The sequence below is a fragment of the Podarcis muralis genome, chromosome 7 (assembly GCF_964188315.1).
Source record: "Podarcis muralis chromosome 7, rPodMur119.hap1.1, whole genome shotgun sequence".
Classification (NCBI taxonomy): Eukaryota; Metazoa; Chordata; class Lepidosauria; order Squamata; family Lacertidae; genus Podarcis; species Podarcis muralis.
Genome location: NC_135661.1, coordinates 74617896 through 74760767, shown reverse-complemented (window position 1 = coordinate 74760767; position 142872 = coordinate 74617896). Strand labels below are relative to the sequence as shown.

Here is a 142872-nt window from a genome sequence, read left to right as displayed (position 1 = left end):
TTTTCTGTTCTCCTAAAACTGTTGGAAAGTATTCATATGATCTTCTGATTGCTATAAGACTGTAATCCTATACACAAAGTCCCAGTGAACACATTGCCAATCTTAATTCTAATTTTAAAAAATCAATATGCTTTTATTTGATCATTTGCAATGTCAATGTACATATTAGTGTATGACCACCACAACTGGCAGCATCCTGAAATTAAGTATTTTTCACTCTTCAAAGTTAGTGGTCTAGACCACTGACTTATTTCTCTTCCCTGCCTCCCAGATTGTCCTTTGCTCCCCACTAGAGATAGATAGATGTACAGATTTTGGCTACCCTGAGTTTTCCAATTTAGCAACCTTAAAATATTTCTACTCACTTAGCACTCTGAGGTATTGGGTTTGGGGTTGAGGGCTCCTCATGAAAAATTATCAGCCTGAATATTTATAAATCAACACTTTTTGTTGACTTTTGACTAATGCAAACCCTTTTGCAAGGATTTTCCATCAAAATAATATATTGTTGTATGTTGTTTTGAGTAATATATGCATTTTTATCCTCACTTTATCCTAAATATATGTATATTTGTAGACATTTTTCGTTGGAGAACTGTATTGTAAAATTCAGGCCAAGAGCAAAATTGAAAGGATAGCTTTTTGCATTGCTTCAAGAAGTGCAAATTAAGAACTTCCTCATTATGTTGCAAACAATAGGGAATTTTTCCTTCATCCCTGGTCCTGACTTTTTTGTGGTCTTCATCTTTTGCTGAATTGTGCTGAGAACCTTGATGATATGGATAATTACAGTAAATAGCTGTAAATAGCTGTTCAGTCTCTGCCCTTGCTAGCATATATTATGTGATGTAAAAAGGAGAGCAAGAATTAACTGCAAATCTGTACTTTCTAGGTCGCTGCTGGCAAACCAGTGAGTATTGCTGATAATATTTCATTGCCAATATTACAGACAACATGGGAATAGCTAGTACTGGGGATATTAGCTTCAATGATACATAGGAAACTGCAATGGTGTCAGGAGCTGGAGTCAAGCATAGGTCAGCTTAATTTAAAAAACAACAACACGGTGTCGGTGAAGTTAACTCTTTTTTAATTGTTATTTAGTTGATTTTCCAAATTAGTACAAATCAAAACAAATTAATATAATATAATACATTTTTTTTTTAAAAAAGAACCAGGTTTCCCGCTTCCGTTGCAAACATATTCCCATCTCTTTCTGCTGTTGTCACTTCATTTTTTCTTAAAATCCACTTAGAATGTTCGCTAGATGTAAACCACTCTTGCAGCTGCCCATTCTGTTTCCCTTACAGACAGCTCCATCTTATTTCTTATAAATATAAACTCCTTTTTTACGTGTGTAGAGACCTTCGAATCAGTTGGTCTCAGACCTGTTGTGGTGGAATATTCTTTCACACTTTGCTCCTTTGTCTGTTCCCTGCAGCATTACAAGGTCCCATTCTTGCTTGCAGGCTAAAAAAATAGCTCCCAGATAGTATTCTCCGCCATTGTAATTCCACCATGGTGTAGTTCCTTAACACAAAGTTTTCTGGCAAATTATCCACTTCTTGTCAGATTTAATCAGCTTCAATGCCTCTCTCTCTCACTTACTCCAGGTCTGGTCCATAAGTCATTTCAATTGCAGTCCAATTAAAACAGTGTAGTCAAGCCATTTTCAATTCCTTGTTAAATATAAATCAAAAGCCCCCCACCCCCATTTCCTTGGTAACAAACAGAGCAAGACAGTCATGATGTACACACACTTCTTCATTTTCAAGGAAGAGGACAGGCAAAAGAAACTATTTAAAGATCATATAACCAGAGCACAAAACTCCCTATTCCCTCCCCCTCCAAATTCCTTCAATTGCTGTTGTAAGGTTTATCAAGCTTCAGAAAGTAAATCATTCCAGTTACCTTCAAAGAGCTAATTCCAGTCCTTTTGGCAGCTGATTGATTGCAGCCTATTATCCTATGTCGCATCAGAAGCTCCTCTTGATTACCGTCAATATTCTGAATTGTTGAGGAACCCTCCACAAATCAAGCCACTGATGGAGATTGGTCTATGGCAAGGGCACATTCCCAAGTCGCGCCCATTCTGCCTGTCAATTTTGGCAGGAACTGGCTTGAGCGGCACCGTGGGATAAACAGAACTCCCCAGAACTCTCTGAAGAGCATTGCCAGGAATTTTACCTCCTAAATCCTGGCTTTCTCTTGCTTGAACCTCCCCACACCCTGGGGTCCAAAGGAGAGCTGGGGCCATGATCTGTAGGCGTGGCTGGAAACCGTGAAGTTAACTCTTCATTCAAAGAAGCCAAAACAGCGCAACGCCTTGTGATCCCAGCAACTGTTCCCAGTAGGTTTTGCCTCAATGAGATAGTTAGGAGGTTCCAACACTCCAGGGACTTTCCCAAGCCATCTCAAACTTTGTCATCACACAACCAAGCTCTGCTTTGCTCTTTTCATTTCTCTGTGTGCTCTAGGAGACGGGGGGGGGGGGGGGGAGCTGGCCACAGTAGCAGGGAGACTCCCTTGATTCTTCAGCAGCCTGTCTCCATTCTGCCTCTTGGTCACCTGCCTCTCCAGCCTATGCTTCAGCCTCAGATTCTGAGCTGCTCTCTGCCACAGCCTCTTCCTGCTCAGTAAACCCTGTTACCTCTTCTGCTTCCAGCACCTCCTGCTCCTCCTCCCCCCAGTCTGCGCCTTCTTCTCCCTCTGACCACTCATTGTTGTCCCACCACCAATGCCTTGGCTCTGAGCCTTCTTTCCCTGGGGGTTCCCTTTGAAGTTCCCTAGCTGGTGTCTGTCACCATGACTGGTGGCGCTACAGAAACTGCTAAAGGGTAGAAACTACAAGAAGGAACAGCTGGAGGGAATGACTCATGGGTTCAGTGGTCTCTGCCCTAATGCACAGAGTATAAGAAAGAAGCAAGACAAATTTGATACCCTAATACAGGATGGCAAATATGATCTAGTAGACACGACTGAGGCCTGGTGGGATGAGACTCATGACTAAAATGTAGAAATTCAGGGTATAACCTATTCAATACAAGAGCCGAGTTTGTGTATCCACAATATATCAAGACTTCAGCAATATTTAGTTGGAGAACTCCTCTAGCCCTCCAAACCAACCTCCACCATCCCTGGCAGGTGGCGGAGAATGTATATTTGCTATAACATATAACACAAATGCAACAGATGTATGTTGATACTTTGGAAACTCAGGTATTACTCAAGGCCTTAGAGTGGAATGAAATGAGGGTGAGGAATGCTGTCTGTTGGATTCCCAGGTTCCCTACTCTGTATGCCTTCATTATTTCTCTCTGTCCCTCTTGCTGAGTAATACTGGTTTGCTGAAACCTCTTCTCCAATTTGCTGACTTTTATCTTCTGCCTTACTCATGGAGAATTAGGAGAAAAATTCAGCACAACTAGTGAGTAAACTAGTGAGTAAGACTGTTATCTGAAATTCACATATATGGTATAAAGCTTCATTGACTTAAATAGGATGTACTTCTGAGCAGATAGTGTTAGGATTGCACTTGGATTCTGTCCTTGGAGTCATCTCACATAGCACAATTTCCATTTCACTGCAGTTTGTCTTCCACCAAAAATGACAGTATTCGTCTCACCATTGTAAAAATACAATTACAGCGCTGAAATAATTTCTTCTGTGTCATTTATTTGGACAGCTCCTCCTTATGCTTAGATTTAAATCCTTTAAAAAATATTAGATTTTTTTATTATAATAGAAACGTAATTCTCAAGGTTTAAAAATTAAAAAATAAGGTTACCATAAAGCATATAATGTGACAGCAGATACACTATGCAAGAAACTACAGTGGTACCTCACAATACGAAATTAATTCGTTCCGCGAGTTTTTTCTTCTTGTGAGTTTTTTGTCTTGCGAAGCACGGTTTCCCATAGGAATGCATTGAAAATCAATCAATGCGTTCCTATGGAAACCGCCTTCAGACCAGGTCCGGGGACAGTCTGTCCCCCGACCTCTTCTGAAGGCTGGCGGTGGGAAGAAAAGCCCCGCCCCACAAGCTCCGGGGACAGGAGGGCTTTGCTGCCAACCGCCAGCATTTTAAAAGCCCCCGGGACAGCGGAGTTGAAGCCCCCTCTGACCCATAAAACCCAAGGCTGTTGCTACACAGTCATTGACCTTCTGGCTCAACTGGAGATCCACAGGATACTAACCTTGGTTATACTGGTGGATCTCTCTGTTGGCCTTGCCATAGATATTGAGTTTCCATACTATGCTACATGAAGTAAGAAACCCAGAAATAATTGTGTACTTTGACATTTCAGGGTGGTGTGCCGGTTAGTATTCACGTGATTTCAAATATTTCCCAATGAGTATAACTGGTTATTTTGTACAAGCAAAACTGCATATTCTGCCTTGCTTTGGATAAGGTGCTTTTTGCAGGGCCACAAGGCTTGGTATCACCCCCAAAATGTGTGGTGTTTTGGTGCCATAACCAAGGAAAGAACATTTTGGGCCAATAGGTATGGAGTGTTCATTTTATACTACATGAAGTAAGAAACCCATAAATAATTGAGTGCTTTTATATATTAGGGTGTCATCCCTTCTGGTGGTGTGCTGGTGAGTATTCATGTGATTTCATTTATATATATGCCCATAACTGGTTATTTTGTACAGGCAAAATTGCATATTCTGCCTTGCTTTGTATTCAGCCGGTAGGGTCTTATATACTTCGAGTGTCCCACAAAAACAGGGAAATCCAGTTTTCTATTTTGAGGGAACTGCAGCCATTTTGATTGCTGTGATATCATGCAATTTAATAGTGCAATTTCCTCCTGAATAAGATGCTTTTTGCAGGGCCACAAGGCTGGGTATCACCCCCAAAATGTGTGGTGTTTTGGTGCCATAACCAAGGAAAGAAATTTTTGGGAAGGGAGGAATCTATGGTGTGAAACTGCGATTGATCACGACCACCAAAATGGCTGCTATAGTCTCCCAATAAAAACAGGAAGTTGGAGTCTTGAAAGATAGTGTCCTGGATTTTGGCGCCAGGTTTGGAGGTTATGGGGTCTTGGCTGTCCCAGGATGAGGGAGATATGGTAGCAAAGCTTTTGCTGAGCTGAGGATGGGGAGTTACATTGGCACAGCAGCACTGCTCAGCCATGAACTTTCTAGCTCTTGTGGAGATCTGCTGGATCCGAACCATTCTCATATTGGTGGATCTTACTATAAGATTGCTCTCTGGGTCTGGCTAATAATGGGCAATAGATATTGAGCATCCATTTTTAGTATGTGAAGTAAAACACCCAGAAATAATTGTGTACTTTGATATATTAGGGTGGAAGTATTGTCTTAGCCAGGCCATGACCTTTCTGGCTCAGTTGGAGATCTGCTGGATCCTAACCTTTCACATCCCAATGGACCTTTTGTAAGAGTGCTCTGGTTGTCTTGCTAATAATAGCCAATAGGTATGGAGTGTTCATTTTATACTACATGAAGTAAGAAACCCAGAAATAATTGAATGCTTTTATATATTAGGGTGTCATCCCTTCTGGTGGTGTGCTGGTGAGTATTCATGTGATTTCATTTATATATATGCCCATAACTGGTTATTTTGTACAGGCAAAATTGCATATTCTGCCTTGCTTTGTATTCAGCCGGTAGGGTCTTATATGCTTCGAGTGTCCCATAAAAACAGGGAAATCCAGTTTTCTATTTTGAGGGAACTGCAGCCATTTTGATTGCTGTGATATCATGCAATTTAATAATGCAATTTCCTCCTGAATAAGATGCTTTTTGCAGGGCCACAAGGCTGGGTATCGCCCCCAAAATGTGTGGTGTTTTGGTGCCATAACCGAGGAAAGAACTTTTTGGGAAGGGAGGAATCTATGGTGTGAAACTGTGATTGATCACGACCACCAAAATGGCTGCCATAGTCTTCCAGTAAAAACAGACAGATGGAGTCTTGAAAGATAGTGTCCTGGATTTTGGCGCCAGGTTTGGAGGTTATGGGGTCTTGGCTGTCCCAGGATGAGGGAGATATGGTAGCAAAGCTTTTGCTGAGCTGAGGATGGGGAGTTACATTGGCACAGCAGCACTGCTCAGCCATGAACTTTCTAGCTCCTGTGGAGATCTGCTGGATCCGAACCATTCTCATATTGGTGGATCTTACTATAAGATTGCTCTCTGGGTCTGGCTAATAATTGGCAATAGATATTGAGCATCCATTTTTAGTATGTGAAGTAAAACACCCAGAAATAATTGTGTACTTTGATATGTTAGGGTGGAAGCATTGTCTTGGCCAGGCCATGACCTTTCTGGCTCAGTTGGAGATCTGTTGGATCCTAACCTTTCACATCCCAATGGACCTTGCAGTAAGAGTGCTCTGGTTGTCTTGCTAACAGCGGGCAAATTCTCCCTATTTTATTGAGAATCCATTTGATACTATGTTTAGGAAAACAACAACAAGCAAACAAGAAATAACTGTGCACTTTGACATTTCAGCCTGGAGGCGTTCCTCCCCCTTTGCCGGTGAGTATTCTCATGATTTTGTCTATAACTTTCCCAAAGAGTTTAACTAATTATTTTGTACTTGCAAAATTCATTTTCTACCCTGCCACATATTCAGCCAGCAGTGCCCTGGCTGAGCTGGGATGAGGGTGATATGGTAGCAGATCTCCAGCTGAGCTGAGAAAAAGGAGTTACAGCAAAATAGCACTGCTTAGTCATGAACTTCCTGGCTTAGCTGGGAGACCTTTCTTATCCCAGTGGACCTTACTGTAAGATTGCTCTGTTTGTCTTGCAAATCATGGACAATTCAGCCAGCAGTGTCCTGGCTGAGCTGGGATGAGGGTGATATGGCAGCAGATCTCGAGCTGAGCTGAGGAAAAGGAGTTAATAGCACTGCTCAGCCATGAATTTCCTGGCTCGCTGGAGATCCACTGGATCTTAACCTTTCTCATGCCCAGTGGACCTTACTGTAAGATGGCTCTCTGGGTCTGGCTAATAATGGGCAATAGATATTGAGGATCCATTTTTAGTACATGAAGTAAGACACCCGGAAATAATTGTGTACTTTGATATATCAGGGTGGAAGCATTGTGTTGGCCAGGCCATGACCTTTCTGGCTCAGTTGGAGATCTGCTGGATCCTAACGTTTCACATCCCAATGGACCTTGCAGTAAGAGTGCTCTGGTTGTCTTGCTACTAATGGCCAATAGGTATGGAGTGTTCATTTTATACTACATGAAGTAAGAAACCCATAAATAATTGAGTGCTTTTATATATTAGGGTGTCATCCCTTCCGGTGGTGTGCCGGTGATAATTCATGTGATTTCATTTATATATATGCCAATAACTGGTTATTTTGTACAGGCAAAATTGCATATTCTGCCTTGTTGTGTATTCAGCCGGTAGGGTCTTGTATGCTTCAAGTGTCCCACAAAAACAGGGAAATCCAGTTTTCTATTTTGAGGGAACTGCAGCCATTTTGATTGCTGTGATATCATGCAATTTAATAGTGCAATTTCCTCCTGAATAAGATGCTTTTTGCAGGGCCACAAGGCTGGGTATCGCCCCCAAAATGTGTGGTGTTTTGGTGCCATAACCGAGGAAAGAACTTTTTGGGAAGGGAGGAATCTATGGTGTGAAACTGCGATTGATCACGACCACCAAAATGGCTGCCATACTCTCCCAATAAAAACAGGAAGTTGGAGTCTTGAAAGATAGTGTCCTGGATTTTGGCTCCAAGTTTGGAGGTTATGGGGTCTTGGCTGTCCCAGGATGAGGGAGATAGGGTAGCAAAGCTTTTGCTGAGCTGAGGATGGGGAGTTACATTAGCACAGCAGCACTGCTCAGCCACGAACTTTCTGGCTCAGTTGGAGATCTGCTGAATCCTAACCATACTCATATTGATGGATCTTACTATAAGATTGCTCTCTGGGTCTGGCTAATAATGGGCAATAGATATTGAGCATCCATTTTTAGTATATGAAGTAAGACACCCGGAAATAATTGTGTACTTTGATATATTAGAGTGGAAGCATTGTGTTGGCCAGACCACGACCTTTCTGGCTCAGTTGGAGATCTGTTGGATCCTAACCTTTCACATCCCAATGGACTTTGCAGTCAGAGTGCTCTGGTTGTCTTGCTAACAGTGGGCGTATTCTCCCTATTTTATTGAGAATCCATTTGATACTATATTTAGTAAAAACAACAACAAGCAAACAAGAAATAACTGTGGACTTTGACATTTCAGCTTGGAAGCGTGGTGGTGAGTACTCTCATGATTTTGTTTATACAGTATCTTTCCCCAAGAGTTTAACTAATTATTTTGTATTGGCAAAATGCATCTTCTGCCCTGCCATGTATTCAGCTAGCAGTGCCCTGGCTGAGCTGGGATGAGGGAGAGATGGCAGGAGATCTCCAGCTGAGCTGGGGACAAGGAGTTACAGCAAAATAGCACTGCTTAGCCATGAACTTCCTGGCTCAGCTGGAGATCCAATGGATCTTAACCTTTCTCATCCCAGTGGACCTTACTGTAAGATTGCTCTGTTTGTCTTACTAATTATGGACAATTTCCTCCTTTTATATTGAGAATTCATTTCATAGAACATGAAATTAAAAACCAAGAAATAACTTCAGTTTGACATTTCAGGGTGCAAATGTTCTTCGTTCTGTGCCGGTGAATATTCTGTCCAAGTGCCTCAATTCCCATAGTATATTTCTGGACTGGAAAAAACAAACAGGATACATTATTACTATCTCCTCCTATTATTTGACATAATTTCGGAATCCATGCTATAGTTGTTTCCACATCTTTCATTTTACTACAAAGAAAACACAATTTAAATGGGTTTGAGGGGGACTCAGGAATTACGTATCTTTGTGGACTGAAAAAACCAACCACAGGGGCCTTCTACTTGCCATTGTCATGTTGCTTTTGTTTTCATTCATATATGAAATATATGGATGCAATAAATGTTGGATTTACCTTAATGCTTCCAGCATTTTCAGCTGCATACAATTATTTCCAATATATGCAATAAAAGTTTTCCAAACTTCTTTAAATGTATGTTCTTTTTGATCACATATTCTAGATGTTAAGTCTGCAATTTGTGCTTATTCTGTCAACTTAAGTTCCTATTCTTCTTTGGTTGGGACCTCGCTCATTTTCCATGTTTGGACTAACAAAAAATGGGCTACACTAGTAGCATACATAAATAGCCTTTTTGGACACCTGGAAATTTTAGTCTGAATTATCCCCAACAGAAAGGACTCTGGTTTTTTTTGGGAAAATACGTTTAAACATTTTTTCCCCAATTCATTATGGATCATTTCCTAAAACTCTTTTAGCCTTTTACACATAAAAGAATTTTTCCTCCACCTCTTTGCATCTCCAGCACTTATCTGATTCAGTCTTACACATCTTAGCAAGCCTACTTGGATTTAAGTACCATCTGTGAATCATTTTTAGGTAGTTCTTCTTCAAAGAATAACATGCTGTAAACTTCGTCACTTTTCCAGAGCTTTCCCCAGAGGTTAAAATCTGTATTGCGCCCTACATCTATTGCCCAGTGTGTCATTGAGGCTTGAACAAGCTCATCTTTTGTTTCCCAATCTAATAACAGATTATACATTTTAGGCAAAAGTTTCTTTTTGTTTTCTAGAAGTTTTTTTTTTTTTTTGAATTGTGAGCTTTGGTGCCTTGATTCTCAGAGTATCTTTGTGGACTGGAAAAAACAAACAGGCTACATTATTATTATAATTATTATTTGTAATTCTTTGACAGAATTACAAGCCTGGTAGATGAAGGGAATGCAGTGGATGTAGCCTACCTTGATTTCAGCAAGGCATTTGACAAGGTGCCCCATGATATTCTTGTAAAGAAGCTGGTAAAATGCGGTCTTGACTATGCTACCACTCAGTGGATTTGTAACTGGCTGACTGACCGAACCCAAAGGGTGCTCATCAATGGTTCCTCTTCATCCTGGAGAAGAGTGACTAGTGGGGTGCCACAGGGTTCTGTCTTGGGCCCGGTCTTATTCAACATCTTTATCAACGACTTGGATGATGGACTCAAGGGCATCCTGATCAAATTTGCAGATGACACCAAACTGGGAGGGGTGGCTAACACCCCAGAGGACAGGATCACACTTCAAAACGACCTTGACAGATTAGAGAACTGGGCCAAAACAAACAAGATGAACTTTAACAGGGAGAAATGTAAAGTATTGCACTTGGGCAAAAAAAAAAAAAATGAGAGGCACAAATACAAGATGGGGGACACCTGGCTTGAGAGCAGTACATGTGAAAAGGATCTAGGAGTCTTGGTTGACCACAAACTTGACATGAGCCAACAGTGTGACGCGGCAGCTAAAAAAGCCAATGCAATTCTGGGCTGCATCAATAGGAGTATAGCATCTAGATCAAGGGAAGTAATAGTGCCACTGTATTCTGCTCTGGTCAGACCTCACCTGGAGTACTGTGTCCAGTTCTGGGCACCACAGTTCAAGAAGGACACTGACAAACTGGAACGTGTCCAGAGGAGGGCAACCAAAATGGTCAAAGGCCTGGAAACGATGCCTTATGAGGAACGGCTAAGGGAGCTGGGCATGTTTAGCCTGGAGAAGAAGAGGTTAAGGGGTGATATGATAGCCATGTTCAAATATATAAAAGGATGTCATATAGATGAGGGAGAAAGGTTGTTTTCTGCTGCTCCAGAGAAGCGGACACGGAGCAATGGATCCAAACTACAAGAAAGAAGATTCCACCTAAACATTAGGAAGAACTTCCTGACAGTAAGAGCTGTTCGACAGTGGAATTTGCTGCCAAGGAGTGTGGTGGAGTCTCCTTCTTTGGAGGTCTTTAAGCAGAGGCTTGACAACCATATGTCAGGAGTGCTCTGATGGTGTTTCCTGCTTGGCAGGGGGTTGGGCTCGATGGCCCTTGTGGTCTATTCCAACTCTATGATTCTATGATTATTATCTCCGCCTATTATTTGACATAATTTAGGAATCAATGCTATAGTTATTTCCGCACCTTTCATTTTACTGCAAAGAAAACACAATTTAAATCAGTGGGGTGGGGTGGAGGGGACTCAGGAATTACGTATCTTTGAGGACGGGAAAAACCAACCATAGCGGTCTTCTGCTTGCCATTGTATTAACTTGTCATGTTGCTTTGCTTTTCCATCTGAAGGGACGTCGAAAAAAGAGATCCCCTGTAAGTATATGATCTTTTTCATGGGTTTCTGCATTTTCGTTTTCTCTGCAATATACACAATGCCAGAGGTGCTGTTGTACTCCAGATCCCATCAGCTCCGCCAGCATGGCCAATGACCAGGGATGATGGGAGTTGTAATCCAGCACCACCTGGAAAGCCACGGATTCCCCATCCCTACAGTAGTGGACCTTCACCCATCAGTCAAAAACAAAGTATTTAAGGCCACAGGGATATGGTCCACCAATTTTCATTCACCCACAAAGCCCTTTTCACTTGGCTGTGTTCTGTCAGAAGCTGGGATAAAATCAATTCAGAAATCTGCCTTTGTATCTTTTTATTTGTTAGCTGGTCTGTCTGATATCCTCTCCTTCTGTTCTCCTAAAACTGTTGGATAGTATTGATAAGATCTTCTGAATGCTATACACAAAGCCCCAGAGAACAGAATGCCGATCTTAATTCTAACTGAAACAAAAAAAATATGAGGATGCTTTTATCAGATCATTTGCAATGCCAGCGTACAGATTGGTGCATCTGCCGCCATGGGCAGCATGTTCTGCAACAACATCATGAAATTAACTAATTTTCACTCTTCAGAATTAGTTGACCTGGCTTATTTCTCATCCATGCCTCCCGGATTGTCCTTTGATCTTCACTTCTGCAGCATTCTGGGATGGGGGAACCTCTTGAAAATTCACCAGCAATTTAGCATGGATATCTATTGAATCAACACTTTTTTTGTACACTTTTGACTAATGCAAACACTTTTGCAAAGAATTTCCACTAAAATAATACATTGCTGCATGTTGTTTTCTGAAGTATATGGCTTTCCCCCCACGCACACTTTTGTAGACTCTTTTGTTGGAGATTTGTATTACACAATTAAGGCCTCATGCAAAATTGAAAGGATAGCTGTTAAATGATTTTGCATTGGTTCAAGAAGTGCAGATTAGGAACTTTCTTGTTACAATTCAAACAATATAGAATTTCTCCTCCATCCCTGGTCCTGAATTATTTTGTAGTCTTAACTATTGGCTTGCCCCACAGATCCTAATTCCATGTTCCTGGATCGCTACAGTCTGATGCCCACAGTCCAGTCCTCACATTTCCCCACTTCAGTGTCCCCCGCTTCCCTGATGTATGGCCTGTATTCCTGGGGTTGCCTTCCTCTCTTATTAGTTCAAATTGCTCCTCAAAATACGCATTTTCTGTGGAGCCTTTGACGCAGTGACATGGCCTTAATCCTCCAATGAAACAGTCTTAAGAACATGCAAAAGAACGGTATGCACCAATTTGCCCTACATCACCACTCCAGTTACCAACCCCTCTATCTTCCTCTGTTGCCTCCCCTGTTGTGAAATTTTATACTATAATCTCATTGGTTCAGAGACTTCCTTCTTCTTATGCTGAATTGTCCCGAGAACCATGATGATATGCATAATGACAGTTAATAAGAACAAATACTAATAGCACAATTCTACCTTCCAGATTGGCCCTTTAAAAGCGGTGAGTATTGCTGATAGTTTTGCATTATCAATATTATAGGTGACATGGGAACACCTGGTACTGTTAGCAATAGCTTCAGTGATGCATAGGAAACTGAGGAGGTTCTTCATAAACCTGCCAAAGGGCACGTAACTACAAGAAGGAAGAGGCTAGAGGGAATGAATCATGGTTTCTGTTGTCTCTATCCTAATGTACAGAGTATGGTACGAATCTGAGCTCTTAATACAGGACGGCAAACAGGAGGCTAGAGGGAATGAATCATGGACTTCCCGCCGGGCTCCCTAGGCTTGCGGATAGCAGCCTGTTCTGGGGGCTGGGGTCGGGGGAAGCTCAGGCATCCCCCGCCCCAGCCCCGTGCCTGGGAGGGAAATAATTTTTTTTCCTTTATTCCCGTCCCCCCAAAAAACACAGCATGAAATAGTGTGAGATCAGAGAAACCAAAATGGCCGCTGTGCTGTCACAATAAAAAATGTTGGTGTGCAGAAGAATGTGATCCCAGATATTGCCTTCAAGGTTTTGGAACCTATGGGGTCCTGACTGTCCTAAGATGAGGAGATATGTCAGCAGTGCTCAGCCATGATCTTTCTGGCTCAGCTGGAGACCTCCTGGATCCTCACCTTTCACATCCCAGTGGACCTTGCAGTAAGAGTGCTCTGGTTGTCTTGCAAACAAGGGCGAATTCTCCCTATTTTATTGAGACTCCGTTTTATACTATGTTTATTAAAAACAACAACAAGCAAACAAGAAATAACTGTGCACTTTGACATTTCAGCTCGGAAGCGCGGTGGTGAGTATTCTCATGATTTTGTTTATATCTTTCCCCAAGAGTTTAACTAATTATTTTGTATTGGCAAAATACATCTTCTGCCCTGCCATGTATTCAGCCAGCAGTGCCCTGGCTGAGCTGGGATGAGGGAGATATGGTAGCAGATCTCCAGATGAGCTGGGGACAATGAGTTAAACTGAAAAACACTGCTCAGCCACAAACTTCCTGGCTCAGCTGGAGATCCGCTGGATCTTAATCTTTCACATCCCAGTGGACCTTGCAGTAAGATGGCTCTCTGGGTGTGGATAATAATGGGCAGTGGATATTGCGCACCTTCTTTATTATTTATGAAGTAAAAAACCCCATATATAATTGTGTACTTTGATATATTAGGGTGGAATGGCTTCTGCTGTTGGTGGGCCGATGAGTATTCACATGATTTTGTTTATATATTTCCCAATGAGTGTAATTATTTTGATTTCTGCAAAGCCATGTGTGCAGCCAGCAGGGTCCTAGTTGTCCCAGGATTCAGGAGATATAGTACCGCATTTTTCGCTCTATAAGACGCACCAGACCATAAGGCGCACCGAGTTTTGGGAGGAGGAAAACAAGAAAAAATAATATTCTGAGTCTCAGAAGCCAGAAGAGCAAGAGGGATCTCTGCACAGTGATCCCTCTTGCTATTCTGGCTTCTGGGATAGCTGCACAGCCTGTATTCGCTCCATAAGACGCACACGCATTTCCCCTTACTTTTTGGGAGGGAAAAAGTGAGTCTTATAGAGCAAAAAATACAGTAGTTTATCGCCAGCTGAGCTGGATATGGGGAGTTAAGCTGGCACAACACTGCTTAGCCATGAACTTTCTGGCTCAACTGGAGATCCACTGGATCCTCACCTTTCACATCCCAGTGGACCTTGCAGTAAACTGGCTCTCTGTATGTGAATAATAATGGGCAATGGATATTGAGCACCTTCTTTATAGTATATGAAGTAAAAAAACCCCGTAAATAATTGTGTACTTTGATATATTAGGGTGGAATCGGTTCCGCTCTTGGTGGGCCGGTGAGTATTCACATGATTTCGTTTACATATTTCCCAATGAGTGTGAGTAATTATTTTGATTTCTGCTCAGCCATGTGTGTATCCACAGGGTCCTAGCCATCCCAGGATTCAGGAGATATAGTACCGTATTTTTCACTCTATAAGATGCACCAGACCATAATACGCACCTACTTTTTGGAGGAGGAAAACAAGAAAAAACATTCTGAATCTCAGAAGCCAGAACAGCAAGAGGGATCGCTGCACAGTGATCCCTCTTGGTATTCTGGCTTCTGGGATAGCTGCACAGCCTGTATTAGCTCCATAAGACACACACACATTTCCCCTTACTTTTTGGGAGGGAAAAAGTGAGTCTTATAGAGCAAAAAATACGGTAGTTTATCTCCGGCTGAGCTGGATATGGGGAGTTAAGCTGGCACAACACTGCTCAGCCATGAACTTTCTGGCTCAACTGGAGATCCGCTGGATCCTCACCTTTCACATCCCAGTGGACCTTGCAGTAAGATGGCTCTCTGTATGTGAATAATAATGGGCAATGGATATTGAACACCTTCTTTATAGTATATGAAGTAAAAAAAAAACCCCCGTAAATAATTGTGTACTTTGATATATTAGGGTAGAATCGCTTCCGGTGTTGGTGAGTCGGTGAGTATTCACATGATTTCGTTTATATATTTCCCAATGAGTGTGACTAATTCTTTTGATTTCTGCTCAGCCATGTGTGTAGCCACAGGGTTCTAGCCGTCCCAGGATTCAGGAGATATAGTACCGTATTTTTCACTCTATAAGACGCACCAGACCATAATACGCACCTACTTTTTGGAGGAGGAAAACAAGAAAAAACATATTCTGAATCTCAGAAGCCAGAACAGCAAGAGGGATCACTGCACAGTGATCCCTCTTGGTATTCTGGCTTCTGGGATAGCTGCACAGCCTGTTTTCGCTCCATAAGACGCACACGCATTTCCCCTTACTTTTTGGGAGGGGAAAAGTGAGTCTTATAGAGCAAAAAATACGGTAGTTTATCGCCGGCTGAGCTGGACATGGGGAGTTAAGCTGGCACAACACTGCTCAGCCATGAACTTTTTGGCTCAACTGGAGAACTGCTGGATCCTCACCTTTCACATCCCAGTGGACCTTGCAGTAAGATGGCTCTCTGGGTGTGGCTAATAATGGGCAATAGATACTGAGCACGCATTTTATATTACATGAAGTAAGAAACACAGAAATAATTCCATTGCGCTCCAAGGCCCCGGGCCCACAGTTTCCTTAGATAATAAACACATGAACATGAGTAATTAGGTTTATGGGATAAAATAGGTCACAACTTTACTGGTTACAGATGTGAGCAGTTTGGCTTAGGCATTGGGGTGAAGCCAGGCTATATTTTGATTCCTGCCTGTCTGCAGGGATTCCAACTAAGGGTAAACCACCAGTAGGGGGAGCCCTATGACTTACATCAAATAAGGGCATCCCGAGGGGTCCCCCTTGGGCCCTGCCCCTCAGCTGGATCACCACAAGGTCCTGGATACCCGGCCGCAACACCACCCACCCGGGAAGGTGAGCGGACTACTTTGACATATTAGGGTGCAATCATTCGTGGTGGTGTGCCAGTGAGTATACACAGAATTTTATTATATATTCCCCAATATACCGTATTTTTCGCCCTATAGGACGCAGTTTCCCCCCTCCAAAAATGAAGGGGAAATGTCTGTGCGTCCTATGGGGCGAATGCAGGCTTTCGCTGAAGCCTGGAGAGTGAGAGGGTTCGGTGCGCACTGACCCCTCTCGCTCTCCAGGCTTCAGGAAGCTATCCGCAAGCCTTGCAATCCCGGCGGGAGTTCCCACGGGCTCACAAGGCTTGCGGGCAGCAGCCTGCAGCCCACAAGCTCGGGGGAGCGGGGAGGCGCAGCGCCGCCATCCTGCTGTTCCCTGACCTGGTTTGGAGGCTGCCAGCCCCACAAGCTCTGGGGACAGATATCCGCAAGCCTGGGGAGACCGGCGGGACTTCCCGCCGGGCTCCCTAGGCTTGCGGATAGCAGCCTGTTCTGGGGGCTGGGGTCGGGGGAAGCTCGGGCATCCCCCGCCCCAGCCCCGCGCCTGGGGGGGGGGGAAATAATTTTTTTCCCTTTATTCCCCCCCCCCCAAAAAACCTAGGTGCGTCCTATGGGGCAGTGCATCCTATAGGGCGAAAAATACGGTACTACTAAACGTTTTGTACTGGCAAAATACATCATTTTCTCTGCTTGTGCCAATTTGCAGTGTAACACAACCACCACCACCCAAAATGTGCTGTTTTCAGGTCTACATTCTAATGCGGAGCTCCCAAATGTGTTTTTGGAGCCATACTTGAAAAAAGAAGTTTTTTTGGGAGAGGGAACACAGCATGAAATAGTGCAAGATCAGAGAGACCAAAAGGCCGCTGTGCTGTGGCAATAAAAAATGTTGGTTTGCAGAAGAATGTCATCCCAGATATTAGTTACAGATAGGTAGCCGTGTTGGTCTGCCATAGTCAAAAGAAAAAAATTTCCTTCCAGTAGCACCTTAAAGACCAACTAAGTTAGTTCTTGGTATGAGCTTTCGTGTGCATGCAGTGAAGAAGTGTGCATGCACACGAAAGCTCATACCAAGAACTAACTTAGTTGGTCTTTAAGGTGCTACTGGAAGGAATCCCAGATATTGCCTTCAAGGTTTTGGAACCTATGGGGTCCTGACTGTCCTAAGATGAGGAGATATGTCAGCAGTGCTCAGCCATGATCTTTCTGGCTCAGCTGGAGACCTCCTGGATCCTCACCTTTCACATCCCAGTGGACCTTGCAGTAAGAGTGCTCTGGTTGTCTTGCAAACAAGGGCGAATTCTCCCTATTTTATTGAGACTCCGTTTTATACTATGTTTATTAAAAACAACAACAAGCAAACAAGAAATAACTGTGCACTTTGACATTTCAGCTCGGAAGCGCGGTGGTGAGTATTCTCATGATTTTGTTTATATCTTTCCCCAATAGTTTAACTAATTATTTTGTATTGGCAAAATACATCTTCTGCCCTGCCATGTATTCAGCCAGCAGTGCCCTGGCTGAGCTGGGATGAGGGAGATATGGTAGCAGATCTCCAGATGATCTGGGGACAATGAGTTACACTGAAAAACACTGCTCAGCCACAAACTTCCTGGCTCAGCTGGAGATCCGCTGGATCTTAATCTTTCACATCCCAGTGGACCTTGCAGTAAGATGGCTCTCTGGGTGTGGATAATAATGGGCAGTGGATATTGCGCACCTTCTTTATTATATATGAAGTAAAAAAAACCCATAAATAATTGTGTACTTTGATATATTAGGGTGGAATCGGTTCCATTTTAGGTGGGCCGGTGAGTATTCACATGATTTCGTTTATATATTTCCCAATGAGTGTGACTAATTATTTTGATTTCTGCTCAGCCATGTGTGTATCCACAAGGTCCTAGTTGTCCCAGGATTCAGGAGATATAGTACCGCATTTTTCGCTCTATAAGACGCACCAGACCATAAGGCGCACCGAGTTTTGGGAGGAGGAAAACAAGAAAAAATAATATTCTGAATCTCAGAAGCCAGAAGAGCAAGAGGGATCTCTGCACAGTGATCCCTCTTGCTATTCTGGCTTCTGGGATAGCTGCACAGCCTGTATTCGCTCCATAAGACGCACACGCATTTCCCCTTACTTTTTGGGAGGGAAAAAGTGAGTCTTATAGAGCAAAAAATACGGTAGTTTATTGCCAGCTGAGCTGGATATGGGGAGTTAAGCTGGCACAACACTGCTCAGCCATGAACTTTCTGGCTCAACTGGAGATCCGCTGGATCCTATACTTTCTTATACCAGTGAAGTTTACTGTAAGATTGCTCTATTTGAGTTGCTGATAATGGGGGGGGGGGGGTTATCCCTTTTATTCTGTGGATTAATTTGTTACTATGTGAAGTTAAAAAATAAGAATGAAAGAACTGTGGACTTTGGCATTTCAGATTGGAAACATTTATGTTGGTCTGCCCATGGGTATTCACATGGGATATTTTAAAATTTTTGCTAATTATCCCAATTCAAATTGCTGATTTTGAGCTATAAAGGCATGAATGGCTCAGGACTGCAATACCTCAAGGACCGCCATTCCCCACATAAACCATCCAGGAATTTGTGTTCATCACCTGAGACCCATTTTTTGTGTGCCTCCTTCATGTGAGGTCCAGAGGGTGGGAACAGAAGAAGAGGCCTTTTCTGTAGTCGCTCCCCATTTGTGGAATGCTCTCCACAGGGAGGTTTGCCTGGCATCTTCATTATACATCTTTAGGTGCCAGGCAAAAACGTGCCTCTTCAACCAGGCCTTTGGCTGATTCTACAGCCTTTTACATTTGCTTGTAGGAGTGGGGTATGATTTTATTGTTTTTGTTTTAACTGTTTATTTGTGCTTTTACCCTGTACCTCTTCTCTTGAGAGCCAGTGTGGTGTAGTGGTTAAAAGCGGTAGTCTTGTCATCTGGTGAACCGGGTTCACTTCCCCTCTCCTCCACATGCAGCTGTTGGGTGACCTTGGGCCAGTCACACTTCTTTGAAGTCTCTCAGCCCCACTCACCTCACAGAGTGTTTGTTGTGGGGGAGGAAGGGAAAGGAGAATGTTAGCCGCTTTGAGACTCCTTAAATGGAGTGAAAGGCGGGATATCAAATACAAACTCTTCTTCTTCTTCTTCTTCCCTTGTGATAAAGGGCAATATATCAAACAAACAATCAAACAAACAAACAAATAAACAAGAAATTAGTCAAAACTACACACCCAACTGTCATCCTGGGCTCTTCCAGGGATATAAATTAATAAGTAATAACAATAATACAAAAATATATTTATTGGGGTAATTCACACTAAAATGGCAAAGGATTTTCATGGGCATTTTTTCTTCTTAAAAAAATGCAGATTGCTGTAATGATGCGTGTTCTACCAATAGCAATTGTTCTTTCAGATTCAGAGGCAACACACTTTGGAGTAAAGATTATGAGCTTTATTGATTATACAACAAGCACTGGACATAAAAACACACGCACAGCCTACCCAAAGTTTTTTGGGGAAATCACTAAGCATTTAAGTACAAAACTCTTCTCAAGGTTATTTATCTTGCATCACTTGGAAACCCCTTTAGAAAAGCCAGCAGGTAAAAACCCATCTTCTGGAACTATTGCAAAGCACAGTTCTGGATCTCTGGCCTTAGGTGGAGTTCTCTGTGGAACAGCACTCCTGTATCCTATATGTATACTGTTTTACACTTGGGAATGTGGCAAACAGCCATGTTTCTGTCAGAGGTGGTTTTAGGGTGCAGTCGTACTGGGTGCTGAACAGCAGGGGACACCAAAACAAGGAGGGAGAGAGGCAGGGGTGCAGCCAAATTTTAGTCTTGCATAGGATGCCACTGAAATTTGAGTTCACAGTTTCTTAGGTCCGCCAAGAGAAATACCAATGGCATCATCCCAAACCATTTCAAGGTATACCAAAGGATTGGTAAGCTGTCCTTTTCCAGTATCAGTGTAGGACTTCCATCACAGCTTAGTCATTCTCATTCCCATGGCTCTGAAACTGCTAAACAATGAGCTAACCAAAAAGAACTGGTTAGCTCTGCCCTGCTGGTCTCATGGACCCAAGGCTGTTTTGTAGCCTTGACATAAAAGCCTACATGCCATCTTATGACATGGAACATTCCCATATAAAATTAATTCCTTAAAAGATGTACTAAAAAGGGACCAAAATATTGCAATGGCTAACCAAGCAGATTCAGGTTCCTACACAGATGCCCAATAAGGCAACAAATAGATAATTGTTGGAGGCCATGTATCTCTTCACAATCACAATATTCTTCTATGTATTTCCAATACAATGTGGAGAACTGAATTTAAGATTGGAAAGATGAAAATGCTGAATAATTTTCTCGAGGATTGGGAAGGTGGGAGGAGATGAGAAACCAAGACCGATTCATTCCTACCCAGGAGTAAGCCCCAGTGAACTCATGTACATTTTTAGCTGGGGAACCTGTGGCCCTCATTCCTGGCCATTGACCATGTAACATGAGGCTGATGAAAGTTGGAGTTTGACAACTTCTCCAGGGCCATAGAATCTTTATCCTTGATGTATAGGATTGTACTTTGTTAATTTGGTGGTGCTAAGGGACATGGGTGGCGCTGTGGGTTAAACCACAGAGCCTAGGACTTGCTGATCAGAAGGTTGGTGGTTCGAATCCCCACAAACGGGGTGAGCTCCTGTTGCTCAGTCCCTGCTCCTGCCAACCTAGCAGTTTGAAAGCATGTCAAGTGCAAGTAGATAAATAGGTACCGCTCCGGCGGGAAGGTAAACAGAGTTTCCATGCGCTGCTCTGGTTAGCCAGAAGCGGCTTGGTCATGCTGGCCACATGACCAGGAAGCTGTATGCTGGCTCCCTTGGCCAATAAAGCGAGATGAGCGCTGCAACCCCAGAGTTGGCCACGACTGGACCTAATGGTCAGGGGTCCCTTTACCCTTTACCCTTTAAAAGCTTTTAGCTTTAGATCAGGGACAGAGAACATATGGCCCTTCAGACGTTGTTAAACTCCAACTTCTATCAGCTCCATCCATCATAGCCAATGATCAGGGTTCCCTAGCCCTTATGCAGCCTTACCTCATTGGGGATGTTTATGTGACTAATTATTTATGTTCTTATTTCCAGGCGCCTTAATACTGAAGATCTCTGAAGATCTGAAGATACACTGAAGATCTCTGCCACATTGACAAAGGCTCCCTACTCTCTTGTACACTTTTCCTACACTGCCTGCCCTAAGCCAATCAGACAAAAACTGAATCACAAAACCAATGCTAATACAATCAGGATAATCGCTATAACATGAACTGATTTTCTTGTCTTTGTACAGACAATATGAACTGCCCTAATTAATACCCTGATGACTGGCAAAAACTTTAAAAAATAAATAAATCTCAAATACGCTAAAATTGTTTTTGTTTTGTTTTGTTTTAATGACTAGTCTAAGCTAGGCACTACGTTTTCGTCACTCCTGGTGCAAGGTCAGTAGCATCTGCAAATTTATTGCATCTCTTCAATTTAGAAAGATGTTGAACAACAATGAGCCCAGGACCGAACCCTGCAGCACCTCACTTGTCACTTTTTCCCCAGGTCAATCAAATTACAAATTCACCTAACGGTTACCTCGTCAAGCCCACATTTTACCAGCTTCTCTGCAAGAATATCATAGGGGATTTGTTAAAAGCCTTACTGAAATCAAGATACACTACTTCCACAGCATCCCCCTGATCCACCAAGCTTGTCATTCAGGTCCTCCACAAGCAATCTGCATCTCGGTTGCAGGGCCTGCCTTTGCTTGGCCTTCTCCATACCTCTTCTAGTTCTGGGAGAGAGCAGGAAGTCACAGCAGGAGGGGAAGACACCCTGGCTTATTCAGCAGCCATGTCATCTCTGCCACTTGGCCCCCTCTTCTCCAGCCTCTGCTTCTAGCTCTGATTCTGAACTGCTCTCTACCATGGACTCTTCTTGCTCACTAAACCCTTTTACCTCTTCAGCTTCCAACACATCCTCTTTGCAGTCTGCTTCCTGTTGTTCTTCTGACCACACAGACCCCTGGCTCTGAACAATTTACCCCTGGGGCTTCCAGCCGATTCATGACAATGAACTACTTTGAGGGGGTTTTCATATATCGAGAAGCATACAATTTTAATGAAATAAAATAAATATGAAGTATCAGGACTGGTGGTCTAGACTACGGTTCACCAATCTCTTGGGGCACATTTGAAAACTAGAGAAACTGTTGTGAGCACCCTCCCACACCACCTATTATATTAGCTACAATGGAATGTTTCTTTCAAGCCTAACTTTTGTGCAGGAACCTACTTAATTCACATTTTCTGAAACAAGACGTCCTTTGAAATCCACACCTCTCAGAATTTTGCAACGCAGCTTTTCAGCCAAGCGGTGTGTACAGAAATGCATATAATGTGGGCAAAGTGTGCATTAGACTGCAGATATTAGAAGAAGAAACCATGCCAAAATGCATTAGATTGTGGGAAATTACTATGTAAAGAATGTATATATTAAGCAACATTGCATACAGAGATGTGTATTTTAGGAGAAATGTGCACTCAGATACTGGTGGATTTTCATGAGAACTTAAAAAGAAAAAAGGAAAACTGATGCAGAAATGGGGGGGGGATAGAAAGAAACCATAATTGACAGATTTACCTAATAATAATAATAATAATAATAATAATAATAATAATAATAATAATAAATTTTATTTATATCCCGCCCTCCCCAGCCGAAGCCGGGCTCAGGGCGGCTAAGAACAATAAAAAAATCCAACATTCTAAAAACATTTCATTATAAAAATTAATTAAAATCAAATTGATGGCAACCGTTAAGCAAAACTCTGTGCAGATTGCCAGAGGAGGGAGTCAGGCTGCGCCCCAACCAAAGGCCTGGTGGAACAGCTCTGTCTTGCAGGCCCTGCGGAAAGATGTCAGGTCCCACAGGGCCCTAGTCTCTTGTGACAGAGCGTTCCACCAGATTGGAGCTGCAGCCGAGAAAGCCCTGGCTCTAGTTGAGGCCAGCCTAACCTCTCTGTGGCCTGGGACCTTCAGGATGTTTTTATTTGCAGACCGTAGGTTCCTCTGTGGGACATACCAGGAGAGGCGGTCCCGTAGGTACGAGGGTCCTAGGCCGTATAGGGCTTTAAAGGTTAAAACCAGCACCTTAAACCTGATCCTGTACTCCACCGGGAGCCAGTGCAGCTGGTATAGTACTGGATGAATGTGATCTCGCAGTGAAGACCCCATAAGGAGTCTCGCCACGGCATTCTGCACCCACTGGAGTTTCTGGGTCAGTCTCAATGGCAGCCCCACATAGAGCGAGTTACAATAATCCAGTCTGGAGGTGACCGTCACGTGGATCACAGTGGCTAGGTCAGGGCGAGAGAGATAAGGAGCCAACTGCTTAGCTTGGCGGAGATGAAAAAATGCCGCCTTTGTTATAGCTGTAATCCGCGCCTCCATAGAGAGGGAGGTATCGAAGATTACACCCAAACTCTTAACGGACGGTGCTGGCACTAATTGCACCCCCGCAAGAGATGGGAGTTGCCCCCTCAATACCATATCGTCCTGTTCCAGCCAGAGGACCTCTGTCTTCGAAGGATTTAACTTCAACCGGCTCTCATGTAACCATCCAGCCACAGCTTCCAAGCATCTGATCAGTGCGTCTGGGGCCGAGTCAGGATGGCCATCCATCAACAGATAGAGTTGGGTGTCATCAGCATACTGATGGCAACCCAGCCCAAAACTCTGGACAAGCTGGGCGAGGGGGCGCATAAAGATGTTAAAAAGCATCGGGGAGAGTATCGCACCCTGAGGCACTCCACACGCCAAGGAGTGGCGCGATGACAATTCCCCCCCAAGCGCCACCCTCTGTCCCCAACCAGAGAGAAACGAGCGCAGCCATTGAAGGACTGGATCCCCACGTCGGCAAGGCGATGGTCCAGGAGTTCGTGATCAACCATGTCGAAGGCTGCTGACAGGTCTGAAAGAATCAGCAGCCCCAACCCGCGGAAATCATCTGTTAGGGCGACCAGAGCCGTCTCGGTCCCATGACCAGCGCGGAAGCCGGACTGGAATGGATCCAGAGCCAATAATTTGCTTGCACTCAGCAGGCGTGCCAAGACAACTCTTTTGGTCACTTGTGTCTCCTGACACTGTCTGTGCCGGTAATGTTATAATTTTTCTAATAATTCTGTAAGTTTTGTATTTTTGTGCCTCAATTTGATCCTTGTACATGGTTTTGTACGTATTGTGGTGTTTTATCCTTTGTGACTTGCAGTCGCTTTTATTGATCATGGTTTATTAATTATTTATTGTAATGGTTAAGAGTGAATTTATTCTTAATTATTATTTGCTGATGTTTTGAGAGTTAATTTTATTGTGTACAATTATATTCTAATAGATATTACTTTTATTGTGTACTATTATATTCTAATAGATATTACTGGATATTACTTTCTTTGATATAAATCATTCCATTTTAAAGTTATATTTTATTATGACTTTCTGTATCGGATCAGATTATTTAAAGGTGCATGTTCTTCATTGTTTATTTTGTTGCTGTAAACCGCCTTGGGCATAATAATATAAAAAGGTGGTACTGTATACAAATTAAAAGTGAAAAGAGAAGAAATGGTAAGTACATTACTGCCTGCTGCCTACTGGTGGCTGTACAGCTCAGCAGAAGAGGAGTGAGCAGCTATCTTTTCTAGCAATGGTACAGCTGTAGCAGAGAGAATAAGACAACCTTCATGAACATCGAGATTTAGGAGTACAATCAAGGCTCATGTCAGCATCGTCTACTCCTCAATAAAACAAATTAAGAACCATGTCTGTGCAATTGGGGTTTCAGTTTTATTTGAATGAAATATTTTCCAGGGCCAAAGGACAACGGAATAGTTAATTAAAGACACCAAAGTAAAATCACCCCTAAACCAAGATTTGTTTAGGTCGAATGTTCTGTTTTCCTTGATGGAATGGACTCTGTTAATTTTGCAGACATGTACGTAGGTTTCTTGTCTTTCTAGATGAAAGGAGAAAGGTGTGCCAGCTGGTGTCCCAATTAGCTCCTTCGGTTTCTGATCTGTTAGCTCTTGCTCTGGGCTATTTCTGGCATCCTGGAAAAAGAAGAGAGGGGAAGAAGTCATAAAAGAAAATGACTGCAAAAAACATAGACCTGGAGCAAGGGCGCCAACTTGGGCCCTAGGTTATGGGTGCCCAATGGCATCCATGACGTAACATGACATTGTGAAGTCATGATGTCACAACATCACATTAATCAACAAGCTACAGAGGTGCTTCTGAGGCCTGGCTTCTGAGATCACGTCTGAGGCCTCGCGGGGCCTTGGCGATCATGTCCAAGGCCTCCAATGTGACTTTAGTTTGTACCGGAAGTTGTGTCAGAAGCCTGGCAGGGCCTCCAACGTTGCCTTGGAGATCACGTTGGGCTTCCAGTGTGACTTTCAGTAGAAACCGGAAGTTACGTCTGAACCTGCGCTGTCGGAACCCACAGCCAAGTCCCCCCCACTAGTTGGCAGCTATGACCTGGAGTGAACAAGTCATGAGGTCAAATCTCATCCTCCAAGAGAGAGCTTTGGGGGCCCTTCAGTTGGCATCTTACAGGCAAATGAATGCACAGAAGCAGCACTGCATCTCTACTTCAGACTCTTCAGGGCTGTCAATGCAGGAGGGCCACAGCTCAGTGGCAGAACACATGCCTTGAATGCAAAAGTTTCCAGCTGGGAGATAACCCCATCAGAGATCCTGGAAAGCTGCTGTCAGTTGGTAAACAACAATAACAACAACAACAACAATACCTCGCCCATCTGGCTGGGTTCCCCCAGCCATTCTGGTCATCTTCCATCAAGATATAAAAACATAATAAAATGTCAAAAATAAAAAAAACTTCCTGATACAGGACTGCCTTCGCATGTCTCCTAAAAGTTGTGTAGTTCTTTATCTCCTCGACAACTGATGGGAGGGTGTCCCACAGGGAAGGTGCCACTGCTGAGAAGGCCCTCTGCCTTCTCAAATGATACTGAGAACTACATAGACCAATGACCTGAGTCAGTATAAGGTAGCTTCCTATGTTCCACTCAATGGAGCTTACTCCTGAGTAGATATGCATAGGAGTGCAATGTTAGTTTTTAAAACCTTGGCCACAAAATAAATTAAAAAATGATAAATGAGTAGGCATGAAATGTATCAAAATCAGCAGTTTTAAAAGAACAAACCTAATTACCGTATTTTTCGCCCTATAGGACGCACTTTTCCCCCTCCAAAAATGAAGGGGAAATGTGTGTGCGTCCTATGGGGCGAATGCAGGCTTTTGCTGAAGCCTGGAGAGTGAGAGGGGTCGGTGCACACCAACCCCTCTCACTCTCCAGGCTTCTGGAAGCTATCCGCAAGCCTTGGGAGCCCTATACTACCGTATTTTTCGCCCTATAGGGCACACCGGCCCATAGGGCACACCTAGTTTTTTGGGGGGAATTTTCTTTATCCCCCCCCCCCAAAAAACCCACTAGGTGCGCCCTATGGGCCGGTGCGCCCTACAGGGTAAAAAATACGGTAGTTGCCCAATTCTTACTGAGCAAATTTTCACTGGAAGTTTTTAAACAGAGGTTGGAGGGCCATCCACCTGGGCTTATTTAACTGTACTTCCTGATTTGCAGGGCATCGGACTAGGTGGCCCTTGGGTCCCCTTTGAATTCTATGATACATCACATGGAGAAAGGAAGAGGCAATGCCATTATAGGCATATTTGATACTCACATGACTTTACTGCTGCTGTGGCTTTTTCCACTTCTGCAATGCAAAGTCAGAAATTCAAACAACCGAAATAATATGCCCCAGAATAGAAACAGGGGTCCCAGCTACATAGATCAGCTACATCTGAGCAGCTCTATGCACCAAAGGGGCGGGGCCAGTGGAAAGGTGTGGCACAAGCTTTGCTCCCTGGCATTGCTCACGGCAATCCTGCACAAAACATGTGAAAAGGCCTAAGCAGGTTCCCTGGAGCACTTCTGGAAGAACTGATGCTATTCCCCATGATATGTACTCACCCTTCTCCCTTGTTGTCTATTGCCACCGGCACCCTAAAAAGAAGAAAATAAGCCATAATTATTTCCAGGCTTGCAAGAAGAATGGAAACATTGGCTTTGGTCCTGACAAGTAAGGAAGGTGCTGAACCTCAGGCCTGGAGGCCAAATGTGCCCCCCCCCCCCCGGAAGAAGAAGAGGGGGGGCAGGGGAGCGGCCGCGCCCCCCCCATGCTGGGCACCATGCCCCCAAAGACGGCACGCCACACCCCTGCAGGTGGCGTGCCATGCCTCCAGGACGCACGCCAGCCACGCCCCCGCCTGCTTTCCACCCCCAGTGCCAGAGCATGAAGCTCTGCCACTCCCCCCCCACCTATCTCTCTGTCCTTCCATAATTCTCTCCAGACCACACCGCTCACTGCCTCTAATTTGCACCTCAATTTTTTTTGCCTGGCTGCCATGTGTCCTTTAACTCTGGTGACGCATTTTGTACGCCTGGATGAAGGACATGGAGGAGTATAAGCATATTTCACGGAAAAATAAACTTGCAATAAACAGCTACCCTTCAAAATCCGCACTTCTCTGAATTATGCGATGCAATTCTTCTACCAAGGAATGTGCTTGTTTGCTTTGTAAAAAGTGCAAATGAAATGAACACACACACATGTGCATATTAGAGTGACTAATGTACACAAAGGCATATTGGGGGGAAACTGCATGCAAAGGAAGTGTGTATATTCCATTAATTTCTCCAAGTAGTTTCTTGGAGAAATGTATATGGACGTGTGTATGAATCTCCACTCCATCTCAAATCCATTACGATGGGTCTGAAAGTAAGGGAGGTGACTCTTGAGAGTGTCTTACCCTTCCTCCTGCCTTTTTATTCTTGTTTGTTCCAGCCTGCAATGAAAAGAGATAGGGAACATATTAGCCAGGAGTGTTTTCTTCCTCTCGAGACCAATCATGCCAATAGAATGGGGGCAGATGGGGCACCAAAGGAATATAAGGGATAGAAAATACAGCCCTTTGCTTGTTCAGAAGCCCCCGGGGTGCATGCCAGCCACACCCGCGCCTGCTCTCCGCCCCCGGTGCCGGAGCATGAAGCTCCACCACTGCCCCCCCCACCTCTCTATCTGTCCTTCCAAATTCTCTCCAGGCCACACCCCTCTAATTTGCACCCAATTTTTTTTGCCTGGCTGCCATGTGTCCTTTAACTCTGGTGATGCATTTTGTATGCCTGGATGAAGGACAGGGAGGAGTAGATGCACGCAGAAACCAGCTTCCTATACAAAGGTGAAATTAACATTGGTTGCTCTCTGGCACTGTGCACCACTGCGTGTGGCCCCTGGAAAGTTGCCTAGGACTGAAAAGGTTTTCCCATCCTTGAACTAGGAAAAGTGAGGCTGCTCAGCGTGCTTTCTCCTTTCCTGTTCTCTTCTGCAAGCCAACATGATCTGCAATTTGGCATGGGCAACTCTGTCCATTTCAGTTCCTCATTTTTTGCATAGGAAGTTCAGTTTTCCATATGTCCACATCGGTTTGCAACTACTACTATTGAAAGTGCTCATGAAAATGCACCACCGGCAGTTTGCAGCTAAGTTCTCCTAATATACATTGTTTTCATATGCAATTTCCCCTGTTCATATTTTTGGAAACCAGTTTTCTCCAATTTTGTATGCTGCTTTCAGTAGTAGATGCATTCTTAGGCACACTTCCACCATGCATGCTGGAGAACTGCATTGCAAAATGTGACATCCACATTTTGGGGGATGGCTGTGTTTTGGTTTGCGTCTTGCTCAGAAAGTGTGAGATGGGGAGGCTGGCCTTCAAATGAGAATGGAATCAGATTCCTCACCTCCTCTATCCCTACCTGCAATAGCCAGGCTGCACCTTGTCTCATTTAAGGGTCTCCGTTGTGGAAGGGAGAGGGAGAAATTCATTTGGTTCACATTTTCAGGCAAACCTATCTAATTCATATTTCACGGACCAATAAACAAGCAATAAACAGCTACCCTTCAAAATCCGCACTTCTCTGAATTATGCGATGCGATTCTTCTACCAAGGAATGTGCTTGTTTGCTTTCTAAAAAGTGCAAATGAAATGAACACACACACACACATGTGCATATTAGAGTGACTAATGTACACAAAGGCATATTGGGGGGAAACTGCATACAAAGGAAGTGTGTATATTCCATAAATTTCTCCAAGTAGTTTCTTGGAGAAATGATTATGGACGTGTGTATGAATCTCCACTCCATCTCAAATCCATTATGATGGGCCTGAGAGTAAGGGAGGTGACTCTTGAGAGTGTCTTACATTTCCTCTTGCCTCTTGTTTCTCTGCTCCAGCCTGCAATGAAAAGAGATAGGGAACATATTAGCCAGGAGTGTTTTCTTCCTCTCGAGATCAATCATGCCAATAGAATGGGGGCAGATGGGGCACCAATGGAATATAAGGGACAGAAAATACGGGCCTTTGCTTGTTCAGAAGGTATATCTGTTTCTTGAGCCATTTGGACAGTAATGAAAGGGCCAACCTCAAAACTGGAATGGAGAATCAGGAGAGACTAGAGCTGGGAATCCAATGAAATACATGAAATAGCAATAAAGGATCAGAGCTGACCATGCCACCAAGCTGAAGTACTTGCTTCAGCTGTCAAATTCTGGTTGCCTCTAGAGGGCAAACAATTATTGGATCCAAGGGTGGTGACTTCAGTCTTCCTATACTATTCAGCATGAGCAACTTGAGGAAAGGTGGGGTGTAAATGTTAGGCGTGTGCGCTAGCTAGAAGAGGCAACTTGTATCTGTAGATTTTGGGAAGAAGCCTGATGTGTTTCAGAGCCTCTCTGTGTCTCTCCTATATGATTAGACTCTCAATAATGAAATAAGGTTTGTTAAAAACAAGTCTGTTTTCTCCTCATTCACTATAATGGGGGATCTAATAATAGCTTATTTTTCTTTTTCACATATGTGGATGAAATTTGCCGGCATCTAGTGTAGATTAAGTCAGCCGACCTGTACACAGATACACCCAGTGGTTTTCCCTGCAGGTCATCTTTAAAGTTTGATTTAAAAACAAAGGCAAAACAAAACATTTTCATTTTCTGCCAAAACTGAATGCAGTTTGCTGGCGTGCCCACTTCTTTTGAAGAATGATAGCTGCAGTGATTCTCACAGAATTAAAATCATTACTATTTTGGATTGGGTACAACAGGAACAATAGGGGAAGGGGTGGTCGTGGGAAAAGGAGCACGGTTACCCAAGAAATACTGAGGGTGGGGAGGAACAGCAGAGTCAAAAAGAGTATACTTAAGGTGCTACAGACATGGAAGAAAGTAGTTTGTAGGCTACCAGGCCCCAAACTGTCATTACTGTCTGTAAGGATTCATAGAATCATGGATTCATAGAATTGTAGAATTGGAAGCCCAACCCTGTGCAATGCAGAAATCTCAACTGAAGGGCATGTTTTGCAATGATGCAACATGCCTCACCATACAGGCGTCAGTTACATTTTAGGATTAATTCTGACTGCCCCTCCTCCCACCACCCAAAAAATGGGGGGGGGGAATGGGAGAAGGTAATGGAAAATGTCTTACTGCACCGCCGCCATTTCCAAACATCGACATTAGACTCTACAAAAGGAAGAAAAGGCATTAATCTTTCTCTGGCTGATGGACATATAACACCCCACGCTGTAAATCAGGCACGTCCCACTGATCTACTCCAGCTATTAAAACACTAGCAGTGATCTATCCATTGAATTGACCAGAGTTGTTGAGCTTTTTGGGGTGAGGATGACAGGTAGAGCGTGATTGACCGGTTGGACATGCCTGCTGTAACTGTATCTATCTCCAGTTTTCTGCATTCTCAGGACTAGACACATAGCCTGAAGGGGCATAAGCCAGCTTCCTATACAGGAGACTCCCCATTTCTGCAGGGGCTATGCTCTGGCCCCCCCTAACACATTCACAAAATAGAGTAAAATGGGAAGTCGCTTAGCTGATGGCCGGAGAAGAACCTTGCATTCTACTTTTCAGGATTTGTTGTTGTTGTTTTGTTAATTTATTCAGTTTGTTAGTCACCTAATACAAAGACAACCTAAGTGCCTTCTGAAACTTACTTACAAATGTTCACTCCTGAGGCCATTTCATGTTTTTCTATAGGTGTGCCAGCCAGGATAGAGAAGTTTGTTGTGCACATTGTATACTCATTAACAGAGCACAAAGTAACTGGGGGAAAGATATTGGTAGGAGCCAACATTATTACTTAGGAAGGGCATTCATTCTGCGATAAAACTATTGTCTTCATAGTCCATGTAATGGAAGGCATCTTACCGATAATGCAGCTGCTCCTCCTCCTCCTGCTCCTCCTCCTCCTCCTCCTCCTCCTCCAAGGAAAGACATTAAGCCCTAAATAAAAGGAAAACACGGAATTCTTCTCTAACACTGATCTTGGTGCCTCCATCTTGGGCATATCCTATATGATTTTATATTTTGTCAGAGGTGCTGACTTGTGCCCCAGATTGTGGGTGTCCAGCGGTGCATGCATGTGCAATGTGACATCCTGACATCGCTCACACATCACATGCGCACTACACTGGGCTCCATGCTCAGCCTCCACCAGGCACCACCCGCTGCCTTGTGTCCACTGGTCCTCTGCTGCCACTGCAGTGACTGGACCTCTGCATCTGCCATGGGGCCCCCATTGGGGCCTACTGTGGCCGCAGGTGTGTTTCCAGGGCTGTGTCTGTGGTGGGCCTCAGTGGAGGCCTTGTAGTGGTGGCCTTGGCCTGGTCATTGTGTTGGCAGGGATCGGGTGGGTGGCCAGCTCCCTCCTCATTGCAGGGGCTTGGCCCCCCTGCTACAAATATCGAGGGGGCTGAGGCACTCAGGGCTCCATAGAGATAGTGCCTATGTAGATTATTGGGGGTGCCAAAGACCCACCACGGACACCTGGAGTTAGCACAAATGTATTTTGTTGTCAGGCAAAGAAATGTGCTCTCTGCCCCATGATGGAGTTGCATTTGCATCAGTAACTGCTGTTGTGTTGTCAGACCTTGTAGGGTCAGATCCAGGTTTCCGTGGCCCCTTAGGCAATAGGGTTTCAGTGGGTCCCTTGCCTCACCCCTTCTTATGCAAACCACACCCCTCATAGTTGGCTCTCTCTTTGCATCCCATGCCAGTCTTTGTGTCTATTTCTTTATTGCAGAAGGAGTTTGTGCCCCATAAGGACTTAGTGGGCTTTTGCACTGACTTGGTTAGAAGGCATTCCTTCCTGGAGGACATTTGAGAAACTCAGTAGCACTGAACAAGTAAATGTCTACAAGTAAATGCCATATTGAATTCAGTGGGGCTTACTCCCACAGTTGAATGGGGTTAGGGTTGCAGCCTTAGAATGCGCTTGGGGAGAAGCAACAAGCATCTGAATAATGATGTCAGAACAAATGTTTAATAAGAACTCCTGGCTCCATAACCGGTTAGTCCCTTACCAGGCCGCCACCTTCCTTTTCATCATCACCGCCACCTGAAGGCATCATGCTCTACAACAGGGAGAAAAACATAATCTTCTGTAATGCACATGTCCACATCTCCTTCTTGGGTGTGCACTGTGTGATTTGGTTCATTATTGGGTGAAGAAACCTGCCTTCTGCCGTTGACCCTAGCTGAGGGCCACATTGTGCTGTCCCGTCTAAAGTGGACTGCTGCCAGTGGTGGCTCCTGAAAGGACTTACGGACGTATGACACCCTCCCTGTTTCCTCCTCTCACTATGTTTCTCGCACACATATAAACAAGGGGGGAATAGGATCTGTGCTGCTGGCCCTGCCCTAAACAGTGCACACTGCATTGGCTCAACCAATTCATGTACAATGGTACCTTGGTTGTTGAACGGCTTGGCTCCTGAACAAATCGGCTCCTGAGCGCCGCAAATCCGGAACTGAGGGTTACGGCTTGCAAACGTTCTTTTGGAAGCTGAATGTCCTATGTAGCTTCTGTGGCTTCCGATACAGTGCATGAATATCCTGCAGCCAATTGGAAGCCACACCTTGGTTTTCAAACAGTTCCGGGAGTCGAATGGACTCCCGAAATGGATTAAGTTTGACAACCAAGGTACCACTGTACATGCATTTAGTACAGCCTATTATTATTATTATTATTATTATTATTATTATTATTATTCTGCCCTTCAGTCATCATGTTCAACGTTGAGCCCTTTTTACAAGTGGCACATAAAGCTTTTTGTTAGGGTGTCCCTCTATTTTCATTGAAGAAATGCTGGACGATATGAAGCAGTGAGATCCTGCCAGCATATTACAGTTATCTTCAAACACTTTTAGTACTTGTAAGAATTTAGCTTGCATCGGAGAGACTCTCTTGGGGCGATGTTATTTGCCTCCCAATAAGGACAGCTGCCATGTTTTAGGATGAAATTCTGACTTCCCAAAATAATAGCACAGAAGAAAATGAGAGAAGGTAATAGAAATACTCTTACCATTAGTTTACTAGCACCACCATTTCTAAGCATGTCCTGCAAAGGAAAGGAAAATAAGGGTTTTTGATCTTCTTTTGGCTGATACACACTTGGCATCCCCGCTACTCAGTTTTAGACATACTGTGCAGCAGTTGCTGTCTTCCCCAGGGTAGGAAATCAATATCTCTTGCCATGATGTGGAGCAGTCCAGCCAATCTGCGCTTTCTTTAGTTGCTGCTTTTCTGCTATTTCTTTGTAGAGTCACAGAATGATAGAATTGTTTAATTTCTACAATTGGTAAATGAAGCCCTTAATGTTGTGGAACAAGTTTATTTAAGGTCCCTGGCTGATGGGTTCAGAACTGTGAAACTAGTAGCACTTTTACAAATGCCACATAATACTTGTTCCACATTTGTAAGGAGTCAACAGTTTAGAGCAGGCTTCCTCAGATGTTTTGAGACTACAATTCCCATCATCCCTGACCACTGGTCTTGCTAGTTGGGGATCATGGGAGTTGTAGGCCAAAAACATCTGGAGGGCCGAGGTTGAGGAAGCCTGGTTTAGAGCAGCAGCATTATCAGTTAGGGACTCCTAGCCTGTTGACATTAGTCAGGCATCCTTGCTATGTTGTTGCAGATGCCTGCTGAAAATTGTTTTAATTCATCAGATCTACCCAGACATATAAGCTAGTTGCCTACATTTATCTCTCAAGGGGTTTACTGATTTTACATGCATTTTATTGATTATTTTATGTATATATGTTTTTTAAAAAATTGGGGAATTTTAAGCTGTTTTTTTATCAACAGTTTTATTATGCAAACAACTTAGAGCACTCCGGGGAGAGAGAGAGAGAGGCTGCTATTGGCCTGCTTGGTAGCCAGCAGTTTTGTTTGTTTCACAAAGAACAGTTTCATCCCATTGCTTTTATTGTTCCTTTTTCTTTTCTTATTTTTTTTAAAAAAACAACAGCCCTACACTTTCTTTCTTTCTTTCTTTCTTTCTTTCTTTCTTTCTTTCTTTCTTTCTTTCTTTCTTTCTTTCTTTTGCCTTCACACATACACCAGGTAACTATCTCTGGGCAAACAGACTTAGCTTCAACAAGGGAGCAACCTCATGTGACTTTGGTTGATGCAATTTTTAAAATCTTTATCCCAGCTGCCTCCCACCAACCAACTGGAGAAGGTGATGGAGAAATTCTTACCATTAAGCCGCCACCGCCACCCCCTCCGAGCATGGACGTTAGACCCTACAAAGGAGGGGGAAAGCATTGACTGATCCACACATGACATGCACCCCAGCCTCCCACGCTCCAGTATTCTACTACTCCAACTTAGACATGCCATATATGCATTGCTCCATTCTCTTGAACTCAGCCATACTGTCATTTAATGTGCATAGGAAGCTTCCTGTATCTCCACAAATTCTCCATTGTCCATATGACATTCTCCTCTAAATCACTGCCTTCCCACACCCCTTCCACAATACAGATTTTTTTTTTCAGACCAAGGGTACTCCAAAATGGAGATAAAATGGGAAAGTCTGGATTGAGGGAGAGGGAAATGTGGGAAGGCAGTGTTTTAGAGGAGAATGTGAGACAGGTTAGGCTGAGAGACTATTACTGGCAATTTGTCATCCAGTGTGCTTCATGAGAGAATGGGGATTTGAACTCTAAACTCCCAGTTCATCATTCAAGCCACATCACCACTTTGGTACCGCAGTCTTCTGAGGGCTGCATGTTGCCTATGGTCCTGGGGGTTCCACGCATGTGCTCAGCATACTGACCAGGAGGGAGCATGAGTATGGTTTGGGGAGGGGGCGGCTAAACACATGTTTTCATGGTGGTTTCCCTCAACAAGCAAGTCATGTCCAGAATAAGGATGATGGTGATGATGCTTCAGATTGACTTCTGACTTCATGGCAAGATCTGCCCTGCAATGAAAAAGGATTGTGTCTTACCCCTCCACCACCTACCTCGCCATCACCTCCACCAGCAGCTAGCATAGGGGCCATTGCCTACAAGGAAGTAAAAAGAAAGATCTTTACAGAAAGGCAAGTTTCTCTAAGAATAGATGAAGAGTCAGTTGGATCATACCCCAGGCCTTTCAGGTCTATCATCCTGTTTTCACATCAACCAAGTGGGTGCCTATTAGAACCTCGCATGTAGAACAAGAGTACAATAGAAGCCTCCTGCTCTAGTTCCTCAGCAACTATCATCTACAGGCATAAGGCCTCTGGTACCATCATGATGAACATTTATGGATAGCCTTAACCTCCATGTACTTGTCTTCTCCCCATTTATAATGATCCAAAATGATGGTCAACATTACATCCTGTGATTGCAAATGCCATAGTTTCACTCCCCGTCACCCACTCAGATCTGCTTAACTTCAGTTAGGTGGAGCCTTCATGTGTCTCCAGACCATACCCAGGCCATTTATGTTGTGGGAGATAAAACCTTCACCTAAACAGTCTGGGAAGGTCTTCCTCCTTTCTAAAGTTTATGTATTTCCTAGGACGCTGAGAACTTGGAATGCATTTGAGGTCTCCTTGGGTGATGTTATAGAACTTCCGAGAATCTTTCAGGAGGACTTCTGGCTTCACAACCATAAGAGCACAGGGACCAGTATCCTATTATTAGGTCTAGCACATGGAGAAGATAGATGGAGCAACATCTCTGTCATTTTCACTGTCTCCAATGATGAAACACACACTGCTGTCGCACCGTGGAAATAGCTTGAATCTGTATGGGCACCTGAAAGGGGGGAGCTGATATATATTTAGCTCCTGCCTCCTGCAGGACACAATTGGTATGTCTGGTGCTCATGCCCCCAGTACTGAAAGCAGCAGACCCTCCAAGTGTCCCTATTTCCCAGGGGTGTCCCTGATTTAAATAACCCATCCTGGTTTCTGATTTGATCCCAGAATGTCCCACTTTTTGGTAGGATGTCCCTCTATTTTCATTGAAGAAATGCTGGACAATATGAAGCAGTGAGATCCTGCCAGCATATTACAGTTATCTTCAAAGAACTGAGCCAGGCTGCCAATTTGTTTTGGAGTCATGTTCAAGGTTTAGCCTTTTTAACAAGTGGCACATAAAGTTCACTTCACATTTTTATGGTGTCAGCCTTCAAAGTATTATTACTATTACTACTACTATTACTATTACCATTACTATTATTCTGCCCTTCAGTCATCATACCCAGGGTGGTTTGCAAAGACATGAATTAATTAAATTGGGAAAGGTGAACAGAGACCCAAACAACAGTAGTTAAAAGAGCCTCAGTGGGGTGGTAAATGTATGCTGAAAAGCACAGGGAGTCTCTCGTCATGCTCTCTATGCAATTGCACTGTGATAATATCAGATATAGGGACGCGGGTGGTCTGTGGGTTAAACCACAGAGCCTAGGGCTTGCCGATCAGAACGTTGGCGGTTCGAATCCCCACGACGGGGTGAGCTCCCGTTGCTCGGTCCCTGCTCCTGCCAGCCTAGCAGTTCGAAAGCACAAAGTGCAAGTAGATAAATTGGTACCGCTACATTGGAAAGGTAAACAGCGTTTCCGTGCACTGCTATGGTTCGCCAGAAGCGGCTTAGTCATTCTGACCACATGACCGGAAGGTGTACGCCGGTTCCCTCAGCCAATAAAGCGAGATGAGCGCCGCAACCCCAGAGTCATCTGCGACTGGACCTAATGGTCAGGGCTCCCTTTACCTTTACCTAATATCAGATAAATGAGTAGCACCCTAAAAAGAGATATATTAGATAGTTTCTTCTACTGTCCTGATGCCCAGGAAAACCAACTAAAGACTGAAGGAACAAACATTACAAGGGCTACAATGTATGGTTTCTTACCGAAAGCTTCTCAAGCAATCCCTACAAAGGAAAGAACATGTATTAATCCTTCTGTACATGGAAGACAGGAAATGACATTTAGCTCTTCTTTGACAACACATTGTAGAATTTGAATCACTTATGAGCCTTCTTTAGATGTTTTGTTTAAAATCCAGCTTTGATGGGATACTTTAGGCTTCCTCACAGCCTACTTGTGTGTGCAGAGGAAATATGGTGATGGGGTCACATGCTCAGATTTGCCCTGGAATTAAAAGGGAGAGTTTCTTACCGCAGCACCACCACCACCTTCCTGATCATCATCACCTGCGGAAAGCATAGCCAACATGTCCTACAAGGGGAACAGGAGAATTATCTCTGTTAATGCACATTTTCATAGGTCCACCCCCATTTACTTTGGTTTCTCATTGCATGAAGAAACCAGCATTCTCCAGTCGGCAAAGTTTTATCTTGCCCCTAGCTGCGCTCAGTCGTGTGTGCCATGGCGGGCAGCAGCACTCACTTGACCTCTTGACAGCTGAGTTGCTGCTACTTAGCAAGAGTAATTCGGGGTGGGGTGATAGAGGGGCAGGTGCAGGACAAACCTGCCAGCAGGATCATGGGATCAGATCCTCCAGTACATTTGCACCATGCTGACCTCCTCACCAGCTCATCCCTCCCCATTTCTTCCCAGAAGGAGGTGGGGATTCAGCTGCTGGGAGATCCGGTAAGCAGTCCTCCTGTGTGGTGATACATTCCATTGCTGTTTCAATTGCCAGATGGCAAAGTTTCTAGTCAAGGCAACATTTCTATTTTCCATTGTTTTTGGAAGAGAAAAGTCAATGGGCAGACCCTTTGCAGTACAGTGGTACATCAGGTTAAGTACTTAATTCGTTCCGGAGGTCTGTTCTTAACCTGAAACTGTTCTTAACCTGAAGCACCACTTTTGCTAATGGGGCCTCCTGCTGCCGCCGCATGATTTCTGTTCTCATCCCGAAGCAAAGTTCTTAACCCGGGGTACTATTTCTGGGTTAGCGGAGTCTATAACCTGAAGCGTCTGTAACCCAAGGTACCACTGTACTTGAATTGCATTTGGAGTATTGGAAATTCTTGGAGGTTCATAAGAAAAGCACACCACCAACCTAGAATACTTCCCAGAATCATATATATGTTCAATGTGTCAGGAGGTCCCACTTAAAGAACAAAATGAGTTCCCAATAAATTGTTGGTTAGGGGCAAGTGTTTTGCATAATGAGCTGGCAATCTCCAATATTTCCTATGGGAACATGTCTAATCAGTGATCTCCCCTCCCTCTCTTGCCATGGTTTCTTCTTAAAATGGCTGCAGCCAGCCAGCAAAAGAGAGACAAGGGGGGAAATTATTTGTCTGATCTCTCTCCCTCTTCCCTTTCTAAATGGTTTCTGCCTGTAAACAGCTGCTACCAGCTAGCAGAGCACAAACAACAAGTGGGCAAATTGTGGCTGTTCAGATATAGGGATCAGCTGCACTTGTAAGTGAGGTTTGGGCATAATGCTTTCTGTTCAGATATGTAACATTTTTGCAGAACAATCAAGCTGATAGCAGGACCTGTGTGCATAGGAGACCCTTAATTGAACTTAGAAGGAGCATGGTTTGGGGAGGGGGCGGCTAAACACATGGTTTCATGGTGGTTTCCCTCAACAAGCAAGTCATGTCCAGAATAAGGATGATGGTGATGATGCTTCAGATTGATGTCTGACTTCATGGCAAGATCTGCCCTGCAGTGAAAAAGGATTGTGTCTTACCCCTCCACCACCTACCTCGCCATCACCTCCAACACCAGCTAGCATAGGGGCCATTGCCTACAAGGAAGTAAAAAGAAAGATCTTTACAGAAAGGCAGGTTACTCTAAGAATAGATGAAGAGTCGGTTGGATCATACCCCAGGCCTTTCAGGTCTATCATCCTCTTTTCACATCAACCAAGTGGGTGCCTGTTAGAACCTCGCATGTAGAACAAGAGTACAATAGAAGCCTCCTGCTCTAGTCCCTCAGCAACTATCATCTACAGGCATAAGGCCTCTGGCACTTGAGGTAGTGTAACAGCCATCATGATGAATATTTATGGATAGCCTTAACCTCTAAGCATAGGTGCAAGTGCCTACAAAGAGGAGAAAACCATCATCCTATATAATGCGCACGTACAAGGCTTAAACACCTTACATGACTCTATTTGTTATCAGGTGAAGAAACTTTCCTTGCCACCAACATTTATTACCAAAAGGCCTTGGATGCTCAGAAGTGTCCTGGGGGAGGGAGACGCCTGGAAGTTAGGTGTCTGAAGACTTTGCAGATAGCAAAACACTTTTAGTACTTGTAAGAATTTAGCTTGCATCGGAGAGACTCTCTTGGGGCGATGTTATTTGCCTCCCAATAAGGACAGCTGCCATGTTTTAGGATGAAATTCTGACTTCCCAAAATAATAGCACAGAACAAAATGAGAGAAGGTAATAGAAATGCTCTTACCATTAGTTTACTAGCACCACCATTTCCAAGCATGTCCTGCAAAGGAAAGGAAAAGAAAGGTTTTGATCGTCTCTTGGCTGATACACACTTGGCATCCCCGCTACTCAGATTTAGACATACTGTGCAGCAGTTCCCAGGGTAGGAAATCGATATCTCTTGCCATGATGTGGAGCAGTCCAGCCAATCTGGGCTTTCTTTAGCTGCTGCTTTTCTGGTATTTCTTTGTAGAGTCACAGAATCATAGAATTGTTTAATTTTTACAATTGGTAAATGAAGCCCTTAATGTTGTGGAACAAGTTTATTTAAGGCCCCTGGCTGATGGGTTCAGAACTGTGAAACTAGTAGCACTTTTACAAATGCCACATAATACTTGTTCCACATTTGTAAGGAGTCAACAGTTTAGAGCAGGCTTCCTCAACCTCAGCCCCCCCCAGATGTTTTGAGACTACAATTCCCATCATCCCTGACCACTGGTCTTGCTAGTTGGGGATCATGGGAGTTGTAGGCCAAAAAACATCTGGAGGGCCGAGGTTGAGGAAGCCTGGTTTAGAGTAGCAGCATTTTCAGTTAGGGACTCCTAGCCTGTTGACATTAGTCAGGCATCCTTGCTATGTTGTTGCAGATGCCTGCTGAAAATTGTTTTAATTCATGAAATCTACCCAGACATATAAGCTAGTTGCCTACATTCATCTCTCAAAGGGTTTACTGATTTTACATGCATTTTATTGATTATTTTATGTATATATGTTTTTTAAGAAATTGGGGAATTTTAAGCTGTTTTTTTATCAACAGTTTTATTACTGAAACAGCTTAGAGCACTCTGGGGAGAGAGAGAGAGAGGCTGCTATTGGCCTGCTTGGTAGCCAGCAGTTTTGTTTGTTTCACAAAGAACAGTTTCATCCCATTGCTTTTATTGTTCCTTTTTCTTTTCTTATTTTTTTTTAAAAAAAATCTCTTTCTTTTCTTTCTTTCTCTTTCTTTCTTTCTTTCTTTCTTTCTTTCTTTCTTTCTTTCTTTCTTTCTTTCTTTCTTCTTTCAATTTCCTTCAAACCATACCATGGACACCAGGTAAATATTTCTGGGCGGACAGGCTTAGCTTCAACAAGGGAGCAACCTCATGTGATTTTAGTTGACGCAATTTAAAAAAAAATTATCCCAGCTGCCTCCCACCAACCAATGGAAAGGACAGAAGAAAACAGGAGAAGGTAATGGCGAAATTCTTACCATTAAGCCACCAGCGCCGCCACCTCCAAACATGGACATTAGACCCTACAAAGGAAGGAGAAAGCATTGACTGATCCACACATGACATGCACCCCAACCTCCCACTCTCCACTGTTCTACTACTCCAACTTAGACATGCCATATATGCATTGCTCCATTCTCTTGAACTCAGCCACAGTGGCGTAGCGTGGGGGGTGCAGGGGGGGCCGGCCGCACCGGGCGCAACATCTGGGGTTAGGGCAAATCCATGGGTTAGGGGGCACAAATCCACAGGTTAGGGGGCACAAATCCACGGGTTAGGGGGCGCAAATTACTTGCCTTGCCCCGGGTGCTGACAACCCACGCTATGCCACTGCTCAGCCATACTGTCATGTAATGAGCGTAGGAAGCTTTCTGTATCTCCACAAATTCTCCATGGTCCATATGACATTCTCCTCTAAATCACTGCCTTCCCACAACCCTTCCTCAATACAGATTTTTTTTCCAGACCAAGGGTACTCCTAAATGGAGAGAATATGGGAAAATCTGGACTGAGGGAGGGGTATATGTGGGAAGGCAGTGATTTAGAGGAAAATGTGAGACAGGTTAGACTGAGAGACTGTTACTGGCACCTTGTCATCCAGTGTGCTTCATGAGAAAATAGGGATTTGAACTCTAAACTCCCAGTTCATGATTCAAGCCACATCACCACTTTGGTACCGCAGTCTTCTGAGGGCTGCATGTTGCCTATGGTCCTGGGGGTTCCACGCATGTGCTCAGCATACTGACCAGGAGGGAGCATGAGTATGGTTTAGGGAGGGGGCGGCTAAACACATGGTTTCATGGTGGTTTCCCTCAACAAGCAAGTCATGTCCAGAATAAGGATGATGGTGATGATGCTTCAGATTGACTTCTGACTTCATGGCAAGATCTGCCCTGCAATGAAAAAGGATTGTGTCTTACCCCTCCACCACCTACCTCGCCATCACCTCCACCAGCAGCTAGCATAGGGGCCATTGCCTACAAGGAAGTAAAAAGAAAGATCTTTACAGAAAGGCAAGTTTCTCTAAGAATAGATGAAGAGTCAGTTGGATCATACCCCAGGCCTTTCAGGTCTATCATCCTGTTTTCACATCAACCAAGTGGGTGCCTGTTAGAACCTCGCATGTAGAACAAGAGTACAATAGAAGCCTCCTGCTCTAGTTCCTCAGCAACTATCATCTACAGGCATAAGGCCTCTGGTACCATCATGATGAACATTTATGGATAGCCTTAACCTCCATGTACTTGTCTTCTCCCCATTTATAATGATCCAAAATGATGGTCAACATTACATCCTGTGATTGCAAATTCCATAGTTTCACTCCCCGCCACCCACTCAGATCTGCTTAACTTCAGTTAGGTGGAGCCTTCATGTGTCTCCAGACCATACCCAGGCCATTTATGTTGTGGGAGATAAAACCTTCACCTAAACAGTCTGGGAAGGTCTTCCTCCTTTCTAAAGTTTATGTATTTCCTAGGACGCTGAGAACTTGGAATGCATTTGAGGTCTCCTTGGGTGATGTTATAGGACTTCCAAGAATCTTTCAGGAGGACTTCTGGCTTCACAACCATAAGAGCACAGGGACCAGTATCCTATTATTAGGTCTAGCACATGGAGAAGATAGATGGAGCAACATCTCTGTCACTTTCGCTGTCTGCAATGACGAAACACACACTGGTGTTCCACCGTGGAAATAGCTTGAATCTGTATGGGCACCTGAAAGGGGGGAGCTGATATATATTTAGCTCCTGTCTCCTGTAGGACACAATTGGTATGTCTGGTGCTCATGCCCCCAGTACTGAAAGCAGCAGACCCTCCAAGTGTCCCTATTTCCCAGGGGTGTCCCTGATTTAAATAACCCGTCCTGGTTTCTGATTTTATCCCAGAATGTCCCACTTTTTGGTAGGATGTCCCTCCATTTTCATTGAAGAAATGCTGGACTATATGAAGCAGTGAGATCCTGCCAGCATATTACAGTTATCTTCAAAGAACTGAGCCAGGCTGCCAATTTGTTTTGGAGTCATGTTCAAGGTTTAGCCTTTTTAACAAGTGGCACATAAAGTTCACTTCACATTTTTATGGTGTCAGCCTTCAAAGTATTATTACTATTACTACTACTATTACTATTACCATTACTATTATTCTGCCCTTCAGTCATCATACCCAGGGTGGTTTGCAAAGACATGAATTAATTAAATTGGGAAAGGTGAACAGAGACCCAAACAACAGTAGTTAAAAGAGCCTCAGTGGGGTGGTAAATGTATGCTGAAAAGCACAGGGAGTCTCTCGTCATGCTCTCTATGCAATTGCACTGTGATAATATCAGATATAGGGACGCGGGTGGTCTGTGGGTTAAACCACAGAGCCTAGGGCTTGCCGATCAGAACGTTGGCGGTTCGAATCCCCACGACGGGGTGAGCTCCCGTTGCTCGGTCCCTGCTCCTGCCAGCCTAGCAGTTCGAAAGCACAAAGTGCAAGTAGATAAATTGGTACCGCAACATTGGAAAGGTAAACAGCGTTTCCATGCACTGCTATGGTTCACCAGAAGCGGCTTAGTCATTCTGACCACATGACCGGAAGGTGTACGCCGGTTCCCTCAGCCAATAAAGCGAGATGAGCGCCGCAACCCCAGAGTCATCTGCGACTGGACCTAATGGTCAGGGCTCCCTTTACCTTTACCTAATATCAGATAAATGAGTAGCACCCTAAAAAGAGATATATTAGATAGTTTCTTCTACTGTCCTGATGCCCAGGAAAACCAACTAAAGACTGAAGGAACAAACATTACAAGGGCTACAATGTATGGTTTCTTACCGAAAGCTTCTCAAGCAATCCCTACAAAGGAAAGAACATGTATTAATCCTTCTGTACATGGAAGACAGGAAATGACATTTAGCTCTTCTTTGACAACACATTGTAGAATTTGAATCACTTATGAGCCTTCTTTAGATGTTTTGTTTAAAATCCAGCTTTGATGGGATACTTTAGGCTTCCTCACAGCCTACTTGTGTGTGCAGAGGAAATATGGTGATGGGGTCACATGCTCAGTTTTGCCCTGGAATTAAAAGGGTGAGTTTCTTACCGCAGCACCACCACCACCTTCCTGATCATCATCACCTGCGGAAAGCATAGCCAACATGTCCTACAAGGGGAACAGGAGAATTATCTCTGTTAATGCACATATTCATAGGTCCACCCCCATTCACTTTGGTTTCTCATTGCATGAAGAAACCAGCATTCTCCAGTCGGCAAAGTTTTATCTTGCCCCTAGCTGCGCTCAGTCGTGTGTGCCATGGCGGGCAGCAGCACTCACTTGACCTCTTGACAGCTGAGTTGTGGCTGCTTAGCAGGAGTAATGGGGGTGAGTTGATAGAGGGGCTGGTGTAGTGCAAAAATGCCAGCAGGATCATGGGATCAGATCCTCCAGTACATTTGCACCATGCTGACCTCCTCACCAGCTCATCCCTCCCCATTTCTTCCCAGAAGGAGGTGGGGATTCAGCTGCTGGGAGATCAGGTAAGCAGTCCTCCTGTGTGGCGATACATTCCATTGCTGTTTCAATTGCCAGATGGCAAAGTTTCTAGTCAAGGCAACATTTCTATTTTCCATTGTTTTTGGAAGAGAAAAGTCAATGGGCAGACTCTTTGCAGTACAGTGGTATATCAGGTTAAGTACTTAATTCGTTCCGGAGGTCTGTTCTTAACCTGAAACTGTTCTTAACCTGAAGCACCACTTTTGCTAATGGGGCCTCCTGCTGCCGCCGCGTGATTTCTGTTCTCATCCCGAAGCAAAGTTCTTAACCCGGGGTACTATTTCTGGGTTAGCGGAGTCTATAACCTGAAGCGTCTGTAACCCAAGGTACCACTGTACTTGAATTGCATTTGGAGTATTGGAAATTCTTGGAGGTTCATAAGAAAAGCACACCACTAACCTAGAATACTTCCCAGAATCATATATATGTTCAATGCGTCAGGAGGTCCCACTTAAAGAACAAAATGAGTTCCCAATAAATTGTTGGTTAGGGGCAAGTGTTTTGCATAATGAGCTGGCAATCTCCAATATTTCCTATGGGAACATGTCTAATCAGTGATCTCCCCTCCCTCTCTTGCCATGGTTTCTTCTTAAAATGGCTGCAGCCAGCCAGTAAAAGAGAGACAAGGGGGAAAATTATTTCTCTGATCTCTCTCCCTCTTCCCTTTCTAAATGGTTTCTGCCTGTAAACAGCTGCTACCAGCTAGCAGAGCACAAACAACAAGTGGGCAAATTGTGGCTGTTCAGATATAGGAATCAGCTGCACTTGTAAGTGAGGTTTGGGCATAATGCTTTCTGTTCAGATATGTAATATTTTTGCAGAACAATCAAGCTGATAGCAGGACCTGTGTGCATAGGAGACCCTTAATTGAACCCAGAAGGAGCATGAGTATGGTTTGGGGAGGGGGCGGCTAAACACATGTTTTCATGGTGGTTTCCCTCAACAAGCAAGTCATGTAGAGAATAAGGTGATGGTGATGATGCTTCACATTGATGTCTGATTTCATGGCAAGATCTGCCCTGCAGTGAAAAAGGATTGTGTTTTACCCCTCCACCACCTACCTCGCCATCACCTCCACCATCAGCTAGCATAGGGGCCATTGCCTACAAGGAAGTAAAAAGAAAGATCTTTACAGAAAGGCAGGTTACTCTAAGAATAGATGAAGAGTCGGTTGGATCATACCCCAGGCCTTTCAGGTCTATCATCCTCTTTTCACATCAACCAAGTGGGTGCCTGTTAGAACCTCGCATGTAGAACAAGAGTACAATAGAAGCCTCCTGCTCTAGTCCCTCAGCAACTATCATCTACAGGCATAAGGCCTCTGGCACTTGAGGTAGTGTAACAGCCATCATGATGAATATTTATGGATAGCCTTAACCTCTAAGCATAGGTGCAAGTGCCTACAAAGAGGAGAAAACCATCATCCTATATAATGCGCACGTACAAGGCTTAAACACCTTACATGACTCAATTTGTTATCAGGTGAAGAAACTTTCCTTGCCACCAACATTTATTACCAAAAGGCCTTGGATGCTCAGAAGTGTCCTGGGGGAGGGAGACGCCTGGAAGTTAGGTGCCTGAAGACTTTGCAGATAGCAAAACACTTTTAGTACTTGTAAGAATTTAGCTTGCATCGGAGAGACTCTCTTGGGGCGATGTTATTTGCCTCCCAATAAGGACAGCTGCCATGTTTTAGGATGAAATTCTGACTTCCCAAAATAATAGCACAGAACAAAATGAGAGAAGGTAATAGAAATGCTCTTACCATTAGTTTACTAGCACCACCATTTCCAAGCATGTCCTGCAAAGGAAAGGAAAAGAAAGGTTTTGATCGTCTCTTGGCTGATACACACTTGGCATCCCCGCTACTCAGATTTAGACATACTGTGCAGCAGTTGCTGTCTTCCCCAGGGTAGGAAATCGATATCTCTTGCCATGATGTGGAGCAGTCCAGCCAATCTGGGCTTTCTTTAGCTGCTGCTTTTCTGGTATTTCTTTGTAGAGTCACAGAATCATAGAATTGTTTAATTTCTACAATTGGTAAATGAAGCCCTTAATGTTGTGGAACAAGTTTATTTAAGGCCCCTGGCTGATGGGTTCAGAACTGTGAAACTAGTAGCACTTTTACAAATGCCACATAATACTTGTTCCACATTTGTAAGGAGTCAACAGTTTAGAGCAGGCTTCCTCAACCTCAGCCCCCCCCAGATGTTTTGAGACTACAATTCCCATCATCCCTGACCACTGGTCTTGCTAGTTGGGGATCATGGGAGTTGTAGGCCAAAAACATCTGGAGGGCCGAGGTTGAGGAAGCCTGGTTTAGAGTAGCAGCATTTTCAGTTAGGGACTCCTAGCCTGTTGACATTAGTCAGGCATCCTTGCTATGTTGTTGCAGATGCCTGCTGAAAATTGTTTTAATTCATGAAATCTACCCAGACATATAAGCTAGTTGCCTACATTCATCTCTCAAGGGGTTTACTGATTTTACATGCATTTTATTGATTATTCTATGTATATATGTTTTTTAAGAAATTGGGGAATTTTAAGCTGTTTTTTATCAACAGTTTTATTATTGAAACAGCTTAGAGCACTCTGGGGATACATTCTCCAATGACGAAACACACACTGCTGTCCCACCGTGGATATAGCTTGAATCTGTATGGGCACCTGCAAGGGGGAACTGATATATATTTAGCTATTCATGTATAAATGCCCTTTTGGAGACATCCTCACCGAAGATGGAGATGTTGAGTGTGCAGCAAGAATGTGTCATGCGGGGTGTGGCCAGCTGAGCAGTCATTCTTCATGCAATAGCCTTGCATGTGAATATAGCACAAAAGTCTAACACATACTGTAAGAGGTGCTTATATTAGATTCTTACCAACCCAGTGACATTACTGACTTCATTCCCAAGGCCTACAACAGCTTCACAAATACAGGAAGATTATAATGGATAGTTTCTTACCACCACCACATATTATATTAGGAAAAATGCATTGTATAAGGAAAAATGCTTGCAAATACTTTGATATTAATGAGAACTGCCTGCAAAGGGAAAGTCCTAAGGTATATGTAGATATGCTGTATTTGGTATGGTTGGAAGTGGGATGGGAGGAGGGGAGGAGGGTTAAATATGCTCTGTGTTCCTGTTTTTGAAAATTCAAAACAAAACCCAAAACACCTGCATGCAAAAATATGGTTTTCAGGAGAAAATTGCACTAAAATACTGAGGAATTTTCTTTTTTCTTTTTTAATAAGCAGATGGCTGCAGAAATGTGGAGAATCAGATTAAAGATTGGAAAAATTGGAAATGGGGGAACCAAAATTGACACATCCTTCTATCTCTATGGACATGGAAAGGATGGTCAGTTTCTTACCAAAAAAGACTGTTCAGATTCCCAAATATGAAAAGTAAAAGGCACCACCCATCTTACATGTGGTAGACACGAGAGGACTTTTTGTCCACATTTGACATAATTGCAGAATTCAGGGCAAATCTCAGAATGTTAAACCCCTTTCACATTTGGCAAAAGAACTTCATGTCTAATGGGAGATTTTAGCCAGGGATGAAGAGCCTGTTGCCTTGCAAATTTTGCTGGACTCCTGTCATCCCTAACCATTGGCAATGCTGGCTGAGGCTGAGAATGCCACTTCCCTCTTAGACACCTCCCTCACCACAGATGGCCACTACATCTACAGGAGGGGCTTTGGTGAAAAGCTTCATGTATGGATAGAGAGGTGATGCATTGAGATACCTGGTCCTATGAGTGTCCTGTAGCTATGTGTTTGAACAACTCACTCACAAATTGATGCAGAAACGGAACAGAACAGACTGTTGGGTAAACAAGTGCAAAAGTGACAATGACAAAGATTAGACTGATTTGCCCATTTCTGATTGTGATGGGCCCATATGGGTCTTCCTATGGAGGGCATCCCAGAGCTTTTGCTCCACGATTGAAAATTCTCTCTCTTCACACTGACCCATTGAACTGTACTTGGTTGTAGGACCTTGGATGCTCAGAAGTGTCCTGGAGGAGGGAGATGCATGGAAGTCAGGTGCTTGAAGGCTTTGCAGGAAGCAAACCACTTTTAGTGCTTGTAGGAAGTTGGCTTGCGTTGGAGACACTCTCTTGGGGTGATGCTATTTGCCTCCCAATAAGAACACCTGCCATGTTTTAGGATGAAATTCTGACTTCCCAAATTAATAGCTCAGAGGAAAATGAAAGAAGGTAATAGAAAGGCACTTACCGCTAGTTTACTAGCGCCACCACCTCCAAGCATCTTCTGCAAAGGAAAGGAAAGGTTTTTGATCTTCTCTTGGATGATACACACTTGGCATCCCCACTACTCAATTTTAGACATACTGTGCAACAGTTGCTGTCTTTCCCAGGGTAGGAGATTGATATCTCTTGCCATGATATGGACCAGAATCTTTTTCTTTTTTTATTTTTTAAAAAACAACTGCCCTACACTTCCTTCCTTCCTTCCTTCCTTCCTTCCTTCCTTCCTTCCTTCCTTCCTTCCTTCCTTCCTTCCTTTCTTTTGCCTTCACACCATACTGTGGACACCAGGTAACTATCTCTGGGCAGACCAGCTTAGCTTCAACAAGGGAGCAACCTCATGTGACTTTGGTTGATGCAATTTTTTAAAAAAATATCCCAGTTGCCTCCCACCAACCAAAGGAAAGCACAGAAGAAAATGGGAGAAGGTGATGGAGAAATTCTTACCATTAAGCCACCACCGCCACCACCTCCAAGCATGTTCTGCAAAGGAAAGGAAAGGTTTTTTTAAAAATAAAAATAAAAATATTTTATTAAATTTTCTTTCCAACAGTTAGAAGTTTACAGAATAAAGAATAAAGAATGAAGATAAAAAAAGAAAGAGATAAATAAAAACCAACTTTCCAAAATACTTTTGTCATTCCAACTGGACTTCCCCACATCTTCCGAACCCTGCATTCTTTGCAATTAAAACATCAGCAATTTGTTACCTTATTTCATATCTTACTGTATCTTTCAAATACTATGTTTCTAAGTTCAAAATACTGTATCTCCGTTATTTGTACCTTAAAAATAAACAGAGTATAGTTGTTTCATATTGTCCACCTCGTCTTTCTTATAACTTAGTTTCCAATTCACCTATTCAAGTTGCTGAAGCAAAAGTTTCCTAATCGTACACATTCTTAACATTCATACAGCTTATAATGTTTTTGCAAATAGTCCTTAAATTTTTTCCAGTCTTCCTCCATTATTTCCTCTCCCAAATCTCGGATTCTGCCAGTCATTTCAGCCAATTCCATGTAGTCCATCAACTGCGTCTGCCATTCCTCCAGCGTGGGTAAATCTGGTGTCTTCCAGTACTTTGCGATGAGGATTCTTGCTGCTGTAGTAGCATACATGAACAAAGATCTATCCTTCTTTGACACCTTCTGGTCTACCATGCCCAGGAGGAAGGCCTCTGGTTTCTTAGGAAAGGTATATCTAAATACCTTTTTTAACTCATTGTAAATCACTTCCCAGAAGGCCTTCACTTTTGGGCAGGTCCACCAGAGATGAAAGAATGTCCCTTCCGCCTCTTTACATTTCCAACATTTGTTATCAGACAAGTGATATATCTTAGCAAGCTTGACTGGGGTCATGTACCACCAGTATATCATTTTCATAATGTTTTCCTTCAAGACATTACATGCCGTGAACTTCATTCCGGTGTTCCATAACCTTTCCCTGTCCTCAAACATAATGTTGTGCCCAATGTCCTGTGGGAAAGGAAAGGTTTTTGATCTTCTCTTGGATGATACACACTTGGCATCCCCACTACTCAATTTTAGACATACTGTGCAACAGTTGCTGTCTTCCCCAGGGTAGGAGATTGATATCTCTTGCCATGATATGGACCAGAATCTGTTTCTTTTCTTATTTTTTAAAAAGCAACTGCCCTACACTTCCTTCCTTCCTTCCTTCCTTCCTTCCTTCCTTCCTTCCTTCCTTCCTTCCTTCCTTCCTTCCTTTCTTTCTTTTGCCTTCACACCATACCGTGGACACCAGGTAACTATCTCTGGGCAGACCAGCTTAGCTTCAACAAGGGAGCAACCTCATGTGACTTTGGTTGATGCAAATTTTTAAAAAAATATCCCAGTTGCCTCCCACCAACCAAAGGAAAGCACAGAAGAAAACGGGAGAAGGTGATGGAGAAATTCTTACCATTAAGCCACCGCCGCCACCACCTCCAAGCATGTTCTGCAAAGGAAAGGAAAGGTTTTTGATCTTCTCTTGGATGATACACACTTGGCATCCCCACTACTCAATTTTAGACATACTGTGCAACAGTTGCTGTCTTTCCCAGGGTAGGAGATTGATATCTCTTGCCATGATATGGACCAGAATATTTTTTCTTTTCTTATTTTTTAAAAAAACAACTGCCCTACACTTACTTACTTTCTTTCTTTCCTTCTTTCTTTCTTTCTTTCTTTCTTTCTTTCTTTCTTTCTTTCTTTCTTTCTTTCTATCTATCTTTCTTTCTTTCTTTCTTTCTTTCTTTCTTTCTTTTGCCTTCACACCATACTGTGGACACCAGGTAACTATCTCTGGGCAGACCAGCTTAGCTTCAACAAGGGAGCAACCTCATGTGACTTTGGTTGATACAATTTTTAAAAAAATTATCCCAGTTGCCTCCCACCAACCAAAGGAAAGCACAGAAGAAAACGGGAGAAGGTGATGGAGAAATTCTTACCATTAAGCCGCCACCGCCACCACCTCCAAGCATGGCCATTAGATCCTACAAAGGAGGGGGAAAGCATTGACTGATCCACACATGACATGCACCCCAACCTCCCACACTCCACTATTCTACTACTCCAACTTAGACATGCCATATACATATACATTGCTTCATTCTCTTGAACTCAGCCATACTGACATTTAATGAGCATAGGAAGCTTCCTGTATCTCCACGGATTCTCCATTGTCCACATGACATTCTCCTCTAAATCACTGCCTTCCCACACATACCCCTTACTCAATATAGATTTTTTTTTCAGACCAAGGGTACTCCAAAAAGGAGAGGATATGGGAAAATGTGGACTGAGAGAGAGGGATATGTGGGAAGGCAGTGATTTAGAGGAGAATGTGAGATAGGTTAGGCTGAGAGACTGTTACTGGCACATTGTCATCCAGTGTGCTTCGTGAGAGAATGGGGATTTGAACTCTAAACTCTCAGGCCCTAGTTCATCACCACACTGACTGTTAAACTGATGGACAGGAGAGGGAAGGGGGGGGGAGAGAAGGAGAGATCACCCTGTAATGTTTATTTCATAGAATCATAGAACTGTAGAGTTGGAATCTACCCTGAGGGCCATCTATTCCAACTCCTTGCAAAGCAGGCATTCTGCTCACAGCCATTCCTGATTATTAACTGAATGGCCAGATAATGGTTCATATTGTTTCCTTTTGTTTTTGTGTGATTATCAGAAACTTTGGGCTTCTTTTCAATGGGGCAACTGAGATTCCCCCCCCCCCAATAAAAGATTGTTGAGTGGACCACAGCTTAGTCATAGAGCATATGATTTGCATGCAGAAGGTTCCCAGATTTGATCCTGGTCATCCCCACTGAAAGGCCCCTGAGAGCTGCTTCTGGTCAGAGTGGCCACCACAGTTCAAGATGAGGACAGCTTCCTTGGTTCCAAAAAATATTCCCCACATGAAAATTGCTGCCTGTTGTAGTGACTGTAATGTGCTGGCCTCGTTGGTGCATGGATTCTTGTTGTGTTTTACGGATATGCTGCTAGCCATCTGAATGTAGCTCACAGACCATGGCTTGAGAACCCCTAGGATGGAGTATCAGAGGTCAGATCTCAAATATCTTCTCAGGCATTGAACTTCCTGCATGATGGTGGGGCATCCAGTCTCTCTCTGCCAACTGACCATCTTTCTTGTAGGATTGTTGTGAGAATAGAATGGGGGTGGTGGTTAGAAAATCCTATATTGGATGACCAAGAGCCTTAGTTGAAGGGTGGGATAGGTGTGTGAGATATATTTCTGTGCGGAGTGGAAACCGATGTGAGGTAACTGTTGCTGCCCACTCATTCAAGTTATGAACCTTAATCATTTTAAAGGGGAGACACTGTAACTGAAATCCAGCTTTGCTTAACTTACCGGCATACCGCTTTCATCTTCATCCCCATCTCCATCACCCTGCAAAACAAAACAAAACAGGCATTATTTTCATTTCTACGATGTCTGGCCAGTTACAGAGATGCACTCAGGTGCAGAATGTCAGTGTCACTGTGCTAAGCATTCTGGGAAACAGGTGCCCTGTTGACCTCCAGAGTTTGGAGGACCCCTGGACAAGATAACCTCTGTGATTTCGCCTTCACAACCCTCAGGGAGCCCATCTTGTCACTGACGTTACCACCAGCTCCTCCACCGACTTCACCATTGCTACCACCTACTGGCTTAACAGGCAGACAGCCAATGAGAAGAGAGGCAGTGGCACCTGTAGCCCAACCCTTTCACCTCTACTGCTGTCTGGACCGGAGTGAGAGGCAAGTGATCAAGCAAATTGCAGCCATGAGAAGGAGAGAGAGGGACAGGTGTGTCTATTTCTTGTCAGGAGGGATGGGTGAATCTGTCAATTTCCCTTCTTCTCAGGTTTCTTATTTCTCTACTTTTAAAATGGCTTTCCCTACATGTTCACATCAGTTCATGCTTACAATTATTTTATTATTATTATTTTAAAAGTTAAAAAACCCTCTGACTTTTAGAAGACATCTGAAGGCAGCCCTGTTTAGGGTCATTTTAAATGTTTGATGTTTCATCATTTTTATATTCTGTTGGGGGCCACCCAGAGTAACTGGGAGAACCCAGCCAGATGGGTGGGGTACAAATACATTATTTATTTATTTATTTATTTATTTATTTATGGGCCTCCTGATAGTACAAATTTCTGTTTAGATACACATTTGTGTGCATTGTTGCCTAGCATATACATTTTTTTTTACAAATAATTTCCCCCTAACACAATGCTATTTGTATGTTATTTATCACCAATATATGCATTATTATATACACTTTTCCCTGCAGTAGATGCATTTTTGTTCATGTTACCTGGCTGGAGAACTCCATTGCAAAATTCAGAGAGGAGTGAATTTTCAAGGATGGCTGTGTTTCAGTTCAAACATTGTTTAGAAAGTGTGAATTAGGAAGCTTTGCCTTTAAATGCAAAGAATCAAATTTCTCCATCCCTGTTTCTCAGTGAGCCCTGCTTGTGACTGAGGCCTTGGCAGATGCCTGACCATATCAATCTTTGATACTGGTCCCGATTCCATGTATCTGATTCATAATGCAGTCCATTGTCCTCTGGGATACTTGCTGCGACAATGTTCCCAAAACCTCTGCATCCCACTTAGCAACATGCACTTCCCTGTTAAGGCTCATTCATGGATAGAAAAGGCATGCACATTTTGCATATTAATTACAAACATATGAATACAAATCTGAACAGAGGTCACATCACCTGGAAGGGACACATTTATGTATTTCTGACAACTTGAAAAATGTACCCTTTTCCTTACAAGTCAAGCTTTGAGGCCAAAACTTTGAACCTATGCTCTTTTAAATTCCACAAGGCCAATAGGTGGCAGAATCAACTGTCTTGTGCTAGTGCCAGGTCCAAGTTTGTAAATGTGAGGAGTTTAGCAAACACTCCTCCCCAAATGGTGGCTAGACCCAGCTGCCTAGCACTTCTCAGGGCACTGCTGTGGCCCACGACCATCACATCACTGAGGGCAACTTGAAATTTGGAACTGGCCTAGTTCTCAACCGTTCTCTCAGGTTGAGTTTGCATGTTGTTGGGCCCACCCAAATCTGGTTTGAACCCTTATTCATCAGCTGACTCAAAAACATAAAGCCCATTCAGAGCTTCAGCACTGCAAGTAACATCACAAGAAATCCAGGACTTGAATGAAACATCTGCACCACACATCTAAAGCACTAATATAGCACTTTGAACAGCCACAGCTTCCCCCAAAATGTCGTCTGTTAAGGCTGCTGACAGGCCTGGCCCAACCCCAAAGTAGGCTGAAGGAATTGCCTCACAGTGCTACAACTCTCAGGGTAGTTTAACAATCAATCTCTCTTCCCAAGGAATTCAGGGTATTGTAGCTGTGAGAGGGGAATAGCCATCTCATAGCCATTTTCAGCACCCATAACAATCTACACTTCCCTGGAGGAGCAGACTTTAGTTTTTCAAATTTCAGTGGTGCCCCATTGGGGCCAAAACTTAGTGCCTGCTGCCTCTCACATCCTGCTCAATTTACAGCATCATAGTTGTGATGCCCTGTGGCGCACTCTAGGCTTGGTGTCCAGTACGGTGGAACTGGTTGCCCTGCCTAAATCCACCTTTGCTTCCCAGAATCCTTTGGGGGAACCCATGGCTCTTCACCGTAGTATAATAGCACTTGAAATCTGTGGTGCAATTGAAAAGCGATCCCAACCCATTGGATGCATTCTCTCTCTTACCCAAGCCTGTGTTGAGACTGCAAAAAGCAAAGCAGTCCATACAAGGAACTGCATCATCATCTTCGCCTCTCTAAGATTCTTCCACACCTTGATGTTCCTGCAGTAACAGTGTTCAGTTCTGCGGCTACATTTAATACATGTGCCAGCAGGCCTGAGTGCCCAAACCCAATGCTGCTATTGTTATAGAATTTCTGCTCCCTTCCTGTCAAGGAAATGTGGCAGGATGGGTGTGTGTTGCATTGTGCCACGTAAAATGATTTCATTTGCCAGACTTGAAGAGAAGGAACAGTGTTGTGTTGCTGCCTGCTTCGTATGGGGAGGTCAAACTTCTAAAAAACCAAACCAGTTACACTATCATAATGATGATCGAAGCAGAGCCATTTCATTATAAGCATCCAGAAAACATTTTAATCATTAGGGATGCATGACTCTGCCAATTTCAGTTTCTCGTTTTCCCCCAGTCTTGGCTACTTCCACATCACACCACCTTTAACACAGTATCATACCACTTTGAACACTCAGGACTTCCCTCCTGAAAGAATCCCAGGTGCTTATTTGGATATGGGTGCTGATAGTTGTTAGGAGGCCTCTATTCCCACCTCAGAGCTACACTTATCAGAATGGTTTAGCCATCAATCCCTCTTCACAGGGAACTCTGGGAATTGTAGCTCTTTGAAGGGAACATAGGGGGAGGACTCCTAACAGCTCTCAGCACCCATAACAAACTACAGCTCCCAGAATTCCTTGATGGAAGCCATGGCTATTTAAAGTCAGGGGCCAGCAAACTTTTTCAACAGGGGGCTGGTCCACTGTCCCTCAGACCTTGTGGGGGGCCGGACTATATTTTGAAGGGGAAAAATTATGCAAGAGCACCACAATCCCTGGTGGCTGCTTACCTGTGTCTTGCGAGTGGCAGGGGCTGGCGGCGGCTGGACAATGAGTGGCCCACAAAAGGGCTCCGGAGAGGGGTTGCTTAAAATGGTGGCCACTCAAGCGCTGCTGCTGCTGGCACCAACAAAGCCCAGCCCCCTTCCTCCTCTAGGCCGGGCAGGGAGAAGCTAGGAAGAGGGAGGGAGGAGGTGCCGCCGCCGTATGAGGTAGAGGGAGAGAGATGGAAAGAATGCCCATGCTGGCGATCCATGCGGCGATTCCCGGACTGTCCATGGGCCAGATCCAGAAGGCAATTGGGCCTGATCTGACCCGCGGACCTTAGCTTACCTACCCATATCATAGTGCTTTAAATGTATGGTGTGAATGTGGCCTCAAATTCAGCAGCAATTTTTAAATTAAGAAGAAGAAAAACATCCCCATGAAAGTTCAGCAGCATTTTAGTGTACTGTATATTATTTTATTTAGATTTAGATAAATTTATTGTCATTGTCCGTATATACCCAGTATACACAACAACGAAAATCAAACACCCACCCAAAGACCGGGTTCACATACACATTTGCACGTATCTCCAACACTCTCATCCTATTCAGACATAATCTATAAAAACATAACATAATCCAGAATATAACATAACCTATTAAAGGCATAACATAACCTAAAACCTATCTCATTCCTTCCTACTCCCTGCTTGCTATTCCTTGCAACTGGCCCTGAGATCATTATTTAGTGCAATCAGAGCTCTTGGATAGAAACTATTCAGAAGGCGTGTGGTTCGTGTTTTCATTGTCCTATATCTTCTGCCCGAAGGCAACAGTTCAAAGAAGTTGTGAGCAGGATGGGTGGGATCTCTCAGGATATTGTGTGACTTCTTCAAAGTGCGAGACGTGAAGATCTCATCCAGGGTTGGTAGTTGGAGCCCAATAACATTCTGGGCAATTTTAATTATTCTCTGTAAAGCTTTTTTATCCGTTTCAGAGCTGCTCCCATACCACGATAATATACTATAGGTTAAGACACTCTCGATGGTACTGTGATAATAGGACAGAAGTAGGTGCTGAGATAGATTCAGTCCCCTGAGCATTCTCAGGAAATACAACCTCCCCTGCACCTTCCTCACAACCATATTAATATTTGCAGTCCATGAGAGGTCCTCAGAGATATAAATGCCCAGGTATTTAAAACTACCAACCCTCTCCACCTCCTCGCCATTTATGTGCAATGGTAAAAATACACTTTTCTTTCTCCTAAAGTCAATTATGAGTTCTTTGGTTTTTTTGGTGTTAAGCATAAGATTGTTTTCTTTACACCATTGAATTAACCCCTGTACTTCTTTCCTATAAGCAGTCTCATCGTTCTCACTAATGAGCCCCACCACTGTTGTATCATCCGCAAATTTGATGATTGTGTTGGACTTATACAGTGGGGTGCAATCAAATGTGTACAGGGAATAGAGAAAGGGACTTAGCACACATCCCTGAGGGGCTCCTGTGCTTAATACTAGAGTAGAAGAATAGTAAGGTCCCATTCTCACTGCCTGCGGCCTATCAGTCAGGAAGTTCCTTACCCACAGACAGATCTTCTGATGTATACCCAAATTGGTCATATGCACTAGGGCTGTGCATGCCCTCACAACCCGATCTGAGGCCTGATCTGGAACACTGAATTGGCCGTTACCCAGATCAGGCCCTGAATGAATCCTGCAGGTAAAGCTTCTGTGAAGCAACACTTTGCAGCAAGAAGGACTAATCTCTCCATTCATCAGCTGATGAACAGTTTCCATGATTCAGCACAGCTCTTCAGAAGTACTAGCACTGACTCTTTTAAAAAAGGGGGACGGGGTAGGATTTGGTAATGTAAGTCCTGTACCTGCGGTCAGGCTTAGAAGTGGCACAATCCAATATATCATTATAGGACTCTACCAACTCATTCCCATCTTATTCTGTTGCTTGTGTGGATGAGACCTGTTTTGAACTTTCTTTGGTGGTGCCACCTTGAGTTCCATCAGGGGAAAAGATGGGGTATATATAAATATACAATGATAATAATGATAATGGTGGTCATTCTGGGATTGAGGGCTCCAGCTTCTGTTTCCACTTTGCCCTTGCCAAGAACCTAATGATTTTGGCTGATCCATCTGGCCCAGAGAAGGTGTGCCAAGTCTCTTTATCTAGGCACAACACTCTTTGAATCTGATGCCCTTTTCGCTGATAAGATTCATTTACCTTGGTCTCCCTTATCGGTGCTCAGCTCCCTTTTGCAAACAACAAAGAAACCATTCTGAGGTTGGTCCAAGAGTAGCAGAGTCCCTGTTGATTCAGAACAGCACTGTGGTTTCATTAGCTGGTTCAGTGGAGATATTGCAGCAAGCTCATTCAAAGGGGCAGCTGATGATGACAAAGGATTGTGATAAGCCAAGGATCATGAACTTCAAATCATGATAAGACAAGGATATTGCTTTAATAAACCATAATACATATGTGATTCAAACACCAGGGGCTTTGTTAGGGGTGGCCCAGGGGGTTACCTGGAGACCCCAGAGCTCCTGCCTTTCCCCCCTTTATTTTTATTTTTTAAACTTTGCTAATAGGGTAGTTGGCAAACTGCATCTTCATTTTCCCACCATCTTAATTTCCCAGGTGCATGTAGGGATGGGAAAATATCCCTGTTTCGATCCTCTCAGTTTCTCATTTTCCCCTTACATTGTCACTTAGCAAACCTCACCAACTCTGGGAGTGCATGAAGTTAATCCATTGTTGGAGCACTGAATAAGAAAAATATGAGAATGTGGATTGTAACACTCCCAAGAAGGTGGTATGTACTCAGCCCTAGTTAACAACAAGGCAATCAATTTGCTCATTGTTATTTGTACAGGTCTGGGAATTATGTCTGAGCTGCTTCTTCTGCTAAAAACTACAGGCAATTTATTCACAATTTTATCTAACAGGGTTAGAGAGAGAAAATGTTCCCATTAATATTTAAGATGAGCCTAGCTGAGTCCCATCTCCCAAAACAATACGAGAGGTGAAACACAGTAGTCCTTCAAGATTTGCTGTTCTCTGAATTTTCAAATGCAGTTCTCCGGCCAAGTAATACATTTTTTCAAATGCCTATACAACGCAGAGTGTGCATAAAAATGCATCTAACAAGTGAACATTGCATATGTTAGGGAAACCCGCTTTGCAAGAAGGAGTTCATTAGGCTTTTTGCATACATATTTAATTTTAGGAGAAATTTGCACAAAAACACTAACGAATTTTCACAAGGACTTAAAATGCATTGCTAAATGAGAAATCAATAGAGTTCAGAATTGACAGCTTGGCCCAGCCCTAATCAAGGAAGATGTTATTAGAAAGTTAGTTGAATGACCTCAGCAGTTATGCATTTTGCTTTCCAAAGGGTACAGCAAAAATCCGAAACAGACATGGCTATGTCCAGCGTCCAGGCATTTTCCAGCACATCAAAGAAGTGTCAGATAATATTTCTGTGCCAGCTGCAGAAGTGCCAACAGCCATGGGATGCCACGTCCAGTTGCCCTTTGCATCCTTCTTTTCCTTGGATGCAGCCATGTTGTTCCATACTGTGGTTAGGCTGATGCAATCCATCCCGTGACCTTTCCTTATTGATAAACCTATTATTCACACCCCTTTTGACAAAGGAAACATTGAGATTTGGACCCACTGAGCCTTCCCAAAGTGAGTATAAATGCTGGGGTTTGGAAAGGATGGTTTGCGCTTTAAGTAGTATCTCAAAGAGTGAAAAGAAGGAGACCGGCAAAATGAAGCTGCTGTATCCATTGGTTGTGTTCCTTTTTGTGGCAGTGTCTGTACAGAGCTTGGTAAGAGGGGAGTAATTCAGTGGGCTGGGTTTCATGCTAAAAACAAACTTAGAAGCTTCCAGCTAAAGACTTGGTACAGATTAAACCAGTGTAGGGATGTCAGCTTTCTGTGTCCTCTTTTCTGGCCTTGTGCTGCTCTCCCCTCTGTCTAGACCAGGTGTGGGGAAACTTTGGCTCTCCATATGTTGCTAACCAACAGCTTCCATCAGCCCCAGCAAGCATGGCCAATGGCCAGGAATGATGGCAGTTGTTATTAAGTGAGTTGTCCTGGATTCCCACTGTATGTGCATACCCTGTGAAGGTTACCAGTATTGCTAGTTTTCCTAGAGCTATTGCTAAAAAGCAGGGGGGGGGGATTAAAGTGGGGGGGTTCAGTGCAGGCCAATATTACATTAAAATGGATGTGTGGTACCCATTTTTAGCTATAGATGAGAGCCATTGAAATTTATGAACTTACATTTATTGATTGTGGTGGTTTAGTGATTTTAGTTTACAAAGTATGATTTGCACTGGATGTCCTACAAAATTCCAACGGGCGCAGCTGGTTGCTGCATAAAGGGACCAGCCTCTCTCTCCTTTATCATTTAGCTTCGGCTGTAGCAACTGCTGTTTTGTCTAATAATTGCAGATGTTAACCAGCTTATCCCTCTTATATTGGTTGTTGAAATTTAGTTTTAAGCTTTTGGAGGGGGATTATTATTAATTTGCTTTCTGGCTTCAGTTTGGCATTCAGCATTGAGCCCAAAGCAACACAAGGCAACTTCCATGTTCTCAGCGTGCATTTCCAATGAAACCTATTGATCCGTGTTGCCCTCATCCTCCCTTCTTTCTTTGTTGATTTGTACTTTTGGCTCCAACCCCCTTCCCACCCCCTTTCCCATTATATTTCACTTTCCAGATCTATGATTTGGGGGAAGAGACTTGCTCTTCTCCCCCCCACCCACCTCTCCCACCCCGGTCATCTTTGTCACCATCTTCCTCTCTGATATAACACTATTAAGTACTCTCTTGGGGGGCTCTGAATTAAATAATAAATAAACAACAACACAGGTGACAAATCCCTTTGAAATATGATTTTATTTGACAACCTCTGTAAACTGTTAAGACCTTTTTTCCTTTTTCCCTTCAGTGTATAATGCAAGTTGTTTCTCTGCCCCATTTACAATTTTTACATTTTACAATTGTATCAAGTTCATTTACTCATTGATTTTTTTAATCCTTCTTTTGACTTTATCATCAAAAGCCCCTCATGTTGCATTGATATTTATATGTATGTTTTGTTTCTGTTTAGGAAAAACGAAGTGAAAAATATATTTTTTTAAAAAAACAGAGAAAAATAAAGTATTCTGAACACTGATGGCATTTTTCTCTTTCAGGGTTCTGTGGGCGCCGTAAGTATCTGTTTTCTCTGTTTATGACATGTATGGACTGCAACAGTGTCAGGAAACTGAACTTGCAGAAAGACTCTTTTGTTGGTTCTCTGCTGTAATTAAGCTTACAAGGAATTATTTAAAATTCCACAGTTGGAGGCAACAATGCTTCTGAATACTGTGGTACCTCAGGTTACAGACGCTTCAGGTTACAGACTCTGCTCACCCAGAAATATTACCTCGGGTTAATAACTTTACCTCAGGATGAGAACAGAAATTGTGCGGTGGCGGCAGCCGTGGGAGGCCCCATTAGCTGAAGTGGTACCTCAGGTTAAGAACAGTGTCAGGTTAAGAATGGACCTCCAGAACGAATTCAGTTCTTAACCTGATGGCCATTTTCTTTTTTCAGGGTCTCAAGGAAATGGTGGTTTTCTTGAGTCGAAATGACAGTACCCCTAAACATTAGAGAACACCCAAAACCAAAGGAGCAGAACAACAATGTTGTTTGTTCCTGTCCCTTAATAGGGCTCCCACAGACTATTTAAAAGTCACTGAGCATAGGCAGAAGGAAGATCTACCTGAGAAAGGAAAGCTTAATTCACAGTAATGTGTTACCAGGAAATAAGAATCCAGAGTGGGTCTGTGCCAATCAGCCTGTCTATAAAAAGAGCTGTGCGTTGGGACACAGGAAAGTCCCCGGGCAAGAGTCAGATCTTGTCCCCAAGTGAGGAAGGGTTGCTCCATAAGCACAACTGGAAGACACCAGTCCACTCGCACATCTGCTGATAAGCCACCACTCACTGCTATAAAACATTACACTAGGGGGTGGCATCACACACATCAACTCTAAGGGGTGGATGTGTCTTCAGCCCCCTCAGTATTCCTTAGCAGGGGACTTAGCCCCCCCCCCCATTGAGCGGGTGGAGGTCTAACCACCGAGCATTGAAGGAAGGTTCCTCCTGAGTGTGAGAGAGGAGGAACCATGATCAACGAAGCTGTGCAAAGCCTGCTCTTGATGATGTGCCGCCTTCCAATGATGGATACATGACACATGTGTGTATGACATGCTGCACTGCTGGGGCCCCAATCTTCAGCCCAAGGTGGCATCTCTGAAAGGCATCTTGCTGAGTGGGCAACTCTTACCCACCAACCCTGGCCCTACCATTGCCTGGGTTGTTTATTTGTTTGTCTAAAGGATTTGTATTCCACTCTTCAGCTAAAATTGGAACCCAGGTCACACACAAAAAGGGTGGGGAGGAATCCTGTCCCTCTGGCTTACAATTGAAAAGGAAACAAAATGGATTGGCACAGAGGAGGAAATCTGTAAACTGAGCAGCAAGTTCTTCCAGTGACTCACTAGACAGGGAAAGGTCAAGGAGAGACAGAATCAGAGATGGCCTCCCAGCTGCAGCGATGGAGTGGTCCTGCCTCTCTTCTGTTCTCTTTGCTACTGCAGCCTGTGACATATTCACCCTTCTTTGTTTGTTTATTGCGTTTATATTCCCTCTTTTTTTCTCCAAGCAGCTCAGGTTGGTGTGCATAGTTCTCCCCTTCTCATTTAATCCCCAGAACAACTCAATGAATTAAGTTAGGTGGAGAGGCAGGGACTGGGCCAAGGTCACCCAATGAGTTTCATGGCTGAATGAGGATTTGAACCCTGGTCTCCCAGGTCCTAGTCCAACAATCTAACCACTCTGGCTCTCTCATCATCTTATCGTACATAACTCTGTTGAGCACTATGCAGACTGATGGCAATTTTCTCTTTCAGAAAGGCAAAGGTGGGCTGGATGTAAGTACCTGTGGTCTTTCTCTGTGGCTGCCAAATATGGACTATGCCAAACCCTTAATTTCCAGAAGAATGCTTTTGTTACTTCACTTTATTTATTCCACTCTTCAGCTAAAATTGGACCCTAGGTCACCCAAAAAAGGGGGGGCGGGAATCCTCTCCCTCTGGCTTACAATTGAAAACAAAACAAAATGGATTGGCACAGAGGAGGAAATCTGTAAAATGAGCTGCAAGTTCTTCCAATGACTCGCTAGACAGGGATAGGTCAAAGAGACATAGAATCAGAGGTGGCCTCCCAGCTGCAGCGATGGAGTGGTCCTACCTCTCTTCTGCTCTCTCTGCTAGTGCAGCCTGTGACATATTCATCCTTGCTTGTTTGTTTATTGCATTTATATTCTCTTCCCCACCCCCAAGGTGCTCAGGTTTGTGTGCATAGTTCTCCCCTCCTCATTTATTCCCCACAACAATTCAATGAATTAAGTTAGGTGGAGAGGCAGGGACTGGGCCAAGGTCACCCAATGAGTTTCATGGCTGAATGAGGATTCGAACCCTGGTCTCCCAGGTCCTAGTCCAACAATCTAACCACTCTGGCTCTCTCATCATCTTATCGTATATAACTCTGTTGAGCACTATGCGGACTGATGGCAATTTTCTCTTTCAGAAAGTCCAAGGTGGGCTAAAGGTAAGTAGCTGTGGTCCTTCTCTGTGGCTGCCAAATATGGACTATGCCAAACCCTTAATCTGCAGAAGAATGCTTTTGTTACTTCACTTCTTTTATTCCACTTTTTAGCTAAAATTGGTCCCCAGGTCACAAAAAATTGGGGGTCCTTTCCCTCTGGCTTACAATTGAAAAGGAAACAAAATGGATTGGCACAGAGGAAGAAATCTGTAAATGAGCTGCAAATTCTTCCAATGACTCACTAGACAGGGATAGGTCAAAGAGACACAGAATCAGAGGTGGCCTCCCAGCTGCAGTGATGGAGTGGTCGTGCCTCTCTTCTGCTCTCTCTGCTACTGCAGCCTGTGACATATTCATCCTTGTTTCTTTGTTTGTGGCATTTATACTCTCTTTTTTTTCTCCAAGGAGTTCAAGTTGGTGTGCGTAGTTCTCCTTTCCTCATTTAATCCCCACAACAATTCAATGAATTAAGTTAGATGGAGAGGGAGGGTCTGGCCCAAGGTCACCCAATGAGTTTCATGACAGAATCAGGATTTGAACCCTGATCTCCCAGGTCCTAGTCCAATCACTCTGACTCTCTCATCAGCTTCTTTTATATGACTCTGTTGGGCACTATGCAGACTGATGGCAATTTTCTCTTTCAGAAAGGCAAAGATAAGCTGCATGTAAGTAGCTGTGGTCCTTCTCTGTGGCTGCCAAATATGGACTATGCAAAAGCCCTTAATCTGCAAAAGAATGCTTTCGTTACTTCACTTGCTTTTAATTGTGCTTGTGTGGATTTGTTTCTTAAAGCCACCAAGATTAAGGAGGAGGGAGATCTGTGTAGTGAAAGAGTGAATTCACAGTGTTTTATTAGTGAGACAAAAGCCCTTCAGATCTTGTTGAACTGCATCATGCATCAACCTCAGCCAACATAGATAATAGTGAAGGCTGATGGGAGTTGTAGGTCAACATAATCTGGAGGATCAAGTGTTTCCCACTCTTCCTAAGCTCTCCCACATGGGTTGAAAAGCTGCCATTCATTGCTATGTGGGAAAACAAAGCATAAACCTGCCTACCAGGCCCGACACAGAGTAATTGGGCCCTACCTTTGCTCAGTTTATTATTTACATTAAAAAAGAACTCTATTTTATCTCTAAAAGTGACTCCCAGAGAACTAATTTTAAGAAGAAAAAAAACAAAACAGAACCACTGCCTTCAGGCTTACAATTTAAAAAGATGCGAAAATTCAAATGGGAGCCAGCCCTGATCTGAGGTTTTGTCAGTGGACACCAGCACTGCAATCCACCACTTTGATTTCCCCAAATGATGGAGTGTCACTGCAAGGCATCATGGGGAAACTCCAATGCCTACCTAAAACTCTTACAATAACCACTGCTATAGGCAGGACTCTGCTGCTTTCCTAGGGGCTACCTCAAAATGGCAGCCTGCCCTGCTCTCAGGTTGTGTCAGCACACAAGATTTGATGTAACAAATGAGCTTTCCATGTTCAGGGATGGGATTTCCATGTCCATTCAAACCCCAGTGACCCAGAGCATCCGCCAGGAGAATCTTTCGTGTACCCAAGGTTTGTTGATGGAAAAGCAGAACTGAGTCACCCTTGTTTTATTTTTCATTCCTCAGGGTCATGTGAAGCACAAAAGAGATCTTGTGAGTATATTGTAATGCATCACATTGGCAATACACACACACACACCCACACCCCTGCTAAAGGAACAGCCCAATCCTCCTCCTCAAGTGCAGCCCCTTTAATGACTACTATAGTCACTATGACAAGGACTGGCAGATCTAAGCAGTCCTTCTCTTATATAACCCTATTGTCCATTATGCCATAATAATAATAATAATAATAATAATAATAATAATAATAATATCCTGCAGATAAAAATAAATGACTCTCAAGATTGCTGGCATTTTTCTCTTTCAGGAGGTTGTGGATGAAGATGTGGATGTAAGTATGTGCATTCTCTGTGACATGTAAGGACCGCAACGGGGTCAAGAAACTTAATTTGCAGATTTTTCCCAAACAAAAATACAGCAAAATTAATGAATGTTAGAAGGATGTTGGAATGAAGCTACATGGTTTTAGCAGAAATGTTATAAAGAATTAAGTAAAAATGGATTGTTAATGGGCCAAAGTGTAAAATTTAAGGTCAGATTGGGTTAAGGTAAATTATAGAACAAAAATTGAGAAAGATGGAAAGGATTTGCTGAAATAGCTAAATTGAATTAGAATACAAAAAAGGGAGGTGTGAGGAGGTCGATGAAACAAGTAAATGAAAGACAAAGATATAAAAATACTAGATGTGTTTTTAAATGTTTTTGTTCTTAAATGTTTTTGTTCTTAAATGTTTTCTTTTTTTATTATTGTTGTGCTGTATTGTTTTATTTTTTGATGTATTGTAACTTTTTATTGTCTTTTTTTCTTTTTTTGTAATTGTTAAACTTTTAATAAATATCTTTTTTTAAAAAAAAAAAAAAAAGAAACTTAATTTGCAGAAATACTCTCCTTGGTTCCCTGCCCCCCCTCTAATTAAGCTTCAGAGGCAATAGTTAAAATTCCACAGATGGAGGCAGCATTTCTTCTGAATACATTCTATGCCGGAATGCACAGAAGAGGAGAAGGGTCTTGGACTCAAATCTTGCTTGTGCATTTCCTGCAGGTTTCTGGTTGGTTATTGTGAGAATAGGCTAGATAGGACACCAGACTCTATCCATGTAATAAGAGAGTAAATGCGCACTGCAGTATAACTGAGATGAAGAAGAAATACCCAGGGTGGACTGTGCCAATAGGCCTAGAATTCTGAAAAAGGAGTGTGAAGTTGGAACACAGCCTAGGGAGCAAAACGTGCTCATTACTTCTAGGTGTACCTGAGCCAGGGCTCAGAAACTGACCTTGCAATGGCCATATCCCACCTTCCTGGGTCCAGTGCTGCCTGAGGGACAGGCATTAGTGTACCCCTTTTCTTTTCTTTTCTTTTCTTTTCTTTTCTTTTGGCCATATCATTTTTATTAATTTTACAAGAATGCTTTCCATTACAATTTCTCCTCTTATATTTTACAATTTGGCTTTTTAGGGCCCTGACTTCCTTCAAACCTTCCTCATGATTTTCCATCTTTCATTTCAAATTTCTGCATTTTCACTACTTAACCATTGCTTTCAAATAAAAAACATCAAAGCACCATATTTTCTTATTCTTCTCTGCGGTGATTTTTATACCTTTCCTTACAAAGCTTCTTGCAATCCTACCAACGTGTTTGATTGACTACAATTGTCTTTCAAACAATTTACAAATTTAGTCCAGTCCTTGATGAACTTCTGGTCCCACTGTTCTCAGATTCTTCCCTTCATTTTGGCCAGTTCTGCATTCGCCATTAACTTCAATTGCCATTCTTCCTTTGTCAGTAATTCCTCTTGTTTCCACCTCTGTGCTAATAAAATTCTTGCTGTTGTTGTTGCATATAGGAAAAGTTTAGTATCTTGTCTGTTAAGCAGTGCACTTCTTTCTTGCACCTTGCCTTTCTTCCTTTGAGGCCCTTGCTGCCACCAAATAAGAGATCAATTAATTCCCAGGTTGCCTCTCATCAAACAGCCTCCAAAGCCTCCCCAAGGTCTCTTTGAAGCATTCTTTAGGTAGCCAAGGTGTAGACTGTCTACAATAAGCTAAGGTCACACAGCTTTACGAAACGTAAATCAACTGGGGCAAGGAAATCATGGTGTTTGACTCTGGTAGGCACTATGGGGACTGACGGTCATTTTCTTTTTCAGGATCTCCAGGAGGAAGTACTTGATGTGAGTATCTGTGGGGCTTTCTGTGTTTGCATCCTATATAACGGATAGCACCAAAAGGCTCAGGAGCAGAATAACACAGTGGTTTGTTCTCTTCCCTTAATTGGGTTACCACAGAATATTTAAAGGTCATTGAGGAAAAGAAGGAGGAAGAGCATTTATCCATAGAAAGGAAGGCTGAACTGACAGAACTGAGAAGAGGAAACTTCAGTTCCCAGGATTCTCTGGGGGAAGTCATGTGCTTTAAATCTAGGGTGTGAAACTGCCCTAGGTTATTAAGAGCATTCCTTGTCTCAGGTGGGTTTCCACAGAGACCCAATAACAGTGATCAGCTGTGGTGATCCATTGAGTTTGAAATATGTTTCTGCCAAGGGCCAGCCCAACCACTAGGCAAGGTGAGGTGACAGCCTTGGGCAGCAGAATCCACAGGGACAGAAGGTCTGGCATCCAAGGAATGCACTGTCTGCTGGTGACACTGAGAGCCCCACCCCAGCAGTGGCCTCAGATTCCCACTTCAGTTGTTGGGTATAGTTTATTTTATTCCTCCCCTTGCTCCCAATGTGGATCTTCACTTACCCCTCCTTCCCTGGTGGGGAGGAGAGAATTTTGCAGATTGCCCAGATACCAAAACATCTTAGACCAGCCCTGCTTGTGTCCCTTTGTCACTGCCACCAGTTGTAGACCTATGATTTGCAAGCTCCTGGGGGGCAAAGGCCAGCACCCCCTTTTCCTCTTGTCATTTTCATCCTCACCTTCCTCTGTCATATAACTGCGTTAAGCACTATATACATTGTCTGCAATTTTCTCTTTCAGGATGTGGTCGATCCATTGTGGGTAGTAAGTATCTGTGAGCTTTCTCTGTTTGTGTCATGAATGGACTGCAATGGTGTAAAAACAAAAAATAACTGGCAGTGGAACTCTTTTGTGGTTCCCTTGAATTCTGCTTCCATGGAATTTTTTAAAAGCTAACAGATGTAAGGAGGAGGAAGAGCATCCAGCTGTATAATGGAAGAGTGAATTCGCACTGTTCTGTTAGTAAGGCACAAAAGAACCCAGGGTGGAGCTGTGCCAATCTGCCTGGCATCCTGAAAAAGGAGTGTAAGCCTGAACACAGCTGAGCAATGGGGAAAGAGGACCATTAGTCCAAAGTGCATATTGGCTCGATGTAGTATTATACAAGTTATCCTTTAATTGGTGGAGTAAAAGACCTAATTTCCGCTCCATGATGCCAAAGGAGGCAATCCACAGGCATTAATACAACACCATCCTGTGGGAGCCAGCCCTGCTCTCAGGCTGTGTCGCTGAAACAACAGCACTGCCTTGATATCTGGATCTGCAAGCCACCATTTTAATTTCCCACAATGTCTAGCATGCAGGATTTGACATAACAAAGGCCTTTAGACCTCAAGGATGGGATTTTCATGCCCAGTGACTCAGAACATCTGCCAAGAGAGTCTTGCCTGTCTGCAAGGTTGTAGATGGAAAAGCAGGATTACTTTATTTTTCATCCCTCAGAACCCCCTTTCGCTGGTAAAAAGAGATCTTGTGAACATGTTGTAATGTGGCACATTGGCAATGACACACACCTGCACAGGAACAGCCCAATTTTCCTCCTCAAGTGTAGCACCCCTAGTGACTACCAAAAGGGCTGGCAGATCTAAGCAGTCCTTCCTGTTATCCCTCTCATCATAGTCTTCTCTTACATAATCCCATTGTGCATTACGCCAACTGAAAGCAATTTTCTCTTTCAAAATGTCAAATATGTGGTTGACTCAATGACAGTACATACCTGTGGGCTGTTTATTTTTCTTACTCTGTCCCCTAGTGCCCACTATTCTGGAGCATTGTGGGAACGTGTAAAGACAGCTTCCAGTGGAGATCTGGAGCACTATAGGGAATGTAAAGGTTTCTATTTATATGCCACTCAACCTACAAAATCCTTAGGCATCAGCAACACTAAGAAATGAGAATAGGGTGGTTCCATTGTAGCTTGATGTTCTCCAGGGCAGCAGGTGGCACCTGCTGAAGACAAGCTAAGTCAGGTCAAAGCAGAAGGTAGGCAAAAGCAGGACCTTGGACAGTTCCAAATAACCCAATTGGTTGAAACTACCTGGAATAGGAATAAAATGGTCATTGGACCACGAGAGGCAGGGAGAGGTTTGTTAGGCTGTGGAGGGTTTTGGAAGTTTGGTTGACTGGGGAGGAGAGTGTCCTATTTTGAGATTCTTTGCCTTGATCGACAAAGGGAGGATCAGGTTTCTATTATGACATTTTTGTCTGGACACAGCTGCTTTCATGTTCAGATCCCCAAAATAGCGAAAATTTGAATTTTAATATTCCCCAAGGCTAGGGATGCTCCAAGTGTTGTTGGACACCTACAACTCCCACCTCCCCTGACTACTTGCCGCTCTGGTGGGGGCTGAGGGAATTTGAAGTCCAACGTCTCAAGCACCGCAGGTTCCAGTGCAGGAAATGTGTGCAGAAAATTATGGCTATAACATAAAAGAGGCATTCAAAAATATGTACCTTACTGTTGAATCATAGACTCATAGAGTCATCCAGTTGGAAGGGAACCCAGGGCTCTAGTCCAGCCCCCTGCTGTGCAGGAATCTCAACTAGATCATACCAGACAGATGGCCATCCAACCTCTGCTTATATACCCTTGGAGGAGAGTCCGCCACCTTCCGAGGGAGTCTGTTCCACTGTTGAACAGCTCTTACTATCAGAAAGTTATTGAATGCATCGAATGTGTTGAGAGGAGGGTGTTTTTACGTTCTTAAGAAACTTCATATAATATGTGTACAATTAAATGCAGACTTCTAATGCGTTCCTTTGAAACATCAAGACAGGATGGAAACAGACCTGTGATCCAGGAACGATGAACCAGGAACAATGGACCAAATCAGCTGCCCATTCCATCCTTAATAGTAATTGTTCTTTGCTTCCTAGACTGAAGAAGAGGTAGCTCAGCCTGAAAGTGGCAACGGCCACGGCAGAGGCCATGGCAGAGGCAAAGGCAAAGGCAAAGGCAAAGGCCATCACCATGAGCATCACCATGGCCATGGCAAAGGCGAAGGCAGAGGCAGAGGCAAAGGCAAAGACAAAGGCAAAAAGAATGAGGTGAGAAATGAGGGCACATTTTTATGGATCGCTCTTTCCTACCTTTCCTTCTGATCCTTGGCTTTTGGGGCTCTCTTCTGGCTACCAGGTGCAGGCATAGGTCACTCACATGCTGCTGGCCAGGGAGAAAATGCAGCCCCGCCAAACAGAACAAAAGAAGTAACAAAATGGGCATTCAGATGTGTGCATGCAAAACGTAATGGGTGGCTTCAAACCACAGTCACTGTTCTGCAAGCCCATCTCATTGATTATCTTTAGAAGGGGCTTGGACCAGACAACCCTGCAAGCAGAGGACTGCTTTGAATCAGTGGCATAGCATGGGGGCAGGGCACAGGGGCAGTCACCCCAGACACAAAATTGTTGTTGTTGTTTAGTCGTTTAGTTGTGTCCGACTCTTCGTGACCCCATGGACCAGAGCACGCCAGGCACTCCTGTCTTCCACCGCCTCCCGCAGTTTGGTCAGGCTCATGTTTGTAGCTTCGAGAACACTATCCAACCATCTCATCCTCTGTCGTCCCCTTCTCCTTGTGCCCTCCATCTTTCCCAACATCAGGGTCTTTTCCAGGGAGTCTTCTCTTCTCATGAGGTGGCCAAAGTATTGGAGCCTCAACTTCACGATCTGTCCTTCCAGTGAGCAAAATTGTTAGGGGTGCAAAATTTCAACACCCAGTGCTGCCTCAATACAGCTGCGCACTTCCACAGCTGGGCTCTGTTGAAAACAGCTTCTCCATGAAAAGCAGGAAGTGACCTCTCCAGACAACGGAATGACTCATCTTTTCTTATCTCTGCAGCTTCAATTTCTTGGATGACATGGACATTGTTAGGCAGTTGAATGCACATGGGCACTCCATCCATTTCCCTCCCACCCCAGCTCCGTGTGACCCCGGGGACTGGCAACCCATGTTACGCCACTGCTTTGACTATAAATTCCATAAGGGCTAACTTCTGTAAAGTCACACGGACACCTAACTGCTGGCTTGAGGTTCTCCTCTGATCTAGGGGGAGGTCATGCCAGAAAGTGGTGCTCCCACTCTATAAAGTTAAAAGCATTTCTTTTATCTTAATAAACATACACTTGCAGCTATGCCACAATCAGACTCTGGTGCTACCATCAGGAAGCAGTTGTGGAAAAATGACTGCCTCTTTTGTGGTGGTAATAGAGCAGCAGGTGCTTGAAGATGGTAGATGGGTTTAGCACTGCTCAGGCTGAATTGTATTTGTTTTGAATGTGTTTCATCAACCACTTTGAACATCTCCATTTGGAGAGGAGAAGGGGAGTTAGTGCAAGTTTACTGAGAAGTAAATATATCGGAAAGTCAGTAGTTTGAATCCCCGCAACAGGGTGAGCTCCCATTGTTCGTTCCCAGCTCCTGCCAACCTAGCAGTTCAAAAGCACACCAAAGTGCAAGTAGATAAATAGGTACCACTCTGGCGGGGAGGTAAATGGCGTTTCCATGCGCTGCTCTGGTTTCGCCAGAAGCAGCTTAGTCATGCTGGCCACATGACCCAGAAAAACTGCCTGTGGACAAATGTCGGCTCCCTCGGCCATTAAAGCGAGATGAGTGCCGCAACCCCAGAGTCATTCATGACTGGGCTTAACTGTGAGGGGTCCTTTACCTTTAAATATATAATAGGGTTTCCGTATTCCTAAAAGTGAAAATCCGGACAAAGCTGTTGAGCTCCCCCCCCCCCCATGTTGTTGTAAGATACCAGTAGGCCCCTCAACGAACTCTTAGTTATTTTTTAAAAATTAATTTTCAAATCTGCTTGACCAGAGATAAGGATGAGGATGTAATAAAACTTGTGTTCTCTCTTTAGGTGGAACCAGTAAATGAGAATGAGGAGTAAGCAGAAAGGACCCCACCACCTGTAAGTTCTCTAATACAGATGATCTGCTTAAAATAAAAATAAATCCAGTAGCCTTCAATGTTAAACCCAGCTTAATTGTATTTAACAAACTTCATTCATTCTTATGCTCTGCCTTCCCCAAACCCCAATGCGTATTGACATTAAGACATCATCCTTTCTCCCTAGAGCATCAAAGGAGTGGCAGATCTGTGGGGCAGATGAGATACCTTACAGAATTCTTAGCACTAAACTACAGTTCTCAGGATTTGAGCATTGTTTTGTGAGACACTGGGAGCTATGACTGTTAAATGAGTACAGAGCCAGTGTGTACTACATATTTGTGTTTTGTGTGTCTTCCTTTCTTCTCTCATGGGGGCAGGGTGTGTGTGTGGCAGCACAGTTGGGGTTCCTATGGGAACAGCCAAAGAATGACTTTTATCACCAGAAATGGCTTCTGTTGCAGATGAGGCAAACCTGAAAGGCTGCATAAAAAGCTGCTCTCTAGGATTCGAGTTACTGCATCATATTCTCTGTTCTTTGCCCCCTCCCCAGTTTTGCCCATAACAGTCACTCTGCATCATGTACCCCCTGACCATGAGCAAAGTTATTGGTCCATTTCCCCTTTAGGGTCTTTCTCCCCTAAGGTTTTATGTGCCTTTGAAAACACTCAAGAGTTTCCCAAGTTTGCTGATTCCTTCTTCTTGCACGGGGGTTACATAAGCAACAGCACTCAGAGCCTGAAAACTGGAAATGGACAGAAGGATGATGTGTGTATTCTAGCAAATGTCTCCTAAACATGATTCATGCTGACAATCCCAGATCAACCATGAATGAGAACCCCAATTTTCAGGAAATTTTTACACTGCTTGATTGTAAAAACAAACACATCTCAAAGCAGTTTACAAAGAGAGAGAAAACTATAAAAGTATTGGCAAAAACAGTTGAAAGCAAGTATTTAAAACATAAATAATAAAATCAGCTATAAACGAAAAGGAAATTAAGACATACATCAACGTTCTATGTGTCTGGGTAGGCTTGTCTAAACAAAAATGTTTGTAGCAGACACTAAAAGAGGACAGTAAATGAGCAGTCAATATCATGTGACACTCATAACAGTGCCAGTCCCACAGATCAAAGGGGCTGAGTGGGAATATACGAGGTAAGGCAATTTTGAAGATAAACCAGTCCCAAGTTGTTAAATGTTTTATATATTAATAGAAACAACTTGAACTTGGTCTAGTAGCAAACCGTCAACAAGTGCAGATCTCTGAGAACAGAGATTCATTTGCACAACTCTCAGCTTGCTTCTTCTTCTCTCTTTTCAGCATTCACTTAAATCTAAAGCAAGAATTGGCGACTGGACCAGCTATCCTGCTCCCTGCTAATCAAAGACAACAAATTGCATCATGAAACAACCAGAGTTGCCGTGGTGATGGTGATCATCAGTTGCTCATGAATGGTTTTTGTTCCGTCTTGTCTGCTGGGTTGAGGAAAGCTTCAAAACAATAAAAATTAGCAAGCATCCAATTTCCAATGCGTGGGGTCTGTTTATTTGCCACAACTGTATGAATATGGCCAAAGATGTCCTCAGCAATAGAAATGCTTGTGCTCCCACCTTAGTTATTTGTGATACATGGAGCCAAGGTGGGATGGAGAACCAAATCTCTTGAACCAAATCTCCTGGAGGCAACTGAGCAATGAAAACCAGGAAATCATCCACTTACAGTCCTGGGTTTGGCATTTCTAAAGACCAGGTGTTTGCTTCTGACTGTAGGTGTTCCCACAGAACAGGAATGGGGGAACCTTTATCAGAGATACATTTCCCCATGGACAAACTTCCAAGCTAGTAGCCTTTGACCAGCTGATGCACCATGAATTTGTTCAGCCCTCTTTTACAGCCCTCTAAGTTGGTGATCATCACTGTCACCCATGGAAATGAGTTCCATAGTTTAACTATGCTTTTGTGGCACAGAGCACCCTCCTATGACAGGGAGGTACAGGTCTGTAACATGTGGTGGTGGTGCCCCTGCGTCCTCTTGGTCACTTCCTTCCTCACTGTGTTTCCTGGAGTATTTGGAGAAGACATGAGTCTTCTCATCAGGCTTTGTTTGAGTGCTTCCCGCAACAACAGAACTGTGCCTCTCCACTTCCTAAAGTGTGATGAGGCCCTCAGTGGGGCAGAGATAGCTGTCTCTGAGGCACTTCCTATTATTCCTTCCTGTGATCTAGGACTGAGGTTCTGGTGAAGCACCAGTATAGAGAAAGGGCTCGACAGCAGCAGCACCTCCTTCATTGGAATTCTGCCTCTTGCTAAATCTGTGAAGCCCATTCGCAGGTGCTGAAACTGCACTTACCCATTCAGAATCAAGGTCCTGTTCTATGTAACAACCTAATAGAACCTCCATGTTCAGTGATACTATATCTCCAAATAACTAGTGCTGGGGGAGCAACGGTAGAGGAGAGCCCTTCGATAGCTCAGTTGGTTAGAGGATGGTACTGATAACATCAAGGTTGCAGGTTCGATCCTTGAATGTGAAGCCTGCATATTCTTGCACTGCAGGGGGTCGGACTAAATGATCCTGAGGATACCTTCCAACTTGACAATTCTATTAAATGGATCTAGATCTCCAGTACTTATATTCTTGAAGCTGTTGCCACTAACTGAGTTGCCACCAAAGCTCTGCGGCTCCCCACTTCTTTGAATGGGAAGGGAAATCTTGTTTACAGAGCATCTGGTAAACTGACAGACTTTTTGAAATATGTGTTGATTTGCTAAAGAGGAGTAGGCAAGCGTTCAGGTGAATAATCCTGCAAGGGACCCAAACAGGGATCTTTGAATATGAAAGCTGCAGTGCCTAAGTCGAAATGTTACACCCAGTATCCTGATGTGTCCTATGCAGATTCAGGCAGAGGGGAAACCTAATTGATTTCACTGGGTGAAAGCACACAGTATTTGGCACAGAACTGAGCTATCAGAGGGCTTCCTGTTTCCTGTGCACTAGGCGGTAGACACCTCTCCCAACACTGTGGGAGACTGAAAGACAGAGATAATCAGATAATGATGGGGAAATTTCATTATCTGCATTCCTCTTCAGTTGGAAAACGAACCAGGCTCTGATCTGCAGTTTGCCTGGCGGTCTGGCACTCGCTTCCTCTTGGAATGCAAGGGTAGGCAAAGGCACTGGGTGCACGCAACACTCTGGCTGTTGCGACCCCCACCCCCACCCCAATCCCATTCCTGGAAGCACAGGTTTTCCTGTTAATTGGATTTTAATTGGAGTAAACTAAAGGCCCGTGCCAGAGGCAATGAGATAAGAAACTGGGAAAACAACCCAGCTACAAGGATGTGAAAGGTTTGGATTGAGAGCAGATTTCATTCGGTCGAAAAGATGATGGGGGGAGGGGAGCCCACAGTTTGCTGGCTTAAGGTTTTTCTCTGCATTTATGATATAGCAACTCCCCCCCCCCCGAATGCAAGTTTTATTTCAAAATATCTGCACAAGTGAGGATAGAAAAAATCGTAATATAACATGGGATTTAGCAAAATTGGAACTCTTTGTGTGTGAGAGAGGAACTGAGAGGGAAGGGGGGAATAAATGCTATGCTTTGAAAATATAGAGCAAAATCCTCCCTAACCTCTATTATCCACAAAGGAATGTGTTTGAGATAAGGATAAATGGCCATAAATCAGCAGCAGGGAGGAAAGGAGTCTACCAGCTGTGAGAATAGAAAATTTTGGATTAACAATCTGCAGTCTGGATTCAGACTGTTCTTCCTAGGCTGGGAAAAATGGCGGAGATGGCTTGCTTACTGGAAGTTGAATCATGGGATGAAGCGATGCAGTGACCTTTGGAAACTCTGGGATAACTGCTTCTCCCGAGACATGACGGGAACCATCAACAGCTGCAGGAATAAAGGATACAACACCATATATGGATGGGAAAACATCATGGGGGAAATTGTCACACACAGGAAAGAATAAGGATTACAGCTAAAGTTCCTCACTTGAAATTACCTATTAGACCAACATTGAAATCACAAGATTGTAGCTGTTATATTAGGGATTATTATATCTTAGTGGAATGTAGGAGAATGAACTCATCAACTCTAGCATGCGGGGGGGCAGTTTAAGTACTGTAGTTTTCCGGGTATTAGAAGAGGTTTCCCCCCACAAACATTACGTGAAAAAAGGGTCTTATACATGGTCAGTGCATATTGGTGATATGGGATTGGTTGGTTCTGCTAGCTGGAGATTGTCAGTGGTGTTATAGGTGGCTGCGATAAGGGCCAGTGTCTATTTGGCGTTCCTGCCACAATAGGGTGGGCATAAGGGAAAAGCTGATAGGCGGTGGGCATGTGCAGGTGAAATGGGTGAGCGATTATTGGCAATATCCCCCCTAAAAAAAGCTCCACAACTCTGGTCCACCCACCCCCCAGGAAAAGCTCAAAAACTCTGGGGGCAATCCTCCACAAAAAACCCCCAACAACTCAGGGCAAACTCCCCCCATTTTTGTAAGTTTGAGTCCCCCCAAATAGGGGTTGTCTTATACATGGGGGCGTGTTATACACAGAAAAATACTGCAAATTGTACAATTTGACATTGAATAATTGGCATTAATAATTGTATTAATTGGATAAAATTGCTATTGTTATAATGAGGCTGTTATTGGAACTATATTGGAAAAGATATATATATATATAGATATATATATAGATATAGATATAGATATATATATAACAACAACAATTGAGCTGTCAGAATTGTTCAGGTTCTAAGCACTAGAGGGCATGAAAATGCTTCCCCATAACTCTGAGCTGCAATCAGTGCTACATGGATGAGGATAATGGTGCTTTTCAAAGAGATACATTCAGCACTGCTAAAATTCTATAATGCAATTCTGGGAAGCACACGAGTACTGGCCCATGCTCAGTCAGGAAGAGCAGGAAGAGCGTCTTGTCAGGTGGATGGCTGGATAAAGCGACCAAACTCTCTGGTTCCTACTCTGTATCACTGGGATCTGGGGTGAACAACTGGGCAGAATTTGGACTTAAAAACCTTGACAAGTCAGAGGTACTTTCTCTCTCCCCTCTTTTTTTAAAGTAATATTTTTATTGCTATTACAGGTTACAAATCCTTAAAGAACAGTGAAACAAACAAAAACCACCACCCTGCCTCCCCCCAGAGATGAAATGATAGATTACAGTGAGGCCAGCAACCCTCAGAACAGCACAGTCAGAGATTTACGTAGTCCATCGAGCTCAATCACCTGATCAATCAATCATCCTGATTAGCGATGACTCTCAAGAATTTCAGAGACGGTTCTCTCTCAACTCAAGGCAGTGTACAGAGTTCTGGCCCCTTTCCCCCTCACAACCTAAGAGATGGGCTAAGTGATGCTGGGAGAGAGAGAGAAACAGAGAGACAGAGACACACACACACAGAGAGAATGGCCTACCCATCTAGTCAGCTTCATGGGTGAATGGTAATGATGGCTCCAAGATGCTTGGAGTGCCATCGTCTGAGTGGGCCATTCAATCGCCCTCCCTCTCTGTGCCCAATCCAAAAAACTTCCCAGGGAAGACATTCCAGGCAAATGGGAGTTGATGCTCTATCTCCTTATGCAGGATGCTGCCCGCGTGCTCAGAGAGGACAGGCAGCAAAATGAAGGTTGAGGGACACCAATTCCAGGAGGCTCCAATAGTCAACCCTGTTCAGGGGCATGGACCTTGTCTGGTGCCTGATGATGCCAGCTCTTGACATTGTTTGTACTGAGCAAGTCCATGAATTCACATTTCTCTGGTTTCAGGCTGCAAGCCTCACTGTGTCTACTCACAAGCAGGGATTAGCTGGTCCCTAATATAATGCATTTTTTTTTACATTGCCTTCCACAGATGTATAGATTTGTATGCATACTTTTATTTGCATTTGAGCATGCATTATATGGCTGGAAAGGAGATGTGGGTGGTGCTGTGGTCTAAACAACTGAGCTTGCTGATTGGAAGGTCAGCGGTTCGAATCTGCGCAACGGGTGAGCTCCCATTGCTCTTTCCCAGCTTCTGCCAACCTAGCAGTTCCAAAGCATACCAGCGCAAGTAGATAAATAGGCACCAACAGGAATGTAAATAGCATTTCAGTGCACTCTGGCACTCATCACAGTGTTCTATTGCGCCAGAAGTGGTTTAGTCATGCTGGCCACATGACCTGGAAAGCTGCCTGTGGACAAACGCCAGCTCCCTTTGCCTGAAGCGAGATGAGCGCTGCAACTCCATAGTCACCTTTGACTGGACTTAACCATCCAGGGGTCCTTTAACTACCGTATTTTTTCCTCTATAAGACTCACTTTTTCCCTCCTAAAAAGTAAGGGGAAATGTGTGTGCGTCTTATGGAGCGAATGCAGGCTGCACAGCTATCACAGAAGCCAGCGATCCCTCTTGCTGTTCTGGCTTCTGAGATTCAGAATATTTTTTTTCTTGTTTTCCTCCTCCAAAAACTAGGTGCGTCTTGTGGTCTGGTGTGTCTTATAGAGCAAAAAATACGGTATATGGCTGGAGAACCGCAGTACAAAATTCAGGAAAGTGAATATTTCAAAGGAGGGGGACATTTCTGTTTGGTTATTGTTTCATAAAGTGCAAAGTTAAATACAAAATGAAACATTTTTCTCTCCCATCCCTATTCAGAAGTCCCACTGAATTCAATGGGCCTTACACCCCAGTAAATGGGGTTAGGGTTGCCACCTTAATGCGACTTTCAAACCACTCCACCTCTCAGATTTCCTTATTTGTTCAAGTCTCTCTTATTTGCTGAAGGTGGGTGGCAAGCTGGATTGCGTAAGACCAAACTGAGTATTTGTGAGGAACTTGATGTGGAGATTAAGGTCTGTGGAAGGCAGAGGTGGAAAAAATCTTAAGGGAGGGTGTCAGGAAAGTCACCTGTAAGGCTGGATTTGTTTGGACATTGATAAATATGTATTATTGTCTGATTAACTGGGAAGGCGCGGAAGGAAAATGGGGGAAGGTTAAGGCCAGAGTTGTTGCCACATTCATCTCCTCCTCCAGTCATTCAGTTATATTTACATAGAAGGAGAATGTCAGAAATATTTTTTTTCACTCTTAGAGAGGCATGCAAGGCTGACCCTAGCATTAGGCAGAGTGAGGTCACCACCTCAGGCAGTTGGATGTAGATTTCATGAAAGGGCAGCAAATTGTTAGCTCTCCATGGGAGTCTCAATGGAATACATTAGTATTAAATTAAGCAGTTAACAATTTGCTGCCCTTTCATTAAACCTACGTCCAACTGCCTGGATTGCAGGATTTTTCTGTCTCAAGGGCCAAAATAATTTGGCCACTCCAATTCACCTGACTCCACCCTGAGATATACTTTTGGATTAATCCGGTCTTCGTGCAATGCATTGGGTTTGTTGCTATGGAATAACTGAACACTCAAACAGATTTATTGATCAACAAGTGACGCCAAGGTTCTTTATTTGCAATAAAAGGTTTTGGTTGTTCAGCAGCAAGGAAAGATCCCACAAGAGAGATTCATTTATGAAACAAAAAGGGGCAGAAGGCACTGTGTTGCAGTGGTTTCCTGAGTCTCTAATACTGCAAAAGAAGAAAAGGAACACCCATTAGAATTCAAATGCCAAGAGAGACCCAATAGGACAGCTCTCCCCAATATGACTGTCTCTCTAAATCTCCTCATCTCACATTGCACTGGGGGCTACAGCACATGACAGATGTCTGTCACAGGTACAAAAAGGTGTTTCTTTCAGTAAAAACACTATATTATGAAATCAGGGTACTAATCTGTGGCCCATACATTTTCCTGAATATTTGAAGAAGGTATGTGTCTTTCTAGCTAGATACTAGACTTTTACCCCACTCTCAAGGTGGGCTCAAAGTGCTTAGACAGACTTAGATGTGTGGCTGCCTTTCCTCCAATTTCCCCCAAAACAAGCTTTCCAAGGAACAGCCATTGCTCAATAGTAGGCCATCTGCTTTGCATGAAGATCCATGTTCAAACCCTTGCATCTCCATATATGACTGGGAGAAACCCCCTTTTCTGAAACCCTAGGCAGCCACTGCCAGTCAATGTAGACAATAGGGAGGTAGGTGGGCCAGTGTATCTGACTTGGTATAAGACAGCATCCTCTGTTTGTTCCCTTATTAGGCTGAAAATGCCAGACTAGATGGGAGCTTGACTTGACAAGCATCCCTTACATCCCTATTTCACAGTTAACTCCCCAGTCATCACTGGGGGGGAAATGCTAGGATAGATGGACCTAGCCTATTTCTCGACCTATTTCACCAACGCAACTCTTCCATTCTTATAATACATTAGTTCTGCCCCCATCCCATAACACTCTGCTGGGATGGCATGATGCATCCATTTCTCCTGTTTATGCAAAGGCAACCCTGTATGCTTCCAGTGATGCTGTGGCAACAAAATGACTGAGCCATGCCATCAAACCCTATTCCTAATGGAGAGATTCAGCAGTACGAATACTCACCCAAACAATGGGGTCATCATTATTATTCTGCAAGGCAAAACATTGACAGATTATTCAGCTACTAATCCAAATTTGTGGTTTTTCAAGACTCTTAGGCTTTGCATTTGGAGTTAGGCAAGGGGGGGGGAATCACTTTGAGGGTTCTTTTCCATATACCATCCATAAAAAAGATCTAGACCTGGGAGGAGAAACTCTGGTCCTCCAGATGTTGGTGGACTGCAAATCCCATCATCCCTGGATACTGGCCATGCTGGTTGGGCCTGATGGGGGTTGGATTTTAACAATACCTAGAGGGCCACAGGTTCCTCACCTCTGACCTAGTTCCTCTCACTCACAAGATTTTTTTGGAATATGGCATAAAGTGAAGTCATTAAGTGTTACCTTTTATGCCCAGCATGGAGAATAAAGTACAAAGAGTAGAAGTGGAGTACTTGGGGAATGCTTGGGTAGAAAGGTAATACTTAGAAAGTACTCAGGGTAAAAAGATAGTTAGGCATCCACATGATTCATGAGATCTTGCATTGGTGGTTATGCTACATGGCTGGGCTGTGGGACTCTGGGGACTGCCTGTCAAAATTACCTCTTCTTTTTTTTGTAAAAGAACAAACAGGCTTGACATTTGAACAGATAGTGATCTGATGTAACTGAGAGCATTTGAAAGGGAAGAAGAGCGCTGCCAGGCTCGACAAGGGAGTGCTATGTTTTTAATTGTTCTTGAAACCTTAATTCATGTGTGGCAGAAGAATTCTGGGAGAGAATCCATGGGTGCATGGATCCATGTAACTAGACAGTGGGATCTTCTGTTTGTTCCATCCCTACAGAACTGCTGCTTCACAACCATTCAGTCTCATTGCTCTCTTGGAAATGCCCAGGCTTGCTGTCAACATTTTCTTTGGGGGGGGGGGGCTGTCTAGCTGGTAATGTCAGAGATCATCCAAGAGATACTATGAAATATTTTGTTGCAGGCTGAGGTATGTGTGTTTGATTATAGAGAAGGCAAATGACTCTATAAAGTATTCCCCAAGGGTATTTCAAATGCTAGGGCAGGATTGAGGCCCTTATGTTTTTGGATTCCAACTCCCATCAGTACCAGACAACGTGGATAATGATCAGGGATTATGAGAGCTGTCGTCCAGCAACATCGGGAAGGCAAGAGGGGGCCACCCCTGTGTAAGATGATCCCAAAGCTTGGCTGTCTTAAGTAGCCAGTTGCCAGCCCAAGAGAAGAACTGGTGTGACAAGCGAATGTACAAGCGAGATGGTCAAGCTGGCCTATCTCTGGTACTTACTCCATTGTTGTTGAAGCTGTTGTCACCAGCATTGTTGTTATCAAAACTTCCACTGTTCTGTAAACAGAATGCAAGGGGATATATTAGTGATCTGCAGTTCTCTCGTGGCAAGGAGCTTTACGGGGTCAGTTTCCTTTGAGAGAGCATTATACCCTTATGGCATTTGGTAATACCTACAAATATACAAGTTCAGCAAGGAGGTGCAGGAGGTGCCTGAACCTGTCACCAATACTGGAACCAGGCTCCCCACAGTGGATGGCTGTGACTGGGAACTGCCCGCTCTTTCAATTTGCTGCAAAGTGCTGGCATAGCTTTGCTTTGGAGCACTGTGCGAGGAATTTTAAAAGGGCAGCCAGGGTGTCCTCTACTGTAGGAGGAGGCCACCTTGCCAGGGACACCTCAACCTGGAACCTGCCTACAAGAATGAACACAGGCCAAAAAGGGGAGAGAGTGCCAGGGCAGTGTTTAAAGCAGGGGGAGTTCCTTCAGAGGCAAAAAGGCACATCCTTGTAGCTTCCTAGACAGATGCACAGCTCAAGTTTTCCATCTGCATTCCTCTTTGCTAAAATCTTTCTCTCCAGAGTACATGCCCCACCAGATAAGTGGAGGAAGTAGCAGTCCCCAGCCATCAATGCTAATTTAAGTAAACATCTTCTTTTGATTCAGTTTCAATCAATTTGGTTACCCAGTACTTCACACTATTGACAAGCTATACAGTCCCCCCTCAAAAAAAAAAAAAATCTTCTATAAGTTTATGGTTGCTTTAACCCAGGGTTGGTGAACCTGTGACCCTTTAGATCCTGGGTGACTCTACCTCCCAACATCCCTGGGCCATCACAGCCAGTGGCCAGGAATGAGGGGAGTTACTGTCCAGCAGTTATCGGGATGCCCACTGGTTCTCCATCTCTGTTTTAGAGCAATGCTAGACTAGACGGATCATGTATACTCTTGCTGATACTTACTCCTCCATATGCCCAAAACTGGTTCTGCAACAGAAAACAGAAAAAAACAGAAATTGAGAACACCCCTCAGATACCCAGTCTATAATTAGCAGGGTACATATTCCACTAGATTAAAAGCAATAGCTCTATCACTGAGAATCTACGATATGATCTATCCATTATACACAGGAAGCTGCCAGGTAAACAGAACAGGCAGTTAGTGACGGTGCTATGTGCCAGCCCTCCCTCCAACCTGGAGAATTGTGGTTGTCCTATCATCTAGCCTTCGGGTCTGTGGCTGATGCTGTTGAATGACCGATCAGCTTTGAATCAGACCTCTCTCATCCACAATCTGATTGTGGATGAAGAAGACCTGGTCTGCATCACTGAGACCTAGGTGGGTAAGTAGATGGAGTTGGTCTCACCCAGCTGTGCCCACCTAGGTACTTGGTGCAGCATCAGGGCAGACTTGAGGGTCAGCGAGGGGGAGTTGCTGTAGTCTATAGAAATTCCATCTCTAATTTTACTTTAAAATGTTCCCATTTTGTATTATTTTTTTGTATTTTTATGTTGTGAATCATCCTATCATCTTCGTATGAAGGATGTTATACAAATCTAAATAAATTATTATTTTTATATCAACTCAGACCATTGGTCAATCTAGCTCAATATTGTCTACACTGGGGCAGGGTACATTTTTCAACTGAAGAGACACATTCCTTTCTGGAGACCTTCCAGGAGACAAAGTGGGCAGAGCGATGTGTGAAATCTACCTTACTACTGCAAAGTAGTTTCTTCATATTCACGCAATCTCCTCTACCTACCACCCAGACAATGGATGCTGTGCCCTAACTGGATGTGGTTCTCCAAGAAGCAGAAGCATACACAGCATATTCCAAGCCCTCCCTGGAGATGCCAGTAATTGTCCCTGGCACTTGCTGCATGCAAGGCAGATTCACTAAGCATAAAGCCATGGTCCCTCCCTGAGTTGGGACAACGTGCTGCAACACTGTAGAAGGACTAACATTAATGGAGATCTAAGCTTGGGTAGAAATCCATCCTTTTATTAAGCCAATGCATTATTTATTTTTAATCAATGTATTTAAATAATAATAATCTGCATGTTACCAAAGAGAATGAAGCATAATTAGTGAGAATGTTTGCTACCATTTTTAAAAAAGAGGCCAATATTTCAGGAAAGGGGAATATGGATCATCACAGAGGAATTCTAGGGGACTTACTCCATTGTTGTTGAAGCTGTCAGACCCTACGCTGTTGCCATCAAAGCTGCCTGCATTCTGCAAGGGAACAGAATGAGGATAATGTTAGGTGGAGGACTGGAAACAACAGCCCCTTCTTAAAACAGCATTAACTGCATCAGAGTCAGGGATAGAGCTCTTGGAAGGATTTGGATGTGAACCCAAAGGTAGAAAAGCTCCCCACCCACCTTCTCTCTCCCTCTCTCTCTCTCTCTCTCTCTCTCTCTCTCTCTCTCTCTCTCTGAAGAAGCTGAGGGCATCTACATTCTCTGAAACTGTTTCTCATCAGAATCCACACCCACCTAACAAGTGGAATGGGTAGTAGCCACTGAACAGCAATGCTAACTTAAGCAAATATCTTCTTCGGCTTCAGTTTCAATCACTTTGGGTGCACCCAGCACTGACACTATTGAATCAATACAGGCTCTTTTCATGTTCTAACCACCAGCTGATCTATAGGATTAGGGTTGCTTTAACTTAGGGGTGGGGAACCTGTGGCCTTCCAGATGCTGAAGGACTCCAGCTCCCATGATCCCTGGGTCCGGAATGATGGGTGCCACTGTCCAATGAAATCTGGATGCCCATAGGTTTTCTATCTTGGTTTTAGGGCAATGCTAGGCTAGATAGATCATGCACATGCTTGCTGATACTTACTCCTCCATTCCCCCCCAACTGGTTCTGCAACAGAAAACAGGGGAGAAAAGTCATAAATTAAGAGCATCCCCAGATACCTAATTTATAACAAGCAGAGAAGACATTTCACTGGACTAAAAGCTATAGCTCTCTTACTGCAATGCTATTATGCAATCTACCCATTTTACTTAGGAATTCTATGGTTCTATGGAAGCAGCCCAATCCTGTGTCAAGTCAGATTAATAGTGCATCCAGCTCCGTATTGTCTGCACCAGGGCAGGGAACCTTCTTCAAACCAACAGCTACATTCCTTTCTGGGCAACCTTCCAGGTAACAAAAGCCAGTGGTGGACACAGCCAGGAACAAAGGTGGACAGAGCAATGAGTGTGCATTTTACCTTATTACTTTAAGCTATTTTTTTCATATTCACACAACCTTTTGTATCCGTCCTCCAAGCAGTGTATATTGTGCCCTAATTGGTTGTGGTTCTCCAAGGTTTCATACAGGGCACATTTCAAGGCCTCCCTGGAGATGCCAGCAATTGTCCTGGCACCTTCTGCATGCAAGGCAGATGCACTAACCATAAATCCATGGTCCCTCCCTGAGTTGGGGCAACACTGTAGAAGGACTGGTATGAATGGAGATCTAAGCTTGGGTGGAAATGCATCCTTTTATTACACCAATGTATCCTTTTATTTTATTTTTTAATAATAGGGTACCAAAGAGAAGGAAGCACAATCAGTGGGAATGTTTGCTACCATTGATTAAAAAAGACCATTATTTGAGGAAAGGGGAATATGGATCATCACAAAAGACAGAGGGGACTTACTCCGTTGTTGTTGAAGCTGCCAGATCCTGCGTTGTTGCCATCAAAGCTGCCTCCATTCTACAAGAGAACAAAATGAGCATAATGTTAGGTGGAGGACTGGAAAGAGGAGTCCCTTCTTAAAACAGCAATAACTGGATCAGATCGGGATGGAACTCTGGACAGGATTTGGATGTGGACCCAAAGGTAGAAAAGTCCCCCCCTCTTCTCTCTCTCTCTCTCTCTCTCTCTCTCTCTCTCTCTCTCTCTCTGTGTGTGTGTGTGTGTGTGTGTCAAACAGTTAGCAAGGGAAGCAGATAAGAAGCTGAGAGAAAGGACCCACAGATACCTGAAAATCTCAGGTTTTCTAGCTATGTTCTGTTAAACTGTTTCTCATCAGAGTCCACACCCACCTAAAAAGTGGAATGGGTAGTAGCCACTGAACAGCAATGCTAACTTAAGCAAATATCTTATTTGGCTTCAGTTTCAATCACTTTGGGTACACCCAGTGCTGAACACTTTTGAGTCAATACAGGGTCTTTTCGTGTTCTAACCACCAGCTGATCTGTAGGATTAGGGTTTCTTTAACTTAGGGGTGGGGAACCTGTGGCCTTCCAGATGCTGAAGGACTCCAGCTCCCATGATCCCTGGGTTCGGAATGATGGGAGCCGCTGTCCAATGAAATCTGGATGCCCACAGGTTTTCCATCTTGGTTTTAGGGCAATGCTAGGCTAGATGGATCACGCACATGCTTGCTGATACTTACTCCTCCATACACCCAAAACTCGTTCTGCAACAGAAAACAGGGGAGAAAATTAATAAATTAAGAGCATCCCCAGATACCCTATTTACAACAGGTTACATTCCTTTCTGGACAACTTTTCAGAGGACAAAAGCCAGTGGTGGACACAGCCAGAAACAAAAGTGGGCAGAGCAATAAATGTGCATTTTACTTTATTATTGTGTTAATCTATTCACATTCACCAGACCTTTATCTTCCATCCAGGCAGTGTATATTGGGCCCTAATTGGTTGTGGCTCTCCAAGGTTTCACACAGAGCACATTCCAAGCCCTCCCTGAATATCTGAGTGATTGTCCCTGGGATCTTCTGCACGCAAAGTGGATGCACCAAACATTAAGCCATGGTCCCTCCCTGAGTTGGGCCAACATGCTGCAAAGGACTAGCATGAATGGAGATCTAAGCTTGGGTGGAAATGCATCCTTTTATTAAGCCAATGCATCTTTTAAAAAAAATCATCTGCAGGTTATCAAAGGAAGCACAATCAGTGGCGATGTTTGCTACCTTAATTTTTTTTTTTTAAGGCCATTATTTGGCTGAGGAAATACGGATCAGCATAAAACACATAGGAATTCTATGACTTACTCCATTGTTGTTGAAGCTGCCAGATCCTGCGTTGTTGCCATCAAAGCTGTGTGCATTCTGCAAGAAGAGAGCATCCTGTTAGGTGGAGGGCTGGAAAGAAAAGCCCTTTCCTAAAACAGCAATGACTGGATCCGGGTCTGGGATGGAAGTCTGGGCAGCAAGAGTAACCCTTTCATGGCTATTAGCTCGAGATAGTCTTTTCCTCCATCAATTTGTTTAATCCCCCTTTAAAGCCAACCTCTGTCAAGTTTGGTTTCTCTTGCTTTCTTAAATTCAGTTCTCCATTCTTTCAGATTAATCTGCATTTTAAAAACCAACAGCAGCTCTCATGAGAATCTATCGGCATTTTGGTGTGTTTTCTCTGAATCATTGCACACAGTTTTGCCTTACATATATTTCTGCCAAAAAAAAATGTTCTGTAACAGAATGATTTGCATATGCTCCTTTAACTAAAATATGCATGTATATGCACAGCTGACATTGGCATGTGGTGTTTTGCACTGCAAAATTTGGAGAAATGAAAGAAAGAAAATTTGAAGAATTTTGAAGGATGGCTGTGTTTTGGACTAAATAGTGTTTAGGAAAGTATGGATTAGGTAGGTTTACCTTTAAATGAGAATGGAATAATATTTCTCTCCTATCCCTACATTCACCTCAACTCTCCATATGGACCCCAACCCAGCACAGTGGGTACTCGCCAACCATTGCCCAAATTTTGATGTATTTTTGATTTCTAGAGGGCTTGAGTAATCCAAAGGAACAGTCAACATTTCTCTGTTCAGTTGCTACTTGAACTATCACTGGGATTTTGAATATTTTTTTAGAATTCAATGAGCAGGTCCTGCTGATATAATTTGAGTGCAGGATGGGGGCATATGCTGGTAGACCACAACCCTAGATGCTGGTAGACCCCAACTCCCATCAGCCCTAGCTCAGCATAGCCAGTGGTCAAGGCTGATGGAAATTGTAGTCCAACAATACCTGCAGCCCCACAGGTTCTCCAGCTTTGTTTTAGGGAAATGCTACATGAGATGGATCATGCATATACCCTTGCTGATACTTACTCCTCCTAATCCCTCATAATCGTTCTGAAACATAAAAGAAAAAGAAAAACCAGAAATTAAGAACATCCACCAGATTTATAATTGGGAGAGTGCACATTTCACCAGATTACAAGTTCCCTCTCTCAGACATCAAAACTGCTATCTGATCTCTCCATTCTACATAGATAGACAGCTGCCTTACACTGAGTCACAACATTGGTCTATCTAGCTCAATACTGTCTACACTGGGGCTGGAATACACTTCCAGCTTGAGGGCCACATTCCATTCTGGACAACCTTCCAGGGGCCAAGTGCAAGTTGTGGGCGGGGCCAGAGACAAAAGTGAGAATAGAAATAAATATGTGGGGGGTTTGTTTTGTTTTTTTACTTTGCTACACGAACTTAGTTTCTTGACATGCACACGTCCTTCCTGATCATCCATCCAGGCAGTGCATTTTGTGCACTGACTGGTTGCATCTCTCAAAGGCTTGAGGCTGGAGAGCTTCCAAGTTCTACCTGGAGATGCCAGGGATTGTCTTTGGGACCTTCTGCATGCAAAGCACGAAGCAGTGAGCTGAAGTCCCTCCCTGAGTTGGAACAACATGCTAGAGCACAATGGAAGGACTAGTATGAATGGAGATCTAAGCTTGAGTGGAAATGCATCCTTATATTAAGCAAATGCATCCTTTATCTTTTTAAAAAAATATAAAGCAATTTGCAGGATACCTAACAGAAGGATACATTTCAGTGGAAATGTTTGCTAGCATTTCTTTAAAAGATTTTTATACATATAGTGGAAAGGGGAATACTGATAAACACAGAGGAGTTCTGGGGTACTTACTCCATTGTTGTTGAAGCTGCCAGATCCTACATTGTTGCCATCAAAGCTGCCTCCATTCTGTAAGGGGACAGAATGAGTTGTTCTGTTAGGTGGAGGACTGTAGCATCTCCCTAAAGCAGCATTGACTGCATTGGGGTCTTGGATGAAGGTTTGGGTTAAGATTTGCACGTGGACCCAAAGGAAGAGAAGTGTTTGTGGTTGTAGGGGTGCGGGGGGAAGCAAACACCAAGCAAGGGAAACAGAGACGAAGCGAGGGCTCACAGAAGGCTAGGGTGATGCTGGTGGAGCTCCCATACCCTTTGCAGTTAGTGGTCTGCCAGGCATGCGGAATTTCAACAAGTAAAGTTTGCTCTGAAGATTTTTACTCTCAAGTCAAGGAAAGCTACAGATGCCAAATTTGCACTCCATAAGGGATGTGAAGCCTCAGCAAAGCAAAGGAGCAAACCAGACACATTAAGAACAAGCCAATTCATGGTCACTTGCTCAAGAGAAAGATAAATAGTATCATGACCTCCAGTTGTAATATGCTGGCCAGCGACCTCATCCCTGCCTCCTTTTATACGTGGGGTGAGATGCTGCAGAAGTGACCTATTGAAGTGCTTTGCTCTCTTGGGGACTGTTTCATTAAATTTCTTCCAAGAAAGGGAAAATTCTCCATCAGTTTCTTAAAAGTGAGGCAGCAGTGCCAATAACAAAGTGTCCCTTCCTTCCTTCCTTCCTTCCTTCCTTCCTTCCTTCCTCCTTCCTTCCTTCCTTCCTTCCTTCCTTCCTTCCTTCCTTCTGCACATGCCACTAACAGCAGCTGCCATTGCATCTTCCAAAGTATCCCTGACCAGGCAGCATTGCTAGCCAATGGAAGCAGGGGGAGAATGGTGTGTGCCACCCCCCAAAAATGATATTTGAATGAATTCTGCAAAAAGGCATTCCAAATGCAGTGATAAAATGAAAAATCTTAGAAGTGCTTTCAGAAAAAGGCATTGTGATCTATTGATTTATCTTTAAGTGGGAAATGAGATTTGTGAGTCTTTGTTGTTGTTTAGTCGTCTTAGTCATGTTCGACTCTCCGTGACCCCATGAACCAGAGCATGCCTTGGAAACTCTCGTTTTCTTCTCAAGGCTTCTCCTTTTTTATGTCCATGGAGTTTTCTTGGCAAAATACTGGAGTGGACTGCCAGTTCCTTCTCCAGGTGGACCACATTTAGTCTAAACTCTCGGCTATGACCTGTCCGTCTTGGGTGGCCCTGCATGGCATGGCTCATAGCTTCTCTGAGTTATTCAAGCCCCTTTGCCATGAAAGGGCAGTGATCCATGAAGGGGTTGTGTGTCTTAAAGGTAAAGGTAAAGGGACCCCTGACCGTTAGGTCCAGTCGTGACCGACTCTGGGGTTGCAGCGCTCATCTCGCTTTACTGGCCGAGGGATCCGGTGTACAGCTTCTGGGTCATGTGGCCAGCATGACTAAGCCGCTTCTGGCAAACCAGAGCAGTGCACGGAAACACCATTTACCTTCCCACCGAACCAGTACCTATTTATCTACTTGCACTTTGACGTGCTTTCGAACTGCTAGGTTGGCAGGAGCAGGGACCGAGCAATGGGAGCTCACCCCGTCGCGGGGATTCAAACCGCCGACCTTCTGATCGGTAAGCCCAAGGCTCTGTGGTTTAACCCGCAGCGCCACCCATGTCCCGTGTGTGTCTTAGGAGGCCATAAACACCTCACAGTATCTCGAGGAGGAAACCTACAAGACAAATTTTGAGGGGGGGGCACACAAAACTCCATCACAGTGGAGAGCCCAGGAGCAGCCGACAATTAACCTGGTGCTTCCAGGGCTATGTAGAAGAGTTTCAGGTTCTTCTTATTAGAATATGATAAATATGAAGATTAGGTAGAGCATTGCACTGTAACCTTTGAAAGGAGGAGGAAGAAGAGTGAATTCACAAGTACAGAAATAGCAAATTGGGATGGTCATTCCTGGAATGTACTACTTCAGTAATTGCATTTTAGAGTTGCCCGATATTTTTTACTGGCTCCTGTGCCCCAAAGCACAACATTAGCAAATGCCGACACTGTGAAACACACCCCTGATTTCTACAGATTCATCAGGAAGTTTGAGCAATCTGTGCATACACACTGACACACACACACACACCGGGCACCACCTGGGCTCCCAGGATTTTGCCTTGTTCATTCTTACCGCAGGTGCAGCTTGGGTGCTGCGCAGAGACAGCAGGCAGAGGCCGAGGAAAGCAGCTGCAACCTGGAACTTCATTTTGGGTTTCTTTTCCTTTGTTCTCCCTCTCAGCTGGGCTTGGGAATAATGGTGTCTTGTGGGGCTCTATTTATGCTGGGCCCTATCATGGGCAGTGCCACACTTGTGGGCCAAGCCCAGTGACTCATGCCTGCAGCTCCCTCTCCCAAGGGTGGGGAACCTCAGGCTCAGCAATATTTATTTTATTCATTTAGAATAAAATATTTACACTGTTGAGCTTTTTTTAAAAAAAAAAAAAAATCTGAGCTATTTACAACAGTTATACTTAAATCCACACAAGAAAAAGCAAACAAAATGTTAAAATGAGAAATCCAGAAACTGTTATGGAAAGAGGAATTATTAATCGCCTGCATAAACATGATGGAATAGAAAACAGGCATTTAAAGGCTGAAACGGAAGGCACCTGCTGAATATTCAGAATGTTCCACAATAAGGGCCAATGACTCAGTTTCCCATTTCTGTCAAACGAGCTTTACCAAGTCTGGGAATGATGAACGACCCTCCTGCAGATGCTCTCAGTGATGGAGCTGGGATATAAGGCTTAAGGTGACCCCTGAGGTACCCTGGACCTAAGTTGTTCAGGGCTTTGCAAGTTAATACAAGGACCTTGAACCTGGCTCGGTAGTAGATGGGAAGCCAGTACAGATGTTTTATCAATGGTGTCACATTTTCCCAGCCAGATACCCCCATCAGCAATCTGGCCACTGCATTCTACACCAGCAGAACCAGGTCCAAGGGCAGCCCCACAAAGAACCTGCTGCAGTAATCAAGCCTCAGGATGACCAATGCATAAACTACAGTGGTCAGACTACCTTTGGGCAGGATCGACTGCAGCTGGTGAACCAGACAAAGCTGGCAAAAGGCAAATGGTCAGAGAGGAAGCTCTAGTGACAAAAATGTATCTGAGAGTACCCCAAATCTCTGCACTTGCTCCTTCAGGGGGGATGTAATCCCAGCCAGAAAAGGTGATTTGTCAATTTCCCAAACATGCGAAGAACTGATAGAAATTAAAACTGATTGTCTACTGTTAGTTAGAGGCACTTGCCACAGGGCTGAGCTCTCTCTGATGCACACCAAGCCACAAATGTAAAGCGAGTGGCAGGTTGAACAAGGTAAGTTAATTTGGCTGTGATTCTTGTTTGCTGAAGGTGGATGGGATTCCTGTTTGCACCCTGTGGGCAAGACCTACTCTGACTGCTAGGAGCTTGATTTGAACACTGAGGCCTGAGCGGGGGGCGGGAACGGGACGACTCACTGATAACGTGGGATATTCTGTTGGGCTTTTGAAACAATATAGTCCACAAGATTACAAATGAAAATCTGCTGCGTTGCAATGTTCAGCACGGATTGCCACGTACTCTCTTTCGCACCTGGACCGACTATTTTCTGTACATGCACATGGGCAAATGATTGGGAGTGCTCCAATATCTTCTTTTTGGAGTGATTTGAGTCGTGTTTTTCTCAAAGCTCTGCTGTACATCACAGAACTTGCACACTCTCCTCTTGCAACTGAAGCACCTTGTGCTGAAATCAAGGATGGGCAAAAAAAATATGACAATTTCAGTTTCATAGAATCATAGAAACGTAACGTTGGAAGGGACCTCAAGGGTAATCCAGTCCAACCCTCCTGCAGTGCAGTTCCTCCTTTCCCCAGTCTTAAATTCAAGTTCATTTTATAATAATAATAATAATAATAATAATAATAATAATAATAATAATAATAATAATTTATACCCCGCCCATCTGGCTGGGTTTCTCCAGCCACTCTGTGCAGCTTCCAACGGAATATTAAAATACAATAACCTATTAAACATTAAAAGCTTCCCTAAACAGGGCTGCCTTCAGATGTCTTCTAAAAGTCTGGTAGTTGTTTTTCTCTTTGACATCTGGTGGGAGGGCGTTCAGCAGGGTGGGTGCCACTACCGAGAAGGCCCTCTGCCTGGTTCCCTGTAGCTTTGCTTCTTGCAATGAGGGAGCCTCCAGAAGGCCCTGGGCACTGGACCTCAGTGTCCGGGCTAAACGATGGGGGTGGAGACGCTCCTTCAGGTATACTGGACCGAGGCTTTTGAAAAAGTCCTCATGAAAACCCACTAGCAACTTAGGGTTGCTCTTGTCCCGTGCCTAAAAAAAGCATGGTTCTGAGCAGTTGTCCAGTTCACCCACGCTTTCTAGACACAAGTCCAAGCAGTTCTCCCCTTGCCCCTTTCCTTTCCCAGGGGAAGTCCACTCCTTAGCTCTAAATTGGAGGAAACACCCATCTGGGTAAAAAGCTGAATTGCCATTTGCTCCGACTGAGCACTAAAGAGCAGTTTTCCCTGGGGGAAGGCAGAGGGAAAAGAGAAAGCATGGATAAGCCCTTACTGAGCATTTCTCCCATTATGCACAATTTTGCAAAGCAATTTCCCTAAAATACTGCATTTTTTACATGTTATCTCTGCATTTTTACACACACTTTACCATAATATACACTTTTTTGGGTCCACATCACTTTGCTGGAGAACTGCACTGCAAAATTTGGAGAAGTGTGCAGTTCAAAGGATTGCTGTGTTTTGGTTCTCATACTCACCTTTAAATCCAAATTGAATCAAATTTCTCCCCTATCCCTAATTTCACCTGCGTGAGAAGTTATGTGTGTTGAAATCCACTCCTCACCAACACAGGACATTGGAGTTCTGCTGTCCTTTGCATCTGGCTTCCCTAGTTGTCCCTAAACTGCATAATTCTGTAGAGCCTGAGAGCTTGAGACAGTGATCTCTCTGGCGATTATATCTCAGACCACATCTAGGCCATCAGAGTGGCTGTGGCTTAGGCTGGGGCCTGGGTCTAGCGAAGCGGCTTGCTTCACTAACCAGAAAAAGTTCTGGGTTACGCCAGCAGACTGGCAGCCACACAGCAAACAGAGCTGCATGACAATCAGTAGATGCTGAGGCTGTTGCATCTGTGTCATGGCCCTAGTCAATGGAAACACACACACTCACACACACAGACTCAGTGTGTCCTAGATAGCATGTCATAGAGCAAAATGGGTTAATAGGGCATGCTTCTGAAGACTGAATGCTGGCGACAATCAGCCACGTGCATGATGTGCAACCTGCAACTTTCCAGAGATGTTGCAATTCTGAATTGTAGGAGCTCATCCTGACAGCCCCTATAACCACACCCCAAAATGCAGGTACTTGTATTGACCCATTATATATAGGCAAACAGACAGAGATATAAGAATTGTGTGTGCATGTGTGTGCGCGCGCACACAAAACACAGCATATAGTATAATACCCAGTTGTTTAGAAACGGCATAACTGCAGTCCCTTCCATAGTTTCCAGAAAGGAAGCTCCATTGAACTTAGTGGTGCTTTCTTCTGACTCTATAGGTGCAACATTGAGCTTTAACCAAAGATCTTCAGTCCGCTAGAAGGCAATCTGTGCCTTTTAATCAGAAATGCGAGCAACTTTGCAAAGAAGCATTGCTATTTAAGTTACTAGCATGAAGAGCAAAAGCTACTCCATCAAAGGAAAGGAAAGGTGTCTCCATCCTTCTTGATTAGCTTCCCTGAACTGTCAGGTTGAAATCCTTCCTATACTAAGCTGGGAGTATTGCTCATTTAATAGTTTTGGATTACTTTAAGCCAGGCATCCCCAACCTGCGGCCCTCCAGATGTTTTGGCCTACAACTCCCATGATCCCTAGCTAACAGGACCTGTGGTCAGGGATGATGGGAATTGTAGTCCAAAACATCTGGAGGGCTGAAGGTTGGGGATGCCTGCTTTAAGCAATATTTAAGCAGCACACTTGCAGGTGCCCTCTGGGCAGCCTCACTCACAATGCCTTGTTTGAGGAAAGAATCCTTCTTCAGAGCAAGGCATGGAACACCCATGTCACATTTGTCATCAGCAAGCAGTTGATTTGGTGGTGGGTGGGTGGATGGGAGAGAGGGAGGCACGATTGTCTCAAGCAGGAGACATGTCTTTCGCTGGTTCTCCAGAATGGAAACCCAGCGGTCTGTTGACAGCAAGAGGGTGACTGATCAAACCTTAGTTGTGTAATTGTCTTCCAGGAAAAGAAAAAGGGTTATTTCAGCTATTGCTTCTTAAAAAATCAATTTGAAAGAACAATTCTATGAAATGCCAAAGGCCGGGAGGTATATGGGTCCCTGCTTCCACGCAGGCATAACTTCATTTAGCTAAATGGTTAATCCATCAAAATACAATCATTGTAGCTCAAGACAAACATCCCTGGAGGGAACCAAGTTAAACCTGTGGTTAAGAATAGGCTCATTTGCTCAGTTGGGCAATTGTGATTCTAATTCTGCCGAATTTGGAAGGATAGCTGTAAGCAAGAAAGAAATGGCAAGTGATCAGGAGAGACAATTAATCAAATATCGTTGCTGTAGATCATCAGGGTGCTTCCTCTATGGCAACTGGCTGGAAGATGATTTGATCCAGTTCCACGTGACTTTTGTCCCCCTCTCTCTGGAACATGACCAAAGCAAAAAATCCATGGAAGAAGCAGGAGATGCCATCTGTAAAAAAAAAAATTAAGAAGCAGAAAATATTCATCAGTGGGAGGTCCCAGGAGACTAGTTTCTGGACCACCCATTTTTGCCTTATCCTCTGCAATGCATTTCTCAGTAGGTTCCCTTGGGATAGAACTGCCCTGCATATCTTTGCCTGCTGATGAAAGGTAAGCAGAGAGGGGGCCAGCCTAGCCTCCCATGAAAGGGAGTTCCAAGAAGGTCCTCTCTAGTGTCTTCACCAATCATGCCTGTGAAGCTTGCTGGGTAGGGAGAAAGGCCTCCCCTAGAAGATCTCCAAGCCTGAGAGGGCTCATACAGTGGTACCTCGGGTTACATACGCTTCAGGTTATATACGCTTCAGGTTACATACGCTTCAGGTTACACACTCTGCTAACCCAGAAATAGTGCTTCAGGTTAAGAACTTTGCTTCAGAATAAGAACAGAAATCGGGCTCCGGCGGTGCTGCGGCAGCAGGAAGCCCCATTAGCTAAAGTGGTGCTTCAGGTTAAGAACAGTTTCAGGTTAAGAACGGACCTCCGGAATGAATTAAGTACTTAACCCGAGGTACCACTGTATAGAAAAATAGTCCTTCAGATAGCCGGAACCCAAGCCTTCTAGGGCGTTATAGACCATAATCAACCCTTGGAATGATGCCCAGCGATGGACCGATAGCCAACAGAGCTGTTGTGACATAGGAATCTGCCTTGTATGGATTCTGACCCTTGGTTCATCGAGATCTGTATTGTTTACAGAAGACATCTGAAGGCAGCCCTGTTTAGGGAAGCTTTTAATGTTTGATGTATCACAGTATTTTAATATTCTTTTGGAAGCCGCCCAGAGTGGCTGGGGAAACCCAGCCAGATGGGCGGGGTATAAATAATAAATTATTATTATTATTATTATTATGTTTATATGTGCTGGCAATGACTCTCCGGGGCATCAGACAGGAAGCCTACGTGGAGAGGCTGGGGATTCACCTGGGGGCCTTCTGTACGCAAAGCAGATGCCCCACCACTGAGCAACAGCCTTCCCCAGGTAGGGAGCCAGCAATGGCAGCTGCTGTTCTTTCTAATCATCCACCCCTATTGTTGGCTGGTTCGAAGGGAGCAATCTGATGGCTATAGCCAGAGGGGCAGAAACAGTGCCACAGGGTCCCCAGGGTCAGCAGCAGGCCCCTTGCTGAGGCATGGGCCCTTTCACCCTCTTGCCTAATGCTAGAATCCATGGATACCCAATGAAGTTAAATGTTGGACGATCCAAGACACATAAATCAAAGAAGTTCTCCATGCAGCTTCTATAAAACTCACCCTCTTCAGGAGGCAGTGATAGGCCACCAACCTGGGTGGCAAATTCCTGGAGGAGATGGCTACCAATTGTTACTAGCCACAATGGCTGTGCTCTGCCTCCATGGTTGAAGGCAGTAATGTTTCTGAATACCAGTTGCTGGAAACTGCAGAAGGGGGAGAGGGCTCTTGTGCTGAGATTCTCCTGTATACCTGAAGGAGCGTCTCCACCCCCATCGTTCAGCCCAGACACTGAGATCCAGCGCCAAGGGCCTTCTGGAGGTTCCCTCACTGAGAGAAGTGAGGTTACAGGGAACCAGACAGAGGGCCTTCTCAGTAATGGCACCCGCCCTGTGGAATGCCCTCCCTTCAGATGTGAAGGAAATAAGCAACTATCCTATCTTTAAAAGACATCTGAAGGCAGCCCTGTTTAGGGAAGTTTTTAATATTTAATGCTGTATTGTTTTTAACACTCGATTGGGAGCCGCCCAGAGTGGCTGGGGAAACTCAGCCAGATGGGCGGGGTATAAATTTATTATTATTATTATTATTATTATTATTATTATTATTATTATTATTACTTCTGGTTGGCCACTGTGAGAACAGGATGCTGGGCTACATGGGCCATTGGCCTGATCCACAACGTTCTTCTTATTTTCTTGCAAACGTGAAGCCAGTTCTGCTCTGAAAATGGTGTGCTCTGTGGGGCAACTGATGTGTATGGGAGAAAATATAAATTTGTTTTCAAGCTCCCGATAACCAGCAGATACGTAAGAATTGATAAGGAGCAGCAGTGGCCTATTGTCTTATTTTAGGCATGGCTCATTTTTGGCCAGATATTTAGCATCCCCGCCCAGTTAGAATTTTTCAAGGGAGGAGGCTCCAGAGGACATGGAGATATGGTCTGTTTGGACTTCCAACACCACCCAAGATAACATTCTGTGCTGAGGATTCTGAGGACTTTGGATCCAGGATAAGATGTGGAGAACTATGGAGGGACTATAAAGGAAAGAGTTATGCACTAAAGGGCAAATTTCTGTATGGAGGGGTCTGTAGAAAAGAGGCTCTGCCCATTGTGGTATAGTAGGAAAAAATACCTGATATGCAGAACTAAATGGAACTAAGAGGATCCCACCCTGTCCCTAGCCACAGATATATCTTCATCTCATAGCTTTTAGAAATCATAGAGTGTGATCATAGAGCAGGGCCATGAAGTAGACAGAGGTAACTGCCTCAGGCAGCAGAATCTAATGAGTGGCCTAATCTAATGAGAATCTAATGATGCTTTCTTTGCCACCGGGGAAACAAGGAGAACCGGTGGTGGTGGCAGCTTCTGGGTTCTTGTGAGATATCATGAGAGCACTGTGAAATCTCATGAGATCTCACTGGAACCTGGAAGTCGTAGTACAACTCTGATAAGCGAAGCTTTGACGATGGCGACACTTTCCTGTTTCACCTCAGGTGGCAAAGCAAGATGAGTCACCAGGTTTTAGTGTCTTAAATCTGAACATTTTAAATAAAAATGTGAATAGTGAAAATAGCCTCCACAAATGCATTATATTAGGGGAAATGGCTTGCAGAAAATGTGTACATTGGTCAAATTTTCACATAAAATGTGTTTATTGGGAGAAAGCCTCGCTAAAATGCTAATGAATTGCCACAAATATTTTCTTTATTTGCAAATTGCTGCTAACTGGAGAACTGGGGGGGGGGGGGAATATGACCTTAAGAGGAATTGAAATTTCGCAATGATTAAATATATATTTTAAAAATTGCTGCAAACTGTAGAGAACTGAATTTTAATTGGGAGGAAAATGAGAAACTGAGAGAATCAAAATTCATAAATCCTTCCACCCCTACTTTCAAGGATGGTTTCTGAAGTTGGTTTGTATAGAACAAGTTATGGGATGAGCTTCTCGTGGACCAGCCCTGATTCTAAGCAAGCCGTTTTTATAAGAATCCCACAGGGGTTCTCAACCTTAAGAGAACAGCACAGACGGTCCAAGAATTAGAAGCTTATTTTGCTTCACAGCCTTGGCCTGAAAAGGAACTGTTGTGCTTTGTATCATGTGATTCTGCAGTCTCTCTTTGCTTCTCTGAGGGGGGAACCTCTGTCTTTTCTGAACTGCAAAGCTGAGCAGCCACAAAACAATGAAGCTGAAACAGGTTTATCTCCTGCTGGGAATTTCCTTCCTGCTCTGCACTTCAAGCCTTCCCACAGGTGAGTCTGAGGGATGATGGGAAAACCCTATGCCTGCTTTGATGTGGGATATCCCCAAATAGAGATGCTATAATCTTAGTATTGGGCATGGAAGGAGCCCAAGTCTTTTGAATTCAGTCGCTTGCTCTGAGAAGGAAGCAATGTCTAGCAGATTTATTGAAAAATGAGCAAAACTTGAGATTCCTCAAAAATACCGTATTTTTCGCTCTATAACACGCACCCGACCATAACACGCACGTAGTTTTTACAGGAGGAAAATCCATAGGCATGCCACCTGTAGGCATTCCTTCCATAACACACACAGACATTTCCCCTTACTTTTTAGGAGGAAAAAAGTGAGCGTTATGGTGCAAAAAATACGGTACATTTTTATTCTTCTGTTGACTACTGTAGCTTAGGAATTCAATACTAGCAAATGAATTTCAATCCAGATTTTCCATTTGTCAGATGAGTTCCACAGGCTTCCCCACTTGAAACCTTTTAGCAAGAATGTTCTTGTTTCATGGTTCTCCAGCTCTGCAGACATGTGTGTATATATGTTATATACTGTAATTTCCATTGCCTCATTTCTTTCTTTTTATATATATATTTTTTATTAAATTTTCTGTTTTACAATTTAAATGACACATTTTACATCCTTAAGATATCAGTGACTTCCCTTCTTCGCTTTCCATAGTTCATTTTACATATCATAAATCCCTACATATTTTACAAAAACTATGCCATTCAATATTCCATTATTGCATCCATCAAAACTTGTTTACACTGTTGAATTTATCTTAATGCTGCCAGCGTTTTCAGCTGTACACAGTTATTTCCCATATATTCAACAAACGTTTTCCAATCTTCTCTAAAACGTATGTTCTTCTTGTTCTCTTATTCTATATGTTAAATCTGCGAGTTGTGCATATTCTGTCAACTTAAGTTGCCATTCTTCTTTGGTTGGGACCTCGCTCATTTTCCAGTTTTGGTCTAACAAAACACGAGCCGCAGTAGTAGCAAACATAAATAACCTTTTTTGACATCTGGGAATTTCAGTCTGAATTATCCCCAAAAAAAATAACTCGGGGGGGGGGGTTGGTGCCGGGGAAGTACTTTAAAACATTTTTTTTCAATTCATTACAGATCGTTTCCCAATACTCTTTTACCCTTTCCATTGCCTCCTTTCAGCCTTTGGCGTCCATTACTCGGTGGTCCAGTATCCATCAGAGGTCACTGCCATCGTGGGAGACAATGTCACCCTGAAATGTGCCTTCTCCATCCAGACTGGGAAGCCCACTTCAGCCAAGGGGGGCATGTCCTGGTTGAAAGGCCCAAGGACGGCAGAATCTGTGGTGGTCCCAGGACCCCGCTTCAGCCTGTCTTATCCAGACACCTTCCTCAGCCCAGGAGAGGGACTGCTGGTCATCACCAATGTCTCCTTGGAGGATGCTGGGAGCTACACTTGCCAAGTGATGGTGTTGGGTGAAGAGGAAATGTGTGGCAATGGGGTCAAGCTCCATGTTTATGGTAAGATAGGCCAGTGACAGGTAGGTAGGTCTGTTGGGCATTGAGCCCTTCTCCTTCAGAAAATGCTCATAGAATCATAGAATTGTAAGGAATGAACCCCCCTGCAATGCAAGAATCTCTATGTCCCTCTGCATGTCTATACTTCAACCAAGGTTCTTGGGTCAGGGTGTCGAGATGGCAGGAATAGCCAATGCTGCAACCTCTGGGTGTTGTTGAGCTACAGCTTCCATAACCCCTGGCTGTTGCACATGTTGGCTGGGGACTTGGGGGAGCTGGACTACAACAACAACCCCTGTTTGAGGGTCTCACAGCAGACGATTGTGCTTGCCAAGCTAAATAACACTCATAAAGAATACATGACCTTCCAAGGGGGTATGTAAGCAGTCCCCCCCCTTCTTGTTGAAACATCATTCCCAATTTTCCATATTTCATGGGGGGAGGGGAGAGCATGAGAGAGAGAGAAAGAGAGAGAAGGTTTTTAGCATTTGCGGAACCTGAGATATGAGGTCAAATGTGCAGACACAACTCTTTTCACTTTTTTGTGAGAAACCAGCCCTCTCCACTCTGTTCACTGTTTTAATTTGCCTCTCTCCCCAGGGGGAAAAAAAATCCTCCAGATGCTCTTGAAACAATCCCTGTCTCAATGACTATTAAGTCACATATATGACTATTTATTTATCAATGAAATAAACAGCTCTCTGACTTTTAGAAGACATCTGAAGACAGCCCTGTTTAGGGAAGTTTTTAATGTTGGTGTTTTATTGTATTTTTAGTATTATGTTGGGAGCCACCCAGAGTAGCTAAGGAAACCCAGCCAGATGGGTGGGGTATAAATTATTATTATTATTATTATTATTATTATTATTATTATTAATAAAAAATATACTGTTATTTTTGTTTACAACAAAAATGCATAAAAACACACAGTAAAAACATATTGAAAAGTTAAAACCACACCTCAATTAACCCTTGTAGAAGGATGTATTCTTAGTTGCCTGCATAGGCCTGGCAGAATGGACAAGTTTTCAGCAGATGTTAAAAACTTGGCACAGAAGGCGCCTGCTGAATCCCTGTCCGCAAAGTATCACCCTGTACACAGGACTAGGTCTATTTCTTGTTATTATCAAGTGAGCCTCGCCAACATGGAGATCAACCAGCGATGCTCCTGCTGATGATCTCAGGGACCGAGCTGGGCTATAAAGGTTCAGGAGATCCCTGAGGTACCCTGGACCTAATTTGTGCAGAGCTCTGCAAATTAATAACATCAGCCTGGCTCAGTGGTAGATGGGCAGCCAGTGAAGCTGTTTTAACAGTGGTGTGCTGTCTTCCTGACCAGGTACCTCCTTCATCAATCAGGTGACCACATTATAAACAAGGGTTGTGATCAAACAATCCTTGTCCTCTTAAAGTTCTCTCTTCCAGCCTTGATGCCACGGAATGCCCATTCCAAAAATCCTCTTTTTGCAGCTCATTGTTCCTGGGCGCGGAGAGGAAAGGTCATCCACTCTCCAGGCTGCTTCTGAATACTTGTTGCTAGAAACTGCGGGAGGTAAGAGTGTTCTTGCGCCGCTGGCAACTGCTTTCCTTCTCTCTTTGCCTCCCGCAGCTCGCCCCACCCAGCCGGTCGTTTTCCTGCAACTCCAGACTGAGCCTGAATCCAAATGGACCCTCGTTTGCAGAACGGGAGGCTTCTACCCTGCTCCGGTGCGGCTCACGTGGTATCATTCTGGACTCCAGCTGAATTCCTCCCAGCAGGATTGTACAGATCCCACCGGCTTCTCCCAGGCTTCTAGCTTCTTACGTTTGCCTGATCCTGACCAGAGGGCGAGCTACACTTGCAGCGTGGAGCACCCATCGGTGTCCGAGCCGATAAGCGTTCAGTACTCTTATGGTGAGTGGGTAAGGAGCAGCCAGAATTGCTCAGAGCACTTCTGTCCCCTTGTGGTCGTTTGAGGATGTACGGACGGTTCGGAGCTCACTTGCCTTGGAGAACAGGATACAGTGGTACCTCAGGTTGCATTCGCTTCAGGTTACAGACGCTTCAGGTTACAGACTCTGCTAACCCAGAAATAGTACCTCGGGTTAAGAACTTTGCTTCAGGATGAGAACAGAAATCACGCAGCAGCGGTGCAACGGCAGTGGGAGGCCCCATTAGCTAAAGTGGTGCTTCAGGTTAAGAACAGTTTCAGGTTAAGAACGGACCTCCGGAACAAATTAAGTATGTAACCAGAGGTACCACTGTATTAGGGTGCAACGGCAGTGGGAGGCCCCATTAGCTAAAGTGGTGCTTCAGGTTAAGAACAGTTTCAGGTTAAGAACGGACCTCCGGAACAAATTAAGTATGTAACCAGAGGTACCACTGTATTAGGGACTGTGGTTCTTCTCAAGCAGTTACACCAGTGCCAGATTTATGTATAAGCTAAACAAGCTATAGCTTAGGGTCCCACTCTCTTGGGGCCCCCCCAAAAAAATAAAGGAAAAAAACCTGGGTGTACATTTTCAAAATATAAGATAAAAAACAAATAAAATAAAACCTACATACAGCAACAGTGTTTTGTGTTGTGTAGGCTCCTATGATGTAAGTAATGGGCCCCGCCTGCTAGCCTGCTTCCTATAATATCACTGGTTTGCTCATTTCTATATATAGGGTGCCTACATTCTGCATGGACTGTTATGTGCAAATGTCTTTAGATACCTATTAGGTCCATAAATTACCATATAGCATATATTCAACACTAAAAACAGCAACAATTTGTTGTGGACAAAGGACAGCTGGGCATATAAAGGGCCCCATTATCTTCTTGCGGTTCATGGGACTCTCAAGAGTCTCATCCAGCACTATAATTCAAAAGCATCAATTCTTCGGCGATCAGCCTTCTTTATGGTCCAGCTCTCACTTCCATACATCACTACTGGGAAAACCATAGCTTCAACTATACCGACCTTTGTTGCTTTCCATTATTCAGAGGCAAATCCTACATCCAGAACACACAAATAGTTTCTACTCTAACCAATCATACTCTCCTCCTTCCAGAACCACAGAGCCGGTTCTCTTCCCCTCCCTTGGTGATTGAAGTTCTGAACCTGCTGAAGATTGGGGTAATCTTTGGCATCACCATCACCCTTCTTGCACCAGGTACGTGACAACCCCCTCTCCTTTCTTGCAACAGATCTCCCAGCATGCACTCAGCTTAGGTCTGTCTGGTGATCTGGTTTTCCTTTGACAGCATGACTGCTCTCCTCATTGGGTTTTCTTCTTTATTTCCCTGAGTACTGCATTGACACAATTTTCTCCAGCTGTGATTCCTTCTACCTTCCTGAGTAGTTCAGGTGGGCAATCCATCAGGGATCACACACAATAAACAGAATGAGGCAGGTGCAACACCTCTAGGGGGCTGGGGTGTCTTCGGTGCCCTTAATATTTGTTGGAATGGGGCCAGGCCCTCTCAGTGTTGAGGGGACCTAGCATGCAACACACACATGTGCTGTTACATGTGACACACATTGAGCATCGCAGCTTCAGCACCCAGCTCCTCCTCCAGAGGGTACGACATCATGACATGTGTTACGTGTATGATGTCACATACAAGCAACACACATAACGTCATGCACGTTCAACACACAACGGGCCTCCTCAGTCTTGGGGACAACCTGGCACCTCTGGAATGAGGTCACAAATACATAGCTAGACTAGAGGACGTCACTAGGGCAAGTGAAGGCAACTGAGAAGTGAGGGGGTCATAATTAACTAGCAAAGCTTCTACAGCACATGCATGGAGGGAAATTGGCAAGGAGGGGAGATGGCTTTCAGCAATGCCCACATACCATATTTTTCGCTCTATAGGACACACTTTTTCCCTTCTAAAAAGTAAGGGGAAATGTGTGTGCATCTTATGGAGTGAATGCAGGCTGCGCGGCTAAGCCCAAAGCCAGAACAGGGAGACGGAGCACTGTGCAGCGCTCCGTCTCGCTGTTCTAGCTTGGGGTTAGCTACGCAAAGCCTCTGCAGGGCAGCGGGGTGAAGGCACAGGCTGTCCCCGAAGCCAGAACAGCAAGAGGCTATCCCAGAAGCCAGATCCCTCTTGCTGTTCTGGCTTCTGGGGTTCAGAATTTTCTTCTTCTTGTTTCCTCCCCCCCCCCCCCAAACTAGGTGCGTCTTATCATCCAGTGCGTCCTGTAGCTCGAAAAATACGGTAGTTTGCAGAAAGCATTTTTTTCTTGGTGCTTTTGGCTCAGTTCTAAAGCACATATGGGTACTTGCTCCCCTGACCATATATTGTCTTTGTTTCTCTTCCACAGGGTGCATAAATTGTTGCAAAAAGCATTCGAGAAGATCTGTGGTAGGTCAGGCTACAGAATTGCAACATCAGGTCCTAGGATCTGACATCAAGGGGTACTTCTAAGGGCAGAGGCAGATATAGGTTTTTATAGAAGAATCAGGCCAGTTTGGAAGGACCTCCTCGGCATTCCAGATAACCATACCTATTCATTTCCAGGGCTGAAGTCAGGTGTGGATGAGAGATTTATCACTCTGCATATCTGTAGCAAAATCCAGCTGTGGACAGCACCTATTGGCTAGTGCCGGTCATGTTGCCAAGGCACTTCTCCGTGTACCTGCTGGAGAAGATTTGCAGCTGTGTTTACAATGTTTTCATTTAAACATATAGGAACTGGTGAATATATAGGTGGCGATTTTTTTTTTTTAAAAAAGCAGACTGTCCAATTGCAGCATGGGTGGAAGGCAAGGGTGGAAGAATTCAACTCACCAGAATGTAAATTGTGAAACTGCAAATTACCTATGTATCTTCACATGCAGATGAATAAATCTCTGTGGTTTCTCTTTCAAATATGACTTCTGGTTTCATCCAGTTTTATGCTTCCTTCACCCAATTTTGTTCTCATGAGGACTTTAAGGAAACAAATTCCCAAGCTGATGTGGAAAGGTGTCTAAAGGAGTCTTTCCCTACCTAAGAGACAGTAGAAATTAATGAAGGATATTCAAAACAATATAGAGCAGAATAATATGGATCCAGCTACTTCAAAACACATAAACTTTATTAGGAAGAGTGCTATATATATATATATACATATATATATATAATATATATATATGCTTTCGTAGATTTTCACGGGTACAGGAATGCAGGTTTTGGTGTCCTCGGGTGTCTTCCCGTGTAAAAGTTGGGGTGTCTAGGCGACGTTTCGACGAGGTCTCACTCGTCATCTTCAGGCTGGTGCTTTCGGCTTCTTGTTACTGGAACAGAGCAGGATCTCAGTGTTTGAGTTCCTATAAATACTGTTGAGGGGGTGTGGTATATAGCCTCCAATGTTCTGGGCAGAGAGGAAGTTCCCAGGCTAGTGTGCCTTTTCTTCTTTTGTTCCTTAATTGCTTGAGGGATATCTTGAGTGATTTCTTGAGTGATATCCTGAGTACCACTTAGGTGGGTCATTAGGTGTGGATTAGTTGCTAAAGCCTTTGTGTCTTGACCTCTTGAACTTTGTGAAGAGTTTTTCTGAGAAGATGGCTGTACTGCATTTAGTTGTGCTCTGGCTTGGCTTCGTGTATAGGGGCGAGCTGTGGTTTTGTGGCCTGTGCCAGCCAGATCTGTGTAGGGATTGCAGGGGGGTGCAGCATCCGGAGGTGCCACCATGGTTTGGCTACTGGATGGTGTCTGTAATTTATCTGTGGAGAGGGTCTGGGTTTGGGTCTGGTGTGGTTGATTGGTGATGGCGTTCTGTGTGCCTCTGGATCTGGTGTCAGTTTTTGTGGGGAGGGCTAATTTCCAGATGTCTGGCAAGCGGGATGTGTCGTCACGCTTGTTCATGTTGTGAGGGTGTTTCTCTATCTCGATGGCTTCCATGATTATTCTCTTGTGGTGATGTTCCATGTTAGAGAGCAATTTGGAATCTGCAAAATTAATTTCGTGTCCTGTTTCTTTCATGTGTTGGAAAAGAGAGGAAGTTTTTTCTTCTTTTTTGACGGCATTCTTGTGTTCTGCGATACGTGCATTTATTCGTCTGTTTGTTTGTCCAATGTACGTGGCTGGGCAGACTTTGCAGGGTATTTCATAGACCCCTTGGTTTTCCAACTGGATTTTATCCTTGGGGTTTCTGAGGATATTGGCTATTTTTTGGTTGGCGCAAAAGGCTGTTTTGATATTGTGTTTATGGAGGATTTTGCTAATTTTATCTGTAGTGCCCTTGATATAAGGAAGGAGGGCCATGCCATTGTTTTCTTCTGTGTCTTGGTTTTTGGGGGGTGTTTCTTTTTGGATTAGCTTCGTAACCCTGTTTTGCTGGTATCCATTGGCAATTAACACATTTGAGAGATTCTGTAACTCAGTTGTCAAGTGGTCTTTGTCAGCCAGGCGTTTGGTTCTGGAGATGAGAGTCTTGGCTACGGAGTTTATTTGTGCAGGGTGGTGGTGAGATTGTGCATGTAAGTAGCGGTTGGTGTGTGTTTTTTTCCGGTAGATAGTGTGTCCTAGGGAGCCATCAGGTTTTTTGTAGATTAGGACGTCAAGGAAGGGAAGTTGGTTGTTGGCTTCTATTTCCATAGTGAATTGTATTTTGGGGTGTAGGCTGTTGAGATGTGTGAGGAAGCTGTCCAGTTTTTCCTTCCCGTGTGGCCAAATTACAAAGGTGTCGTCAACATATCTGAGCCAAAGTTTGGGTTTGTGTTCTGACTTGTCTAAAGCATTGGTTTCAAAGTGTTCCATGTACAGGTTTGCGATGACCGGTGAGAGGGGAGATCCCATAGGTGCTCCTTCTATCTGTTTGTATCTTTGTCCATTGTGGATGAAGTACGTGTTGGTTAGGCAGTGGTTGGTCAGGTCCAAGATGTATTCGGGGGGATTGTATTTGTTTTGAATGGCTGTCAAGGCTTCATTAATGGGCACTTGTGTGAAGAGAGATACAACATCGAAGCTCACAAGTAGGTCATTGGGATGTAGGTTTTGCTTCTTTATTGTTTCTATGAACTGGAAGGAGTTTGGAACGTGTGAAGAGATGGATTCTGCATAGGGCTGAAGTTGCTTGGCGAGAAATTTAGCGAGATTTTGTAGAGGTGAGCCTATGGAGCTGACTATAGGTCTGAGTGGTGTTCCTTCTTTGTGTATCTTGGGGAGGCCGTAGAGTTTGGGGGATGCTGCACCCCCCTGCAATCCCTACACAGATCTGGCTGGCACAGGCCACAAAACCACAGCTCGCCCCTATACACGAAGCCAAGCCAGAGCACAACTAAATGCAGTACAGCCATCTTCTCAGAAAAACTCTTCACAAAGTTCAAGAGGTCAAGACACAAAGGCTTTAGCAACTAATCCACACCTAATGACCCACCTAAGTGGTACTCAGGATATCACTCAAGAAATCACTCAAGATATCCCTCAAGCAATTAAGGAACAAAAGAAGAAAAGGCACACTAGCCTGGGAACTTCCTCTCTGCCCAGAACATTGGAGGCTATATACCACACCCCCTCAACAGTATTTATAGGAACTCAAACACTGAGATCCTGCTCTGTTCCAGTAACAAGAAGCCGAAAGCACCAGCCTGAAGATGACGAGTGAGACCTCGTCGAAACGTCGCCTAGACACCCCAACTTTTACACGGGAAGACACCCGAGGACACCAAAACCAATATATATATATATATATATATATATATATATATATATATATATATATATATATAGGTTTTCAAATACAAAACAAAATTATACACTCCATACATCTTAGTTACATCTTATTTCTCTTTTTTGACTTCCCTCAATTTGTCTGCAAATCCTTCATATTTTTACTTTTTCCACATTTCTACCTTATTATTTATATTATTATTGTAAATTCAATCCTTTTTTAAAAAATAATTGTTTTGACATTGTCCCATCACAGAGCTTCATTAAAACTTACAAACATTATCTGATTATCACTTAGTTTTTGCATATATTCAATAATTTTTTCCCAATCTTCTGTAAATCTCTGCTCTCGTCGATTTCGGATCCTTCCTGTCATTCTATCAAGTTCTGCATAGTCCATCATTTTCATTCTCCATTCTTCTATTGTAGGTAGCTCCTCCTGTTTCCATTTCTGGGCCATCAGTATTCTTGCTGCTGTCACTGCATATAAAAATAACTTCTTTTCTTTCTTGTTTATCTCATTACCTGTAATGCCTAGTAAAAATGCTTCTGGTTTCTTAACAAATGTATATTTCAACATTTTCTTCAATTCATTATATACCGTTTCCCAAAAGCTTTTCACCTTCTTACATTCCCACCACATATGATAAAATGTACCTTCTTTTTCTTTACATTTCCAACATTTATTACTTGTCTTATACATCTTTGCTAATTTCACCGGTATTACATACCATCGATACATCATTTTCATCACATTTTCTTTTATAGTTGTACATGCAGTAAATCTTAGACCTTCTTCCCATAATTTTTCCCAATCCCCCATTTGTATATTGTGTCCTACGTCTTTGGCCCAGTCAATTAGGAAGAGTGCTATTGATGTGGTTGTTTGTCTTTCCTGTGAACTAGATCCGTGTGAACAATCCGTTTTGGACACTTGGTTTGGAGGGGGTGGGAAAGGACGTTCAGAGACGCAGTGCTGAATCGCTCAACCTGACATTGAATCCAAAAGACGTACACAAGCATTTTCCGGAGAAGTCGCTGTTTAGCTCTGGTTTCATTAATGAGCTAGCTGCTAGAGAAACAAATAGTATGCTTAACAAGAAAACTTCAGGAATTGTGATCGCTTTAGAGCTGGTGCAGAGAAGCTGTGACCCAAGTTTAATTGCGCATGGTGCTCGTGCTCTGCGTCTTCCAGCACTCCTTCTCTGGGAACCACTTTCTCTTCTACTGTCATACACAAGTCCCCACCACCACCACCCATATAGTTCTCAAGAGTGATGGGACACCATCCATTGCTCCCAGGGGGACTAGTTAAATTGCCATCAAATTGTGCAGTAGCAAGCAGTCCTGTCCATTAGTCGCTCAGGGCTGTGAGTGACTAATGGACCATTTTTTGAAAAAAAAATCTGAAAGAACAGAAATCTCTTTTAGGGGAAGAAAGGAGCAGAGGAAAAGATGCAGTCCTGAAACTACTTTGTACACTCTAAAAATAATAATAGCATAAGCCCCATTTGCACTATTAAAGGTAAAGGTAAAGGTACCCCTGACCGTTAGGTCCAGTCGCGGATGACTCTGGGGTTGCGTGCTCATTTCACTCTATAGGCCAAGGGAGCCAGCGTTTGTTTGCAGACAGCTGGTCATGTGGCCAGAATGACTAAGCCACTTCTGGGAAACCAGAGCAGTGCACGGAAACGCCGTTTACCTTCTCGCCGGTGTGGTACCATTTTAACTACTTGCACTTTGACATGCCTTCGAACTGCTAGATTGGCAGGAGCTGGGACTGAACAATGGGAGCTCACCCTGTCGTGGGGATTTGAACCACTGGCCTTCTGATCGGCAAGCCCTAGGCTCTGTGGTTTAGGCCACAGCGCCACCCATGTCCCATTTGCAGTATTACACCTCTTTAAACAGTCATGGCTTCTCCCCAAAAATCCTGTGAACTATAGTTTAAGACTGAGAGTTCTTGAGAGACATCTGTTCCCCTCACTTAGCTACAATTCCCCGGGTTCTCTGGGAAGAGAGATTGATAAACCACTCTGGAAAACTGTAGCTCTGTGAGGGGAAGAGAGGTCTCATTACAACTCTCAGCAGCTTTAAGTTCCTAGGATTCTTTGGGGAGGGGGAGCTATGACTGTTTAAAGTGATATCATAATGCTGCAAATGTATTGTGTGGATCTGGTGTTGCACATGGCTTTTAAAGGCTGGTAGAAATGAGATGAACTTAGTCCTGTCGCCATGTAGAACAGGAGCAGAATAGACCTGAATGTATCTGTCCATCCCTCATGCCATCATCTGCCAGCAATGCCCTTTGCCGTTCTTCGCTGGACAAGCAGAATAAATGGGCACATGTCAGATTTGGCAATGCTCAGAAAGCTTTTCAGCCTCACTGGGCAGTCTGCTGCAGACTTTAACAGTGGATCTTCCAAAGAAAACTGCACTGTGTGAAACTGCTAAGTTCCAAATGATCAGGAAATTAAATTAATCACATGTGGCTTGATTTGAGATTGCGAGTTTATCTCTTATGTTAGATAATCAGCTGGCCAGGGCCAGGATGTTTGCATTATCATCCACACTGCCTAGTATTTGACAACGTGGGCTTGACTCCACAAACGTTTGTGCCATAATAAATAAGTCAGTGAATAAATAATGTGCCACAAGTCTCTCCGGGCGGAATCCAAACATTAGTCATCTGCAGAATAATTTATGGACATGACTAGGTTAAGGCATTTCAATGGGTTTACTCTTAGTGAAACAGAGTTGGATGCAACCTTTTGCTGTTGGGATTCCCTTGTTAAGGTTCACTGCAACATTTTTCCTTTTACATAATTATCCCAGTCCTTCATGTATTTCATTATCCTCTGGCTTCACTCTTCGCTATTCCCACCCCAAAACATGATTATGTCTTCTAATTTAGGATTATTATTCATGCATCTGATGATATTGAACCTTGTGCCATAATACAGCTGTCACAGTTCAAGCCTAACCATGCCTACTCAGAAGTAAGTCCTGTTGAATACAATGGTGCTTCCTCCCAGGTGACTGGGGTTAGGGCTGCTACCTTCATGATTAGGATGCCTTATTTAAAGTCTCCCTTATTTTGCTGCGGACCAAAATTGGCCACCCCTTTGAAAAGTAATGTTGTGTTTTCATTCTTTCCCCAGTATTGCTGCTTGACTCCAAGTAATGCTGCTTGACTCCAACTTCCATTGGCTAGCTCTGAGAGGGGAAGAGGGTTGATGGGAGTTGTAGTCCAACTACATCCAGAGAGCCACAGGTCCTCAATTGCTGTTTAAAACATCCCTCTTGTCATTTCCTTCCAGGATGATTTGCCCATCCCTCATCTTATTAATAGGAGGAGGAAAGGACATTCCTGGAAGTTTTCACATTCCCATATTTTTCCCACCCTCGCTGCTTTCCCTCCTTTCATTGGGGTTCTTCTTCAATCAGCAATTGCTGCCCTGACCACCAGAGCTAAAAATATTCTTATCCAGCCCAGGGTCCTGCTTAACATCTCTCCTCCTGACAGCTGTTGGGAATGTGGCAGAGCATGCAAACTAGCCAGCCTAAGTGGGTTTCCTCTTTCATGTTTATTCTTAAGGGTTGGTGCCATGGCTGTCCAGATGTTACAACATCTGGTGGACCACAGGTTCACCAGCCCTGGTTTATGCAAGACTCTTCTGTAGATTACGCAAGCAATCTTGCAATAAAGGTCCTGATCAGAGTCACTGTTACAATGGATGAAATTATGCTCCAAGCTTAGGACAGATGTGAGGTTCCTCAAGGTTTTTTTGAGTTCCCTGGCTTGGAAACATGAATCTTGATAGCTTATGGTGGTTGCCTAATCCCAGAGTCAGACATTATGGCTCCCAAATGCTGGACAAACCAATGATATTTTAATCAACTCTAATGTGATACAACCAAATTTACCAGGCAATTATAGGAGTCTCGAGGAGAGGGGATGGTGGCTTTTGTATAAAATGCCAAGCAAAGGTATGGGGGGGGGGGGAGAGAACCTTTTCAGCCCAGGGGGCCAAATTCCCTCTTGGGGTCTGCATCCCAGCTGTGGGTGTGGCCAGAAGTAAAAGTGGCTAGATATGACTCTACATTTCCAACCACACAAAAGCCACACGTTACTGTAAAGGTAAAGGTAAAGGGACCCCTGACCATTAGGTCCAGTTGTGACCGACTCTGGGGTTGCGGTGCTCATCCCACTTTATTGGCTGAGGGAGCCGGCGTACAGCTTCCGGGTCATGTAGCCAGCATGACTAATCCACTTCTGGTGAACCAGAGCAGTGCATGGAAATGCAGTATATCTTCCCACCAGAGTGGTACCTATTTATCTACTTTGTACTTTGACGTGCTTTCAAACTGCTAGGTTGGCAGGAGCAGGGACCGAGCAATGGGCGCTCACCCCATTGCAGGGATTCGAACCGCCGACCTTCTGATCGGCAAGTCCTGGGCTCTATGGTTTAACCCACAGCGCCACCCGCATCCCTACAAGTTACTGTGCACACACACAAATTCCATCCAGGCAAGTGAGGGGCATTATCACAGTTCAGTGACATATTGTAGTCAGACAAAAAACACTCTAGGATGGTGTGAAGCAGGGCTGGTGAAGGGTTTGACCTAGAGAGGAGGCATGGCCTAGGGAGAGTTCTGAGGGCCAGAAAGAGAGTTGTGGAGGGCCACAGCCTCCAAGCCTCCACCTCTGTTTCAAAGTGCAAAGTGTAGCACCAAGTATCCCTAACTGTGGTCCCTCCTCATGTCTATCTGTGTTGCAGATGTGGGCAGCTGGCTCCCTCTCCATCCCTGGGGTGCCCATGCCTTTTTCTATTCCCGGAGAGAACAGTGCAGCCTTTATCACATTACCATCTCATCTAAGAGCTACAAGTGCTTTGCAAACATCAGCTAATTGCATTTTCTTAACCTCCCCCTGGAGGTTGCGACAGCTGAATTGTGTGTGTACAATGGGAGAGAGGCTCAGGAAGGGAGGAGAGATAAAGGGAATCAATGAACCTAGAAATTATCCCTCTTCTCTCTTCACCCACCCTTGTTCCATCCTTCACCTTTGGTCACTTCAATCCGTTTCCAGGTGTCAAGGAAGAAAGCGAGGAGGATCAGGCCACAAGCTTCCCCCCCCCCCTTGCCCTGGTCCCAGCCGGTTCCATCCAAACAGACTGCCTTAAATGCAATTAAAAAAAACAAATTTAAAAAGAGGAAATACCACCCCCACCCCCCATATTCACCCTCTGATGTGCTTATGCATCACTCTCTGAGCCACTCTGCATCACCATGAAAGGGTTATGATCTCTAGGATAATAAACATGTGGCTTCCAAAGGCTGTTTTCCAAAGGTCTCTCTGTGTGTCAACCTCTTTAGTCTGTCACCTGTCTCCTGGCTCAGCGGTGCCTGTCAAATCACTACAGTGGTACCTTGGTTCTCAAACGCCTTGGCACTCAAACAACTTGGAACCCAAACACTGCAAACCGGGGAGTAAGTGTTCCGGTTTGCAAACTTTTTTTGGAAGCCGGACCTCCTCCATTTTGAGTGTTATGCTTCCGATTTGAGTGCCACACTTCCGTTTTGAGTGTTACGTTGAGGTCTGTTTTTTGCTATTTATTTTGTTTTTGTTTTATTATTTATTATTATATTATTAGTTTTGTTTTTGCAACCCTTTTTGTTTTGTTTTTGTGACTGTGTGGAACCCAGTTCAGCTACTGATTGATTGATTGATTGATTGATTGTGTGACTGCAGTACATTGTTTATTGCTTTCATTTTATGGATCAATGGTCTCATTAGATAGTAAAATTCATGTTAAATTGATGTTTTAGGGGTTGTTTTTAAAAGTCTGGAATGGACTAATCCATTTTGCATTACTTTCTATGGGAAAGTGCACCTTGGTTTTGAAACGCTTTGGTTTTGGAACGGACTTCCGGAACAGATTAAGTTTGACAACCAAAGGTACCACTGTAATTAGGTACTTTGAACTTCAGGGGAAGCAGAGATATATCCCCGTGAGCTAAATCTCTCCAAGCCTGATCCAGCCCTTACAGCTCATCAGTCTGGCTGATTATACTGTTAAGAGGTTTGCTCTGGCAGGTTTGCCACTGCTGTTTGTGCCACAAGATCAGATTCAGTTTGATAAGCTGAAGCAGGGCTTTCTTGGTGGTGTCCTCCAAACTGTAGAACTCCTTCCTGAAGGATATAGTTAACCCCATCAGTTCTGGCTTTTAAGGAGGCCTTGAAAAAAAATTGGCTTTGAGCTCGGATGTTTTTGGGGTCATTATTTATTTGTTTTATAAAGGAGACCCACATTATTACAATAAAAAGTAATGCTCTTAAGCACAAACACAGCAAATACAAGTTCCCTTATGGGACAATGGTTGGTGGACCTCCAGCATTTGCCACCTGAGGCAACTGCCTCACTCTGCCTAATGGTAGAGCAGTCCTGTTCTTTATCCATCTTTTACCCCTGGTCCTCACCATGGCTTATGTGAACCTAGCACAGTAGCTTAGCAATGGTTGAGTAACTATTAACCAAGGGTTGTATTTGGTTCATAAAGTTCCTTTTACATGTAAACCTGGCCGTTTCACTGAACAATGGTTAAGGAGCTATCACTGCCCCCAAAACAACAGAGCCATGAGTGAGAAGCAGCAAAAGTTTCAAAAAGCTCTCAAAACTTGCTGGTCATGTTTTGTTTTGTTTTATAATAATCCATGTCTGCTTTAGCTATGGTTTATTAATTATGGTTAACATTAACCATCAGTCCTTGTGGGATGTAATCCACTGGGAGCAGTCAAATACAACATTCTTTGTTTTCCTAGAGAAGACATGCGGGAGAATGTTTGGTCCAGCCAGTCGAAAACTTCCTATTTCCTCCTGACTGGAGCATCCTTCCTTTGCATGTGACTAGATGTGGGCGTGACCTTACCTGTCCAGGTAACAAAAGGACAAGGCATGCTACCACTCTCTCTCTTTTCCATCTTCCTTTCGCCAGTCTGCAGTCACTGGAATTAACCCCCCCCCCCCAATATGGGGTAGATCCATATGTACATATTTGTAACTAAGTCTGTCTTCAGGGATCCAACTGTGAACTGAATGTGAGTAAACTTCTTTTAGTGACTTTAAATAAGATTGTCATGTCTTTATCCTTTTAAGAGGGATAAAAGGGAACTTATCAGGAACATACAATTCAATACTGAATTGTATGATAGTAAGAGGCTTACACAAGCCTGCAACCAGCTATCTGCTGCATGTTAGAAGGGGAAAGTAAACTCTGCTAATTAAAGGGACTTGCTAGCACAAGTTAGGAAGGATATTAATAAACAATATATCCTCTCCTGCCACCCTGAGCATTCCCACACTCCTTAGCAACTCCTGCTTGTGTTACACAGGTTCACTGCATCTTGCCACTTCAAATTACTTGCATTCAGTAAAAAGGATGGGCTTCCTCACATGTCCTCTGGGAGGTGTTAACAGGCCACATTGGGACCATCATGGCTGCCCAAACGGCCTCTTAGATTTCTCACACATCTTGAGAGCAGCTTCAAACATGACAAAAACGGGGGGGAAGTGCCAAGGCATGAACCGTAGAGTCTTATTTCCTCTTTTGGCACTGCTGGGTTAACATGCAAAGTAGGCAATATGCACTCAGGTCCTCCCACCCTCCTTGGGGAGATGTGCACCCTCCTTATTTTGTGAAGTCACTTTCGATGGGATCTGGCCCCCCATCCATCCAACACGACCACACACAAACATGGAACATGATTCTCTACAGTTTTAACACTTGGTGTTATTTGTGGCAGCGAACAGAGTCCTTGTTTCTTCAGAAAATCCTTTTCCAGCAATGAGTCAGAGTGCCGAAAAGCACATATATGCCCCTTCTCCAGCAGAGCAAGGAAAATAGAAGGAGCTCAGTGTCACATCATCCCTTTTCTGGAAATAGTTGGAGAGTAAGTGTCTCTGCTAGGCATCACCAAGCACCTTGCCCTGCTGTGAACCATCTCCACAATGCCGCTAGGAACATGTGGAGCAGCATCCAGGATATCAGGAGCCATGGGAACATTTCTCATGGCTCCTGGTTTATTTGTCTCCTCCATAACTATCAGAGCAGTGCCTAGGGCAGGCATAGGTGAACTCGGCCCTCCAGATGTTTTGGGACTGCAGCTCCCACCATCCCTAGCTAACAGGACCAGTGATCAGGGGTGATGGGAGTTGTAGTCCCAAAACATCTGGAGGGCCGAGTTCCCCATGCCTGGCCTAGGACCTAGTGGAGGCCTTGTAAGCCACATTCACCACTGGCTGACTTTGGGGGAAGCAGACAAGAAGCAAGACGTGGGGGGAATCTCATGGGTGGCATGGGAGCTCAATGGATGGAGAAGGGACAGCCTCATGCCTTGTGGAGCTCATGACAGTGGTGCCTAGTCAGAATGAGCTTGCATCCTACATGCACTCACCAAATTAAACTTATTTTCTTCAAAACATATTCAAAATAATACTAGAGGGAAGTGGCTCTCACCCATCATTACATCTAGCCTTCAAGAACCAAGAGGGGAGACCCTTAATCTTGGGGTTGTGGGTTCGAGCCCCATGTTGGGCAAAAGATTCCTGCATTGCAAGGGGTTAGACTAGATGTCCAACTCTACAATTCCATGATTCCTCAACCCAGCGTGGAAAAGGACTTATGGAGCTTCTCTGGGCACAGTCCAGCTAGCCTCAGAGGTGCAGAAACTGCAGAGGTGCATGATACTGAGATTTCAGTTTCGGGGGCCTGGAGCCATTTCTGTCAGACTTAAATCAAATGTTGTAGTATCTGCTTGGCCCACAAGGAAAGTCTCAGTCTCTGGTCATGTCCATAGATATAGATCGTCATAACCTGGAACAGCAAACTGCCTCCTGGGGGCCTGCTCTCCCCAGTTTTTCACTCTCTCTATAGAACACCTTGCGGATCACTGAAGGCAAGGCACATACTCTCTCTACCCTGGTCAGGAAGCCCCAGCATGAACGTTGCACTGCAGAGGAAGAAAAGTAGAAGATGACCGGATCCAAGCTGGCATTGAAGGTGCTGAGGAGCAAGGCCTCATCCCTCCACCGTGGATCTTCCCACTGGATGAAGCCCACCACGTGGGAGATGTTGTAAGGCGAGAAGCAGACGATGAAGACGGCTAATGTGGCCGACACCAGCCCCACGGCTCGCTGCTTTTTGCTCCTGCGGATGTGCGGTGAGGAGATCACGATCCTCATGAAGCCGAAGTAGCAGAAGCAAGTGACCAAGGATGGGACCAGGAAAAGGACAATGCCAAGCTCCAGGCGGACGGGGAGCAGGATGGCGAGCTGGACATCTGTGAAGTTTTTGTAGCAGTTTTTATGGGAGCCGTTGTCTGGCTCTGTGTTGTTGTATGGCTGAAACTCAGTGATGTACACAATGCTGCAATGGGCAAAGGAGCAGGCCCAGAGGCCTAGGCTGGCCACAGCCGCGTAGGCCGAATGGCGCCTCAGCTTGTAGTGGATGGGGTAGGCCACGCCCAGGTAGCGCTCCACGCTCACCGCTGTGAGGAAGAGGGTGCTGGAGTAGATGGTGCTGAAGTAGAAGAGGCCACTGAGGGGACATAGGGGAGCGGGGAGAGGCCACTGCCCGGCAACTGCCTCTGCCACCTTGAAGGGCAGGAAAGCCAGGAAGCAGAGGTCAGAAACAGTGAGGTTGAGGAGGAGGACACAGTTGGGCGTGGCCTTGGTCTTCAGCTTCTTGATGAGGGCATACAGGGCCAGAAGGTTGGTGGGAAAGCCCGTCAGGATGGTGAGCAGGTAGATGGAGAGGTAAACTCCAGAAGGCATGCCAGATGCTTTTTCACCTGTGTGGGGAGATAAGGTGTGTGAGAGAAGCCATTTGTGAGGAGGAGGAAAGAGGAGGGGAAATAAATCTGATGCCGAGCGGTTGCCCTCAAACATTTCCTTTTTAAAAATGTCATTGTGGAAGTTCATCAGCATTTTAGTGCAAATTCCTAATACGCACATATATAGATAACAATGGCACATTTTTGCAAAACAGCTTTCCTTTCCATAATAGGTTTTGGTCTGCTGTTTTCACTAATGGGTACATTCTTATGCACACCTCGCCTGAGTATATGCAGTGCTATTTTTCTAGAAAAAGAGGTGCCAGAACTCATCGTGAACACCTCTCTCAGTCTCTTAGAATGACAATGGCGCCCACATGAGAGGTGCCGGAACTGAGTTCCGGCGAGTTCCGGCTTTATACATATGAGTTGGGTAGAGAACAGTATCTCAAAATACAGAGACTGGCAAATTTCGAAGGATGCTGTGTTTGCTCAGGTATTATTTCAGAAAGTGCAGATTAGGTAGGTTTGCCTTTAAATGGGAACTGGATTTATTCCCCCTCTCTCTCTCTCTCTCTCTCTCTCTCTCTCTCTCACACACACACACACACACACACACACACACACACAAACACACACACACACTGAGAGGTTGTGGATAAGACCTGAGATGTATCTGAAGGTTGCTGAGACAAGATGGCAACCAGAGCATCTGCTTCTCTGTTTGCTTTGCAAACCATTTTTAATCCACCCTCTGAATTTACCCCCCACAGCGGTCCTGTGTAGGGCAGACGAGATGTAATCCAGCCAGGGACTGGAAGTCAGCCAAGAAGAGGTGAAGAAAGTTTATTTATTTTTTATTTGCTTTGCAATACATGTGAGCCAGGGAGAAATTGAGAGGGCAGCCAATCAAACCCAGCATTTATTTATCAGCCTTGGTAGGTCTGGAGCCAATCTTTCTGTGCCAGCCTATTCCAATCTCCTGGTTCAGGAGTTTTCTGCTGTGAATAACACATGCCTGGTTTATTCTCTGTCTTTAAGGTCCCCATCTGCACCATGCATTTAAGGCAGTATCATACCATTTTAAACAGACGTAGCTTCCCTCAAAGGGTGCTGAGAGCTGTAGGAGACCCCTATCAGAGGGCTACAGTTCTCAAAGTTCCATTTTTTACATTACTCTGAAAATTGTCACTCTCTGAGGGCAATAGGGGTCTGCAGACAACACTCAGCATCCCTAATCCACTACATTCCCAGGATTTGGTGGGGGGGCAGGGAGTCTTTACTGTTTAAATTGTTATCAGTGTGTCTGTGGTGCAGAGTGCCTTCAGCTTCTGCTTGTGGCCCACCCCTGTCTGAACAGGGATAGCCTACCTTCTGTTGTCTGTGCTCTGGTAACCTAAAGGTTTGTTGTTGTTTAGTTGTTTAGTCGTGTCCGACTCTTCATGACCCTATGGACCAGAGCACGCCAGGCACTCCTGTCTTCCACTGCCTCCCGCAATTTGGTCAAACTCATGTCCGTAGCTTCGAGAACACTGTCCAACCATCTTGTCCTTTGTCATCCCCTTCTCCTTGTGCCCTCCATCTTTCCCAACATCAGGGTCTTTTCCAGGGAGTCTTCTTTTCTCATGAGGTAGCCAAGGTATTGGAGCCTCAGCTTCAGGATCTGTCCTTCCAGTGAGGTTAGATTGGTGCAATGTGTGGGTCTGTCCTGAAGATGGTTTGGAAACTTCAGCTGGTGCAGAATTTGGCAGCTAGGTCACTCATCAGGGCAAGATGGTTTGAGCATATTACACCGATCCTGGCCTGACTGCTTTGGCTGCCAATTAGTTTCCGGGCCCAATTCAAAATGCTGGTTTTGACCTATAAAGCCTTAAATGGCTCAGGACCAAAATATCTCAAGGACCACCTCTCTACATATGAAGCAACTCAGACCCGCAATCATCATCTGAGGCCCTTCATCGTGAGCCTCCTCCTTGTGAGGTCTGGGGGGTGGCAGCACAATAACAGGCCTTTTCTGCACTGGCTCCCTGCATGTGGAATGCGCTCACCAGGGAAGCTCACCTGGTGCCTTCATTATGTATAGTTTAGTTGCCAGCCAAAGGCATTCCACTTCTTCTAGACCTTTGGCCAATTAAACTGTCTATGGCCTTTTAAACTGTTGAGGGTGTATTGGTTTTGTTTGTTACTGTGGTATGTATTTCTGTGTCTTTATATGATAAAGTGCCTTGGGGTCTTTGGATGAAGAGTGTTATAAAAATAATAATAATAAATAAACAAATAAAGTGCAGATGGGGCTACACTGGTGGAATCTACACACATATTTTTTTAAAAACGTTGTGAAAAAGCCTATTAAAAATATTTTGAAAAATGCATTGCATTTTGCATAGCTCACTTTCGCCATCTAGTGTCCCACTTGTATATTGCACTTCACAACACATTTAAAATGTTTTATTTGCAGCTGTATAGCTGACTCCACTCTTGTTGTTCCTAATGGCTGCAAACTGCTTTGAAGTTTGTTTGTTCTTTTAACAGCCAAGTGGCATGCAAATTCTGTGAAATAAATAAAATAGAATGGAATGGAATGGATAAAATAAAATAAAATAATGTCTCTTTCCTTCCCTGCGGCTGGTGCCTCTGCCTCCTTCTTTACATTTTTCTCCTCCCCAAGTCTGGAAGCCCAGCAGTTTAGGGGTATTAAAACTGGACTTCTACTTCTCTGCATTGATTTTACACGCCATGGTGGCTGAAGGTTATCCAAGCGAGGTCTGAGGAAACCTTGCTCTGAGAGGAGATGCCAGAGCATCTATAAAAGTCCCAGGCTTCACTCCTTACCTTATTCACCCCTGTTTTCTCAGTTCTGCACTGGGGCCTGAACTGGCTCCTTCAAGGAATGCACACAAGGACATTCTTCATTCCTAGGGCCTCATAAAAACCAACACCAGAAAAAAGCAGAAGGAGCGAGTGAAGCTCTACATTGGGAACAAGGGTGGGAAGAGGCCAGCAGCGCCTCCTATTTGCCAAGCGGCCGCTGTAGTGGCAACATTGGGGGGGGGGCTGCCAAGGAGGAAGCAGATCTGGCTTCCAAAGTACGTGACACAGCTGTCACGACCACCGTGGCAGCAACAGGCAATACATTTCATGAAGACTAGTTCTGCTGCCCCTGTGGATCCTGCAGTCGCCTCATCTTGCCTTGCGGGTGTGCCAGCCCTGGGTGTAAGAAGGGGTAGCTTCTTACAGCTTAGCATGGAGCCACAGATGCCACTGCTTCAGTGCTGGATTTACGTGTAAGCTAAACAAGCTATAGCTTTGGGCCCCACTCTCTCTTTGGGGGCCCTCCAAAAATTTAAAGGCAGCCTCCCAAGTTTATAATATTAAAATCAGTTAAAACAATTTACAATCAAGGGAATAGGGTGGGTTCTGATATTGGTATATTTTAGATGCTAAAGTTCAGGGTAAAGAGGTGTGATGTCAGCATGTTATGAAACTATATCATATACAACGAAGGTGCCAGACACACCTCTGTGGGGAAGATCAAAATTCTGCAGTTTAGAGGCTGCCCCAGAGAATGCCCTCTGCAAGTCTCCCACCCAATGGACTTCCAAGGGCAGTGGAAATATCATAGGGGCGGGGGCTCTACCAATCTTCCAGCTATTTGGGAGCGAAGATGTTTAGGGTTGCATTCACATGGCAACTTGTCTCGTTTTTCCTGACGTTCCCCTGTTATTTTCCACATTATATTTGAGTTTTTGCACAATGTAAATGCTCCTTTCTTTAGTCTTTGATTCCGGGGGGAGGAGGGGAGATCATTTCCTTAACCTGGAAAAATCACAGGGGTAAAGTGACAAAATTTGAGTTGTTATACCAGCATAATTTCCCCCCCTGCTGTCTTCATCGGGGAACCATGGGGAACCAGTGCTGCATTTATGTATAAGCTAAACAAGCTATAGCTTAGGGCCCTACTCTCTTGGGGGCCCAAGAAAAATTTTAAGGGGAAAAAACAGGATGGATGTACATTTCCAAAATATAAGATAAAAATAAAATAAAATAAAACCTACTGTCAGGGAACTGCCATCGGAAGGACAGGAGGTGGAAGGGCTCACAGAGGTTAGGAGAGACTTAGCAGCCGAAGAGGGAACCAGCAGGGGGAGAGAGGGAGCTCCGAGGGAAAGTGAGTCGGAGGGATGGCTCAGAGACGCTTCCAGCGAAAACAGTGGGGAGGTTTCAGGACCTCCTATAGGGACACCCACTCCTCGCCGGAAACTGTCGCGCCGAGAGTCCAGAAGACGCGTTTCCGTCAAGGAGCTTTTATGTTGGAAGAGATTCCGTAAGCGACCACTGTCGGATTCTGCCAGCGACTGACGGAGCCATGCGTAAGGGGCTCCGTTATAGACAGAGGTTTGCTGACTTGGCCAAACTCTGAGGGACTAGGATTTTACGCACAAGCAGCTCATAATCCCATCACATCTACATACAGCAACAGTGTTTTGTGTTGTGTAGGCTCCTATGATGTAAGTAATGGGCCCCCAATCATTTTAAGTTAGAGCTTAATAATTATTTCACTATTAATACACTTCTTCTTAATGGTATTTCACTATTAATATACTTCTTAATTGTATTTCGGTTCAACAATTACTTTGATAAAATATATATTTTGTGATGTGCAAATGGCTTATTAGGTCCATATATTACCATATAGCATATATTCAACAATAAAATAGCGACAATTTGTTGTTGACAAAGGACAGCTGGACATATAAAGGGCCCCATTACCTTAGCTTAGGGCCTTATCAAACCGAAAACCAGGCCTGGTCAGCTTCCTGTGTTCCTAAATGATAATTTGGGGTAAGTGTCACAGGAGAAGACGATGCATTCCTACAAATGACTGGTAGGAATTCTTTAGCATCACACCCAATTCCCCATCTCTATTAATAGGGTGTTACTTTACTCTCTCTCTCTCTCTCTCTCTCTCTCTCTGTGTGTGTGTGTGTGTGTGTGCCAACTGCAAGAATCAGCTCATTCTGGAGTTGGCTTTGATCTACAACAATCTCTTCCAGCCTGGCAGCATCCCCAGAAAAGGTCAACAGGCACTTTTGGTTTACAAAGCCTGCAGCCATGTGTTTGGACAGAGTGATATGGGCACTGGTCCAGCACCAGCCTGCTGGCATAAACCATCCTGGCACACTTGGCACCATGCCCTGGGCAATCATTGGCTTTTCCCCCCTTCCCATCTTCTTTTTGCCCCTCCTGGCAGTCTGTGCTGGCGAAAGGTCCATTCCTAAGAAGGATCAAGGCCATGAGGTAAAGGGAAAAACAGGAGGAGGAGGAGTAATAATAATAATTTTATTATTTATACCCCACCCATCTGGGTAGGCCTCAGCCTGGCAAATACTATTCCCCATGGACAGGGGCGCTGACTTGGGTCTCACGACAGGGCCAGCCCTACAGGCCAAAGATTCCAGGAAACCCACAAGTGGCACATGAGCACAGCTGCCCTTCACACCTGTTGGCTCTCTTCACCTGAGGCTCGGTGGTACAATGCCCATGTGAGCATGGCCAACACAGGGTGGAATACAAGATCCCTACACTTTTGTTCTCACAACAACAAGCCCGTGAGGTAGGTGAGGCTGAGAGCCAGTGACTGGTCCAGAGACACACAGCAAGGTTTGTGGCTGAGCAGGAAATGTTCTTGTCGCTATGCTAACCCACTCGACTCTAGAAAGGGAGATGAATTTCTCAGATTAACATTGTGAGTTCCAGCAGCAGAAGAAGCAGCACCTTCATTGGTCGCTTGGCAGAAGTGCTTAGTCAGTATGACTCTCTGGACAGACTGGCGAGCAGCAGATGGCCAGACTCACTGCATTGTTTGTCCCAGGCTAGGGAATGGGATCAGAACGGCAACTTTAAGACGAAAATGAGAGATAGGGGAAATATTTGGAGCTGTCTGTAAACAAGGTCAATAAACCCTTTGAGCAAGCACAAGGATGGATGGGGCTCGTTGTGGTGGCAGGGGAGGACACACACACAACCATTTCCCATAACAAATGCTGGCCCCCAAACAGCCTGGACTCCAGAGGAAACTGTTTTCCATCTCAGAACTGCTGTTTGCTTTGGAAATGGGAGCTCTGAATCTTGCAGATTTTCGCACGGGTTATTTCTCTCTGTCCTTTCGCTTGTTTACAGAGCGGACGCTTGCGAAAGCCGCTTCGAGAGACACAAAGGAGCTGCCACTTCTACAAAAACGACCCATCTGAGACTCGGTGACACATGGCAGACCTCTTGATTTGCTTCTTCTAGGGGCAATGTATAGGGTAGCTCAAACAAACCTCATGCCAAGAGATACAAGAGGAGTAGGCCAATCTTTTCCCTCTCACTTTGGACAGATCCACAGTATGAATCTGTAGTTTCCTCCTCCCAGAGATGCAGTTCTCAGCACCCTTGACAAACTACATTTCCCAGGATTCTTTGGGGGGAGTTGTGTGCTTTAAATGTGTGCTGGGTGTGCTTTAAAGGCGTGGTGTGGATCTGCCCTTTCTCACACTCACTCACTCACTTTCTTTCCCTCTCTGCAGCTGTCTCTTAATATCTGAGCATTGAGTTTTTAGATTCAGATCAGAACCACAGTGCTGGGATATGGTGGTTGACCTCCACCGAGGGATGAGGGAGGAATTTGATTCTGTTTGCATAAAGGGCAAATCTATGTAATTGGCATTTTCCAAGCAGCATGCAAACCAAAACACAGTCTGCCTTCAAAATTCACTCCTCCGAAGTTTGCAATGTAGTTCCTGAGCCAAGCAATGTGCATTTTATAAACACAGTTGTACATATATTCCACCATTCTGGTGAACCACATAAAAAGGGGTGCAAGGAAGCACAGGATTCCAGGTGCAAAGAATACTGGCTTGCTTTTTAAGGCAGGTTTCTAATCCTTGTGGACAAAGATGTACTGAAAAGCATGTGCAAAATGCTTACTGAAATCTTAGAAGACAGAAGGGGTGAAATCAATATGATTTATTTTCCGTGACTGGGTTACTGTCTCTGTGCTCTACTTTGCATGACTGTGCCCTAATTTGCTCAATTAATTTCTATACCACCCTTCATTAAAAATCACAGTTCAAAGCATAAAGCAATAAAATAACAATGTTATCAGACAGTAAGGCACACGGTCAAATACAATAAAACTTCAATACAACAGCCTCTGTATAAAGCAGCAGGGAGACAAACTGTTCTGCAAACATCCTACCATATGAAATATTAATACAAAATGGTTCTGGAGATATCAGGAGGTTCCCCACCCACCCAAGCCCAAGTGAACAGGGGAGTGAATTCCTTGTGATGACAAGCTTGAGAGGCAGAGAGAGCCTGGGCTGTAGTCCAGAGAAAGATAGACCTATAAGAAGACACCTTGAATCCCTGTTCAGCCATAAAGCTCAAGGGCTGACCCATCCTTCCCCAACCTGGTGCCCTCCAGAGGTTGCTGAACATCCAGCTCCCATCAGGCCCAGCCATCATGGCCAACGTTCATTAATGATGGAAGCTATAGTCCAAACCTTGCAGATTTCTGATTCACCATTGCCCAATTCAGATAGACCATTGGCCCAATTCAGCAAGCTCTTCTCATGCTCTAAGGAAACCTGTTAGCGGAGAAAGAAGTATCATAATGTGAAAGAACGAGGGAGGAGGAACGGAAGAACTTGGCAGTTGGGTGAGTGGGGGAGAGGTAACAATTTGAATGTGCAAGGAGAATGGTAGAAGAAATTACACGACAGGGATAAAAATACTTTTAAGGGGGAAATGTAAAAGCAAAAAAGCCTTATTCACTTAGAGTATCTGGATTTGCTTGACATGAAAAGACCAAGTCAAAAAACCTCCAGAGAAAAAGAGCACACTTTTCTTGAGGAAAATGGAACTTGGGATCTCTGTGCAAGGAAATCACTGCAGCAAAGAATTTAGCAATGTTTTCAAAGGTGGATCAGGTTGTCAGCAGAAAAGGATGCCAAGCTCTTCCGCCACCTGCCGCCATTTTGTGACTGTCTCTGCCCCTCCACCACCATTTTGTGACTGGTGGGCCTTGGTAACTTTCAGCTATCCCAAGAGGACCCTGAGGATAGAAAGACTGAGAACCTCTGCTCTGCCTGTTGGCCTTCCAGGCATTTAAAGACTGCTATAATGCCTTCTCATTTCCCAGCACATCATCAATGACTTTTCCTGTTTTCATTGCATTTGTTAAAAAAAATGTGTTGCTTTTCGGGCATCTGTTAATCCCGCTTTTGTGTTTTAGTTCTCTTCTTATTTAATATTGCGATTCGGCCAAAATGACACAAGCTCATTTCCTAATGCTACAGTTTAGCAACTCTGTGTAAAGTTCATTCAAATAAAACCCAAGTTGCAAGTTGGCACCCAATTTATTGCCCATAAATTGAAACAATCCAGCTGTTGACATAAGCTATCAGACATTGTTAATGGTTGTCCTGCTAAGAGATGCATCAGCCAATGGCAATAACAACATGCTATCGGAATAAGCTAATGAAATGCCCCCTGGAGTAGATGTTGATTGGTGGTAAGAGCTGCTGGGGTGTGTGTGTCTGATTCTTACGCACGCTGGACGGGGCTGTGGCATCATTGGGTGTGGAGCAAGGTTGGCACCAGGAAGGAAGGAAGGAAGAAATAATGGGGAAGCACCGAAGGGCCAAAGTGCATTGGGTGGAGATGGAGAGCTTCCCTCACACACGTTGGAAAGGAAGTGGGGGATACCCCTATATTTCACATTAAAGCTGAGCCAAAATTTCTCAGAAGACATTTCTGCCAGCAAGTTGTACTGCAGCATACCTGCCAAGTGTGCCAGAAAAAAAGGGGCAGAGATCACATTGAAAAAAAGCACACATTGTCACGGGACATGCCCAGGAGTACGTCCCAGAGGACACATGTCCCAGTTTTTCTGAAGAAGTTGGATAGTATGGTGCAGGGATGGGAAACCTCCACCCCACAGGGCCATTTTCCCCAGACTACACCCATCTGTTAGCTGATGTCTCTTGTGACATCATCTGATGGGCAGGAGGGCAGGGTAAAAGTCTACCTTGGCGGCCTGTGCCTGTTCCCATGAATCAGCGATGGATAGCTCAGCTGGTAAAGCATGGGGCTCTTGATCTCAGGGTCACGGGTTCAAGCCCCACATGGGGCGGAAAAAAGAAAAGGAAGATTCCTGTATCGCATGCGGTTGGACAAGATGATCCTTATAGTCCCTTCCAACTCTACAATTCTATGAAATGTGCATGCCAAAAATATGTAGATCGGGAGAAAATCGCACTAAATTGCCGATGAATTTCCATGGGGAATTTAAGGAAAACTACAAATCTACCATATTTTTTGCTCTGTAAGACGCACCAGAGCATAAGATGCACCTAGTTTTTGGAGGAGGAAAACAAGGGAAAAAAATCTGAATCTCAGAAGCCAGAACAACAAGAGGGATCACTGCACAGCGAAAGCAGCGATCCCTCTTGCTGTTCTGGCTTCTGGAATAGCTGCGCAGCCTGCATTCGCTCCATAAGATCCACACACATTTCCCCTTACTTTTTAGGAGGGAAAAAGTGAGTCTTATAGAGCAAAAAATACGGTATTTTGAGAACCAAATTTAAGGTTGGAAAAAATGAGAAACTAAGAGAATCCAAAATTGGGAGATTTGTTCATCTCCAGTACTGCCACCCGTACGAGGAATTCCTTTGGCCCAAGATCTTCCAAGGGTTTGGGGAACAGCTGTCACTCAGTGGCAGAGCATCTGCTTTACATGCAGAAGATCCCAGGTTGAATCTCCAAGTCGGGTTGTCCTCTATCTGAAACCCTGGAGAGCAGCTGCCAGTCAGAGAAGATAGTACTAAGCTAGATGAGTCAGTGGTGTGACTCAGTAGAAGGCAGCCTCCTATGTTCTATGACCTATGTTCTTCAGTGCCCTGGGAGCAGCCGTGGGGGCAGCAGGGGGCAGCTGGCGCATGGCATCACTTACAGGCTTCGTTCCCCAGCCTAATTGCCACTTTCCTGGATACATCACCAAACCACCCTGTGCAAAAGGTCGTGAACAGCCAGCCCTGTTCCTTGAAATGATCCATCTGAGACAGCAAAGCTGTTGATGGAAGGAGATGAGCTCAAGAGGTGACGGAGATGAGATTATGCCAGATCAGATGGCAAATGGTTGCTGGCTGCGGCGGTTGTTCTGTGTTCTCATATCACTGGGGAGTAAGTGGCTGCAGATCTAACTCTATTGCTCCTGTCCCTGTTAAGGTGAATAATAATAATAATAATAAGACCTTTCCGGGCACTCAGTTGCATGGTTGAGTTGAATCACTCCTATGACACATGCTGGCTTTGATGAAGGAACTGCGGGAAAAGTTGGAAATTCACTTCCAAGCCTAAGGACCTCACTCTGTCTACTGGATCCCAGGGAGGACACGACATCAACTCACTAAGGTCAATACCTAGAAGAGAAACTTGCTTGGGAAGACCACTCTACACTGTCTTGAATAGAAGGAGGGATTTGCTAAATGTGAGGGAGCCAGTGTGGTGTAGGGGTTAAGAGCGGTAGTCTCGTAATCTGGTGAACCGGGTTTGCTTCCCCACTCCTCCACATGCAGCTGCTGCGTGACCTTGGGCCAGTCACACTTCTTTGAAGTCTCTCAGCCCCACTCACCTCACAGAGTGTTTGTTGTGGGGGAGGAAGGGAAAGGAGAATGTTAGCTGCTTTGAGACTCCTTAAGGTAGTGATAAAGTGGGATATCAAATCCAAACTCTTCTTGTGCAGCTCATCAGGAATTAATCCTGGAATTTGATCTCACAGTCAGGGCTGGTTTTAATTATAAAAAGCAGGAATTGTGCAACGGAGGAGGGGGAACTTTTTCTGCCAGAGGGCCACATTCCATTCTGGGTGGCCTTGCAGGGGCCGCATGCTGATGGTGGGCGGGAACAAACGCAAAGGTGGGGGGAGCAAGGAATGTGAATCGTAGCTTTGTGCAGTAGGCTCACTCTGTATGCACACCAACTCCTCCCTATCCTCCATTGAGATAAGCAAAGAGTTATGTGTCCAGAGTTCAAAGACACATTATAACCAGGCAAAAGCACCCAAGACTGGAGATGGGATGTTTTCCTGGGTAGAGGGGAGTAGATTATGCAATGAGAGGGTACCCATTCAAATTCTCATTCTGCTTTGCTTCCCTCCACCCCACCCCACCACTCCTTGCTTTCAGCAAGTTTGTCATAATTGGGCTCCTTCCCGGTTCCCGGAAATTCAGGCACAACTTTGTAAGAATATGTGAGCCAGGAAATCAGATGGCCCCCTCGCCATTAGCTGTAATGATTCTCACCGACGTCTGGGGACCAACAAAAGGCAGGCAATTAAAGGCCAATTTACTGCGGGGCCTGATGGTGGCCCGACAGTATTAAGCGATGTCTGAATGGAAGCCAGCTGGGCAGGACAATGCACAGGGCCGACCCAAGACATTTTGGCACCTGAGGCAAACCACAAAATGCCACACTCCCAGCCAGGGAAAAGGGGGTGAGTGAAGAACAAGGGGAGAATAAATATCTCCATCAGGGACAAGCATGGAGTAGATATCTACGTCTGGGAAAAGGGGCAAGGAATCGAATAACCTTACCTGAATCAAAGTGGGAATCAAAGGCTGTTATGGGAGAGAAAGGAGCCCACGCTGAATCACAACTGGGTAGGACAGAGCCCAAGAGACCAGCCCCTGCCATTTTCTCCCCAGGGCTGGGAGGAGACCAGCAGTTCCTCGCATTCACCAAGAGGCTGCTGGAGAGGTGGCATGGGGGCTGCTGCTGAAAGGGCAGCTGATTCGGCCTCCAAGGAGCATGCCACAGCCATTGCTGCCACCACACCACCACCAGCAGACAATGCATTCCTTGAAGGCCGGATCTGCTGCCCCTATGGATCCTGCTGGCTGAAGCGGTCTCCTCGCCTTGCCTCATGGGTGGGCTGGCCCTGATAATGCACCGTCATTTTGACAGTCAAAAGCTTCACCTGGGCCTATGGGGAAAAGTGAGGCACAGGGCTACTGATGGACAGAGCCTCATAATAAAAGTGTGGAGACCCTGTGACACACACACACACACACACACACACACACACACCAAAAAAGTTTCATATCAAAAATGGAATGCTCAACACCTGCCAACTACACAAGAGTAGTTGGCAATCTTCAATCCAGTTTTTGTGGGCGGCTTTGGCAAGATGCCTCCAGAGTGTCTGTGGTCTTGGGTGAGCTCATGCTTTTCTGCCTTTGCCACCACTGCCCTATCTCATTTGCCCTATCCCTCCAGAGCAAGCGGAAATGTCTTTTCTACATTCTCACTCTGGTTGTAGCCAATGCTAGTCCTACACAGAGGAGACCCATTGAAACGAATGAACGTGACTAACTTGAGCCTGTTCAGAAAAAAAGGCTCTGTTTTTGAACAGAGAGCACATTAAAGGGGGGCGGGGAGCGCTTGCTGGTTTATAGGGCTGGGGTGCTTTGTCAATGAACGTGTGATTTGACTTTAAGCCTAGATCATATTGGCATTCGACATCTGCAATATGTTTCCTGAGAAGTTCTCTTGCCAATTAATATCCCACTGGGGTGAGACAACCCATGGGAAACATATGACACTCAGGATATTGGGGGCAGGGGGAGACGTATTGGGGGAGCCAGTCTGATCTGTGATTAATTTCCTGTCCCAACCAAGACCTACACAGAATCTAGGGCAGAAGAAACTTTCCAATTCCCCAGCCACTGACTGGGCCTCGATGGGGAGCCCTTTCCCCCACTAAGCTTCCAGAATCCCAATTTGTAAACAACAATAGTTCTTTAGCAAGATGCCTAAACTACAGAAGCCTCATATGACAGCATGAGATGCCAAGCCGTTTTGTTCCACCCACTCAGATCTTCTAACCTCCTTGCTTTTGACCTAGAAGATCTGGCTACTTTTGCTCTGAAAACATGACAAAGGCGACAGGAAGATTTGCGCTTTGTTGACAGCGCCTCTTCCAGGGTCATTCATGCGATAGAGCCACGCTGTCAAGCCAAGAGTGTTGCGCCTTGTTTTTGATGATATCATAGGAAGCCCTGGCTGGCTGGCTCCACAGAGGTGAATGTGCCTTGGAACATTATTGCCCCTCAGGGTTTGAATAGGCATTCTCTCATCTCCCCCTTCACTGAAATGTGATTGGCTGAGAAGTGCCAGTGGTTGCCAGGGCATGCTTGTTGTCTTTTGAACTTCATAAGTGGGATCTGCAGCAAAATGTTGCAGTGTACTGCTCTTTAGGGTTCCTGACAGCCATAAAAAGCTTAAATCTGGCATAAGAAGAGCCATCTGGAGGAGGCCAATTGTCTATCTAGCCCAGCATCTTGTTCTTACAGTGGACAACCAGCTCACAAGCAGGACCTGAGCACAACAGCGCTCTCCCTCCTTGCAATTCCCAGCACCTGGTATTCAGACACATGCTTTCTGTGACAGTGGAGGATCTTCATTGGTTCCCAGTACATTTCCGATCACAATTCAAAGTGTTGGTGCTGACCTTTAAAGCCCTAAACGGCCTCGGTCCTGTATACCTGAAGGAGCGTCTCCACCCCCATCGTTCTGCCTGGACACTGAGGTCCAGTGCCGAGGGCCTTCTGGCGGTTCCCTCACTGCGAGAAGTGAGGTTACAGGGAACCAGGAGGGCCTTCTTGGTAGTGGCGCCTGCCGTGTGGAACGCCTTCCCACCAGATATCAAGGCAATAAACAACTATTTTACTTTTAAAAGACAACTGTTTAGGGAAGTTTTTAATGTCTGATGCTGTATTGTTTTTAATATTCGGTTGGAGGCCACTCAGAGTGGCTGGGGAAACCCAGCCAGATGGGCGGGGTATAAATAAATGATGATGATGATGATGATGATGATGATGATCATGACCATTGTGTTCAGTAGCCAGTGATAGCTTTATCCTCCATGAATTTGCCTAATCCTCTTTTAAAGCCATCCAAGCAGGTGGCCATTCCATAGTCTAACCATGTGCTGTGGGAAGGAATGTTTTCTTTTGCCTGTCCTGTCCAGCAATCAGCTTCATAGGATGCCCACCATTTCTGGTGTTAGGAGAAAGAGAGAGAAATTTTTTCTCTAGCCCCTTCCCATGCATCATTTTATACACTTGTATCACGTTGCCACTAACTTGCCTCTTCTCTAAACTAAAACATCCTAAAGAGCTGCAACCGTTCCTCATTGGTGAGTTGCTCCACCTCCCAGCAGCCCCTTCCCCTCACCTGTCAGTTTCCTCATAGTTCTCAGCTGACGTTCAACATTCCATGGCTACGGAGCATGCTCAATCCATATTAGAGTGGGTCTTTTTTTGCAGGTAGGGGGTGTTCGCCAGTGTTTCAGACAGTGTTTCAGTGGGAATTGAACCTGGGACTTTGTGCCTGCAAAGTAGGCACTCTAACTGCTGAGAAACAGCCTCTGTTTCATTCATGGCTGCGTGAACCCAAATACCCCACATTCTAATCCAAGGCCACATTCACACAATATATTTAAATTTTAGAGCATTGTGCTACAGTCATGGCTTCCCTCAAAGGATTCTGGGAGCTGAAGTTTGAGGTTGGTGCTGAGAGCTGTTGTTAGGTGAAACCCCAAGTCTGCTCCCAGAGCTACAATTCCCAGAGTTTCCTGGGAAGAGCGAACTGTTAGATAAACTACTCTGGGAATTGTAGTTTAGGGAGGGGTACAGGCCTGCTAACATCTCTCAGCAATCTACTACTCCCAGAATCCTTTGAGTGAAGCCATGACTGTTCAAAGTGGTATCATTGTGCTTTAAATATATTGTGTGAATGTGGCCCAACAGTCCAACAGACAGTTCCCTATCTGGGAAAGCTTACCTGGGAAAGTTGTTTTTTACTTGTGAAAATTCTACAGAGGACAGAAGGCATACAGCTCTGGATGGGATAAAGTTGTGGGGAGGGGGGCGGCGCAGATGGCAAGTTGCCCAGTTATGCTTCCTAAGGCATGATGGGATTTGAGAATTGCAGAGGCTCTTCTGTTATACGCCAGCAAAAACAATGAGCTTGTCAGCAATCTTAACAAGATGGTCTTTAACCTCTGTCACTGGGAGATGGCAGACAGCCCTCCAAGCTAGGAAGTCTGTTGCTTGGTGCAGTTGTTCAGCTTCAAACATTACACACCACCTTTCTCCTCTGTACTGATATGATCACACACACCTGACAGCAGGCAGCTGAGCCCTGGCAATCTGGAGATTAGGGCTTGCTGCTTAGTCTAGAGCAGGCATGGCCTAACTTGGCCCTCCAGATGTTCTGGAACTACAATTCCCATCATCCCTGACCACGGGTCCTGTTAGCTAGGGGTGATGGGAGTTGTAGTCCCAAAACATCTGGAAGGCCAAGATTGGCCATACCTGGTCTAGAGGCTGGCTGCAAAGGCATGAGAGACCATATCACCTGCAGAATGTCCCAGTCACCCCAAAGGATCACATGGCAGGTGAACAGGAAAAGGCCTATTTCTGCCTGAGAGCCACTGCCACTCAATGCAGACCAAGCCGACCCTTCCCCTGAATGCTCAATGCAAGGTTTTCAAAAAGCTAAGGCACTTGGGCAGGGGATAAGCAGAAAACGAGCGAGCCAGCTTTGAGGGCTTTCTCCCTTGAGTAGTAAATGAAGCCTCTCCAGCCCGCCATCTTATTTAGGGGAAACAAATGTAGACCCCATGGGCTAAACCCATCACTTGCCATGCTCAGAGCAGACCCACTGAAATTGCTCAGTGTGGTTAACATAGGCCCATTAATGGGTGTATTCTGAGTAGAACTCAGCTGGATACAGTGCACAGTGCACACTCATCTAGTCCATCCCTCCCTGCCAATGTAAGAGGACACCTGCTATTGGAGAATCTCTGATCAGTGGCAGTGGGTGAGGTGGGGCACAGCTGCCCCCCATATCACCAGTATCAGTGCAATTTACCTGGATGGATTGGGTAGAGCAGCGAGGAAGGTTTGAATGCACAGAAGCACCTGCAGACAATCCACCCATGTATCCACGCAGCCTAACCTTGCCGCTGCCCTGGTCCCATCCAGTAAGCTGCTGTGGCACCCATGCCCAGAGGGTGACTGGAAAACTCTTCTGTACCACCCCAGCTGCTACTATCCCTGATAGGTAGCTATCCAGAAAAAGAAAAGGGGGGGGGGGAAGACCCACCACCTTGCAAGGCAGCCTGCTCCACTCTCAAACAACTCGTACCATTCAAGATCACCCCAGGAGCATGCACAGAGTCACTTCCAAGCGTCACTCACGATGCAAGACCCTGCAGACTTAGGACAGAGGAGAACGCCTTCCAGTTCAAAGGCTATGGCTTTCCCACAAGCCTGAGTCACACCACTTCTCTTTTCAAGAAATCCAGTGCCAAATCCTTATATATAACCCCAGCTTAGATAAAAAAAAAAAAGATTTAGCAGCCTGATCCTATGCACATCATGGCGTGGCATTGTGTCACTAGCTCTGACGTCTTTTGAAGGGAATTAGGGACAATGCACAGAGGATCTGTCTGTCAACCCTGATTGCCAAAGAGGTCTGCATTACTCAGTGGCAGCTGGAACGGAAGCTAGGTGCCTGGCACCACCTTAAATTGAGCTCAGGCTTGGTTTGCCCTGGATGGAAACCTGGCTCCCATGTGCTTGCAGTGGTGAGACTACTTTAGTGTGTGACTTTTGCTGGGAAATAGACAACTGGAGTGCATTCCTGTTGATTCTGGTGGACCTCTCAGTGATGCTTCAGTACCATTATCAGCCACACTATCTTTCTGAACACATGGCTGGGATGGAACTGCTTTGAAGCTGCTTTGGTCCCTCCTGGAGGAAGGGTGTGTGTGTGTGTGTGTGTGTGTGTGTGTGTGTGTGAGAGAGAGAGAGAGAGAGAGAGAGAGAGAGAGAGAGAGAGAGAGAGAGAAATTCCCTTCCCAGAGTAAGTCAACTGGCACAGGGCAGTCATTTATTTATTATTATTTTAATGCTATTGTTATCATTGTGAGAGCTGCATTGAGCTTGACACTGTTGTCGAGAAAGCTAAGTGCACATGTTAAAACAGTCAATCACTGGATATTATTATTAGTTACATCACATTTTTTCACATGAGAGTACGGCAGCAATTTTTGGCATCACAATCTTGCATGATTTTGCGCCACAATCTCACTTCAAAAAGCTTTTTTTCCCCTCCTGGGCTGCGAACTTGTGTGGCATTCCAAACCGTGTGTTTTGGGGCATCATGCTTTCATGCAAGCACACGGGCCTGAAAAAGTGCTTTTTAGGAGGCTGCAATCTCGCACAGGTTATGTGAGTCACCTGGGAGCATGGCCCAAAAGCTCAACAACTTTGTGGGGTGTCCTGGTTTTTACTTTTTGCAATATGGCAACCCTAGGATTGAGGAATATGGCAGAGCTGGTGCAATTAGTACCAAAATTGGGCCTCCACAACTGGTGACCCACCAAGCTGAACACAGTCCACTTCTCCAATGTGTTGTGGTCTGCCTTGTACTCAACAACCCCATCTTTCAGCTGTCCCAGGAAAACAAGCAAAACATCAATTTGAATGACTTTCTAGCAGGCTATGGTTTGTGGCTGATGACCCGAGACCAGCTTGGTGGTTCGTGTTGCACAGGGATAGGCAACCACCATCCTTGTAAATGGCCTTTAATTTCAAGAAGAAAGGAGTCATCAGATGTCAATACCTGTCTCTAATCTTCCTTTCACAGTGTTGGGATACTCCTTAGTGGTTTGACAATTTCATCTGTTCTTATTTCATCTGTTCTAGGCTTCAGAGAGGCATAACACTGAAAAACAGATGCCCGGGAAGAATCCTGGCATGAATTAAACCCTAGCCTTCCCTAAATCAGCTCAAGTGTATTTGGACTTCTCTGGATTATAAATGGAGACATTAAGAGTGCCTGGAATTCAGCCACCTCTGGGGGAATACAACCTGGTTGCCATGTAAGGGGAATGGTGGAAACTGGGATTGCATTTGACCACAAAATGCGGAAAGAAGACAGGAAGTTCATTTGCAGCTCCCTTGGGTGGCGAGAGACATGAACCATGTACTCTGCAGACACCTGAGGGCTGTTTCACCTGCTGCATTAAGAGCTTGAGCTCATCACATCTGATCATGGCAAACCCATGGTTACTCATTCCTGTGAATACCATTTGCTGGGAATAAAAAGTGGGGAGAGTTGTTCTTGCACTCAGTTCCGTCTTGCAGGTTTCCCATAGGCATCTGGTTGGTCAGTGTGAGAACAAGGTGCTGGAACAGATGTAACCTTTGGCCTAAACCAGAATGGCCCTTCTTATATTCTTATGTTAACTAGCTGTCATCGCTTCTTTAAAGTTCCATAGAGGCTGAGCTCCAACAGGTGTTATCCTGGGGCAGATGCCACAGGAGTCTGCATGTATTTTAGGGGTGAGGGCGGGAGTTAAATACTGAAAGAGGAGATCAGGGTCATCTCTCCTAGCAAAAATGAGAAGATAGTTCCTGTACATGGTGTCTCAGGTTCTACAAATGCTTGAACCTTACTCTTTTTTTTTTTTTTAAAGGAAGGTGGGAAATCTGGGGATTTTTTGCACTGCAGGAAGCCCTGGGTTCAAATCCCCACTCAGCAGCAAAGCTTACTGCCTTGAATAAGCTTCTTCTACCTTTTTCTCCCAGGAGCTCAAGGTGGCGACATGGTTCTTCCCCCTGCCATCTGCCCTTTAATCTGCACAACAACCCTGTGAGGTAGGTTAGACTGAGAGGCAGTGACTGGTCCCAGGCCACCCAGCGGGCTTCGTGGCTGAGTGGGGATTTGAACCTTGATCTCCCAGGTCCTAGTCCGACGCTCTAACCGCTACACTACACTGCCTCCAATAATTCTCATCTATCTGTATATGACTAAACCTCACAAGGTTGTTGTGCAGATAATCCCCACTCCTGATACGCCATCTCTGAGCTTCTTGGACTGAAAGAGACAGATACAAAAAGATAAATAAATGCCATGCGTATCTCTTTGTCTTTCGCAGGCATAATCAGGACGCTTTTTCTTTTGCTCTCTTCCCAGCTGGCTCTGCAGCAGATTACAAAGATTTCTCTCTTTTTGTGGGGTGTGGGGTGGGAAATGCATATGTAATGAGGAGCTTCAAGTTCTGGAGGACCTGAATCAACATACTCAGTTCCTGGTTTGTTAAGAGAATGGGGATCAGAAATGCAGGAGAATCTTAGATATTAGAAATCAATCACTCAGCACCTCCCGAACATATATTTGACATCCACCTTAGCACTTACCTCCCTAGGTTGGGGAAACCGGACACCTTAAGGAAAGGAGGAAGAAAAACTTCTATTGCATCACCACCGCCCAGTCTTGTCCTCGGGATTTCTTTTGCAAGATCTCAGATCTTCTCTGCTCTGTAAGTTTGGAGATAGCGGACCCCTTATTGGCTTCTCTTCGCTCGAGTCCTGGATCTCGCCCGCCGCTCCACCTGGACCCTTTGCATCCAACCGAAAAGTGTCCTAGCGGACCGCTTGGAAGACGTCTGACTCGCGAAGAGCCAGGGGGCGGGGCTGCCAAGAGGGTGGGCGGGACTTCGAGGAGAGCCGTGGCGCGGGAGATGCTGAATGGGGCTTGCCAGGAGAGCGCCCGTGAGTGAGCTCGCCTCCCGATCCTCTTCGTGCTTACTCGGAAGTAACTCCCGGCACGTTCAGCGTGCGAGGCCATCTTCCCAGGTAAGCAGATCCTGGAACCTTCCCGAGCCATGTCTGGAAAATGGGGCTGGGGAGGCAATCCTACCCGCGCGCATCCTTGCTGCGAGGAAGCCTCTTGTGACTCAGCGGGAGTTACTTCCGAGTAAACACACAGAGGATCGGGCTGCAGGCCGCTAGGATGCAAACAGAAGGAGGAGGGAGAGGTCAACAGGCAATGGAAGGAAGCGATGTTCATCTTAAAACAAAGAGGAACAAGATTAACACGATAACAACTCGCCAGCGAACTCTGACCAGCTGCACTTTTCCCTGGCGCGGGCTGAGCTATTCCTGATCCTCATCAGTTGGTCGTAGATGGATCATTACATTCACAGAAGTGGCTCTCCAAGGCTCCAGACAGCAGTTTTTCCAAATCCTACCTGAGTTGAACATGGGACCTTAAAGCGTTTTGTCACTGACTCCTCCTTTTGCCCAGAATCAGCAATAGCGGAAGATGACGGCCCCATCTGCGCTATACGCTTAAAGCGGGATCTTCCCGTCTCATTTCTGTCCCTGAGACAGCCAGGTTGAAAGAGGTGTGCAGCACAAGACGTGGTTTTACTGTCCAGATTAGCAAAACACCAGCTGGCTGGCAACCACTACGTCCTTCATGAATTTAAAAAGCATTGGCGCTTTCTCTGGGCGAGAACCTAGCAACCCCGCCTAGTGGTTAGGGCAGCCCTGCATAGCCAAATGAGCGAGAGCTGTTTCTGGTTGCTTTAAGCAGCCCCTTGGTAACTCGGCCGAGCCGCGTTGACTCTTTCACCCCTGTGCACCTGCTCCTCCTGTGCCAATATTTGTGTACCTTTCCACCCCACTCCACCCCGCTTTTACACTCTTCCTATTATGTTAAATGACTTCCCCAATAAAAGAGCCTTCGTTCCTCCAGCAACCTTGTGACTCAATATCACTAGTTATCTGTGTTCTTCACCGTTTTACAGCTTGTTCCTTATAGGATTAATAATGCCTCTCAAGCAAACAGGAAAGGGGGGAGGGAGGTTTATAAGTGCACCAATGTGCCCGGGACAGTGTTGTCCTGGCTTTCTTACCCACGGTGCATCTGGTGCCAGCTTCAGGAAGTGGTTTGAGCAGAAACAGGGTTGTCAACCATTTCGTTTTTTATTGGTTCGGTGTCTCCAGAAAAAAGCCAGTAAACATCAGAACAACACAACAAAGCTTTTTCTTTACTTTTAATGCCGAATAGTCCAGGCACTACTTATGATGCATCTAAATTCTTCTCTAGCTCCAGGGCGTGTCCTGCATTACAGAGGACAGTTCTCTGTTTGAAGGGTCTTCCATCAGGCTGCAGGAGAGGAGGGGTGCAGGGCTGCACCATCAGCGCAGCTGAAAGTTCAGCAACTTTTCGTGCTTCTTCTCCTTGAATTTGCCCACCCCAGCTGGTCATTAGATGAACTTGCATAACTAAGAACTTTAACCCGAGTTCGCTTCTCTCCTCCTCCTTCCCAGTCCATTTTCCTTTTGTGTTTCATGTCTTCTTAGATTGTAAGCCTGAACCCAGGGACTGTTTATATTTTCATTTTAGAGTAAGTTGCTCAGGGGGCCTTTTTTTGGTTGAAGAGAAGGACAGAAAAAATAAAAGGAATACATACCTTTATTGAAAGCATCTTCTGTTTGAAGGGCTGTTCTTTCAAAGACCAGTTGTGGGAAGGTGACTACCTGAGATTTAGCAGCTTTTAAAGGGCCAAAGAAGGCAATACGGATTAGGTGTTCCGTTACCTAGTTTAAGTTTGTCTCTTGGAAATTCTTCCATATGCCTTTCTGAAATTATCTGTTGGGTGAAGACTGCATGCTCAGTTGCTCCACCTAGAGGCCTGGTGCAGCAATGCTTCATTACCAAGCTTGGCATGGTAATATCCCTGGGATCGGACTGGTATATTTGGTGTTGGGTAAATTTTCGCCCTTGTATGTAGAATTCCATGCTGTCTTGCCTGATTAATCTGGAGCCATCTAGCCTATCCCTGTGCTTCTTGCCCACACGGTAGACTAGTTAATTGGGTTGGCTTGGGGGCCCAGGCAGAATTGAGTCTGGGTACCCACTTTTGGATGTAACCCATTCACGCCCATAAAAGATTTTCTGCTGCTGGCAGAAAGGGAGAATTCAGAGGGGAGGGGTTATTGGGGGGAGTTGTTGTTGCTGTTACCTGTGGGATATCTCATTCGGTAGAGCATGAGGCTCTTAATCTCAGGGTCTGATCCTCTTTTAATGCCATTCAAGAGTTAACTGTCTGTACAGTCGTACCTTGGATCCCGAACGCCTTGCAAGTCAAACGTTTTGGCTGCAGAACACTGCAAACCCGGAAGTGAGTGTTCCAGTTTGCGAACATTCTTTGGAAGCCAAACATCCGGTGCAGCTTCCGTGGCTTCCAATTGTGTGCAGGAAGCTCCTGCAGCCAATCGGAAGCCACACCTTGGTTGTTGAACGTTTTTGGAAGTCGAATGAACTTCCGGAACGGATTCTGTTCAACAAGAAAGGTACGACTATAACGCTGAAGAGCAGCATGTGATGCACAACACTCTAACCAACAGAGCTATTGTGAAAGGTCCTCCTTGCCAATAAATGAATAACAAATTACATCTGTAAGACGGGAGAATGCAGAGCCCGTGGTCTTCCATCTGTTGGACTGCAAACCCCCACACACACCATCCCCAACCTTGCTGGTTTGGGCTGATGGGATTTGGAATCCAGCAACATCTTGAGCTCCACCATTACCTCTTCCCTGGTTTATAGATGACATGGTCTGTTGTTCTCCTTCGACCTCATCCAAGGAGACTGATTTCCCTTATTGCAGAAATCAAAATTTCATAAACTTCAGTATGCATAAAATTACCTTGCCGACAAAGGTCCGTATAGTTTAAGCTGTGGTTTTCCCAGTAGTGATGTATGGAAGTGAGAAGGCTGGTCGCTGAAGAATTGATGCTTTTGAATTATAATGGAAAGCAACAAAGGTCCGTATAGTTGAAGCTACGGTTTTCCCAGTAGTGATGTATGGAAGTGAGAGCTGGACCATAAAGAAGGCTGATCGCCGAAGAATTGATGCTTTTGAATTATGGTTCTGGACGAGACTCTTGAGAGTCCTATGGACTGCAAGAAGATCAAACCTATCCATTCTGAAGGAAATCAGCCCTGAGTGCTCACTGGAAGGACAGATCCTGAAGCTGAGGCTCCAGTACTACCCTGATGTTGGGAAAGATGGAGAAGGGGACGACAGAGGATGAGATGGTTGGACAGTGTTCTTGAAGCTACCAACATGAGTTTGACAAAACTGCGGGAGGCAGTGGAAGACAGGAGTGCCTGGCATGCTCTGGTCCATGGGGTCACGAAGAGTCGGACACAACTAAAGGACTAAACAACAACAATGCATAAAATTGCAGTTCCATGAAACAAAAAGCTCCTTTTTGTGTGAAATTCTCAGTTTGACGACTGGTTCTTCCCATGGAAAAAAAAGGCCCCAGGAAGTACCTAGACCCTTAGGATGGGCTCCCAAGCACATGAAGGGCAGGGTGGATGGGAGGAGCACACTGTCTCTAGAGGTGACATGCCACTGCCCTCTTGTGTTTGTGATGTACATTGCAGTCTAGGGACCAGCAAATTCTCCAGGCCTATAGATTATGCTCAAAGAACAGGGTTCAACGGTGACCTTTAGTACAGGAGGGAGAATTTTTGGTATGTGCTGCTTTTCCTGCCATGGCACTTTCATAGTGGGAAAGAGAAGATAGCCCTGCTCCCAAATAATCATGTTATGCAATTATTCAAAGCTTTTTTCCAGCGCTGCATCTGGCACCCTTACTGTCAGGAGCTCGTCCTACACTCAAGTAGGACCCTGGTAGAGACACATGCCCGACTGGCATGTTCCCTCCCTCCTAGTCACTCGTTCGGGAGCTTCAAAAGCTTTCTTCTGCCCAAACATCACAGCGACCGATGCCAACAGACATCAGCACACTTAGGGATCCACAGAGTCTTCGCAGCTTGTGTGACAGACCTCAGCAACTCAGCATTTTGGCTAATCTACTTTATTTACATATAAACACACACAGAGCACTGCAACATGGCTCCCTCTCCCTCTAGCATCAGACAGCAAAAAGAGAGAACAAAGGACAATTGTCCCACTTCATGGGACACAGTAACACAAACATCCTGTCTCCGTCACTTCCCACTCTGTGGAGTCAAAACATGTACCGTCATGTGATAGACAACAATCCCATGACTGCAATCATGGAGCAGGAATTCTAACACTTACAACATTTAACAGGGGCTGAACCGCTGCTCACTTTGTGCATCAACCACAACTACCCCAGCCAACAACGACCCCAAGAGTGGCATTCCCTAGTGGGCGACCTTCCAGGGGCCGCATGCCAGTAGTAGATTCAGCAAACCACTTGCCATCCTCCATCCAAGCAAGATACAATTCGAGGTCACATTTCAGCGCAGTGAAATCTCTGGAGGAGAGAGAAAAACAGGATCAGTGAAGGCTTGGAGGGGTGTAGCCTTCCCAGAGTTCCAAGGGCCACATATAGAGAGGACAGAAGGGCCACAT

The 142872-nt window shown here is 44.5% G+C and overlaps 5 protein-coding genes and 2 long non-coding RNA genes across 8 annotated transcripts; 3 read left to right on the top strand and 4 right to left on the bottom strand.

The window, feature by feature from the left end:
- Positions 1–13186: 13186 nt before the first annotated feature.
- On the top strand, positions 13187–21515 carry LOC144328474 (uncharacterized). The gene is made up of 3 exons (XR_013393749.1): positions 13187–15178; positions 17483–17497; positions 21242–21515. It is a non-coding gene; the product is annotated as an uncharacterized LOC144328474 (long non-coding RNA).
- A 3450-nt stretch (positions 21516–24965) lies between these two features.
- On the bottom strand, positions 24966–31238 carry LOC114602885 (uncharacterized). Its single transcript, XR_013393828.1, has 6 exons — positions 30765–31238; positions 29485–29517; positions 28031–28066; positions 27192–27224; positions 26902–26934; positions 24966–25247 (listed from the first exon to the last, which is right to left on the bottom strand). It is a non-coding gene; the product is annotated as an uncharacterized LOC114602885 (long non-coding RNA).
- Positions 31239–34877: 3639 nt separating this feature from the next.
- On the bottom strand, positions 34878–53936 carry LOC144328540 (uncharacterized). Its single transcript, XM_077932494.1, has 17 exons — positions 53846–53936; positions 52895–52933; positions 51474–51518; positions 50945–50980; positions 49472–49507; positions 48993–49028; positions 46510–46545; positions 45806–45847; positions 44295–44354; positions 44027–44047; positions 42148–42189; positions 41191–41235; positions 39967–40002; positions 39263–39304; positions 37756–37815; positions 37488–37508; positions 34878–35650 (listed from the first exon to the last, which is right to left on the bottom strand). The coding sequence occupies exons 1-17, from the start codon at positions 53861–53863 to the stop codon at positions 35498–35500; spliced, it is 768 nt and encodes a 255-aa protein (XP_077788620.1). The 5' UTR covers positions 53864–53936; the 3' UTR covers positions 34878–35497.
- Positions 53937–59855: 5919 nt separating this feature from the next.
- On the top strand, positions 59856–74107 carry LOC114602375 (uncharacterized). The gene is made up of 12 exons (XM_028740532.2): positions 59856–59987; positions 61364–61378; positions 63126–63146; positions 63805–63825; positions 64467–64487; positions 65446–65472; positions 65750–65773; positions 67592–67615; positions 68426–68449; positions 70562–70732; positions 72551–72601; positions 73906–74107. Exons 1-11 carry the CDS (start codon positions 59874–59876, stop codon positions 72578–72580), a joined length of 492 nt encoding a protein of 163 aa, XP_028596365.2. The 5' UTR covers positions 59856–59873; the 3' UTR covers positions 72581–72601; positions 73906–74107.
- A 5922-nt stretch (positions 74108–80029) lies between these two features.
- Positions 80030–91583, bottom strand: LOC114603509 (uncharacterized). Of its 2 annotated transcripts, XM_028742558.2 has the most exons (12): positions 91478–91583; positions 89286–89342; positions 88466–88489; positions 87402–87458; positions 86784–86807; positions 86042–86098; positions 85234–85257; positions 84562–84618; positions 83342–83365; positions 82380–82436; positions 81091–81117; positions 80030–80182 (listed from the first exon to the last, which is right to left on the bottom strand). In XM_028742558.2, exons 1-12 carry the CDS (start codon positions 91550–91552, stop codon positions 80177–80179), a joined length of 489 nt encoding a protein of 162 aa, XP_028598391.2. In that variant the 5' UTR covers positions 91553–91583; the 3' UTR covers positions 80030–80176. The 2 variants fall into 2 exon arrangements, with proteins under 2 accessions (XP_028598391.2, XP_028598393.1); XM_028742560.2 differs by lacking the exons at positions 84562–84618; positions 85234–85257.
- Positions 91584–99329: 7746 nt separating this feature from the next.
- On the top strand, positions 99330–104413 carry LOC114603508 (immunoglobulin kappa light chain-like). The gene is made up of 4 exons (XM_077932132.1): positions 99330–99569; positions 100740–101078; positions 102685–102969; positions 104113–104413. The coding sequence occupies exons 1-4, from the start codon at positions 99500–99502 to the stop codon at positions 104220–104222; spliced, it is 804 nt and encodes a 267-aa protein (XP_077788258.1). The 5' UTR covers positions 99330–99499; the 3' UTR covers positions 104223–104413.
- Positions 104414–113971: 9558 nt separating this feature from the next.
- LOC114603510 (free fatty acid receptor 3-like) lies at positions 113972–138341 on the bottom strand. Its single transcript, XM_028742561.2, has 2 exons — positions 137864–138341; positions 113972–118562 (listed from the first exon to the last, which is right to left on the bottom strand). The coding sequence occupies exon 2, from the start codon at positions 118543–118545 to the stop codon at positions 117580–117582; it is 966 nt and encodes a 321-aa protein (XP_028598394.2). The 5' UTR covers positions 118546–118562; positions 137864–138341; the 3' UTR covers positions 113972–117579.
- Positions 138342–142872: the final 4531 nt, after the last annotated feature.

What these genes read in the sequence shown, in the direction of transcription:
- LOC144328540 (XM_077932494.1), bottom strand. An exon ending in GTGGCGGCGGTGGCTTAATG is followed by an intron (nt 49,508 to 50,944) that starts GTAAGAATTTCT and finishes TTTCCTTTGCAG; the next exon opens with AACATGCTTGGAGGTGGTGG. An exon ending in GCGGCGCTGGTGGCTTAATG is followed by an intron (nt 40,003 to 41,190) that starts GTAAGAATTTCG and finishes TTTCCTTTGCAG; the next exon opens with GACATGCTTGGAAATGGTGG.
- LOC114602375 (XM_028740532.2), top strand. Translation starts at nt 59,874, where the DNA reads ATGGTTTGCGCTTTAAGTAGTATCTCAAAGAGTGAAAAGAAGGAGACC. An exon ending in AAGGCAAAGGTGGGCTGGAT is followed by an intron (nt 63,147 to 63,804) that starts GTAAGTACCTGT and finishes TTTCTCTTTCAG; the next exon opens with AAAGTCCAAGGTGGGCTAAA. An exon ending in TGGTCGATCCATTGTGGGTA is followed by an intron (nt 68,450 to 70,561) that starts GTAAGTATCTGT and finishes TTTGCTTCCTAG; the next exon opens with ACTGAAGAAGAGGTAGCTCA.
- LOC114603509 (XM_028742558.2), bottom strand. Translation starts at nt 91,552, where the DNA reads ATGAAGTTCCAGGTTGCAGCTGCTTTCCTCGGCCTCTGCCTGCTGTCT. An exon ending in GCACCCAAGCTGCACCTGCG is followed by an intron (nt 89,343 to 91,477) that starts GTAAGAATGAAC and finishes GTCCCCTTACAG; the next exon opens with AATGGAGGCAGCTTTGATGG. An exon ending in ATTATGAGGGATTAGGAGGA is followed by an intron (nt 87,459 to 88,465) that starts GTAAGTATCAGC and finishes CTCTTCTTGCAG; the next exon opens with AATGCACACAGCTTTGATGG.
- LOC114603508 (XM_077932132.1), top strand. Translation starts at nt 99,500, where the DNA reads ATGAAGCTGAAACAGGTTTATCTCCTGCTGGGAATTTCCTTCCTGCTC. An exon ending in GGTCAAGCTCCATGTTTATG is followed by an intron (nt 101,079 to 102,684) that starts GTAAGATAGGCC and finishes TGCCTCCCGCAG; the next exon opens with CTCGCCCCACCCAGCCGGTC. An exon ending in AAGCGTTCAGTACTCTTATG is followed by an intron (nt 102,970 to 104,112) that starts GTGAGTGGGTAA and finishes TCCTCCTTCCAG; the next exon opens with AACCACAGAGCCGGTTCTCT.
- LOC114603510 (XM_028742561.2), bottom strand. Translation starts at nt 118,545, where the DNA reads ATGCCTTCTGGAGTTTACCTCTCCATCTACCTGCTCACCATCCTGACG.